Source organism: Epinephelus fuscoguttatus, linkage group LG16, assembly GCF_011397635.1.
Source record: "Epinephelus fuscoguttatus linkage group LG16, E.fuscoguttatus.final_Chr_v1".
Lineage (NCBI taxonomy): Eukaryota > Metazoa > Chordata > Actinopteri > Perciformes > Serranidae > Epinephelus > Epinephelus fuscoguttatus.
The window spans coordinates 847,501-952,500 of NC_064767.1; the positions used below are offsets into that span (position 1 = coordinate 847,501).

The 105,000-nt window shown below is 43.0% G+C and overlaps 5 protein-coding genes across 7 annotated transcripts in view; 2 read left to right on the forward strand and 3 right to left on the reverse strand.

Moving 5' to 3' along the window:
* dlk2 (delta-like 2 homolog (Drosophila)) overlaps positions 1 to 2,323 on the reverse strand; it is a 15,447-nt gene extending 13,124 nt beyond the window's left edge. The window contains exon 1 of the mRNA XM_049601113.1: positions 1,936 to 2,323. The gene's annotated coding sequence lies outside the window, so the exon portion shown is untranslated. The remainder of the gene's footprint in view (positions 1 to 1,935) is intronic.
* An 18,416-nt stretch (positions 2,324 to 20,739) lies between these two features.
* tjap1 (tight junction associated protein 1 (peripheral)) lies at positions 20,740 to 67,272 on the forward strand. Its single transcript, XM_049601087.1, has 11 exons — positions 20,740 to 21,125; positions 27,455 to 27,532; positions 27,944 to 27,993; positions 30,821 to 30,979; positions 35,846 to 35,874; positions 40,651 to 40,812; positions 46,310 to 46,376; positions 52,682 to 52,789; positions 53,782 to 53,865; positions 55,746 to 56,432; positions 56,649 to 67,272. Exons 4-11 carry the CDS (start codon positions 30,860 to 30,862, stop codon positions 57,315 to 57,317), a joined length of 1,926 nt encoding a protein of 641 aa, XP_049457044.1. The 5' UTR covers positions 20,740 to 21,125; positions 27,455 to 27,532; positions 27,944 to 27,993; positions 30,821 to 30,859; the 3' UTR covers positions 57,318 to 67,272.
* Positions 67,273 to 68,984: 1,712 nt separating this feature from the next.
* Positions 68,985 to 73,394, reverse strand: dnph1 (2'-deoxynucleoside 5'-phosphate N-hydrolase 1). Its single transcript, XM_049601092.1, has 4 exons — positions 73,071 to 73,394; positions 69,852 to 69,923; positions 69,614 to 69,724; positions 68,985 to 69,171 (listed from the first exon to the last, which is right to left on the reverse strand). Exons 1-4 carry the CDS (start codon positions 73,204 to 73,206, stop codon positions 69,053 to 69,055), a joined length of 438 nt encoding a protein of 145 aa, XP_049457049.1. The 5' UTR covers positions 73,207 to 73,394; the 3' UTR covers positions 68,985 to 69,052.
* A 358-nt stretch (positions 73,395 to 73,752) lies between these two features.
* On the reverse strand, positions 73,753 to 79,692 carry yipf3 (Yip1 domain family, member 3). Its single transcript, XM_049601091.1, has 9 exons — positions 79,439 to 79,692; positions 78,769 to 78,978; positions 75,945 to 76,051; positions 75,813 to 75,858; positions 75,558 to 75,650; positions 75,314 to 75,445; positions 74,919 to 75,032; positions 74,717 to 74,840; positions 73,753 to 74,041 (listed from the first exon to the last, which is right to left on the reverse strand). Exons 1-9 carry the CDS (start codon positions 79,508 to 79,510, stop codon positions 73,920 to 73,922), a joined length of 1,020 nt encoding a protein of 339 aa, XP_049457048.1. The 5' UTR covers positions 79,511 to 79,692; the 3' UTR covers positions 73,753 to 73,919.
* Positions 79,693 to 81,003: 1,311 nt separating this feature from the next.
* ncoa4 (nuclear receptor coactivator 4) lies at positions 81,004 to 93,342 on the forward strand. 3 transcript variants are annotated; one of them, XM_049601089.1, is made up of 11 exons: positions 81,004 to 81,161; positions 87,646 to 87,781; positions 89,020 to 89,160; positions 89,289 to 89,380; positions 89,627 to 89,735; positions 89,854 to 89,934; positions 90,207 to 90,329; positions 90,480 to 91,199; positions 91,284 to 91,586; positions 91,930 to 92,022; positions 92,105 to 93,342. In XM_049601089.1, the coding sequence occupies exons 1-11, from the start codon at positions 81,124 to 81,126 to the stop codon at positions 92,108 to 92,110; spliced, it is 1,842 nt and encodes a 613-aa protein (XP_049457046.1). In that variant the 5' UTR covers positions 81,004 to 81,123; the 3' UTR covers positions 92,111 to 93,342. The 3 variants fall into 3 exon arrangements, with proteins under 3 accessions (XP_049457046.1, XP_049457047.1, XP_049457045.1); XM_049601090.1 differs by lacking the exon at positions 81,004 to 81,161 and adding an exon at positions 82,085 to 82,393; XM_049601088.1 differs by lacking the exon at positions 81,004 to 81,161 and adding an exon at positions 82,385 to 82,520.
* The last annotated feature ends 11,658 nt before the right edge of the window (positions 93,343 to 105,000 follow it).

Genomic DNA, 105,000 nt, shown 5'->3' on the forward strand with positions numbered 1-105,000 from the left:
ATCAGACGACCTGCCGCCGCTGTGGGATCAGCTGTTAACACATGTACACTTTGAATCCTTGTTAAACGACTCGTTAGTCTTTAATTACTAAACGTTTTGATGCCGAAAGAAAAACAAATAATTATTTTCATTCAGTTAGATTTTAGATGGAGGTGACATCATATGACATAAATCATGAATTAATTAAATGTAATTCAAGTAAATTAATTTGATGTAATTTTTAATTTAAATGCTGTATTTAAATTCAATATTTTTGATTAAATCAAATTGACGTAGACAATTAAATCTATTATTATCATTTATTTATTTATTCGAATGAATTAAATCTAAACCAATTGATTATTTTAATAAAATCAATTTGATGAACTAAAATAGAATTAAATGAATTAATTTACTGATATTTTAGGATGTTTGAGTAAATTTGATTCACTTAAATCAGGCTAATTTAATGAATTCGTTGTAAGTATATTATTTGATTGAAATTATTAAATTAATAAATTTGTTGTAATCTGATTGAATTTACAAAGCTTAATTAAATGTAGCCTAATTCAAATGACTTACTTTAATGACATTTATTTGATTAATTATAACCAAATTAAATTGATCTATTTATTCATAATTCAACATTATTTGAGCTAATTTGGTTCAATTTAATTATTTTATTAATTCAATGTAAGTAAATGATTTTATAAGAATAAATTAATTTTATTAGTTCATTAATTTCTTTATACAGATTTATTAATTTCCTTAATTTATTCAAATTAACTAAATCTAAATCAATGTATTATTTTAATTAAATTAATTTGATTAACTATAATCAAATTAAATTGATTAATTTGCTGACATTTAACTACATTTGAGTTAATTTGATTCAATTCAATTAAGCTAAAATAATTAATTAAACATAGGTGAATTGTTTGATTGAAATTCGATTGCATTTCCAAAGATAAATTCAGTGTTGCCATATTAGAATGATTTACTTTAATTACATTTATTTGATCAATTATAATCAAATGATATTGATTGATTCATTTATAATTTATTATATCTGAGTTAATTTGATGTCAGTTAATGTAAGTAAATGATTTGATTGAAATAAATTAACTTACATTCTGACTTCATGAATTTTATTTAAAAATGTATTTATTTCATTAATTTATTCAAATACATTTAATCTAATTTTTTTGATTAACTCTAATCAAATTAAATTGATTAATTCACATCTATTTTACTACATTTGAGTAAATTTGATTCAGTTTCAATGAAAGTAAATTATTTGTTTGGAATAAATTAGAAAAAAAGGAATTTCATTGATTTCATGTTATTAAATTCACTTATTTAATTGATTCTATTCAGATTAATCACATATTATTCAAGTGATGAATCACTGAGTCTGAGCTTTCACGTATCTGATTGGTTGACACAGCGTCTTGACAGATGATGTCACAGGATGTTGCAGTAGGAGTCAAGCAGTGCGGTGATGCAGTGGTTGTGAACGCAGCCTGCTCCTGTTCATCATCAGATTTGAGTAAATTCAAACAAAAAGTAAAACGTACACGTTGTAAACAAATTATTTGTGTAATTTCTTCACAACCTTTTGTTTACAGTTGAGTTTTTTGTTTGATTTCCTGTGACACAAACTTCTTGGACGTTGTTTAGGACATGAATACGTTACACTGCACGTTGGCGCCTCATTGGCCTTTGAATCTTACGTTAACATCGCCACCACATGGGAGCGCAGATGCTCCTGTAAACAAATACATGTACACAGGAGAGCTGCGGTCTCACCTGGTCCAAAATGGCGGCAACAGATTCCAAACTAACATACCGGCTGACGTCAACACATCAGTGACATGGAAAGGAAGTTCACCTGAGAGAGACACTGCACACCTGGACCTGCAGCAGCCAGGAGTGTTTCCAGCTTCCTGTTCCTACCTGCAGCTTCCTGTTTCTGTCCCCTCTTCCTCCTCCTCCTCCTCCTCCTCCTCCTCCTCCGTCTTCTTCTTCTCCTGCTGGTTTGATGTCCTCAGATCTCCTCCTTCTTTCTCCCGTCAGACCTCGTCATGTTGTTTGTTTGTCTCTTCTTCTTCTTCTTTTTCTTCTTCTTCTTCTTCGTCCTCCTCTTCCTCCTGCGTTCAGCTTCAGTCTGTTCAGCCTGTTGCTGTAGTGACGGACCCTCGGGGTGCTCTGCCCACACACTCGACTGGCAGGAGGCAGGAAATAACGAGCAGGATCATTTTTCCAGAGATTACAGAACAGGAACTGACATGCCTCGACTACTGACTGGCTGTGTGTGTGTGTGTGTGTGTGTGTGTTCTGGTATGTGAACACACACACACACACACGCATCTTTTGTTTCAGTGTGTTTGCTTGAGAAAGAAAAGAATGAAGCGAATGTGTGTGTGTGTGTGTGTGTGTGTGTCTGTGAGTGAATGTGAATGGATAGCAACAGGTGGCCAATTTAATGCTTCAACATGGACACACACACACACACACACACACACACACACACACACACACACACACTCACACTTGTATTTGCAGATATAAGTCCTCTGTGTCCATACCAGAACAAAAATCTGTAAAAATATAATCTGTTTCCTAAGCGGTGGAATGTAACTGAGAACATTTACTTAAGTACTCGAGTATTTCCAGTTTCATCTCCACCTCATCTCACACGTGAACCTCGTACTGCAAAACTTTTGTTTCTTCATGTTTTGATGTTGTTTGTTTTCCCGTAACAAATAAGGCAGTAGCTCAGTCCATAGGGACTTGGGTTGGGAACCGGAGGGTCGCCTCTTCGAGTCCCCGTCCGGACCAAAATATGGAGCGTGGACTGGTGGCTGGAGAGGTGCCAGTTCACCTCCTGGGCACTGCCGAGGTGCCCTTGAGCAAGGCACCAAACCCCCCAACTGCTCGGGGCGCCTGACCAAGGGCAGCCCCCTCACTCCGACATCTCTCCACTTTGTGCATGTATAGGTCCTGTTTGTGCATGTGTGTGTCTTTCAGACCTGTGTGTAACTGACAAGCAAGAGTGAAAACATTGAATTTTCCCTCAGGGGGATTAATAAAGGAAATAAACTTAAACTTAAAATAAACCAATGTTCGCACATATCGCACATAATCCTGAGCCACTCATTCCTGTATAACCCGTGTATGTTAAAGGCTGTGATCATGTGACCGACGCGCTGACGGGAATAAAGAATAAAGATGGAAGTGGTCCTGTAAGGTCGGAGGTCAGGGCGTTAAATGGGGTATAAAACATAAAACCTTCTCCAGGACAAGGCTGCTGTGTAAACTTACATCGTCACCATGTTTCTTTACCTGAACCTAACCTCAGTAACTTTACATGAAATATATCATTTTACATTAAGTAGTATGCAACTTTACATAGGTATGTATTTATACATAACTTAACATAAAGTACGTAACTTTACATAAAGTGTTGTGTAACTTCACGTTGTCTTTACCTGCAGAGGGGAGGAGTTTAAATTATCGTACAGGAGGTCTGAATCTGAATCTGAAAACTTCTGACACTTTTCCCACAGTCGGACTGTTATGTATGAATTCATAGAATTCCAGATCTTGAAGGAAATAAAAATTCCATACACACATGGTCATGTGAAACACGCTTTCACAGGTCATGAGACACAGATGTTTCTGACGGTAGGTTTAGACACGTCAGCAGGTCATCAGCTTGAAGTGACGACTCCGTCAGTGAAGAAATCGTAAAGAAAACATAAAGAAAGTGTAAAGAAAGCATCAAGAAAACATAAAGAAAGTGTAAAGAAAGCATCAAGAAAACATAAAGAAAGCATAAAGAAAACGTAAAGAAAGCATCAAGAAAACATAAAGAAAACATAAAGAAAGTGTAAAGAAAGCATCAAGAAAACATAAAGAAAGCATAAAGAAAACGTAAAGAAAGCATCAAGAAAACATAAAGAAAACATAAAGAAAGCATCAAGAAAACATAAAGAAAGCGAAAGAAAACGTAAAGACAACATAAAGAAAACATAAAGAAAGCATAAAGACAACATAAAGAAAACATAAAGAAAGCATAAAGAAAGCATAAAGACAACGTAAAGAAAACATAAAAAAAGCATAAAGAAAATATAAAGAAAACATAAAGACAACGTAAAGAAAACATAAAAAAAGCATAAAGACAACATAAAGAAAACATAAAGAAAACATAAAGACAACGTAAAGAAAACATAAAGAAAGCGTACAGAAAATGTAAAGACAACATAAAGAAAACGTAAAGAAAACGTAAAGGCAACATAAAGAAAACATGAAGAAAGCGTAAAGAAAACGTAAAGACAACATAAAGAAAACGTAAAGAAAATATAAAGAAAACATAAAGAAAACGTAAAGAAAGTGTAAAGAAAACATAAAGAAAGCGTGAAGAAAACGTAAAGAAAACATAGAAAACGTAAAGAAAGCGTAAAGAAAACGTAAAGAAAGTGTAAAGAAAACAAAGAAAATGTAAAGAATGTAAAGAAAGTGTAAAGAAAACGTAAAAAAAACGTAAAGAAAACATAAAGACAACATAAAGAAAACATAAAGAAAGCATAAAGAAAATGTAAAGACAACATAAAGAAAATGTAAAAAAAGCGTAAAGAAAGTGTAAAGAAAACATAAAGAAAACATAAAAAAGCATAAAGAAAACGTAAAGAGAACATAAAGAAAACATGAAGAAAGCGTAAAGAAAACATAAAGACAACATAAAGAAAACGTAAAGAAAATATAAAGAAAACATAAAGAAAGCGTACAGAAAACATAAAGACAACATAAAGAAAATGTAAAGACAACATAAAGAAAACAAAGAAAGCGAAAAGAAAACATAAAGAAAACATAAAGAAAGCGTAAAGAAAATATAAAGAAAACGTAAAGAAAGTGTAAAGAAAATGTAAAGAAAAAATAAAGAAAACGTAAAGAAAACATAAAGAAAGCGTAAAGAAAACATAAATATAAAGAAAGCGTAAAGAAAACCTAAAGAAAATATAAAGAAAACGTAAAGAAAGTGTAAAGAAAACGTAAAGAAAAAATAAAGAAAACGTAAAGAAAACATAAAGAAAACATAAAGAAAGTGTAAAGAAAACATAAAGAAAGCGTAAAGAAAATATAAAGAAAACATAAAGAAAGCGTAAAGAAAATATAAAGAAAACATAAAGAAAACACAAAGAAAACATAAAGAAAACCTAAAGAAAACGTAAAGAAAGCATAAAGAAAGCGTAAAGACAACATTAAGAATACTTAAAGAAAACGTAAAGAAAGTGTAAAGAAAGCGTAGAGACAAACAACGACAAACTTTACAGAACATCAAAACTCTTCAGTGCGTTAAAACAGACTGAATCAAATGTTTCTGTAACCTGCTGGGACTCAGCTAAACGCTGCTCGTACCTGAAACTGAGCCTGAAATTCATTTTTTTAAATGGCGGATTGTGTAAATCAGTTTATGATTCTCATCTTCATCTATGTTCTCTGATCATCTTCACGCTGTGGAGCTGACATCATCAAACAGCCATGACCAGACGTGACAGAGGAAGCTGAGACCAGCTGAGAGCGGCTGAATCCAGAGCGCCACAACAAAGGAAACATTTCAAAGTGTCTCAGGTGTTTTAAGCTCTGACAGGTCCGACTTTCAGAATAATCTACTCACAGGAACGTGTGTGTGTGTGTGTGTGTGTCAGGGGCAGCTGCTGCCATGGCAACCAGAAGAGGAGGAGGAGGAGGAGGAGGAGGAGGAGGCTGGTCAGCAGGGACGGGACGCAGAGTCACAGCTGTTTGATGTTTCTGAGAGTTTCATTAGAGTGAAACTGAAATGTCCTGCGGGCCCAAACACATCACAGCGTGAGCTAGAGCACGTTCACCCGCCGATATTTCACAGCTCGCCGTTTTTCAGTGAGTTTTTCTGTTGATTTGTGGAATCTATATTTATTTTCATTATTTACGTTGTGATGTAACAGCGGGGTCAAAGGTTAGACAGCTCAGTGTGTGTGTGTGTGTGTGTGTGTGTGTGTGTGTTCAGGTTTAAACTGGGCTCAGTTGTGTCACTGGGGCTTTGAACTGGGTCAACTGGATCTTAGACTGGACTCCACTTCAGTAGAGATGATGTGTTACAGTCCACTTCCTGTCAGCTGATCTCTTAAACGTAAACAAGAAACCAGAGCAGCGTTCAGCTCAGACACAACGTAACGTAACGTGTATTTAAACTGAGACAGCGGTGTGTTAAACATCCTGCTGCGTGACGCAGGCGCTGACTTTTAGTACGGTGGAGTTTAATTTGGCATCATGGGAAATTTACGTTGACATCGCCAAAAAAAATGTGAAATAAAACCAAAAATGGTATGTAGGGTAAGTGATGCTGATTGGGTAACACCGCTGACACAACCTGAAAACAAAACGTACCGTAAAGCCTGTTTCACACTGTTTCAAAGAAACGTGTCGTTTAACCTGAAAATAGAGCTAAACGATGCACAGCTGTTTGTAATCAGCTGTGAGCCTGAAGACAGAAACTAACGTTCACTTCATGTAGAGGCGTTCAGTGGAGGAGGACGTGTTCAGATCCTTCACTGGAAATTAATATTTAAATATTAATATCAATGTGATGCTCTCGTCCTGATTGTTTAATGACCTCAGACCAGAAAAGACAGCTACGAGCTGTGTTAACACAGGCTACACATCGTTAGCTCTACAGCTAGAAATAAACTGTGTAATGTTAGCATTAAAAAAAATAAAGTAACGTTAGCATAACAGATAAAGTAATGTAAGCATTAGAAAATAAAGGAGTAATATTAGCATTAAAAATAAAGTAAACGTTACAAAATAAAGTAACATTAGCATAAAAATCATGGAAGTGTTAAAGGTAAAGTAGCATTAGTTTAAAAAAAAAAGTAACATCAGAATAAAACAGAGTTAGCACTAAAAAATAAAGTCAGCGTTACAAATAAACTACCATTAGTATAAAAATCATGTTGACATTAAAAATAAAGTTGCATTGGAGTTACAAAAATGAGGTAACATTAGTGTAAAAAAAGTTATTTATAAAAGAGACTACTGTTAGCATAAAAAGTAAAGCAACATCAGCACATAAATCATGCTAGCATCAAAATAAAGCATCATTAGCACAAAGAAAAAAGTTTGTTATGAAATAAAGTAACGTAAGCATTAGAAATAAAATAGCATTAGTATTAAAAAATAATGTAATGTTGGCATAAAAAATAAAGTAACATAAAAATAAAGCAATATTAGCATTTAAAAAACCTGGTTGCCATGGAAACACTTTAAATGTTGCCAGAATAAAACGTAGACGCCGAGTTCTGAATGCTGCAGAATAAAAATCCTCTGACAGATGTAAAATGGCTCCTCAGTGTTTTCAGCTGAACGACATTAAAGTAAAAGTATCAACGCACAGAAAACGTCCGTGTGACTCAGACACGTTCACTTATGACATCATGATGTGATGGTTCCTGATGCGTCAGCAGCTCGTTCTTCGTTCTTCCTGTTTAAAGGTTCAAACAGTCGCAGCTCAGAGAATAAAGTTAAGTTCTTACCTTCAGCTGACGCCGCCTCCTGTTTTAATGTCACACTGCTCCTTAATATTCAGCTCAGTGTGTGTTCGCTCCCGCCGCCCTTCAACACACACACACAAACATGCATCAACACACACACACACGGACACACACTGTGCTCCTCCGCAGGTTATTTTAAAGAGTGTTTGAAGCTGCAGACGGACGACAGGAGGACCCGTCCTCCACCCGCCCTCCCTCTTCATTTAACACACTCCCTCTCTGCAGGCTCCGACACACACACACACACACACACACACACACACACACACACACACTGCAGTGTAACTGTGGTGTTAAATGAATATAACCAGCAGAGAATCAGTAACACACAGAGTACACAGTGTGTGTGTGTGTGTGTGTGTGTGTGTGTGTGTGTGTGTGTGTGTGTCAGGTGTTAATGAGTGTTGATTGTCACTTTTAACACGTCGACAGTTGAAGTCAAACACGTGTGATGTCATGAATGGAGCTGATGGTCCACGTCCTTCATCTTCTTCATCACACTGTGACATCATCTTCCTCCAGACACCTTACAGTCTCACACAGGTCTGTTTATCTCCCACCAACATTTACACGCGTGTACACGGACACAGACAACAGACTCTTTCCTGTCACCAGTGGGTCAGAGCTGTGTGTACGGCGCTGCAGCGAACAAATACACCTTTCTGTTTTTTGTTTTTTTCTAGTGTGTCACATTCAACATCAAAAACAGGCATGAAAACAGTTTAGTAAACAGCAGCACGGAGGCCTGTGACAACTTTACAGTGGTTCCTTCTTTTTCATATCTCTAACTGATCCAGTCCTTCAGACTCGGTGCAGACTGATTTGGATCGATGTTTGAACGCTGCTTGGACGGAGATGGACGGTTTTATGTGGCGGCCCGTCGTTGCATCTCACCGGTTAAGGGGCTGGGTGTTCTATTTCTATCACTGCTGATCAGAGCAGGAGCCGATAACTACTTGTGACTACTGCCGAGTCTTTTGACCCGTGTGTGAGTGCTAAGTTTCCCAGATGTTAGCGGGTGTTAGCATATTGCAGTGAGAACAGGGCGTAACAATCATCAGTCGATTGTTCAGTTTGTGGCTGCAGCCTGTTGGTGGTGCTACAGTCATTTTATGTTTGGTTGTGTGTTTCTGCAGCAAATCTCTTAAATTACTGCACCAATCAGCCTCATACTTTGTGTGCACATGTATGACTGTATGCTCACGGACCTGTCATAGTCACTGTGATTCACAACAGCTGAAAAACCTGTTTTTATTGAAAGTTGTGTAAAGACATCCTCAATCCGATAAATATTAATGTGACATTAGCATTAGCATAAGAAATAAAGTAGCATTAGCATAAGAAATAAAGTTACCATAATGAAACTTCTTCTTCTATTCTGTAATTGACTGCTGACTCCTCCCCCCTCTGAACTGGAGCCGCAAGTTTACAACAAAACAACAAACCTTAGCGTCAGCTGCAAGGACACGTTTTGTCCTTTGTTATGATGTTGTGATCCATGAATGTTACGAACCGTACGAGATGAAGAAAACCTCATTTTCATCATCGTCACCTCCATTTTAACAGTAAAGGAGCTGGGAGGGAAAATTCCACCAGTTTAGTTCTGTCCTTCACGCGACGAGTGTTTCAGAAGCAGATCGTTTTGCTGCCTGATATTTTTTTGCAGATTTTGTTGATTTGGTCATTTTTCTGTGATATTTGTGTTTCTGCCCTCGGTGAGTCGTCACTCTGCAGATTTAATGTTTGTTGTTGTTTATTTCTCACTTTGTTATGCTGCAGATAAATTGAAGAGTCCACTTCTGAATGAAGATGTGTGTGTGTGTTTTAGTTATTAAAAATATCTTCATTACTACTTCAGACCTGAGACGTGCTGCGGTTAGAACATTCTAGACGATGAGCTCAGACGGCAGAACGCTGTCGCCTGGTTCCATCAGTCTGACTGTGAGCTGCTGGTGTTGATATCACCTGGTGATGTCTTTTTGTCTGCAGGAAGTGTTTTGTCCTCAAGGACTCTCTCTCTCTGCCTGCTTTGTGTTCACAGCCTCGCTCGTCCTTTATCCAAATACTGCCACATTACTCCCGTCCTGGCCTCCCTACACTGGCTTCCTGTCAGCTTTAGGATCCAGCTCAAAGTCCTTGTTTTAACATATAGAGCCCTTCATGGTCAGGCACCTGAGTATCTGTCTGACTTGCTTCATGTATACGCTCATAGTCGGACACTTCGGTCGGCCGATCACGGCGTGTTGGCAGTTCCTCGCTCTAGGCTCAGAACTAGAGGTGACCGGGCCTTTGAGTCCATTGCGCCCAGATTGTGGAGCGCCCCCCACAGGATTTGAGAGCCGCAGCATCTGTTGCAGTTTTTAAGAAGCACCTTAAAACCTACCTGTATAGGCAGGCGTTCTTCAACATGTCTTAAGTGATTTAGTTTTGCAACAACTGCTGCTGTTTCATTTGTGTCTCTGTATCTCTGTTCTCTCTGTGAGAAGTGCTGTACAAATAAATTTTACTTACTAACTTACCCAGAATGCTTTGCTGCTTGTTCAGGACCACACAGATCTCTAACATCTGATCTGTGTTTCAGCTCCCAGCAGGCCGAGCGTGTTTGTTAGAGCATCAGATCTGACTTTAGATCAGCAGACGCCTGTCGGCCCGGCAGGCTGAGACTCGTCTTCACCTGAACAAACTTCTCCAGGTGAGACTGAGGGGGACGCCTGACAGACGGCATGCTGGGAAACAAGAGGAACTGTCTGCAGAGAAAAAGTCCTGATGTTCTGATAAGAACCTGAATATCAGCAGACTGAAGACAAAACGAGTTCCTCTGGTCTGTGAATGAGGAGAACACGTCTCCAACTGTGTTTAATACAGCCACCCGAGGGACTCCTACAGTCCCCTAAAGACCATCAGAACCACCTGAGGGACTCCTGCAGTCCCCTAAAGACCACCAGAACCACCTGAGGGACTCCTGCAGTCCCCTAAAGACCATCAGAACCACCCAAGAGACTCCTGCAGTCCCCTAAAGACCATCAGAACCACCTGAGGGACTCCTGCAGTCCCCTAAAGACCATCAGAACCACCCAAGAGACTCCTGCAGTCCCCTAAAGACCACCAGAACCACCTGAGGGACTCCTGCAGTCCCCTAAAGACCATCAGAACCACCCAAGAGACTCCTGCAATCCTCTAAAGACCACCAGAACCACCCGAGGGATTCCTGCAGTCCCCTAAAGACCACCAGAACCACCCGAGGGACTCCTGCAGTCCCCTAAAGACCATCAGAACCACCTGAGGGACTCCTGCAGTCCCCTAAAGACCATCAGAACCACCTGAGGGACTCCTACAGTCCCCTAAAGACCATCAGAACCACCTGAGGGACCTCATGATCTTCTTAGCTCCACTAGAATCACAAAAGAAACACTACAACTATCTTAGGAACCCAGAGAACCTTCTCAATTACCACCAACTCCCATAGAATCCCTAGAACCAAAAGTAGGTACCAAAGAGGCCTCTAAAATCTCCCAAAGGAACACCAGAACCACCCACATGACCCTGCACAATGACCACCAGAACAACTTTTGGGGGTCTCAAACAACTAGGTCTAGAACCATTTGATAACCAGTGAAACCCTTCTCGACGACACTGACCACTAGAACCACCTACAGAACATCCAGACCATTCTCCACTAGAACTTCCTTAAATAACTACAAGAACCAGTCAACTGGCCTTTAAATAAAGGACACCTACAAATTAAAAAACAGTCAAACCTCTTCAGTGATACCTAGAACCTTCTAAAGGATTTCTAGAACCATCTGAAGACACTGAAACCCTTCTTACTGACACTGACCACTAGGACCACCTGAAGGACCAGTCAAACCTCTTCTGTGACACATAGAACCTCCTAAAGGATTTCTAGAACCATCTGATGACCAGTGTAGCCCACTAGACAACTAGAACTAGAAGCACCTACGGGACATCCGGACCATCCCTGATGACCACTGGAACCTCCTCAATAATCACTAGAACCTCCTAAATTACTATGAGGACATCTCAAAGTGCCTCTAAATAAATAAAGGACCCCTAAAATCTTCCAAAATGACTAGAACCACCTGAAGGACCGGTCAAACCTCTTCAGTGATACCTAATACTTTGTAAAGATTATCTAGAACCGTCTTATGACCAGTGAAACTCCTCTCAATGACAATGACCACCAGAACCACCTGAGGGACCTCCAGACCATCCTTGATGACCACTGGGACCTCCTTAAACTATGAGAACCTCTAAAGGACCATCAGAACCACCACAGAGCTCCTAGAACCTCCTGATGTGCCTTCAGAACAGGGATCAGCAACCTTTACAATCAAGAGGACGTAACAGGCTGCTGGTGATAAATTGATGATGTATTGATGATATATTGATGATAAATTGATGATGTATTGATGCTGTATTGATGATAAATTGATGATGTATTGATGATATATTGATGATAAATTGATGATGTATTGATGATATATTGATGATAAATTGATGATGTATTGATGATGTATTGATGATATATTGATGATAAATTGATGATGTATTGATGATATATTGATGATGTATTGATGATATATTGATGATGTATTGATGATATATTGATGTATTGATGCTGTATTGATGATATATTGATGATGTATTGATGATATATTGATGATGTATTGATGATATATTGATGATAAATTGATGATGTATTGATGCTGTATTGATGATAAATTGATGATGTATTGATGATATATTGATGATGTATTGATGATATATTGATGATGTATTGATGATATATTGATGTATTGATGCTGTATTGATGATATATTGATGATGTATTGATGATATATTGATGATGTATTGATGATATATTGATGATAAATTGATGATGTATTGATGCTGTATTGATGATAAATTGATGCTGTATTGATGATATATTGATGATGTATTGATGATATATTGATGATATATTGATGATAAATTGATGATATTTTGATGCTGTATTGATGATAAATTGATGATGTATTGATGATATATTGATGATAAATTGATGATTATTGATGATGTATTGATGATATATTGATGATAAATTGATGATGTATTGATGATATATTGATGATGTATTGATGATATATTGATGATATATTGATGTATTGATGCTGTATTGATGATATATTGATGATGTATTGATGATATATTGATGATGTATTGATGATATATTGATGATAAATTGATGATGTATTGATGCTGTATTGATGATAAATTGATGCTGTATTGATGATATATTGATGATGTATTGATGCTGTATTGATGATAAATTGATGCTGTATTGATGATATATTGATGATGTATTGATGATATATTGATGATATATTGATGATAAATTGATGATATTTTGATGCTGTATTGATGATAAATTGATGATGTATTGATGATATATTGATGATAAATTGATGATATTTTGATGCTGTATTGATGATAAATTGATGATATATTGATGCTGTATTGATGATGTATTGATGATATATTGATGATGTATTGATGATAAATTGATGATGTATTGATGCTGTATTGATGATAAATTGATGCTGTATTGATGATAAATTGATGATGTATTGATGCTGTATTGATGATAAATTGATGCTGTATTGATGATAAATTGATGATGTATTGATGCTGTATTGATGATAAATTGATGCTGTATTGATGATATATTGATGATATATTGATGATAAATTGATGATATTTTGATGCTGTATTGATGATAAATTGATGATGTATTGATGATATATTGATGATAAATTGATGATATTTTGATGCTGTATTGATGATAAATTGATGATATATTGATGCTGTATTGATGATGTATTGATGATAAATTGATGATATTTTGATGCTGTATTGATGCTGTATTGATGCTGTATTGATGATATATTGATGCTGTATTGATGATAAATTGATGATGTATTGATGCTGTATTGATGATAAATTGATGCTGTATTGATGATATATTGATGATATATTGATGATATATTGATGATAAATTGATGATATTTTGATGCTGTATTGATGATAAATTGATGATGTATTGATGATATATTGATGATAAATTGATGATATTTTGATGCTGTATTGATGATAAATTGATGATATATTGATGCTGTATTGATGATGTATTGATGATATATTGATGATGTATTGATGATATATTGATGTTATATTGATGATGTATTGATGATATATTGATGATGTATTGATGATATATTGATGATGTATTGATGCTGTATTGATGCTGTATTGATGATATATTGATGATATATTGATGATGTATTGATGCTGTATTGATGCTGTATTGATGATATATTGATGATATATTGATGCAGTATTGATGATATATTGATGATAAATTGATGATGTATTGATGCTGTATTGATGCTGTATTGATGATATATTGATGATATATTGATGCTGTATTGATGATATATTGATGATATATTGATGTATTGATGATATATTGATGTATTGATGCTGTATTGATGATGTATTGATGATATATTGATGCTGTATTGATGATGTATTGATGATATATTGATGTATTGATGATATATTGATGTATTGATGCTGTATTGATGATATATTGATGATATATTGATGATGTATTGATGATATATTGATGATAAATTGATGATGTATTGATGCTGTATTGATGATAAATTGATGCTGTATTGATGATATATTGATGATGTATTGATGATATATTGATGATAAATTGATGATATTTTGATGCTGTATTGATGATAAATTGATGATGTATTGATGATATATTGATGATATATTGATGTATTGATGCTGTATTGATGATATATTGATGCTGTATTGATGATATATTGATGATATATTGATGATGTTTTGATGCTGTATTGATGATATATTGATGATAAATTGATGATGTATTGATGCTGTATTGATGATAAATTGATGATGTATTGATGATATATTGATGATAAATTGATGATATATTGATGCTGTATTGATGCTGTATTGATGATATATTGATGATATATTGATGATAAATTGATGATGTATTGATATATTGATTCTGTATTGATGCTGTATTGATGCTGTATTGATGATATATTGATGATATATCGATGCTGTATTGATGATGTATTGATGATATATTGATGTATTGATATTTTATTGATGATATATTGATGATAAATTGATGATGTATTGATGATATATTGATGATGCATTGATGTATTGATGCTGTATTGATGATATATTGATGATATATTGATGCTGTATTGATGATGTATTGATGATATATCGATGTATTGATATTTTATTGATGATATATTGATGTATTGATGCTGTATTGATGATATATTGATGCTGTATTGATGATATATTGATGATATATTGATGATGTTTTGATGCTGTATTGATGATATATTGATGATAAATTGATGATGTATTGATGCTGTATTGATGATAAATTGATGATGTATTGATGATATATTGATGATAAATTGATGATATATTGATGCTGTATTGATGCTGTATTGATGATAAATTGATGATGTATTGATGATATATTGATGATGTATTGATTACGTTGTGATGAATCTGACTGATCATTAAATATCGTGCCACAGGAAGTGAGGGTCTGAGCTTGTCACCTTGCTCTGAATGCAGCTGGTTGTTGTGTGGACTTAATGTGTCATAGCTCAGATACTGTCACCTTCGGGGGGGGGGGGGACTTTGATTCACAGCCAACTATAACACCCCCCTTCCCCCCCTCCACCCACTCGTCTGTTTCCTCCACAGTTTCACAGCTGGCCTGTAAAATGTGTTTAAGCAGACAGTGAAGCATCATGGGAAGCTACAGCTCTCCACTGATCAACACTGATCTCTGTCTACAACATGTACTGATCAATAACCAATAACCAGCTGATCAGTAACCAATAACCAGCTGATCAGTCTCTTGTGTTTCCACCTGGTTAGTGTTGTAGTTCAGCTGTAACCTGATCTCTCTGTGACCACGTTTGGAAGCTAAATCTGACCGCCGGCCGACCGCCGTGGTGGTGGTGGTGGTGGTGGTGGTGGTGGTGGGGGGGCATGGTTGGGGGTGTTGAGCGGTTGATGAGGGTCTAACCTGCTGAATGAAGTGTATCAGGAGCAGCTGCTCTGAACCACCTGCCCCACAATGCATCAGTGTTTATACAGGGACAAGAATGGGGCAGCCTTGACCCTCCCTCTCTCACCGCAGCAGCTGAGAACCCCTCCAGTTTAAATGTTCAGGAGTCACATGTCTCCTTTATTACTTCCTTCTTTTCTTTTCTGCTCACTGCTTCCTTCTTTCCTTCACTCCTTCCTTCATACTTTTATTTACCTCCCTAGCCTCTTGTTTCCTTCCCTAGCTCTAAACAGCCTTCACTTCCAACTTCTCTTTAATTTCCCTCCCTACCTCGTTGTTTCCTTCACTGCTCCCTTCTTCTCTCTCCTACCTCCTCGTTTCCTTTCTTACCCCATTATTTTCATTAATTTCCTTCCTTCTTTCTTTTAAAACCTTTCTTAGCTCCTTATATCCTTCACTGCCTCCTTTTTTGTGTTATTTTCCTATATCCTTGTTTGCCTTACAGCAACCTTATTTCCTTCCTTACCTCCTTGTTTGTCTTACTGCTACCTTTTTTCCTTATCTGCCTCATTTCCTTCACTGCTTCCTTCTTTTATTTCCTTCCCTAGCCCCTGGTTTTCTCTTACTACCTCCATCATTTTCCTACCCTAACTCATGTTTCCTTCCCTATCTCTTTGTTTCCTTCTTGAAGGTAATAAGTGAAGAGATGGGGGAGGAGATGAGAACGGAGGAGACAAGGAGATGAGGTGATAAGGAGATAAGGAGATGAGGCAGACTGTCACAGTTGATCAGACAGTTTTCTGTAACTGATCAGTGATCGATCTGAAGTTATTGATCAGCGTCTTTGTCTCTGATGTTGGGATGGTCATTTGGAGGGACACCAGCAGCTGCTGGGACTCAAACCAGTGACATGTCCTCCCATTCCTCCCATTCCTCCCATTCCTCCCATAGCTATCATGTCAGAGGACAGAGGGAGGATCTGCATTGTTGTGGAGCAGCTGGACATTGTCTTCGTCTTTCCACCCTGCAGGGAGACGATAATCTGTCCAACAGCTATGTGTGTGTGTGTGTGTGTGTGAGAGAGAGAGAGAGAGAGAGAGAGAGAGAGAGAGGGAAACCAAACCAGGTTTTTCCTGGGCTCTCATGAGGTGGAGCACACACACGACTACACATACTTAGGACTACACATCACGTCCACGGGAAACTTTAACCTGGCTGTTGATGATCTCAGAGAGAGGGGAAGAAGGGCTTTCTATGCTATAAAGAAATCTTCAAACATTAATATGCCCATTAGAATCTGGCTCAAAATATTCAAATCTATAATTGAACCAATTATTCTGTATGGTAGTGAGGTGTGGGGTCCTCTTGCAAATCAAGATTTTGAAAAATGGGACAAACACCCCATCGAAATCCTGCATACAGAGATTTGCAAGAGCATCCTGAGAGTGCACAGGAACACCCCCAACAACGGGTGCCGAGCTGAGCTAGGCCAATTCCCCCTTTTAATTAGAATTCAAAAAAGAGCCATCAAATTTTATAAACACCTTAAAACAAGTGACCCCAACTCCTACCACTACAAAGCTCTGCAATGCCAAGAGGAGAACATGGAGAAGAGCCCCCTCAGCCAGCTGGTCCTGAGGCTCAGCTCCTCTAACAACACAAGACCTCAGCACAGCCCTCACACAATCTGGACCCACCAAATTATAGAGAAACAAAAAGAACATTGCATTAACTATTGGACATCGACCACAAAAACGCAAAGCAAACTTCAGTGTTATTTGGCTCTAAATAGACAGTACACGGTGGCAGAATATCTGAGCACCGTGACTGATGAGAAACTGAGGAAGACTTTGACCATGTACAGACTCAGTGACCACAGCTTGGCCATAGAGACGGGCAGACACAGGCAGACCTGGCTGCCCAGAGAGGACAGGTTGTGTGAGCTCTGTCCACACAGACAAGTGGAGACAGAGACACACTTCCTGTTGCACTGCAGCAAGTATGAACACATCAGAGCCGACTTCCTCTCAAAAATAAAACATAAAGTCACTGACTTTGATTCTCTGCCTGATCAAACTAAAATGCAACACATCCTTGGAGAGAACAGAGTCAGCAGCTTAGCAGCAGCAACATATGTCAGGTTATGCCACAGCCTGAGGGACAACCATCACAACACCTGACACACCTGTCTATATTTACAGTCCTTGTAACTCACAATCTACATTTTTCTTTATTCATTTTTTTTCTATATTATATATTGGTGTATTGTATTGTAGATTGGTGTATTTTGTATTATATAACATATATTTAATCTTTTTTTATAGTTTTCTGACTTACTTTTATTATTGTACTTTATTTGTAAATTTTTAATGCCTTTGGCAATATTGTTAATCTACAGTCATGCCAATAAAGATTATTGAATTGAGAGAGAGAGAGAGAGAGAGAGAGAGAGGGAGAGAGAGAGAGGGAGAGAGAGAGTGTGTGTGTGTGTGAGTGTGTGTGTGTGTGTGTTTCTATCCTTGTGAAACCTGTCTGAGCTTCAGACAGAACTGAGGGACACAGCACACGACCTGCAGACAGAACTGAGGGACGAAATTTCGTTACCTTGGCTCACAGTGGAGTGGACGCATAAACTATCTAATATACAAATAAAATATAAAATGCTGGTATGACAAGTGCATCACAGTATAGTGATAAAAGAATAAAGTGGGGGTGTTGGTGGCTTAGTGGTAGAGCAGGCGCCCCATGTACAAGGCTGTTGCCACAGCGGCCCAGGTTCAAATCCAACCTGTGGCCCTTTGCTGCATGTCATCCCCCCTTCATGCTTACCTGTCCTGTCCATTAAAGGCAAAATGCCCAAAAAAATATTAAAAAAAAAAAAAGAATAAAGTGACCGAGTGATATTGCACTAACAGAGGTAGTAGCATGTTACAGTCCATAGATGAGTGTTTATTTATTGTATGTGACTGTTCAACAGTCTGCAGACAGAACTGGACAGTTCTCTGTGCAGCTCAGACAGGTCTCACAAGGATAGAAACTCACACACACACACACACACACACACACACAGAGTCGTCTTGACCTTGCTGCCATCTGCTGCCCGCTGTCTCTCTGTCAGTTTCTTTTTGTACATGTTTTTTATTTCTACAGATTTTTGTGCATACATTTGTTTATGAAATTTATAGACTGCAAAAAATAGAAAATAAAATGAAATAAAACATAAGAAGACAAAAAGATATATTATTTTTTCTAATTCTATTTTTGTTCATATTGTGTTTCACATCGTAGCATCATACACATATTCTATATTTCTATGAAATGTATTTAGCATTTTACATAGCAACTATATTTAATTAATTATGTTTTAATCAATGATATTTGAAGTTATTATTAAGAAATCAAACTTAATTAAAATTCAAATATGATTATTTTTAGTAGTTAAAGCATTTTATTGAGAGCATTGTCAGTTTGTGCAGATCATAAGTAAATATATACGAATAAAGAAATATTTGGTAACTACACAAATGCAATATAAAGATTATGAGTGCATTTACAAAACTGATACAGACACTGTGCATTATTAGAATATATAAAAATAAGAAAAAAGAAAATAAATAATAATATAATAATATTTAATATTTATTATTTAATAATATTTTTAATTTGCATCATATATTCATATTTATTATATATTGTCTGTTATCTTATAATGCACATATCTAATAATTTTAAATATTCATATATTAGTATTAAATATTGTAGAATGATGCACATATTTTTATTACTTTTTATTTTCACAAACTCATTCATATAATTCTCTGATCTTCACATCAGAGTGACTTTGATGTTTTACTGTTTCCTCTCAGGGGATCAATGAAGTTTTTCTGATTCAGATGTTGTCATAATTAAATATCTTCAAGATCTAAAGAGTTTTTGTTCTGAACATCAGATAATATGGTTCTATATTGTTGAAACTTATACTGGACACAGTTTGGTTTCTGATCATTTTTCCATATGATGATAGAATTTAAAATAATAATAATAATAATAGTAAGTTGTATTAAACGCAGCGTGTCAGTGTCAATATCATCTTGACTAAAGTGTAACAAACATTTTTATTTCAACATTTATCTTCAGTTTGTTTTAAATAAAGTTTGTAACATCAGTTTCAAACTGTGAACAGACAGTGAAAAGTGATTTGTTTTTACTGACAGACGTCTTCCTCACATACAATGTGTCCAAGGAAATGTTAAAATCCAACAGTAATATCTGTTTGTGCGTTTCTGGAGACATATCAGTTAAGGAATTTTGCCGACTTGTAAAGAAAATATGTTTTCCTTAAAATTTCTTTCTTTAAAACTTTAAAAATCATTTATTTATTTTAGTTTACAGTTTATGCTGATAATAAATGGTGTAATTTGGCTGTTTTCTTTACCTATGTTTCCTTCAAATATATTTTCTTTAAAAATATAAATAATAATTGTAATAATACATTTTAAAATATATATATTTGAAAATGTACACTTTTTTACACATACACTGTCTCTGATAAATGGTATAATTTAAGTGATTTTCTAAAATGTTTTCTTTAATTTAAATTTTTTAATACTTCCCTGGCTATGATAAATGGTGTAATTTTGGAGGTAAAATAAAAAAATACAATCATTTGAATTTGTATGCCCCTCCCATTAGCCAGAATAAAAAATATAATTTTCTCCCCAGGGCTGAAAAGTAATTTGACATGTCTCCCTCATCATAAATAACGAACAGTCCCTTATCTGAATGTCTGTCATGTTTTCTCCCGCAGGATCTCATTAAACAAGAAAGACAAAGGGACAATAACTCATCAATATAATTAATTATGCTTATAATATTTTTGATACAGAAGTTTCACCACATTAATTAATGAAAATATTGATATGAATATTTTATCTTCATTGATCACTTGTTCATCCTCACATTAAGGTGTGTGACGTCAGCACGCAGGACGTGTGAAGGGGTGGGGGGGGGTGTAAAGGGGGGGATCGGGATTCCTAAGGATTACCCGTCATGCCCCGCGGGTAAAGATGGCGACAGCTGAGCAGGGCAGTAGATCAACTTTCTCCGAGCGGCACTGAGTGGATTTTCTTCCGTCGGTCGGAGCGTCTCAGCCGGCTGCTTCTCCTCCCTCCTCCCGCCGCCGCCGCCGCCGCCGCCTCCCCGCTTCGGATCTCCTCCTCAGCCGGATCTCCTCGCTCCTCCCCGGCCTCGGATCGGTTCGGAGCCCCCCCTCCCTCCTCCTTCTCTCCTCGCCCCACCGGAGGAGCAGAGCGGAGCTCCGGCTAAAGTTTCCTCTCCTCTCCGCCCTCCGGGACTTGTTTGTGGAGGCAACCGGGACCGAGCGGCGCCGTCCGGCCTCACAGGTAAGCACCGGCCGGGTTAGCGGTAGTTCCGGAGGAGTGTGTACAGGTGAACGGCTCCGGTGAGTCGGTGTGTTCGGTGTCGGTCGGTGGTGCCAGTTTGGGTGTTGTGCGGTGAACTGGGCCACAGTCAGACCAGCAGCAGGTCTCAGCGGGGTTATCTGGGTTCACGGCGGGCTGCTGGGGGGAGGGGGGGTCGGGTCGGTGTTCAGGGACGGTTCGGCCCGGTGTCAGGCGGACTGAGACCCGCTGTGTGTGTCGTGTTTGTCCCCCGTTAGCCTGTCAGACAGCGCTGAGGGCTGCGCTGCCCGCCGCCTGATGTTAACGGAGAACTGAATCATTCAGAGTGAGTGCGCGTGTTCGTGTGTGTGTGTGTGTGTGTGTGTGTGTGTGTGTGTGTTGTATTCAGACTCCTGCAGGACACACCTTCATCACATCACCTGCACTGCCTCAGCCAATCACAGGGCTCCATACTGAAGGAGCAGAGTTAGCCTACCGACTGCTCAGGGGCCCTGAGGAGCCATCGAGGCCCTCGGGTCCTTCTTCAGTCCCTCAGACCCTCGGGGGCCCACAGATCTATAGACCCATCAGGAGTCCTCATACCTTTAAGGGACCCCATATCTTTAGACTCTCAGATCCTCAGGAGCCTTTAGACCCACCAGGACCAGATCAAAGTGCTGACTAAGGTTCACCTGTGAGGGAAGGGTTAATATAAGGGTTAATGTAAGAGGAAAACATAAGGGTTAAAGTAAGGGTTAATATAAGGGTTAATGTAAGAGGAAAACATAAGGGTTAAAGTAAGGGTTAATATAAGGGTAAATATAAGAGTTAATATAAGGGTTAATGTAAGAGGAAAACATAAGGGTCAAAGTAAGGGTTAATATAAGGATTAATGTAAGGGGTAATGTAAGGGTTAAGGGTAAATATGAGGTTAAATAGAATGGTTAATGTAAGGGGTAATGTAAGGGTTAAAGTAAGGGTAAATATGAGGGTGAATGTAAGGGTGAATTTAAGGGTTAAAGTAAGGGTGAATTTAAGGGTTAATTGTCCCTTTTTAATAACATCGCTGTTATTATTGCTGTTGTTGATGCTGCTGTTGCCATGGAAACAGTCCCGGTGAACGTGTGTGTGTGTGTGTGTGTGTGTGTGTGTGTGTGTGTGTGACGCTCTCAGGTCAGATCAGAATCAATCAGCTGATTAATCGATGACTCATTAGGTGACATGTCAACGTGCTGCAGAAGAAGAGTCAGCTGGTTGTCGTGAATGTAAACAGGAAGTACATCATCAGTTTGATGAAAACGATCAGGTTAATCAATCAATGATCTATTGAGCAGGTGATCAGACGTGTGTTACATCTCGTCAGTCAACAATGTGACCTCTGGTGTTACCTGTCCCACAGGTGTTACCCGTCAGAGGTCATGTTTACTTTGCTGTGGATGTTTGGAGCTGCACAACAACAAATCACTGTTAAATGTCACTTTAAATGTCCTGTGTGTGTGTGTGTGTGTGTTGGCTGGTATTCATTCACAGAAACACGACCACAATTTATCCACGTTTAATTTCACACTGTTAAACATTTACACTCATTATCTTCAGTCCAACTTCCTGTCTGCGTCTCTCTGCTGATTGGTTCCTGCCGAAGAGCTTTAAAAACACAGATCAATAGTTTCATCAAACAGTCAGTTAGGGACTATTTTCAGCGGCGGATTGATCCACAGTTGGTTCTCTAGTGAGTATTTATCAGTATCTGAGAACCACGTGTGTTAATGTTTTGGTTTCATTTCGACCGCTCGACTGTCGACATGACTCCGATAGAGCTGTACTGCACTGTTGCTAGGTAACAGCCTGTGTCTGTGTTATCTTTGTGATGTCAGCAAACAGTGACAGGAAGTGAGGTCAGAGCCACTGTGAGGGAATCTGAGTCTGACTGATGGTGATGATGGTTCTTCGTCATGGTTAAAAATAACTTGTTGTTTGATCTCGGCTGATCTGGACCCTGCTGGTCTGGACTCTACTGATCTGGACCCTGCTGGTTTGGTTTCTGCTGGTCTGGTTTCTAGGGATGCACCGAATATTCGGTAACCAAATATATTCTGCCGAATATTGCAAAAAAAACACACATTCGGTATTCGGTGGAATAAGTTAAAAGCAAGGCCGAATAATAGTGCCGTGTTTTGATAACTCAATCAAACAGCGTGCCGTGACGGGTGGAGTAAAATGTCGGCAGTGTGGCGATCCGTCCGTCACCACACTCACATTTGCGACTAAAAGTAGTTTTGAGCGAGCAAAATAGGCTTAAATCATTCAGCACGCTGTGCGAGCAGCCTACAGATTTCAACCAGCAGCAGAAACGAAGGGCGAATCCCACCGATTGTGGGTTGAACGGGGGTCACAGACACAGACAGGAATGTTAATGTATTTCTGCCCAAAAGTACCTGAACAGCCGAGCCAGCCGAACACAGGTACGTGACGTGTCAGAGGAGAAACGAGCCGTTCACATTTCCCTCTTTGTGGCAGGTAACGGTCCACAAACCTCACCGCACTTTAGGGACTGTTCTTTACTTGTCAGGGGAGGAGGGTGGCTGGTGGCCTGATGAGGGGCAGTAGTTGCCTGATGAGGGGCAGTAGTTGCCTGATGAGGGGCAGTAGTTGCCTGATGAGGGGCAGTAGTCACCTGATGAGGGGCAGTAGTTGCCTGATGATGGGCAGTAGTCACCTGATGAGGGGCAGCAGTTGCCTGATGAGGGGCAGTAGTCACCTGATGAGGGGCAGTAGTTGCCTGATGATGGGCAGTAGTCGCCTGATGAGGGGCAGTAGTCGCCTGATGAAGGGCAGGAGTCGCCTGATGAAGTGCAGTAGTCACCTGATGAGTGGGCAGTAGTTGCCTGATGAAGGGCAGTAGTCACCTGATGAGGGCCAGTAGTCGCCTGATGAGGGCCAGGAGTCGCCTGATGAGGGCCAGGAGTCGCCTGATGAGGGGCAGGAGTCGCCTGATGAAGTGCAGTAGTCACCTAATGAATGGGCAGTAGTCGCCTGATGAGTGGGCAGTAGTCGCTTGATGAGGAGCAGTAGTTGCCTGATGAGTGGCAATAGTTGCCTGATGAGTGGCAGTAGTTGCCTGATGATGGGCAGTAGTCGCCTGATGAGGGGCAGGAGTCGCCTGATGAGGGGCAGTAGTCGCCTGATGAGGGGCAGTAGTCGCCTGATGAGGGGCAGTAGTCGCCTGATGAGGGGCAGTAGTTGCCTGATGAAGGGCAGTAGTCACCTGATGAGTGGGCAGTAGTCGCCTGATGAAGGGCAGTAGTCGCCTGATGAAGGGCAGAAGTCGCCTGATGAAGGGCAGGAGTCGCCTGATGAGGGGCAGGAGTCACCTGATGAGGGGCAGTAGTCACCTGATGAGGGACAGTAGTTGCCTGATGAGGGGCAGTAGTTGCCTGATGAAGGGCAGAAGTCGCCTGATGAAGGGCAGAAGTCGCCTGATGAAGGGCAGGAGTCACCTGATGAGGGGCAGTAGTCACCTGATGAGGGACAGTAGTTGCCTGATGAGGGGCAGTAGTCGCCTGATGAGGGACAGTAGTTGCCTGATGAGGGGCAGTAGTTGCCTGATGAAGGGCAGTAGTCACCTGATGAGGGGCAGAAGTCGCCTGATGAAGGGCAGAAGTCGCCTGATGAAGGGCAGTAGTCGCCTGATGAAGGGCAGGAGTCGCCTGATGAGGGGCAGGAGTCGTCAGTGATGAGATCAGAGCAGGAAACACATCATGAACATAACTGAAGAGAGTGACATCATGAAGGTGAGAGAATAAAGAAGAAGAAGAAGAAGAAGAAGAAGAAGGTGAGAGGATGAGGAGCAGCCAGTGTTCTCTCTCTCAGCTCTGAGACAGGTCCACATTCATATTTTATTGAAGTTGTCTGGTTGTTTTTGCTTCACTGGAGCAGAATGCTTCCTGTGTGAACAAACAGAGTCCAACAGAGTCCAGCAGATCCTCACCTTCACACCAGGTACACCTGACAGGTAACCTGTCAGCCAACAACACTGATGCTGTGATGGACAGGAGGAGAGGAGGTAGTGAGAGAGGACATAATAAACAAAAACAGGAGGAAGAGGACAGAAAAGGAAATGGACTGCAGGCAGCTGAAGGAATGAAGGAGGCAGTGCTGCGGACATAAAGGGATGCAGGAGGAGAGGAAGAGGAGGAAATAGGAAGGAGGAAGTGAAGGGAACAAAAAAGGGACATGAAGGAATCATGAGATAGTGATGTGGAGGCGGGTGATGTTTGAGAAGGAAAGAAAGGATGGAGTGGAGGAGGAAAGGGAAGGAGAGGGCAGTGAAGGAAAAGAAGAGAAGGCAGAGAGGTGAAGGAGGAAAATGGAAGGACATAAGGAGGCATTGAAGGAAGGATATAAGTGGTGAGGAAAGGAGAGAAGTGGACAGATGAAGTGCACTGCTGTGTCCTCCTGAAGGTGTGGATGTGGGTCGGCCTTGGTTTGTCTCTTGGAGGACAGACACGCACACACACACACACACACACACACACACGAACACACGCTCAGTGTCCATGTTTTATTCATGAGTTGGACAGAGGAGACGTCTCCGTGTGTCCTTGACTCGTCCTCGGTGTCTCTGACATGTTGCAGTGTCTCATGTCGTCTTACTGTGAACAGCTCTGAGATCAGAGGGGGGGGTTCTGGGTAATCTGTCTGTCCCGTCCGACCAGCTGCCCACAATGCATCTGGACTGATATCATCTGTGTTTGTGTTCGGAAATACCAAACCATTCTGATAATTACACTTCCTGTTGTCCTCCTGCTCAGACAGGAAGTCCTGATCCCTGAGACGTGTCTCACAGGAGATGAGGGGACAGCTGGCCCACCTGTAGCTTACCTGAGGCCCCACACACACACACACACATACACACGCGCATGTAACTCAGGACATGTCTGTCTCTTTTTACTTCCTGTTTCCTGTGAGGGAAAACCTGTTGGTACGACTCTGTGTGTGTGTCTGTGTGTCTGTGTGTGAATGGGATTACATGGCACAGGGGTTTATCTCCGCCCAGAGAGGATTATGGGTAGGATGAGCTGGTGACTCTGCTGCTCTCTGATTGGCTGATGTCAGCCCCTCCCCCTGCTGACAGCACAGTGAATGGTGTTCATACTGCAGCAGGTGTTTGAATCAATGGGACTGAGGGCAGCACCTCCAAACAGTGGCTGGGAGTTGAAAGGCATTCTGGGACATGTAGGACAGCAGCAGCAAGACAGGTTTGCGTCAGTCACTGGAAGCTGAGTCATTAATGTGAGAGGAAATATAAAAAAAGACTTTTACTTTGAAACTCTGATTGACTTCCTGTGAGTGAAGCTCCATCAATCAGCTGTCGATCAGAGACACACACACACACACACACACACACAGTGTCTGTCTGTCAGGAGGAACGACTCGGCAAAGCATCCAGCTGACAACCTGAATAACATGCTCAGCTCCAACTGAAGGTCAAACTGTAGCAGATGGCATGATGGGAAATCCACCGACTGCACCGGGAATATACAGAAAACTGTGTGTGTGTGTGTGTGTGTGTGTGTGTGTGTGAGCAGCCTGTTCATTAAAATTAAAGCAGCTCTGTTAATTCTGTTGTTCAGAGGAGCCACAGCAGTGACTCTCAGTCCTTTTACCACACACACACACACACACACACACACACACACACACACACACACACACCTGTAAACACACCTGCACATGTCTCTACCTCTCAGCCATTTACTTCACTTCATCTCTTTCAGAGAACTTTAGTCTTTCAGCTTGTTTCAGTCTTCAGGCTAACTCTTTTAGCATTTAGCCTGTTAGCTTGTTTATATTAACTGTGTCCCTTGGCCCATTAGTTGTTCTGCCTTAGCCATGTGTGTTTTAGCCTGTTAGCGTGTTTGTGACAAGAAAAGCTAAGTTAGTGTAATTTTAATGTTTGTTTATCTATTTAATCATGACACAGTAAACACAAAGACAATGATGATGATGATGATGATGATGGTGGTGTCTTCATACCAGGTGAGGGGGCAGGGTCTCTCACCTGACATGTGATAGCGACTCTTCACTGTAATAAGTCAGAGATCAGTGAGTGTATCCCGTTAGCTTTTCTCTCAGATGATGCTAATGCGCAGCTGTGGAGGTCTGATCAGGCTGCTGCGGTCTGCCTGCAGACGACACTCAGGGCGAAGAGTTCCCCCTGTGTCTTGACTGGTGTTTATTTAAAGGGCCACTTCACCTGTGACAGACAGACGGACTGACTGACAGCAGGTGTGCTCAGGTGTTGATGTCTCTGCGGCCATCTTGTGTTTCAGGTTGAGTCTCAGAGGAGGACTGAGTGTGAGGACGGACACCGCAGAGACGATGAAGAGTTTCCTGTGCTGACATACGAGGTGAGAATGAACACCGAATTTTAAATAGTTTATTTATCATGTGTGTGTGTGTGTGTCTGTGTCTTGTGTTGTGTTGTGTTGTATATGTTGTACAGAGTGTGGCTGTGCACTTCCTTCCTGTTGAGCGTCACACACAGACTCCACCTGAGACTGATGACAGAGGTCGGAGGTCAGATGGAGATCACAGCTGGTGGTCCTCCTCACTTCTTCTTCTTCTCTGCTTTCTCTGTTTCACCCTCCCACCGGCTGCCCCCCCCCCTTGTTACCATGGCAACAGATTAAAGTGTGAGCTGGATGATGATGATGTGGTGCGTTCTGTCCTCGGGCTGCAGTCTGTGATCATAAACGTGTTCTTCTTCTGTGGTAATGATTCTGTGTGTGTGTGTGTGTGTGTGTGTGTGTGTGTTTCAGGTGTTTCAGTGGATGAAGTCAGCTGTGGAGAAGAGAAGCTCACCTTTCAGGTACAGACACCTCAGCTCATCACATCAGCAGCATCAGCAGTGTAGTAACTGAAACGTAATAGAAGTGTTTGTGCTCAGGAAGACAAGAGGAGAGAAAGAGAGAGACAGGAAAAGGGAAAGATGGGAAAGAAGACAGGAGGGGAGGGAGGGAGGAAAAAAGGATGGAAATATGCAAAATAAGAGGGGAGAAAGAAAGAAGGGGTAGGTGGGAGGAAGAGGACAGAAAGAAAGCAAGAGATAAACACAAGAAAGGAAGGAAGAAAAGAAGAAGTAAAGGAAATAAAGTAAGAGAAAGAAAGAAAGGAGGGAGGAAGAGGAGAAGAAGGAGAGCAGAGTGGCGAACACGATGAAACGAGTGAATGAGGGCAGAAAGAAAAGAATGAATAATAGAAGAGAGGAAACATAAGAAGGAAGCAGGACACAACCAAGGGAACAAAGAAGGAGAGGAGATGATGAGAGCTGATTGGATCGCCAGACAGTCCTCACAAATATAGTCGGAGTGTGTGTGTGTGTGTGTGTGTGTGTGTGTGTGTGTGTGAGCGTTGCATGAGAGCAGAGCATGCTGGGTAAAAAAGCTCGGGGCAGATTGAATGTAAAATTCAGGAGCTGTAGTCAGACAAGATGAAGACGCTCTGCGGCTTCATCCTCCTCTTCTTTACCTGAGACTCTCACACCTGTCGCCTCCTTCTTCTTCTCTGATCAGACTGAGCGTGGATTCATTCACCGCAGAATGTAGTCCTTCCTGTTTGTTAGATACAAACCGACCAATGAGCTCAGAGCTGAGAGACACAGACAGGAAGTGGGACAGGTCAGAGGGACGGACCGACGCGTCGTCAGAGACGAGATTTAAAGACACTGAAAACTTTATTAAAACAACTCAAAACTACAAAAACTCTTGAGACACAACTTTGACTCCCAGGGTGCATTTCAGCCAATCACAGCAAAGACAGCAAGATGGAGAAAGGAGGAAGGAAGAAAGAAGGAGGTGTCACAGAAAGAGAAAGGAAAGGAAGCAAGCAGAAGGTTAGACACGAGGAAGAGAGGAAGGAAGAATGGAAAAGGATAGATGAAAAGAAAAAGGAAATAAGAGAAGGAGAAGAAAAGAGAAAAAAATGTAGGAAGTAAGAAATAAGGAGTGGAGAGAAAGAAAAACAGCAAGAGGAAAAGAAGGGAAGGAAAGGAAGAAAGAAGGAAGTGTGGAGGGAAGAAAGAAAGCAAGAGGAAAGATGGAAGAAGGCAACTAAGAAAGAAGAGCAGGTAAGGAAATGAGGAAGGAGGAAAGTAGGAAGGGTGGAAAGAAAGGAAAATGAAGAAAGCAAGCAGGAGAGAAAGAAGGGAAGGAAAAAGAATGATAGGAAAGAATGAACGATGGAAGAAAGGAAGAAAGAAGGGAAAGGAAGGAAAGCAAGCAGTAAAAGGGGAGAAGGGAAGGAGGAAGGAAGAAGGTGTGTAAGGAAAAGAGAAAAAATGAAAGGAAGGGATCAAAAAGGAAAGATGGGAAAGGAGAAGGGAAGGAAGGAAGAAGTGCAGAAGGAAGACAAAAAGGAAGGAAAAGGAAAGAGAAGGGGAAAAAATTACAGACGGGAAAAGGAAAGGAAGAAAGAAGGCAAGAGAGAGAAACAGGAGGGAAGGAAAGAAGGAAGGAAGGTTAAGGAAAGATGGGAATAAGGGAAATAAAGGAAGGAAGGAAGCTTTAAATGCTAACAGTTAGCTGAAGCTAACAATGACAGTTTGTAGAAACACTCAGCTGTTTACATCACTCACACTCTGCCTTTGTCTCCATAGCAACAACCACTGAGGCTCATGGGTATTGTAGTATTTAGAGAGAGGGAAAAAGGCGATTAGAAGAGGAAGTGTGTGTGTGTGTGTGTGTGTGTGTGTGTGTGTGTGTGTGTTGGACAGTAGAAACCAGCAGAACATGTTTATTTTATTGGTCGTTGGGGTTAAAGTGTGCTGCTGCTGTTGTTAGCACGTTAGCTTGTGTTAGCTCTGCTCTGTGTCATTCACATTAACAGGCTAACATGCTGACATGCTAACGCTGGCCTCATTCAGATCAATGGAGCTGCACTTCCTGTTCTGGAAACAAACCGAGATCAATGTGTCGCCTGAGGCACACACACACACACACACACACACAGAGTACATGTATTGATATACTACTGAGCACCACCTTTTATTTCTGTCTGAGTTTGGGACCTACAAAGTGAGGACAGTTTTTACAGAGATGTATTTCTAGGACCAAAATGTCCTCACAGTGAAGGTGTGACACCCTGTGAGGACCTTCATGTGTCAGTATAACCTTACATGCACCTTTTGCATCTTTTTTTAAACACACGTTGAGACTTTGTCAGAAGTGTCCTCACAGTGCGGGTCCGGTCCTCGCAAGGATTTATGAACAAACGTAACTATTGATAGTCTTGTGATTTGTTTGGACTGTCTTGTAACTTGTGAGGGCAGATACATTTGTTATAGGTGTTTGTAGGGACCAGTGTGACTGTCCACCAACACAGTGGAGACATGTTCTATGCCATGTCCTCCCAGTGCAGGTCAGAGCCTCCATGTTGGTCCTCATAAAGATACCAAAATAGAACCAGTCAACAGAAGCACATTTACGCTGCATTAGACACACAAACACGGACACACATCAGGCGTGTGTGGAGAGGGAGGCGCGTTTGATGTTGATGAGTGGTGACCGAGCATTGATCTGCTCAGAGAGGAAGGGTGACGGCAGTGACAGGGTCCAGTTGTGGTTGTGGCGTCGTGGTTGGAGGTTGGTGGGCGACCGGTGGGTGTCTGTGTCGTTTTCTAACTCCTCTTCTGCTGGCAGGACTGACAGACGATAGAGAGGAAGGAAGTAGGGCCCAGGATGACGAGTGCGGCCCCGGCCAGGAAGCCGTACCGTAAGGCTCCGCCGCAGCACCGTGAGATCCGCCACACCCTGCCCGTTGCTCCACCTCCACCTGCGCCGCAGCCCGACATAAATCAGGTAAACCAACACACTGTAAACACACCTTTAACCTCCCTGCAGCACCTCCCCCACCTCCCCGCCACCAACGCCTCTAAACGGCTGCAGTGCGGGTCACGGCATGGCATCCCGACCAAGCCACTCCCGCTCTCTGACAGCGAGCTGGACATCTCCAGCCTGTCCAGCTTGGAGCTCTGCATTCCGCCGCCACCGCTCTTCAGTAGCCACCAGCCCGGCCGCACCAGGACCACAGCAGTGGGTGTCACCACAAGTCCTCGTCGTGCAGCAGGTCACTCCATCAGCGGTGGTTCCACAGCGGCCAGAAAACCCTCCCCCACCCGGGGACCCAGAGGAGACCGCCACAGCCGGACGCAGAGGACGCAGAGCGCTGCGCCTCCAAAGAGCATCCTGAAGCAGACAGCCTCGCTCGGCGTGGAACACGCCTACGACATCATCCGGAAGTCAAAGTCAGTGGAGCTGCTGGATGACAGCAGGGGGCGGAGCGGCGCCAACGCCCACCCACCCACTCGCTCTCTGGACCGGTCGGACCAGCGGGTGTCAGCGTCGCGGCGGTCGTCGGACCCGCCCTCCCCCTGCAGGAGCGACTGGAACTGGAGGATGCAGGTTCTTGAGGAGAAGGTTCGCTTCTCCAACTTCCTGGATGAGATTACGTATCAGGTCCTAAGCCCCGCCCACCTCACGCTGCTTGGCAGGACACCCTCCAGTGAGCAAGGAAGCCCTGCCCCTCAGCGCCGCCGCCGCCCTGCCCACAGGAAGCAGCAGGCAGAGGGGACATCTGCTGACCGGACTAAGCGCTGGGACGACTGGGTGGCAGTGATGCAGCGGCCCGGTGGGTGGTACCAGCCCCTGCAGGAGGAGCGGGTGGGGCAGGAGACCCCTCGACAACAAGGTGACATCACAGAGAGGGCGGGGCCTAAAGAGGAGGTGCTGAAGGTAAATAGAGGAGTAAAGATGGAGGGGCAGGAGAAGGAGGAGCCACAGAGACACAAACACAGACCTCCTTCTAATCAGGCTCTCCTGTCCCACATTAAGGTAAGTGAGAGGAGAGGCAGGGCTCCTCATTATCATGCTCCCCCTCCTCATCATGCGCTCCCTCCTCCTCGTTATGCCCCCTCTCCTCATTCTGCCCCTCCCCCTCCTCCTTCAGCTCCTCCCTTCTCCTCCTCCCTTTATGTTTTTTTTTATCATGAGGAGTCTTTAAGTTTGAGTTTTTGGATCAGTTGTGGGCTGGTTGTCTCAGACTCACTCCTCCTGCTCCTCCTCCTCCTGGCCCTCCTCTTCCTCCTCCTTCTGCTCCTCTTCCTTGTCCTCTCTTGCTCCATATGAACTTATTTTTCTTCGTGAAAAGTCCTAATTTTGACTTTTTGGATTCGTTGTGTACTGGTCTCCTCATACTAACTCCTCTTCCTCCTCCTCCTTTCTGTAGCGATGATGCTAAGCTAAAGAAGGAGCCTGATCATTTATTTTAATTATTATTTAAGTAATTATATTTGTTAATTTGTCCCGTCTGATTACCGGCGGCGTTGTGGGAGGAGCCAGCTTTTGTTTTTATGAATATTCACTGGTTAGTTTCAGGATATTGGATGTCAGCAGAATGAAGTGAAGCTGAGCTCGTTACTGAAACATATCGAAGCTTTAACATGTTTGTTTATTCTGGAGAGTTTTATATTTAATGAACTGAACAATTAAAGAGACTTGAGTCACACTAGATAAGATCAGAAAGCTTTATCGTCTGTATATAGAAATATACCAGGTGCTGCTCCTTTGATCTCAGTACGATACATTACAACATAAAGCAGATAACAAACATGACGTCAACATGTCACATACACAGCAATGAATAAAACAGTGCTGAAAGAGATTTAGAAATAAAGAAGTAAAACCAGCAGTCGGTTGATTGCACATTACTTGTATTGCACATATTATGGCCTGTTCAGAGTTCTTCTGGCCCAAGGAAAGAAGCTGTTTGTCAGTCTGGTGGTCGGGGCTTTGATTGACCTGTAGCACCTGCCTGAGGGCAACAGGTCAAACAGATGATGTGCTGGTGATGCGAGTTCTTGAGGATGGAACTGGTCCTGCTGAGGCATCAGGAGCTGGAGATCTCCTCCAAGGAGGGCAGAGGGCAGCCAATGATGTGACCAATGTTCACATTGAAACTGCAGCGTCACAGCTGGGTTTCTACCTTCATCACGTTATTACTGTCGAGTCGTCTCAGGAGAAAAAACCTGAAAAGTCTGATTAATTTGATTAAACTCTAATTATAAACTGAGAATTTCAGAAAGTTGACAAACTGTTTTGATGATTCAAATGTGGAGTCTGAACTGTGGAGTCAATTCAACAAAATCAAAAATGATCTGAACTTTATTTTTCTTTAAATGTTGCTAAATCTAAAAATCTTTATTAATTCCTGAGTGAAATAATTTTGACAGACGAACAGAAACGGACGGATGAATCTGACGTCTCCTCCTCAGTGATGGTCCAATCATGTCCTGCTCTCTGTGAAGACGAAATTTAACTCTGAATTGATTTAATTACTTTAAGTTGGTGGAGCCAGTTTTCTGGAAATAGCAAAAAGAAATAGCAGAATTTAAATAAAAAGATTCCCTCCTCCTGCTGCTCGTTTTTCTCTGTCCTAAGCCCCGCCCACCAGACAACCACGGCCATTCAAACAGCACCCTCGATGTTTCCACACTTTGATTTAATTCATCTTACTTCATTCATCAGACCACAGATCAGATAAGAATTAGCTGTTAGCTTCTCCCCGCCCCCTTCGCCTCGCTCCCCGCCGCTGCAGATGGCTTCCCCGGGAGGAGGGCGAGCAGCAGCTCCACAGACAGACCCTCAGTTGGCAGCTGTAGCAGCTTGACTCTGGTCAGCTCAAACCCCACAGTGCCGGGTTCAGGCTTCTCTCACAAATGTTTCATATGTTATCCTACGAAAAGCAATGCACCCAAATCCGTACATATCCCACATATTTTGAAAGGCTGCAATCATGTGACCAATGTGCTGACTGCAGTAAACAAGGAAACAGTTTAAATGCTTGTAAGGAGGCAGGTTGGGATTGGGGATAGGTCACAAAAAAAACGGACTTTCGCTCGTGACGCATTTGCTGCTTGTGTGTTTTGGCTATAACCTGTGTAACAGCAGCAACAGAAAGTGGAGGACACACTGTTATTTGAGGCTGTAGCTAACGTTAGCTACGTAAACATGAAGCTGCAGCAGTGAGCGTTTGGCTCCTGTTAGCTGAAGGCTAAACTGTTAGCAACATTCTCTGAAACTCTTTACTGATACTGACACTGTTTTATTTAGTTTATTGTCAGAATCGTTTTGATCAGTCTGTCTTTCACTGAAGAGAAGTTCACGCTCATCAGCCAATAGGAACGGGGCAGCCCTACTCAGAGGTCATTATGGGATTTTTGACTAGCGACGTCAAAAATAAAACGGCTTTAATGAGCTGAGGTCTGAGAACAGGCGGCCCGTCACAAACTATTTAAACCTCAGTGTGACATCAGCAGGGAGTTTTCTAACACCACTGATCATTAATAACAAATCATGAAGACCGACTGTTTATCTTTCTGTGAATTAGTTTCAGTGTCACTTTAACTTTTTGATTTTACACTGTAAAGTGTCTGAGCAGACGTTGGGACTGACTCCAGAGACACACAGAGTCACCAAACTCCATTCAGAAATCAGCCAATTTAAGTGTTTGTGTTTCAGGACAAGCTCTGCATTCTCGCTCAACGTTAAAGTCATAAATCCAGATTAAAGATGTCCTCATATTTCCTCTGAATTACCCAGAATTCAGCAGTACAAAGTCCAGGAGATGAATTTATTTTCATCCCTACATGCTCAGGTATTGATCACCAATAATCAGGAAACTAATAAATAACAGATCATCAGAGAACCTGCAGGAACCTGCAGCTGCAGAATGCAGCGATCTGATTGGCCTTTTAGCCACTGAGTCATTGATTTTTATGGATCTGCAGGCGATCGATCAGTTGAGAGGACCCATCATGTAAAACCCCACTGCATGCTGGGAGAGGACGTGTTTCCATACGTCGACAGGGGTCGATGAGACACACGTTAAAGACACATGAAACATCCGTCCGTCTCTGTGATGTCGTCTCATTGATGTTTCCTGACCCGATGTCGCTGATTAATCACACGGCAGTCATGTGATCGATCATGTAGAGCAGCGGTCCTTGAAAATTCCTGAAAACCAGTTAACAGAGACACACGTCATGGGAAACAGGAAGAACGGTTTTAGTTCCAATCAGGTTGTTGGACTTTGAGTGGATCAGTGCTCACAGCTAAAGATCCAGTTACAGTCTGTCACTGTCACCAGGCTCCGCCTCCAGCAGCTCCGCCTCTAGCAGCGCCACAGGTGAAAACTGGATGCAGTGATGAAGACGTGTTCCCACCTTATGACTTCCTGTTCAGTTCAGACAGCTGGAGTTTTAATCATGCAGCTGTGGTTATTTTGGTTTGTGCTTCCTGTCCAGTTTCACCTATCGAGTACACTGAGCATATATACTGATACTGAATATATATTCTGAACATATATACTGAACATATATACAAGATATATATACTGAACACATACTGAACATATATACTGGATATACATACTGAACATATATACTGGATATATATACTGAACATATACACTGAATATATACTCAACACATACTGAACATATACTGAACATATATACTGTATAAATCCTGTGTATACTGAGCTGTGATCCCTCTCTGACAGATCTGACGTGAAACAGAATAATTATCAGTTATAATGAGATCACTGAGTCACTACATGAAAACAGGATGTTGTAATAATGAGATTTGTTTTGTGTTTCTTGTGTTTCAGGAGGTGTTATCAGACTCTGACAGGATCAGGTGAGACTCTACTCTGTGTTATCTGTTGTTGCTGCCAGCTCTTCTCTGACTCAACTGATGATACGACAACTTCCACCCAAATGTCTCGGTCAAGCGGAAATGTTCAGATGCTTCGAGACGCCTGACAGAGTTTTCACATCGTGGTAGATGTAGTGAATCTGAATCTTAAAATCTGAATATGTGACAGAATTTTGGATTCTGGTCCTCGTGAGAACTGCGACAGAGGAAATAAGAACATCTGTAAACATCAGTTATGGAGGAATCATTCTTTAAAGCCCGATCTCTGATTCCTCACCTGACAGGGTTGTGATGTCACAGTTTGTGTGTCAGGTTGTGATTCTGATGAAACATTTTCCGTCTTCTTACAAACTCAACCAACATAGAACAGCAGAGACTTTAGAGACTTCTCCATGTGTCTGTGTTCAGAGGAGCTGCTTTTGTCGTTAGCTGTTAGCTGAAGCCTAGTGAGGGCAAGAATCTATCCCATGTTGCATCAGTCGAGTGTGTTGACGAATTAAGGCAGTTTTGCTGACTACGCTGGTCCCAGAGGAATTGTATAACTAATTGACAGTTAGTCCTAGAGTCAGTAGATCTGAACTGTGAAAAAATGAGCAGATGATTCTTCGTGCACTGTGATAGTGTTGTAAAGTAAACACTCAGAGCTTAAACAGATTTAAAGCTGTGTGTCGGTTCTGTGCAGAGCTGCTGTGAGCATTTATACCTGTGTGGTGGTGTGTCTGTGTCACTCTGCAGTAACACCTCCAAAACGCTAGTCAGCAGCGGAGGGTTTTGTGAAGTGCTGTAAAGTTTAGTTGATACAAAACACACATTCAACGCACGTTATACGCACATTAAACACACGTTAAACAAACACTCATTAAACCCACATTAAACACATTAAACACACAGTAAACCCACATTAAACACACATTAAATCCACATTAAACACACATTAATCACACATTAATCACACATTAAATCCACATTAAACACACATTAATCACACATTAATCACACATTAAACACATTAAACACACATTAAACACATTAAACACACATTAATCACACATTAAACACATTAAACAAACGTTAAACAAACAAACACATTAAACACACATTAATCACACATTAATCACACATTAAACACATTAAACACACATTAAACACATTAAACACACATTAATCACACATTAAACACATTAAACAAACGTTAAACAAACAAACACATTAAACACATATTAAACACACATTAAACACATTAAACACACATTAAACACAAACACACATTAATGACACATTAATCACACATTAAACACACATTAATGACACATTAAACACACATTAAACACATTAAACACACATTAAACACATTAAACACATTAAACACACATTAAACACACATTAAACACATTAAACACATATTAAACACACATTAAACACATTAAACACACATTAAACACAAACACACATTAATGACACATTAATCACACATTAAACACATTAAACACACATTAAACACATTAAACACACATTAATGACACATTAAACACACATTAAACACATTAAACACACATTAAACACATTGAACACACATTAAACACATTAAACACACATTAAACACATTAAACACACATTAAACACACATTAAACACATTGAACACACATTAAACACATTAAACACACATTAAACACATTAAACACACATTAATCACACATTAATCACACATTAAACACATTAAACCCACATTAAACACATTAAACACACATTAATGACACATTAAACACACATTAATCACACATTAAACACATTAAACACACATTAATCACACATTAATCACACATTAAACACATTAAACCCACATTAAACACATTAATCACACATTAATCACACATTAAACACATTAAACCCACATTAAACACATTAAACACACATTAATGACACATTAAACACATATTAAACACATTAAACACACAATCACACATTAAACACACATTAATCACATTAAACACACATTAAACAAACATTAAACACACATTAAACCCACATTAAACATACGTTAAACAAACATTAAACACATCAAACACACATTAATCAATCACACATTAAACACACATTAAACAAACATTAAACACACATTAAACCCACATTAAACATATGTTAAACAAACATTAAACACATCAAACACACATTAAACACACAGTAAACCTACATTAAACACACATTAAACATGGCTTCATAGAGACAGTGTCAAACACAAATCAGCTTCACTATAACTCGCAGCATTCACAGACAAACACTTGTCTTTATCTGGACACATTTTCCCCACAAATACAACATGCTAACGTTATTAGCACAAGCCTATGGCATTTTACATTGTATAAATTAGCCTAGCAGCTAGCAGAGATTTGCTCTGCTCATATTTCAGCCAGGATAAATCACACACAGTGTGTGGAGGCTTTATTGTCTCCACAATTTATTGTTTCTTATCTGTGAAATTAAAGTAAATCAAAGCTTTGTTTCCACTGAGGGAAATGGTTTCAGCTTACAGAGACAGACAGGAGGTCTGCGTCACTGTGACACTGTGGAGTTACATTTCTGGGGAGGTGCACAGCTACAACATTGATTTATAAATTTACAATTTAGAGTCACCAGTTAACCTGCATATCTTTGGACTGTGGGAGGAAACTGGAGCACCTGGAGAAGACCATGACAATAGTAACCAATACACCACTGTGCCGCCCAATATAAACATGTAATGATTAGTGATGTCATGAGAACTGATACTCGCAATACCTTTCGATTCCATGGTGAAAAAACCCCTGCGATACTCTTTTTTTTTTTTTTAAAATAGGAAGAACCGATACCAGCATAAGAATCTGTGCTATGACTCCTCCGGAACTGATGGGGGCAGTATACGCCATATAGCGTTACAGTCCATGCCTACATTCAGAGCGAGGGGGTGACGAGGAAGAGGAGAGAGTGGCTGCCTGCTAAAGCCCACATTCAGAACCAGTCATGGCTGCGCTTTAGGCCAGAGAATAGATCTGCTAGCAATATATGCAGTTTTAAACACCACTTTGTCTTTATCAATTGCTTTTAACTCGTTCCGTATTGCTTCTGAACCATCCATGCTCCGTGCGGAGCTTTGTCTGGACTCCGGACATCTCCCTTTCTCCCCCAGCCCCTCCCCTGGGAGAGAGTCCGGTGGTCTCCTATGAGCCCAGCCATGAAGACGCGCAACACTTCGTTAAATGTCATTCAGTTCATCAAAAAATATCCCAATTAAATCAGTAGCATAATAAGCAGATATGCTCCATGTTATTTTGTTTAATTTCAACAACACAGAGAACAGCTTGAACAAGCTGTGTGTGAGCTAACGATCAGGGAGTTCACTCTCAGCAGTACGTGACTGCGCATGCGCGTCTACTTCTGAAACACAGTGGTTGGGGTGTGTTTGATTTATTGTACTGGGACGTTTGATTTTTCCACAACTGGACCATGGACGTCAAAAAACGCTGTTTGCACAGGGACAGGACAAACAATAAATGAAACCAATGAAATTCCACACATTCTTGTAGTTGGCTCAAACGCTATCAGCATGATTTAAATAGTAAATATTTAAATAGTTTATTGAGTTTATTGCAGATGTTGATCAATGTTTTTTACAATGAAAAATAGGTAACGAGGAAAAGAAAAATATAAGTAATATCAATCTGATGATAGAAATTTTATTTTATATGCAAATATTTTAATAAAGTATTTCTTGAACATGGGATCTTAGGATTTTTTTTTTTTAATTTTTTTTTACTGTGGTATCGACTTTGGTATCGAGAATCCTGTAATTTTATTGGTATCGCCACCGACTACTGAATTTTTGGTATCATGACATCCCTAGTAATAATAATATAACTGATAAACAGAATTTAATAGTTTTTTAGTTTTTACTCACTTTATTTGGCCTTTTGACACTGAAATGAACAGGAAGTGACATCAGCAGAAAAGGAGCCTTGTGGCACCTCAGTATTTAAGGCTATGATCATGTGACCAACGCACCAATGGGAGTAAAGAAGCAAGTGGTCCATGTAAGAGGGTGGGTCGGGTCGATGGGCTCGGTCATGAAACAGAACCGTGTGAACTTTTCCGTCATTTTAAGGAAGTTCAAAACGTTTCTGGCCCCGCCCCCTCTGATGATTCTTACATGAATCAGAGAAAATAAGAGTTCAGTTAACAGCCGTTAGTGTTGGTGATATTTATCTGAACACATCAACACAACTTGATTTAGTCCAGAAGTCGGAGCAAAGAATGACGTCACACCTGAGTGTACCGCAACGAGTCACAACAGGGAGTCGACAGCTTCTCAGTTCAGACGTAACGCGGCATCATCAGGCCGTCATGTGGAGGCAGGAGCTGTAAAAACCGCAGCAGTCTACTTCCTGGAAGTGCAGGTAGAGTGATGTGGTGCTCTGTGTCACTGCAGACAGGAAGTGCTTGAGAGACTTGTCTGAATGAAATGTGAGTAGTTTCTGATCACTGCGGCGAGAAAAGCTTGTTTTAAAAGTTCTCTGTGTGTGATCTGAACGAATCTGTCTTTATAGTCGTAGAATTATTTCTACATTGGTGTGACATCACAGCAGCATACAGATTCTGATGACCCGCTCTGTGTTGAGGTTTTACAGCGTTATCTTTAAAGGGAAACAGGAAGAATGGGCTCAGACCTGTTTTTCAAAGCAATCTACTTCCTGTTGTGACCTCTGACCTCTCCTCCCCTTACCCAGAATCCTCCAGCAGCAGAATGAGGACCTGCAGCGCCGCCTCTCCCTCTCCACCCACAAGATGGAGGCCATGGAGGCGGAGTTTGACGGCAGCCGTCACTACATGGAGGCGGAGCTCAGCCGGACCAGAGACGACCTGGACAAGATGAGGGACAAGTTCCGCAGGTGAGGACTCGGATGTTGGCGGTTCTACCTGTGACGCACCGATACAGATTTTAATTTTCTTTTTCTTTTTTGTGGTAGTGAAACGACTTTAACCAGTGTTAAATGTGACGTTAGCGGTGAGACAGAGGATGATGATGATGACGATGATGAAGCTCAGTGTTACTCTGTGCAGTCTTTAACAGAGACAAACAGCTGTCTCACATCTGCTGTGTCACATGTTTATATCGTCACTCGCGTCGTTTTATCGGCTGTAATTTTAATTATCAGATTAAAGCATAATAATTAAAATGTCTCTGATACGTCCCGGCCTGAGGTCTGAGGTCTGGGGTCTGGGGTCTGGGAGATGGGGATGGGGGATGGGGGATGGGGGGTGTAACACTGTGAAGTAGAGGGATCTTTCAAAAGAGGGAAAAGGCAGCCAAACAAATAGCCGTTTAAAAGGAATTTTATTTACAACGAAACGTGCAAATAAGGACCACCAACGAAAAACGAGCTCCAAAAGGGAACCGGATCACCTCTCAGGGAAACACACAAAAAAGAAATGATTTAACACAGTCAACCCAAATTATCACCACACTACGTCAAAACGCTCACGTGTTACCCACGTCTGAATGACACTACTCTGTCACAGCCTCTTGGACCACTGGCAGCGTCACCACTCCTCCTCCATTCATATTTATCCTCACACTAACACCCCCTCCCATAAAATCAAACATCTAGTTTGACTATATGTTTACAGCATTAACACAACACTACCATATGAATACAAATACACACCTTACCTAATCTTACCTCAACATGTCATACTCACACCTGTCTCACCCTCTGGACACTGCATCTACCCCCATGTTGTCTGCTCCCTTCTTGTACCTAACCTCAGTGTTGAAGCCCTGTGCCGTCAGAACGCATCAACCGCTGGTTATGGTCGTACATCTTTAGCTGGAACCACCTATGTTCAGGTGTCTGAATGATAGGGTTGGGTACCGTTCATAATTGAACCGATACGGTACCGGTATCTGGAATTCGGTACCGGTACCAAACGGTACCTTATTTTTTAACCCTATGGGCTCTAGGCGTTTTTGGGGTATTTTTACTGCCTTTACTTTTAAGGTATATCACAGTCATTATAAAGGCTACATACACATGCTATATCTTGTTTTTTTTTCAGGTCAGTCTGGGCTAACCAGATTTGCCATCATTCCATGTCCTTCTATGTGCCTGTATTTTATATTAATTTTTATATCAATAAAAAAACAAATCTGTGTGCCTAAATTCTTACATTTTTACATGTATCTCACCATAGCAAGTTGGAAGTTGACATATTCTGCCATATATGAAGAGGGGAGACTCTCTGGAATCTGGCAATATAAGAACCATGATGCTGGGACATTCTGTCACTTCACAGCTGTCCAAAACATGTGGTTTGTGCCAGGCGGACATGATTGCCAGTATTTTTTCATTATTGCAAGAAATTCCATTGACTCATTCACAAGTCAAAAATGTGTTTTATCTGAAGGAAACATGCAATATTTACATCTAAGATCATAGAAAAATAGTCAACCAAGTGCAATGATGTCCTCCAAGATAATATTTGTTTTTCAGTTTCAGTTATATATTGGGGGGCATTTTGGGCATTGGTGGGGGACATGTCCCCCTCAATGTATATGGTGACTACGGCCCTGTCAGCATGCATAATTAGGCTACAGTTGTCTGGGTGCACAAAGGTGAAGTGGCTGGTCTTGCCATACAAAGTTTGATGGAGTGTCAACTGGACAATATGGAGATATTTGCATCTTGAAAGCCGGACTACAAATGTGGATAGACAGGGAGAAACACACGCAAGCCTAAGACGTGCTAAGATACGATATTCCTCACTATACAATTATGCTGTTTCCGCTGATATGCGTGGCTTCTCGCTAGGACACACGGTCACAGAGAAAATCCACAGAGAAGAACGGGTGTGATTTGGACGCACTATGCGTCGTTTGGGCCCATAGTTTAAACTTCTCAGTTTCAACATTTTGTTGAGAACATTTAGGGACAGTGCTGCACATTAACTTTTGTCTGCACATTGTTTTTGTCACCATTGTTGCTAAGTCTGAGGTGCGAGTCATGCGCTCTCGCTCCGCCTTCACCTCAGGTACCGAAATTTGGCACCGTTTCATTTTAAGTGAATTGGTACTCGGTAGTACCAACGTGAATCGGTACCAAGTACAAAAAGTACCGAGTTTCGGTACCCAACCCTAATGAATGACGTAGTCTGCGTCCAACATTTTGCTTTCCACTACAGAAGGTCCTGAAACACAGACAGTGAGGGCACAGCCAGGTGTAGGCAGTAAAACTAACACTTGATCACCTACACCTGGGAACAAAATCCAACACATTAGATTTCCCAGAAGACGAAGACACAAGTTGCTCTTTGAACAACTTTAAAGGACCATGCACGTTGTGACCTAAATGTTCAAATGACTCACCAACTGCTGGTATTGGGTGCAGGGGAGCTGGACCACAGGTCCTACAGAAATGTGCAACATCAGATTTCATTCCTGGCCAGAAAAAATGTTTCGACACACAACTGTAGGTTTTCTTGACACCAAGTGACCAGACCGCATATGTTCATGGGCTGGCTCCAGAACATGCTGACGGCTACCACTAGGCACAACAATCTGAAACACAGTGTCCCAGTCCTCACCTGAATCATCTGGTTTCAAAGTCCATTTTCTCATCAACACACCATTATCCATCAAAAAATGACTGTCAGTACACTTACTGGCACCATCCACTGCTGTAGCACGACACTTCGCTAGAGACTGGTCACTTTTCTGAGCACTGATGAGTGCCTTACACGTCAGCGGCAGTGAAACTGCTGTAGCAGTGACAGACTCTAGCACAGCCTCCTTCACACCACCACTTGAGACAACAGAGGGTAACCTGTCTTCAGTCAACACAGAGGGGAAAAAGAATCAGACAAGTTGACATCCTCTTCATGCTTATGGGGCCTGAGCATGAGTCAAAACACTGGCAGTGAACACTTTTCGGTATTTTGGGCCAGACTGTCATCGTCATCTTCAAGAACAGGAACTTCCACCACTTCAGGGACCGCATAAACTTCCTGCTATATCACTTCCAATAATGAACTCAACACCGCCAATAGGGAAATACGAGCGAACAGCGACCTGATAGAAAGCAGTTACCAACTTGGACTGCATGTGGACATGATGAAGGGGAGCTGGCACAAAAACCATCTCAATCCTCCTCACCGCAGCACTTGCCTCACAGGCAGAGTTCTTGTCCAACGGCAGGACATTGGAGAGGAAGAGGGACTGTGAACACGAAGTGTCCCGCAGCACCTTGACCGGGTGCTGATCCTCATGTCATCCTGTGAGTCTCATTGGGTTAGAGGTGTCTTTAGCCTCACAGGGTTAGAGGTGTCTTTAGCCTCACCAGGGTTAGAGGTGTCTTTAGCCTCAACAGGGTTTGAAGTGTCTTTAGCTTCACTGGGTTAGAGGTGTCTTTAGCCTCACCAGGGTTAGAAGTGTCTTTAGCCTCACCAGGGTTAGAGGTGTCTTTAGCCTCACCAGGGTTAGAAGTGTCTTTAGCCTCACCAGGGTTAGAGGTGTCTTTAGCCTCACCAGGGTTAGAGGTGTCTTTAGCCTCACCAGGGTTTGAAGTGTCTTTAGCCTCACCAGAGTTAGAGGTGTCTTTAGCCTCACCAGAGTTAGAAGTGTCTTTAGCCTCACAGGGTTAGAGGTGTCTTTAGCCTCACCAGGGTTAGAGGTGTCTTTAGCCTCACAGGGTTAGAGGTGTCTTTAGCCTCACCAGGGTTAGAGGTGTCTTTAGCCTCACAGGGTTAGAGGTGTCTTTAGCCTCACCAGGATTAGAGGTGTCTTTAGCCTCACAGGGTTTGAAGTGTCTTTAGCCTCACCAGAGTTAGAGGTGTCTTTAGCCTCACCAGAGTTAGAAGTGTCTTTAGCCTCACAGGGTTAGAGGTGTCTTTAGCCTCACCAGAGTTAGAAGTGTCTTTAGCCTCACAGGGTTAGAGGTGTCTTTAGCCTCACCAGGGTTAGAGGTGTCTTTAGCCTCACAGGGTTAGAGGTGTCTTTAGCCTCACAGGGTTAGAGGTGTCTTTAGCCTCACAGGGTTAGAGGTGTCTTTAGCCTCACAGGGTTAGAGGTGTCTTTAGCCTCACAGGGTTAGAGGTGTCTTTAGCCTCACAGGGTTAGAGGTGTCTTTAGCCTCACCAGAGTTAGAGGTGTCTTTAGCCTCACAGGGTTAGAGGTGTCTTTAGCCTCACCAGGGTTAGAGGTGTCTTTAGCCTCACAGGGTTAGAGGTGTCTTTAGCCTCACAGGGTTAGAGGTGTCTTTAGCCTCACCAGGGTTAGAGGTGTCTTTAGCCTCACAGGGTTAGAGGTGTCTTTAGCCTCACCAGGGTTAGAGGTGTCTTTAGCCTCATCAAGGTTAGAGGTGTCTTTAGCCTCACCAGGGTTAGAGGTGCCTTTAGCCTCACAGGGTTAGAGGTGTCTTTAGCTTCACAGGGTTAGAGGTGTCTTTAGCCTCACAGGGTTAGAGGTGTCTTTAGCCTCACCAGGGTTAGAGGTGTCTTTAGCCTCACAGGGTTAGAGGTGTCTTTTGCCTCACAGGGTTAGAGGTGTCTTTAGCTTCACAGGGTTTCTGAGCAGAAGAGTTGCGCTTCATGAATACGGTCTTATGTGTGAGCGCACACTCATCTGCCAGAGAGTACTCTGATGTTCTACCTGTGATGGTGGTCGTGTGATGGACAGTGTCAGTTGGCTGGTTCAGTTGATGATGTCAGTAGATGACAGGTTGGTAACACGTAAACAGACGACACATTCTCCAGAGTTAATGTTGGTGTTTTACTTGTCTGTTACATGTTGTATGTTACTATGTGGCAGAGACGCTGGAACTTGACGCTCCAACAAGGCCGTGGTTATCGTGTGGTTAACATTCAGCTGTGGGACTTGGTTCCAGTTTTCTACCAGCTGAGACGTTTCATTTCTTTGACTCTGAAATGTTTCTGAACGAGTCTCTGCTGAGAGGAAACTTTAGTTAGAACTCAACTGTGACTCATCTGAGCTAAAACTAATTCAACTGTGACTGAACTTTGACTCAAAAACTCAGCTAAAACTTGGCTGTGACTCGGCTGTAACTTGGATGTGACTCAACTGTAATTCAGCTGTGACTCAACTTTAACTCAGCTGTGACTTGACTGTGACTCGACTGTGACTTGACTGTGACTCGGCTGTAACTCAGCTGTGACTTGACTGTGACTCGACTGTGACTTGACTGTGACTCGGCTGTAACTCAGCTGTGACTTGTCTGTGACTCGGCTCTGACTCCCCAGTAATCCAGCCCTTCCTGTGAGGTACTGAACTAACTGACAAAGTTCAACAGGAAATAGATTAAAACTCTTCCTGTTCGAGTTTGTCCTTTGGGGCCGACTGAGCATGCTCAGTAACCATTTCCTCTCTGTCTGCAGACTCCAGAACAGCTACACGGCGTCTCAGAGAGCCAATCAGGACCTGGAGGAGAAGCTTCACGCTCTGGTAACCTCTCACCTTCTTCATTCATTATCAGTGAAACAGAACCCTGACGTGACGACCATTCGCACATCAGATCACCGAACAGCCAATCAGAGCTCGGCCCAGTCCGACCATCCTGAACGATCAAAATAAATCTAAATAAATCAAAAGAAATCTAGAACTACAGAAAGATTTATTAATGTTTTATATTTTTGAATAATTATAATAATTTTTAACAGTTTTTTATTATCAAACTTCAGATGAATGTTTTGGACTTTGGGCCAAATAATGATCAAATATTTGTCAGCTGATCTTCAGAGTTCACCTCACTGAAGGTTTGATCCTCAGTTCAGTTTTTACACTAAATAAAACAAAAATAAAATATCTGGTATCAGATCTGACTCTGATATGATCATGAGTCTCTCAGTGGACGTTCAGTTTTCAGTATTTTCCCTCTTGGATGGAACAGATGATAAATTATAAATGTCACTAATGTAAAGGCTTAAAATCATCTCCTGTGTGACGACACAATAATAATAATGATAATATCAGGAAAAAGTAGTTTCTGTTGTCGTCATTGATCTCACTGTTCTGAGTCATTGATCAATACCTGATGGTTTATGTTTTCTACAGCACGTGTGTGTGTGTGTGTGTGTGTGTGTGTGTGTGTGTGTGTGTGTGTGCGCATGCGTGTGTGTGTGTGCGCATGCGTGTGTGTGTGTGTGCCATTGATCACGTTGGTTCAATCACTGATCGATGACTAAATGAAAACACACTCTGAGGCAGTGCATTGATTAACTGTGGAAAAGTGGAGTTGACAGACAGCAGGATGGTTGCCATGGGTGACCAGAGCAGGAAGTCAGAGGTCGCTGTGAGTCAAAGGTGACCTTGTTACCACGGTTACTGTCTGACTCCCTCCTCACTTTGTCGTCACTTTGACTGAGATTCATTTCATTCAGCTGAACAATTAATATTAACAGAGACGACATGTTTCATGTCAGCACTGACATAAACACACGGTTTACACATATAAACAAAAACACTGTTTACAGATATAATCAAACACTGTTTACACACATAAACAAACACTGTTTAGAGATATAAACAAACACTGTTTAGATATAAACAAAAACACTGTTTACAGATATAAACAAACACACTGTTTACAGATATAAACAAACACTGTTTACAGATATAAACAAACACACTCTTTACAGATATAAACAAACACTGTTTACAGATATAAAAACACTGTTTACAGATATAAACAAACACTGTTTACAGATATGAAAAACACTGTTTACAGATATAAACAAACACTGTTTACACACATAAACAAACACTGTTTAGAGATATAAACACACTGTTTAGATATATACAAACACAACTGTTTACAGATATAAACAAACACTGTTTAGATATATACAAACACAACTGTTTACATATATAAACAAACACTGTTTACAGATATAAACAAACACTGTTTAGATATATACAAACACAACTGTTTACAGATATATACAAACACACTGTTTACATATATAAACAAACACTGTTTACAGATATAAACAAACACACTGTTTACAGATATAAACAAACATTGTTTAGATATATACAAACACACTGTTTACAGATATAAACACACTGTTTAGATATATACAAACACAACTGTTTACAGATATAAACAAACACTGTTTAGATATATACAAACACAACTGTTTACATATATAAACAAACACTGTTTACAGATATAAACAAACACACTGTTTACAGATATAAACAAACACTGTTTAGATATATACAAACACAACTGTTTACAGATATATACAAACACACTGTTTACAGATATAAACAAACACTGTTTAGATATATACAAACACACTGTTTACATATATAAACAAACACACCGTTTACAGATACAGTACAGGCCAAAAGTTTGGACACACCTTCTCATTCAATGCGTTTTCTTTATTTTCATGACTATTTACATTGTAGATTCTCACTGAAGGCATCAAAACTATGAATGAACACATGTGGAGTTATGTACTTAACAAAAAAAGGTGAAATAACTGAAAACATGTTTTATATTCTAGTTTCTTCAAAATAGCCACCCTTTGCTCTGATTACTGCTTTGCACACTCTTGGCATTCTCTCCATGAGCTTCAAGAGGTAGTCACCTGAAATGGTTTTCCAACAGTCTTGAAGGAGTTCCCAGAGGTGTTTAGCACTTGTTGGCCCCTTTGCCTTCACTCTGCGGTCCAGCTCACCCCAAACCATCTCGATTGGGTTCAGGTCCGGTGACTGTGGAGGCCAGGTCATCTGCCGCAGCACTCCATCACTCTCCTTCTTGGTCAAATAGCCCTTACACAGCCTGGAGGTGTGTTTGGGGTCATTGTCCTGTTGAAAATAAATGATCGCCCAACTAAACGCAAAACCGGATGGGATGGCATGTCGCTGCAGGATGCTGTGGTAGCCATGCTGGTTCAGTGTGCCTTCAATTTTGAATAAATCCCCAACAGTGTCACCAGCAAAACACCCCACACCATCACACCTCCTCCTCCATGCTTCACAGTGGGAACCAGGCATGTGGAATCCATCCGTTCACCTTTTCTGCGTCTCACAAAGACACGGTGGTTGGAACCAAAGATCTCAAATTTGGACTCATCAGACCAAAGCACAGGTCTGGTCTAATGTCCATTCCTTGTGTTTCTTGGCCCAAACAAATCTCTTCTGCTTGTTGCCTCTCCTTAGCAGTGGTTTCCTAGCAGCTATTTGACCATGAAGGCCTGATTCGCGCAGTCTCCTCTTAACAGTTGTTCTAGAGATGGGTCTGCTGCTAGAACTCTGTGTGGCATTCATCTGGTCTCTGATCTGAGCTGCTGTTAACTTGCGATTTCTGAGGCTGGTGACTCGGATGAACTTATCCTCAGAAGCAGAGGTGACTCTTGGTCTTCCTTTCCTGGGTCGGTCCTCATGTGTGCCAGTTTCGTTGTAGCGCTTGATGGTTTTTGCGACTCCACTTGGGGACACATTTAAAGTTTTTGCAATTTTCCTTGACTGACTGACCTTCATTTCTTAAAGTAATGATGGCCACTGGTTTTTCTTTAGTTAGCTGATTGGTTCTTGCCATAATATGAATTTTAACAGTTGTCCAATAGGGCTGTCGGCTGTGTATTAACCTGACTTCTGCACAACACAACTGATGGTCCCAACCCCATTGATAAAGCAAGAAATTCCACTAATTAACCCTGATAAGGCACACCTGTGAAGTGGAAACCATTTCAGGTGACTACCTCTTGAAGCTCATGGAGAGAATGCCAAGAGTGTGCAAAGCAGTAATCAGAGCAAAGGGTGGCTATTTTGAAGAAACTAGAATATAAAACATGTTTTCAGTTATTTCACCTTTTTTTGTTAAGTACATAACTCCACATGTGTTCATTCATAGTTTTGATGCCTTCAGTGAGAATCTACAATGTAAATAGTCATGAAAATAAAGAAAACGCACTGAATGAGAAGGTGTGTCCAAACTTTTGGCCTGTACTGTATAAACAAACACACTGTTTACAGATATATATACAATATATATATATATATATATATATATATATATATACAGTATATATGTTTCAGGACTTGACTTACTAATAACTTTTCTAACTGTATATTCGGACTTTTAAAACCAATCACTACATTTTCTTGCTAATTTTTCCAACTTTTCTAAATGTTATGAAAGTCGTAATATTTATTTAAAAAAGGCTTACTAACTATATTGTACGACCTTTTTCACTAATTATTACAACTTTTCTAACTAAATAGTAAGTCTTTTCAAAATTGTACGACTTTTAAACACACCCTACTAGTTATGACTTTTCCAACCAAATCCACCTTTACAACGACATATTTAGACTTTTCTACTAGATTGTACGACCATTATGACAAAATGTTTAGACCTTTCAAACTAAATTGTACAACCTTTATAACGAAATATTTAGACTTTTCTAACTTAATTGTGCGACCTTTTAAACTAAATATTTCGACTTTTTTAACTAAGTGTTATGACTTTTCAATCTAAATTTTGTGACTTTTCTTAGTGAATAAAACAACTACTCTGACTATATAATAGGACTTCTCTAACTAAATATAGCAAATATTACATCAATTATTATGAATTTTCTGGCAAAATATAACTTTGCTAGCAAATTATTTTAAGTAAATTACTGTCATTACCTGCATCTCTCTCTCTCTCTCTCTCTCTCTCTCTCTGTCTCATTGTGTCATACAGATTACTGTTAATTTATCATGTTGATCTGTTCTGTACGACATCTATTGCACGTCTGTCCGTCCTGGAAGAGGGATCCCTCCTCAGTTGCTCTTCCTGAGGTTTCTACCGTTTTTTCCCCGTTAAAGGGTTTTTTGGGGAGTTTTTCCTGATCAGCTGTGAGGGTCCTAAGGACAGAGGGATGTCGTATGCTGTAAAGCCCTGTGAGGCAAATTGTGATTTGTGATATTGGGCTTTATAAATAAAATTGATTGATTGATTGATTGAAGTTTCCTAGCAAAAATTTTTTGGCTTTTCTAACAAAAAATTACCACTTTTCTAACTAGACATCATGACTTTTCTTTCAAAATATTAAGACTTTTCTTGTGAGATGAACTTTTTAGCAAAAGTTTGCTACTTTTATTGTGAAATATTCCGACTCTCCTAACGAATTATAGCAACTTTTCTAGCATGACCATTTTATAGTGAATTTTCTGGCAAAACATCACAACTTTAGGAATATAATGACTATAATGACGATATATTGCCACTTTTCTTGCAAAACAAAACATCTTTTGTTGCAAAATATTAGGATTTTTAATTTGGATTTTTAGGTTGAAAGGTACAGTTACATCACACACTGTAAAAGGAGTCAGTTGATTAAAGTCACTGTGGAAACTTTGACTCGTTTGAAACAAACCAAACTTCCTGTTTGTCTTTGTCCTGTTTTGGCTGATTGTCTGATGTCGTTCTTCATCTCTTCTCTCTTTCTTTTTTCTCCTCTTTTCTCACGCTGCTCTGTGACGGATTGACTCATCCTCATCATCTTCATCGTCATCATCACCTTCATCAGGCTGCCGTCAGTCAGACATGGGTTCATGCAGTTGCGTTTCATTCATGTTCTTCCTCCTCACCTTCTGTCCATCTGTCCTTCATCTGTCCATCCTTCTCCTCCTCCTCCTCCTCCTTCGTCTGTCCATCCTCCTACTTCATCTGTCCATCCTCCTCCTCCTCACTGTTCTTCTGTTTTCTGTCTGAAGATGTTTGAGCACCAAGTCCCGATCTCGTTCTTCACAAACTTTTCCTTTAATCTGTTCAAACGCTGCCGCAGGAGAAACATGGGCGGAGTTTAAAACTGTTCATGGACTGATCCAACCCAACATCCATATCGAGTTCTGATGCCGATATGATTCACTCAGCGGATATGGGACTGATGTCACATACTCACGTACCGATCTAGTTTTAACTTTGATTCATAATTTTCAGTTATAATTTTGTGTAAAACCTGCCTTTAAGTCTTGATTTTGATTAAAAAAGTTGTAATTTAGTTTTAAAATCATGATTTTGGTGATTTTTTTTTTTTTTTGGGATCATTTATAAAGTTTGTCAATTGATTTATTTTGGTCGTCGTGACTTTACGAGAGCTGCGATCTGAATTTTGAAGATTTTCACTTAAAAACGTCGTTAAAATGTTTGGACTTGGTGTTGAACATCTGCTTGTCTCATCACAGCTGTCGATTGTAGCTTTTCTTTGTGTTGTGCTCGTAGAAAAGAGTTAAAAGGATGATGTGTTGCTGATGAATCGATCAGATCGATCGATTGATCCATTAGGACTTTGTGAGGAAACCAGAGAACAATAAACGATCTGCTGGACAGATGATAGGAAATAAAAAAACATTTCAGCTTTGACGCTTCGATCAAGATCTGATTGGATCTTATTGATCTGCTCGCAGCAGCCGCACCGCCCCATCCCATAATGCATCTGTGGAGTGCTGCTCGTGAATGCAGCATTCAAATGATCTGGGAAACTAGAAACTGAGGTTGTTTTCAGACAATGAAGTTGACTGTGAAACAAAGTCTGAAGTTTGTTCTGATCAGTGAAACATGGAGTTTAACTTTTAGAAAACGAAGCGTCCACATGGACTCGACACGTTTAAACTGCTGTCTCTGAAGTTTGTTCCCACATGATCTGAATGTAGGCCCGCCTCCTGTCACCTCAGGCTCCTGATTGGCTGCCTCGCCTGTGATTGACAGTCGGTGATGTAACATGGTGTCCTTGCTCCTCCCACAGCTACGGAAGGTGGAGAGGGACAAGAAGACAATGGACCAGGAGATTGTGGAGCTCACCAACAAGCTGCTGGACGCCAAAAACACCATCGACCGTCTGGAGGAGCTCAACGTCAGTACAGATACTCCGCTCGCCACACTTCACACACTCATTACAAATGTAAACAGCAACAACATAACGGAAAGGAGAAATGAACGTGTGTGTTTACCTTTAGCTGGATTCAGACATGTTCCTCTGCCTGTTGCTGCTCCCTCTCTCTCCTCGTCTGCTCTTCAGTTTCAATGAGCTCTGCGTCCGTGTACGTCCGTGTACTCCGTGTTCAAATAAATACGGGCGCTCATCAAATTCAAATGGCTCATCCAGATCCAGTTGGTCAAAATCAGGTAAAAATTCAGCCATGACTACTCCAAACAGAGGAACTCCTGGCGTTTGTAAGGTCACTCCAGCGCTAACTTCCTGCAACAACTCAAATCTGGCGAGACGTGAGATGTCAGAGCCAGACTTTCACTCGCTGAGTGAGTGTTTTGACTTGCCACAACAAACATGTCCGAATTTTTACCCGATTTTGACCAACTGGATCTGGATGAGCCATTTGAGTTTGATGAGCGGCCGTATTTATTTGAACACGGAGTACACGGACGCAGAGCTCATTGAAACTGAAGAGCGGACGAGGAGAGAGAGGGAGCAGCAACAGGCAGAGGAACATTTCTGAATCCAGCTAAAGGTAAACACACACGTTCATTTCTTCTTTCCGTTATGTTGTCAGATAATTATACTAACAATCCGAGCCTGTCACAAGAGAAATGTCACATATTGAACATCCTATCACTCATTTAGACAAAAGTAGATCGGAAAATAGGGCCCAGGTTGAAAAAACATTAGTTCACCTTTACATGTCAGCCAATAGACGACGTTTGGTCTCGATGTTCTTCAGTCGAACAGCTCTCAGCGCTCACACAGATTCAGTTCACTGACACAGAGAACATTTCCATTTGAAGCTAAAACCAGATCTTTGTCGACAGTTAATCGATGATCAAAGCCGGCTCGATGACCTTTGAACTCTGGTGTTACGTTCACTGACGGCTCGGTGTTTGTGTGTGCAGGAGCGTTACAGGCAGGACTGTAATCTGGCCGTCCAGCTGCTAAAATGCAACAAGTCACATTTCAGGAACCACAAGTTCGCCGATGTAAGTACCTCAGTGTGTGTGTGAACTCTCTCCTGAAGCTCCGCCCTCAGGGCAAACTATACATGTTTACAGGTGTGATCATGTGACACAAACACACAGGAAGAGTGCCGACATGTTTGCTACATTACTGATCATGTACTTTTTACGCCTCCATGCCAGTGACAGCCGTGACATCATGTTTTTGTGAAAGCAAGATCTCAAGAACTCTGAAGAAAAAGAATTCCTTCAAATTTAGCAAAAAGGTCCACTTGGACTCACGAATGAACTGATGAGAATTTAGTGGTCCAAGGTCACTGTAACCTTGCATCTGTCTCATCCTTGTGAATGTGATAGCACACAACAGCCTTGAGGGAAGTGCTACGAATTTGGCACAAGGGTCCACTTAAAGTCAAGGACAAAGTGATTAGAAATTGGTGGTCAAAGGTCAGTGTGACCTTGTCCGTCTCATTCTTGTGAACGGGATATTTCAAGAACACCTTGACAGAATTCTTTTTTTTAATTCGGCACAAACGTTCATTTTGAGTCGGACTGATTAGAAGATTGGTGTCAAAGGTCACTGTTACCTTACAGTTTTGTAGATGTAGGCCTTTGATCCAGGAAGAAATTTCCTTACGTTTGGCACAAACTTCCACTTGGATGAGAGTTTAGACTTCACCAAACATGTTTTTGGTTTTAACTCAAAAATTGACCTGCCAACTATGAAGGACAAAATTATGTAAATATGACATCATAGATCCTTAAGGTCAAAGGTCAGCTTCACAGTGACACATCTTGGGATGAGCAAAGGATTGTGGGTCAGATCAGGGTATGAAATTAACAAAATATTTTGGGGGCAATTTTGGCCCCCACGGTCTAAAAAATGGGGGCATTTTCAAAATGTTTGGGGGCCATAAAAAAATTGTAATTATGTTCTCACAATAAGCACATGAAAAGCAAAACCAACTAAGCTAGTGTCTTCACTCTTCAGTAGAAACCACTATAAATGAAACAAATAATGGGTTACATAAAGTTATGGCTGCAAAATATCACTCAGATTTCCTGTAATTCAACCAGTTTAAATGTGATGATTTAACCATTAATCTACTGATAGCAGTACTAATGTTTCACCACATTACAGTTACTTTTACTGTTAAAAAGGCCAAATTACTATAAATTCCTTAGATGCCATTCTGGAAGTAAGTTAATTTAAAATTTAACGTTCATTCTACCTTAATTTTTCATTAATTTGTCATTGTGTCGACACAGATCACCCAAGAAATGGTTGATTTATACTTATGGTACAGCAAAGCCCCCTCCCCTTCTCTGTCAGATTACTCTCACGTAATCAGTGCAGTCTCGTTGATTATGTCTGGAAAATGAGTTGTAGACGTGATGGTAAATTAATTTAATGAAAATAAAATTATACTTTAATGTCAGATTGTAATACTGTTCGAAAACTTGGGGGCAATTTTGGCCCTGGAACATGGCTTTTGGGGGCATTCTTGGATAAATTGCGGGGCGAATGGCCCGTGGCCCTTGCTAATTTCTGATACTGGGTCAGATGCTGCCTGGATGCAGCAGGACATCTTGATGTTTGTGCCACACTGTGTATCAGGACAGTGATGACCTGCAGCTGCCTGTGAGGATGAACTGAGGGACGAGTTAACACCAGCAGCTCCTGCTTTAATGGAAGAAACTGGATAATGGCATTAAAAGTGTGTGTGTGTGTGTGTGTGTGTGTGTTGTGATTCTGCTGAGAGCGTTGATGGTTCCATTAGTTCCATTAGAGTTTATAGAGACTCAGCTGATCCGACCCACTTCCTGGAAACACTCTAACACTGTGTGTGTGTGTGTGTGTGTGTGTGTGTGTGTGTGTGTGTGTGTGTGTGTGTGTGTGCCAGCTGCCCTACGAGCTGCAGGACATGCTGAACAAACACATGAAGAGCAGCCTTCCAGAGCGAGGCCCCGCCCCTGGCTCTCAGGACCCAGACACACTCAGTTTGACTCCCGCTGACGTCGTGCCGACATCCGTCATCGCCCGGGTCCTGGAGAAACCTGAGCCGCTGGTCCTGAATTCGGCCCAGTCCAGCAGCTGTGGCCGACCTGTTGCAGAGGACGTCTTTGTGCATGTGGACATGACGGGTCCCGCTGGTGCTGAGGCCCGAAGCCGGGAGAACGGCGCACAGGAGGCGGCGCAGCAGAACGGTTCCTGCCGCAGTCAGAGCAGTCTGGACGGGCAGTCTGGTGGCGAGGAGGCAGGTGGGGCTCCGTCCTTCGAGAAGTTGAACCCTTACCCAGCACCACCACCTCCGCACCCTCTCTACCCCGGCCGCAAGGTCATTGAATTCTCTTCTGATGACAAAGTGAAGATCCCCAAAAACTCACCGCTGCCCAACTGCACCTACGCCACACGGCAGGCCATCTCTCTGAGCCTCGTCCAGAATGACGATGAGCGCCTGGCCCCCGGCAGCCCTGCTCCCTCCTCCTCCTCTGGCGGAGGGGTCCATCATCGCACACCGCCGTCACAGCGGGACGCCGCCAGCGAGCCACTGTCCAGCCAGTCCAGCCCATTCAGCAGCCCGCCACAGGTAACGCACCCACGCATATATTCATATGTTATACTATGTTTTAACACAATTCATACGCCAACTTATTTATTCAAACATGGTGGTTCAAAGTGTTTCTTATTTCATGTATTAAAGAAGAACAACGACCTTCAAAGTGACGTCTGTTTCGTGGTCGGAGCACGGGGAACTTAAAAACGTGTTTGTTGTATTAACCATGTGAATGTCCCTCCCCTTCAGGCCCCCAGCGTCCTGGCGAGCTCCGGCAGCTCGGAGGAGGACCTGCTGGCCAACTGGCAGCGGATGTTTGTGGAGAAGATGGCGCCGACATGCGACGGTTCAATGGTTCATCGCACGGCATTCAGCAGTCAGACGGCTCAGGAGCTACAGAGGAGGAGGCCGACGCCAGGGGGCGGGACTTCCTCCTCTTCTGACCGCCACAGAGCAGCGTACTCGGACGGTGAAGAGGGCTCATCGGCGCGGAGCTGGACGCCGAGCCGTGGCTCCAGCCTCGACACTGACACCGACACCGAGCCTCGACCCGGCAGGAGGGGGCACTTTGGCGGCGACGGCTCCACAGAGGAGGGCGAGAGGCTACTGATGAACCTGGAGGACGACTGTGGCAGCGGGGACACGGCGGTCACCGTGGCGACCAGCCCTGCCAACACCCATAGGAAGGAGTTAGAGGAGGAAGAGGAGGAGGAGGAGGAAAGTTCCACTGAGGAGAGAGACGTTCTCCCCCACGACCTGCCCGTCATCTCGCCCCGCCTCCTGGACTACGACCCCGCCCTCGCCGCCACCGCCGCCCCGCAGCGTCCACAGAAGAGCCCGAAGAGGATGGGCGTGCACCACCTGCACCGCAAAGACAGCCTGACCCGAGCCCAGGAGCAAGGCACGCTGCTGGACTGACCCTGCCTCCTCCACACTGTCTGTTCCCATGGCAACTGACTTGTCTGTCACAGAGGTCAGAGGTCACGCCCATCCAGGATATAGCCATGCTCTACCGTATGCTGCCGAGCTCCGTGTGTGTGTGCGTGCGCGTGTGTCAGACCGATCAGTTGTGAGATTGATCAGCTGATAATCAGCTGATCGTCAACTTATCACAAATTCAACAATGATAAAATCAAACTTTTATTTTTATGTAATCAAATTAAATTCCAACAGTATTTTTATTTTCTTCCATTCGCCACATTTTTATTGATTATTGGTAATCAATCACATTAATCTGAAAATCACTGACGTGCTCTGTGGCCAAAAGTTTGTGGACGTCCTGTGATACAAGAGGCAACTGAATCTTTCTTTTTTTTTTTACTGAGTTTCTCAAAAACTGACGCAGAAAACAAAATTAGATCAAAGTGACTCATTTATTTACTTAAAACCACATTTTAACTGTGATGGAACAGAAAGTAAAATTAAAGCTGCAGCAGCGACGAACGGACTCTCGCACCTCTGCAACTGGTGCTGTCAGGACGTGTCTGAAAATATGTACTTCCTGTTGCCAGTAGTTGCCAATAAGGCACACGCTGGTTTTGCAGTCGATCCGATTGATTCTACAGGAGAAGTTTGTTAAAACACAACACGTAGGAAATTCAAAATGGCTGATTTCCTGTTGGGTTTAGGCAAGAGGCTTTGTTGTGCGTCAAGGCATGTGTTTTGGCGAAACGTTGACCTGCGCCGCCGCAGCGACAGGCTTTGATGAAAACTCAGTTTCCACAGTCAAGCATCACCCCGGCCTTATGGCTTTTTTGACCACATTTTAAGTGGATCTGGTCAAATTTGTAGGAGATAAAACATATCATTTCCTGTTGCCAGTAGGGGGCGCTGTATTTATCACTAATTCAGTTCAGTTTCAGTTTTATTGTCACTTAATGAGGGGTTAATGGAGGGAGTTAATTTCCCTGATGGCCTGAGGGAAGAAACTGTTGCACTGGTGGATCTGGCCCTGATACGTGGTAGCCTCCTACCAGAGGGCAGGAGCACAGAGAGGTGGTGGGACGGGTGAGAGGGGTCCAGCTTGATGCTTGTGGCCTTTCTGACACATCTGTCTTTGGAGATGTCTGCTGGGGCTGGTGGGGCGCCGATGATCTTCTCTGCTGCCCTAACTACTCTTTGCAGGGTTTTCTTATCTGCTGCAGAGCAGTTGCCAAACCAGACAGTGATGCAGTGGGTCATGTGCTTTCTATTGTCCCTCTGTAGGATGTTGCCATGATTGACGGAGGGGATTTGGCAGAGCAGTCATGTGTCAGTAGTGTGAACGGGGGGAGCACACGGCCCTGGAGGGAGCCGGTGTTCAGTGTGATGCTGCGAGATGTTCTCTTTCCTGTAACACAGTCCAGTATCCAGTTGCAGAGTGGTGTGTTGAAGCCCAGAGTGTTCAGCTTCTCTGTGAGTTGTTGTGGAGTGATGGTGTTGAATGCGGAGCTGAAATCAATGAATAACATCCTGACATGTGCATTTTTTTGTTCTAGATGTGTGAGTGCCACATGTAGAGCGCTGGATACAGCGTCCTCAGCAGATCTGTTTGCACCATATGCATATTGATGGGGATCAAGGTTTGGAGGCAGGAGGGTTCTGATACGCTGCATGACTAGCCTCTCAAAGCATTTCATGAAGATGGGGGTCAGAGCTTTGGGGCGGAGTCATTCAAGCGTGACTCAGAGGCGGATTTGAGGCATTCTGGGACAACAGTCTGGAGCAGAGATGTCTGTAAAAACATCTTTGAGCTGGTCAGCTCAGTCTCTAAGGACCCGACCAGGTATGTTGTCCGGCCCAGCAGCACATGTAGATGTGTTCAGGGCGGGACTGTCATCAATCCTGTGAAGTCTGGGGAAGATTGGATCATGTATGCAGGAGTTTTAAACTACTTCCTGTTTCATGGCAAAACTGAAGTTTGACGCTCGCCATCGTCACATGGATTGACAACAAGTCAAGCTTATAATAACTTTTCATCTTTAGATGGTACACACCAAATTTGAAGTCGATATGATCAAATCTGTGGGAGGAGTTCGTTAAAGCACGACTCCTGGAAATGCACCAGAGTTACACAGTAAATTCAAAATGGCCGACTTCCTGTTGGGTTTAGAGAATGGCTCCAAAAGACTTTTCTGTACGTCTGAGCACGCTCCATACGCGTGCCAAACTGTTTGTCTACGTGAAAGTTAAAGGTTGGGGATTAGGGGCTGCTGTTGAACCAAAGTGCCCAAACTTTAAAACCAATGTTCCCTAGGATTCAAAGTTTCATGAGTTTTTGAGCGTCCCAAGAAATGTGCTCAAAGACTACAAATAAAAATCGGAATAATAAGAATTCCTTAAATTTCATGAGGGTCCTTGCCGCTGCCTGCGCTTAGTGCTCGAGTCCTAATTAAATGGTTAGATTAATAAATACAAATGTTTTTCTCTAAATCCTCAAAGACTTGAACAGGGTTTGGTTGATGGTGGCGTCCACTTACTTTTGACCACATAGAGTCCATGATCAGACGTCTGTACACCAAGATGAACTACGCGGCCCAAAGTTTGACGGCTGATTAGATTAAATTCTGAATTATGTAATCAGTATTATAATCAATGTTAGAAAACCCATTCTGTGTGTGTGTGTGTGTGTGTGTGTGTGTGTTTTGGATTGTTTGTTAGAGAAGAAGAAAAAAAAGAAGAAGCTAAAAACTTTTTGGACGTCTTTGCCTTGTTTCCTGACCTGGAGCTTTTATTTTGAAGAAAACATATAAGACACCTGGATGTGTGCGCACACACACACACACACACACACACACACACACACACACACACACACACACTCGGACTCGGACTCTCAGTGCCTATCACTCTTTCTGGGAGGTTGCGAGTACGACGCCGGGCCTGCTGAAGGTCAGACTTTTATTTTCTTCACTAATCACTTCCTGTCATGGCGTGTTTTTATTTAGTCACCTGACTGGTCTGTCGGGGCGTTTAACCTTTGACCCTGGCTGACCTCCACCCCCCCGCCCCTCCCTTAACGCTGTACGTGCAGGGGGGTGGGGCCAGGGGGCGGAGCTTGTCCCACCTGGAATGTAACCATTCAGTTTGTTTGTTTGTTTGTTGTCTTTGTTTTGGGGTATAGATCCATTATTAAGAGATTATTTTATTATGTTTATGTTTGATTTGTTTTGTTGTTTTTATGTTCGGACGTTCTCACGCTGCTACGGAAGCCCGTTAGTTCCAGAAACATGGGTGGGCACTGAAAATGACTTTTATTTTGAAAGATATAAACTGGTGTCCTGACAAAATAAAAATAGTTGGAGAGGCGGTTAAAATCAGGAGAAATCAGGTCATCAGCCGTCGCACCCCTGGACTAATGTTTGATCATTTAGTTTGAGTTTTAAAGGAGCAGTACGTACGTTTTAGTGGCGTCTGGCGGTGAGCATCACAGGTTACAACCAGCTGAACGTCTCCCGGTTAGAATTCCTTCAGCGTTCAGGAGCTGAATTATCAGCAGATGTCTCCTCCTCAGTGCTTTTACGACGCCACTCATAGCGGAGGTACTGCTGATTAAGAAAACATGAATGTCTCTATCTAGAGTCAGCGTTTGGTTTGTCCGTTCTGAGCTACTGTAGAAACATGGCGGTACGTGTTGATCTCTGTAGACGAGGACCTGCTCCCTGTGTAGATATAAATGTCTCATTCTGAGGGAACGCAAACACAGCTGATTATACACTAATGTCGGGTTGAGACTACACAGTATCAGTCTGGTTAAAGCTCAACGCGGCGCCGTACGGCGTCGCAATAATAAGCGTCATACGTGACAATCCAAGATTTCATCTGGTGTAGTGCGTCACAGTAGACGACAACCGACGGCAGGTCTGGGACGCCTCAGGACGTCCCAACAGAAAGTCTAACATGTTTGATTTCCTTTTGGTCATTCGCAACTTCTCCCGTCACAGACGTCACTTTGACCAATAGGAACACAGAGCGATCCACCATATGACACTTTTTACGTAACAGTAACATGCTACTTTTTGCGTTACTATAGCAACATGACACTTTTTAGGTAAGATGACGCTTTTTACATCACCACAGTGTGAACAGCCCTGTAGACTGAAATAATAGTAATAATGATAATAACAATAATAATAATAATAATAATAATAAACAATAGGACAAAAGTCACGGCAAGATTTTATGACTCCACCATCACCTGATCTGACTCAGTGACTGTTGTGTAGAAAAAAAAATTCGCCCAAAATTTAAATGTGTGAAAATACACATTAACATGAACATGTTATTAGCAAAGATAAAACCACCTATTTATTATAAAAAGCAACGTAATTTACAGAACACATTAATGACAGAGTGACCGTTAGCCTCGTGCCATCCTGTGAGCTAGCTAAAGCTAAATCACTGTGCAGCACTTATGACGGTGAGGTGAACTTGTTAGCTGATAGTTGCGTACTACTGAAACATATAAGCATGTTAGCTTTAGCATTATTCCAGGTGTTCCAGCAGGAGACTCTGAAACAGCGTCCGAGGCTAACGCGACCCGCTGTGCTACGTCAGCTTGTTTTCCATGTTTCTGGCACTCGCGAGCTTCCGTACCTTCAGTTTGTTTTTCTTCTGTGCGGTGTCGCTGATTGAATGTTGGCTCATTGCCTTCCTCACAGCTCTCTGATTGTGACGCTCACCGAGCACCGTCATCACTGATTGATCCACTGATGATTGATTGATTGATTGATTGATTGATTGATTGACTGATTGACTGCAGGCTGTCAGAGTCCTGGTTTTAAAACCTGAGCAGATTTTCTTTGTTTCCTCAGCAGTGCTTCGTGTTCTCAGAGGAGGTGAAAGTATTGATCACATATTGATCGGTTTGTATTAAAGTACTGTGATCAGTATTGATCATTCATCATCAGTTAATTGATCGCTTAGTCTTCAAAGCCGACAGCAGGCAGCATCATAATTATATTTTTAATCCCGTTAATTTGAGAGCACAAATTAATAATCTGTCAGAGTATTGATCCAGACTGAGGCTTCATGTGACAACCCTTCAATCACTGCTGTCAGAGTGCATGATGGGACACAGACGATGTCAGCTGATGACGGAGAGCAGAACAGGAAACAGATTGTTTCATATTTTACACCTTCAGAAATAATCAGGTACTTAATGCCGGAGGCAGAATAATTGCAGGATGTCCTTCTGTCCGTCCTGTTCGTATGAACACAGTATCTGAAGAACACTTTGAGAGAATTATTTTCAAATTTGGCACAAACGTCCATTATGAGTCAAGGACAAACTGATTAGAAGTTAGGGGTCAAAGGTCACTGCGTCCTTATCTGGCTCCTCCTCCTGAACGGGATATTTCAAGAACACCATGAGAGATTTTTTTCAAATGTGGCACAAGTCATTTTGAGTCAAATTGATTAGATTTTTGGAGTCAAAGGTCGCTATGACCTTACAGTTTCGTAGATGTAGGCCGGAAGAAATTTCCTTCAATTTGGCACAAACGTTCACGTGGGCCCAAGAATGAACTGATCAGAATTTAGACTCCATGAAAAATGTTTTTGGCTTAAACTCAAAAAGTTCACCTGCAAATTATGATGGATAAAATAATGAAGGTCAAAGGTCAAAGGTCAGCTTGACTGTGACATCATCATGTTTTAACGTCATATCTCAGGAACAGAAGGGGAGACATTTGGTCAGATACTGAATTGGTGACTCTAATCTTGAACCTGTGCTGATTGTATAGATCTTCTGTGTGTGAAGCATCCATGTTTTCACTGACATGGATGGAGACTGGAACTGCGACACGACCGCGAGGCGTTAGTTATAGTTAGGTCACGGTCGAGCTAACCAGGCTAACAGTTTCCCTTTGCCCACAGTGTTTGTGCTAAGCTAAGTTAGCTGCAGCCTGGATTGCAGCGAGAGTTTAAATATTCAGATCACACAGGTAACTAAAAACCTGTGTGTGTGTGTGTTGAATGTAAATTAAACATGGAGGATGGCGGTTTGCTCCTTAAACTGCAGCCTGTTTGTTCTCAGCTGATAAATTATTTAAAAACATTTTCTTCTGTGTGACGCCAGAAAGTTACACAAACACAAACACACCATCCTCCTGCTCTTCCTCCTCCTGGTCCTTTCCTCTCTCCTCCCCATCTGCCTCCTCTCCTCCTCTTCTCTCCTCCCTGTCTTCCTCTCTTCCTTCTCCCCCTCCTCTTCCTCCTCCTGGTTCTTCGTCCTCGGCTGTAATTATCAGCAGAACGAGCGGCTGCATTAAATTATTAACGTTTTATTATCGTCAGAAATGGGTCGCTAATACTTTAAAGTGTGTTAGAGTGTGTTAGAGTGTGTTAGAGTGTGTTAGTGTGTGTGTGTGTGTGTGTGTGTGTAAATGTGTAAATGTAAGTGTTTAATATTTCATACGAGTCATCAGATGTTCAGGAGACGAAGAGAGAACAGGAAGTCAGAGAGAGAGAAAGTGTGTGTGTGTGTGTGTGTGTGTGTGTGTGTGTGTGTGTGTTGGAGTGATGCACTCTGGGTATAAATAGACGTTACATCTGGACTCGTACAACTTTAATGACTCTTCTTCTTCATGAATATAATTGGAGACGTCGACCTGCTGCCTTGTCTCAGCCAAGGTCACCCTCCTCCTCCTCCTCCTCCTCCTCCTTTTTCCTACTTTTTTCTTCCTCCCTCACTTCTTCTCATCTTCCTCATCTTTCTTTCCTCCATGTCTTCATCCTCTGTCCACCATTTCCTCCTCCTTTTCTTTTGTCTTTCCTCTGTCACACTCTTCTCTCCTCCTCCTCCTCCTCCTTCTCCTCCTCTTCTGCCTCCTCCTCTTTTCAGCTCTGATGATACTCCTGATTAAAATCACCATGATCTTCATCAGGTCATGTCGTTCCTCCACTGACAAACGTGACGCTCACGCTGCTGATGAAGACCATGTGGCACAGCTGAAAGCTCTTCTTATCTCTGCAGGGCCGCCTGCAGTAACATTACTGATCATTAATGACCTTTTATTAACGACTTACGAACGTCGACAGCGGCGATGCTGTTGGTTTATTAGAAAGTACAAAGAACATTATTTACGTCTCTTCACTTCAGTCATCAGTGCCTGATAATGTCCGATTAACGTACCTGCAGATTATTCATGTTATTATATGCTTTATTAATGTGTTATTAACATGTATTACTGCAGATTTAATTTTAATAATAATTAATGACTTAATAGCGTTTAGAGCTGCAGGTTATTCATGTTAACAGTAAATGTGTTACTGCAGTCTCCTCGTCTTATTAGAAACCTCAACTTAACCTTAGTTCTTATTAAGGGTTAATAACGACTCTGAAGCATTAATAGCAGCAACAATTTATTAACACTAATAAAGACATTAGTGTTAATAAACAGTTTAGTAACACTAATAAATTTAATTTTAATTGTTTAAGTTTAAGTTTAGTTGTTAATAATTTCTGTTTATTTAACTATATATTTGTTAATACTACTGTTTAAATTTCTTATATTTTCACGTATCTTTCCTCTCTTGCAAGGAGCACCTGTAACATAAATAATTTCCCCTCTTGGATCAGTAAAGTATTTCTGATTCTGATTCTAAAGACATTAGAGTTAATAAACAGTTTATTAACATTAATAAAGACATTAGTTGGAGCTTATTAACCTTTTATAGAGGCTGAATAATAAAACGTCGTGACCTCGTGATAAACTGTTTCTGAAACAATTTATTTTCACAATAAAATACAGGAAGTGACACAAGATGACAGCGTGGTCTGTTTCTCTGCTGATCTGAAGTCAGTTTAAAGTCTGTGTCCCAGCATGCATCAGGAGGGCGGAGGGTTAAACTGCTGTTTGATGATGATGATTTTACTGTCACGTCTCTTCTTCATGTGTCGTCTCACTTTTTGTCCCTTCATGTCAGACGGGAGTTCACTGTCATTCGACATTTAAAATGTAATTACAGCTCTTATTCTGAAAGGTTCACTAAATCCGACTACTAAATTTCCCGAGTTTAGACTGATGCTAATGTGCAATATTTTCAGAGATGATGAAGCAAACACGTTCTCTTTGTGATTAATCATCACATTCAAATCATAATTACATTACATAAATATAAATTCACATTTTTCTGAATAATTGACTCCTAAAGACAAAAATATTTCAACCTCAGCTGAAGTGAAGTATGTGTGTGAGCTAATGAGCGCTAAATGTAGCACTAAATACTCTTAAGTATTTAGTGCTAAATACAAAATCGTACACGTCATGTTAGCACTTATAAATACTCCAGATGTCCTTAGTGTGTCTGTTCAGACTTACACCCGCTTGCTTTTTTTTTATTCATCGCTAAATATTCAAAGTTTGGAATATTTAATGCCAAAAGAGCAAACACACACGCCTCACGTTAGCTTAAGTTTAAATATGGACTCATGTTAACATGATACATTAAAAGTAAAAATACGTGAATATTTGACTTTAAAATATTAACATTTAATGTTAAATATTCTGTTAAGACTTTAAGATAAAGAACGGTATGTGTGGGTGTTACTTAGCGCTAAATATCCTTAACATGGACTAATATTTAGAACAGTGCTAATATGTATATGTTTGTTTCATGTATTACTAAATATGGCATATTTAACACTGAATATGAAAGCAAATACACATGCCTCACGTTAGCATTAGCTGACATATTTCAAATTTAGCCTTATGTTAACATTAGCATTAATTTAAATTCGGACTCATGCTAACATGAAATATTCAAAGCAAAAACGTGAATATCTGACTTCTAAAAATAAAAATTTAATACTGAATACTCCATATTTAACGTTAAATAGTCTGTATTTAGACTAAAGATGAAGAACGGTATGTGTGGGAGCTATGAAGCGGTAATTGTAGCGCTAAATATTCCAAACATGGGCTAATATTTAGAACAGTGCTAACATGTATGTGTGTTTGCTTCAATAACTACTAAATATTCTAAATAGAGAATATTTAGTGCAAAAAAGCAAACACATTTACCTCAAGTTAGCATTAGCTTACGTATTTCATATTTAGATTCATGTCAACATTAGCATCAGTTTAAATATGGATTTGTGGTAATCTGAGGTTCGTCAGATGTTGTTATTAGGTTATTGTTTTATTATTTCACATTCTTCAGTCTTAATTTAAATCTCCTACGTGACATGAACGCTGTGTCAGAAAACACTTGGTCTGAATTTATATTTAAAGCCAACAGAAAATGAAGCACCTGAGCAAACTGTTAGCTAACTAGCTAGACCTGTTAAGAAAAAAAGACACCAGTGCTAATGCTAACATGTTATTAGCTCCCTGGCTGTGTTAGCTTGTGTGCTAACCAGATTTTTGCTGGTTAGCTGGCTAACAAGCTAACGTTAGCCAAACTCAAAATCAATCAAATGGGGGAAAAAAAGAGTTTCTGTTCTTCTTCTGAGACTCGAAACACAAACTGGCAGGACGTCCAACATGGCCGCCGGGGATGGCTGTGTCCTCTCTGGACAACGTGGACTCACCTGAAGACACCTGAGGACAAATGTAATGTGTAACCTTTGTAACAAACTGAGAGGCGGAGCCAGAGGAACCATTGTTGGATGTTCGGAGCTGAACTTTGATTGTAGCCCCGCCCCCACAGGTGCTGTCACTCACTCTCAGCTTGTTGACCTCTGACCCCAGGTGTGGGTTCACCTGAACTGTTTCCTCTCCTCGTCTCAGCGAGTTTTTCCTGCTCTGATTGTTTGTTTCACTTCCTGTTGGGAAATTATACTAAAAAAAAAAGATGAAGAAAAAAAAGACTGTTAAACTCTACTAACGATTTTATTTTCTGAATTTGTAAACGATGTATATTTTAAAACAAATAAAATATTTTAAACGTAGCTCCGCCCCCTTTATTCACAGCCAGGTGAGTCCCACTTCCTGTTGATGCTTTTATTTTGAAAGTCTTTGTTTTTTCCTGCAGCACCTCTCAGGTGTGTGTGTGTGTGTGTGTGTGTGTGTGTGTGTGTGTGTCACCTGATCAGCTTCTGATTGAATGACATCATTAATATTGATGAACGCTGTCACTACACACACACACACACACAGCTGCTCAGATAGGTTCATTAACTCTGATGAGCGATGTGATAATTACCTGTGTGTGTGTGTGTGTGTGTGTGTCCTGTTGCCTAGCAACAGCTGATATTGATAGACCTGCTCTGTGAATTATTTATAATCAATGAATCATGAATTTTTTTCGGTTTTTTTCGTCTTGATGATCTGCAGCTGCTCTGTCAGAGGGCGCCACCCCGTCCTGATGATGTCACAGCGGCTGTCAATTGAATTTCCCCTCAGGATTAATTTTTTAATTTTATACACTTTATTGAAAACATCAAATATAAAATAATAAGAAATACTTTAGTATTGAAATTCAATTTTTTTCACTCCTTTGTTTGTGTCATTAACACACACACGCACACATGCACAAAGTGGAGAGATGTCAGTGAGCAGCTGCCATGGTCAGCTGGGGGGCTCTTGCTCAAGGGCACCTCAGGAGGTGCCCAGGAGGTGAACTGGCACCTCTCCAGCCACCAGTCCACGCTCCATATTTGGTCCAGACGGGGACTCGAACAGGCGACCCTCCGGTTCCCAACCCAGGTGCCACCTTAATAAAGTATATGAAAAAAAAATCATCTGCCGACAGCCTGATCCAGTCGGTGCAGAACCTGCAGGTACCATGCTGGTTCTGAGACGTCCTGCAGATTCGGGGCTTTTCAGGGTTCTTCTTGGTTCCCCAGCCTCTCTGGAGGGTTTGTGTCAGGACCACTAAATAACCACACTGGTTCATTGGGGTTCTTTCAGGCTCATCGCTCTTCAGAGCCAGAATTAAACTGGATATTTACGTTCCTTTATGGTTCTGTAAGGTTCCTGGAGATCCTCTGTGTTCTGTGGTCAGGATGGCTTTCTTTTCTTAGGATCTACTGATGGAACCCTTCTTTATATCTCACGTCTCTGTGCTCGTCTAGAACAGCCCACATGAGGTGTTCCTGCAGAACCTTGGAGGTTCTTCATAGAACCACTTTGTGTCGTCTCAGGTGAGTTCAGAGTCTTTACTACCCTCTGTTCCACTTAATGAGCTCTGGGTCCTGAACCGTCACTGAGAACACTGTGGGCTCTTCTTGTCCAATGAGTTCTCTCGTCTCCTCTGCGTCTGCAGAATAAGACACGCCCACTGATGTCATCACAGCTCTCACCTCAGATTAAAGAAGATCTTTGGTTCCTTCATCTAACCCTGTTCAGAGTTACATGAAGGAACCAGGACGGAACGTGTATCTGAGGCCATTTTGAACTCTGAGCTGCGCTGCCACCTGCTGGACACCTGATGATGTCACATCCTCCAGTTTGTTAACATTCAGAGGAACATGATGATCACAGGAAGTGAAACGTGTCAGTATTTTAATATGAATATCATCAGATCAGTGTTCATGAATTCAGATATGAATATTAAAGCTTTAAATTCAGACAAAGTTTAAAAAAACAAAAAAAGAATAAGTATAATCAATCAATCCTGAACGTTATTGATCAGTTTGATTTAACTCTTCAGATGAAAACAGGAAGTGAAACATGTTCGTCTTTTATCGACTTTATTTTGAAGACACTTAAACAAAGTTCTGACGTTTTTCAGCTTCTCTTCAGGTTGTTGAAGAACTCTTCCAGAACGTTCTCCGCCTCGTCCTCGCTGTAATCTTTCACCACGAAGAGGTCGCCGTCCTCGGCACCGCGGATCATCGCCGACAGACCTGCAGAGAGACAGGAAGTGGAGGACAGACAACACGACAACCTCAGGTACGTTCAGTAAACACACTGCTGCAGTTTCAACTGTGGATTTATATTAACGTGTTTATTTATACTCCAAAACTATGTGAAAAACTTAACGTTAAAATAAGTCTTTTATTTTTTTGAAATAACCAACTTCCTGTACACCTTTCAGAATAAAGGTTTTTAGAAACAAAGTTAAACATCTGTTCCTCTGATGTGTCTGAGATTGGATTTACTCGTCTAAACGACACGACACAAGACGAAACGCTGACCTGAACTAATTTATCTGAAACGTCTCCTCAGAAGGACACACGAGGAAAAGACACAAGTAAAGGAAACAAGGAGACAAGGAGACGGGGGGGAAATAGGATGCAGCCAGAGTGAGGTTAGGAAAGTAAGGAAGGAGACAGGAAGTGTCCTCACGTCGTCCTGACGATGGTCTGAACAGACAGAAGATCCTTTTCTTCATCGCGACAGCTCGGCCGAGCTCGTAGCCGACGCCCAGAGACGGCTGCGTCACCTCCGCCACCACCACTGCACACACACACACAGGTCAGAGGTCAGAGGTCTCACACACACACACACACACACGCCTGCCTTCAGACGCTGCTCAGGGTCAACCTGCCCTCCGATAATCAATAATCAATGAAGAGTTAATTACCGTCAGACTGTTGCAGCCAGTCCACGTCTCGGTCATGGATGAATCTGTCTCCTGCTGCTGTGGCGTCCTCTCCTGTCCAATCACAGCACAGCAGCTCAGTGACATCACACACACACATACACACACATACACACACACACACACACACACACACACCTGCCTTCTTCTTCTGTGGTGTCAAATTAAATCTCAGCAGCTCATTCACATGAACATGATCTTTGACAGGTAGAGGACAGATATGATAGATGAATAGATTCTAATTGATTTATTGATCGTTTCACATCATCAAACCAAACTGATCAATCTGTTCAGACACTTCAAAAACAGTCAATACTTTTTTCCTGTTTGTATTTATCTGCTTAACTTTATTATCATTGTGACTATATTTATTATTATTATTATTATTATTATCATTTTAATGTTATTATTGTGATTATTGGTTTATTATCATTACTGATTTTTTTCCACACATTTGTTTTTACTTTATTTTTATTGTTTGTAGTAGCAGTATGTGAATTTTATTATAATTGTTGTTTTTGTGTTTTCATTATTGTAATGATTTACTGTTACCATTATTATTATTATTATTATTTTATGTCCTCACACACGCCTTTATTCATTATCATCACTGTATCACTGTATAATAATGATAATAATAATAATAGTAATAAAATTCACGTACTGCTACTACAAATAACAACAAAGTAAAAACAGATCAGGACAAAAAATCAGTAATAATAATAATAATAATAATAATAATAATAATGATAAAACAACAACAACAACAACAACAACAATAATGATAAAGTGTCCCGGTGTGACAGTAGCTGTTTGAAAGGACAAATACGTCACTTCCTTTACCAGCATTAGCCGTGTGTTTGCTAAGCTAACGGGCCGAATCACGTGCTTTATGGAAATCTAAAAACAACATAAATCCATCCTCCTGTATTAAGTGACTGTAATCAATAAGAGTTCTGTGTTCAGCAGTGTTCAAGGTCTAAAGGTCTCATCTTTTCCAGCTGTTGGCATCAGTTCTGTCAAACCATGAGTTAACACATCTCTTACAGCCTGCAACAATACAGAGACTGGCTGTTGGACCATCTGGTCCTGGTGACGCCATCTTTTTTATTGCACAGTCAGACGCTGTGACTCTCAGCTCCTCATCACACACTTGTGTAAAGGTTTCATCAACAACAGGAATCAGATTATTTCTCTCGTCGCAGACAGACGAGGCACTTTGCTCTCAGTGCAACAGTTATAAGGTTACTGTGTGAACTGGAAACTTGTCCCGTGTCCTGGTCCTGGCCGTCAGTCATTACACTGCACACTGAATTATATTCTCCTTAGGGCTGGGCGGTATACCGGTTCGTACCGAAAACCAGTATTTATTTTCGTTATGATATGAATTTTTCATACACTGCAATACAGGTGAATAGCCCCAACAACGTCCAGAGCGTGCGCGGCAGGAAAGTGTTTCAGCGGGGACCCATTTCACCGCTGCACACCACAGGCACACTTGAGCGGGCGAGAGTGAGAGCATAGAAAAGTTTAGAGGCGAGAATGGCTGCCGGAGAGTCCTGAAAGCAAAGCAACTGTTCACGATGACCGAGAAGAACTCGTAAAAAGAGCAGTGTTTCCCTGAATGCAGCTAGCAGCGGCACAACGCCCTTTACAGTTCTCCTCTGCCCTCTGTACCGCACACGGTGGAGTTTCGCCCCGATGCGCGCACACACACAGCTGAGCACACTAGAGCGCGACTCGGACCACATTTTCCTGACCGAAGACGACCCGTCCCAAGTCCGAGACAGTTACGGCCCGGGCTCCACCGGGCACGTTAGTGGCGCAACACGTCTGCAGCGCGAGTCCCGTAGCAGCTCGCCCCCCTGTTAATCAATTACAGCCGGCGGCTGTAATTACGGCAATGGGAGCGGCGCGACAACCCCCGTCTGTCGCGCGACAACTCTCTATTTTACGCGGCTCTTCTATTTTTGTCGCGCTACACCCCCCTACACGACCCTCCAGCAGATAAAAACTATATGAAATAGTGTGCTAAACGAGCACAATGTGTTTTTAAATGAATAAACCATCATCAGAGGTGATATGTGATGATTTTTTTTTCATGCATTTACCCATGTTTATCCGTGACATTGTGTAAATGTCTGTGGCGGACATTTGAAAGCGAGTAGATGACAAACAGTACAGTAAACTTGTAGATTACTCAAATATATGTAATAACTTAGGTGGAAAATGCTTTAACATTTCATGCAGCCTACATGCAGCCTCTCGGCTCAGCAAACGGTAAACAACCCCGCTGGCTTCTCTACGTGTCGCTTCCGTACGCAGTCAGTGGAGCCCAAATGAACGGAGCAGAGCGTGTGTTGTGTTCAGGCGTTGTCAGGTAAATAACAGCACTTGAATAGGCCACAGCACAACACAGCAGCATGTCAAGTTGGCCAAACCTGAGCAAAATACCGTGAAACCGATATGATTTTTTCTTAAAACCGTGATATGAAAATTCTGTCATACCGCCCAGCCCTAATTCTCCTCAATCAATCCACCGGGCTCTGGACCTGACGCTCCTTTAGGTTTATTCATGTACGTCTCCTGCAGCGTGCACTGCAAGTGATTTATTCATCTTCTTCACTCAGAGTCAGTTTACTGTCAAGTGTCATGAGTTCTTTAAACACAGCTGCTTCTCATCTTTGTTCATTTCCCTCATGCTACTGAACGCTGTCTGCCACTGAGTCTCAACTATTCCCATTTCAGTGTGGCTGTATTTGACCCGTGCACTCAGGTGAACTGATTAAACATTAAACCAGAGCTTAAATTTATACTCACGGTCCTCAAACAGTTTCACCAGACTCCATTTGAAAATCTGCCAATTTAAGCAGTTTGAGTGTTTAAACGAACGCGCGCGCAAACTGAGAACCGCGACACAGCGTGATGACGAACCATTTAAATTTTACAGGCGTTAAAATAAGAGCTGAACACTGTTTATGAATCTGACACCGCGGTGACAGCAACAGCAACGAGCCTGCTACAGTTCGGCATGTGTGTGAAGACGGAGGAGGTGCAGGAGGTGCAGGAGGAGGAGGAGGTGCAGAGAACACAAACACTCGGGTCAGTTTTAGTTCAGTACCAGTCCACCTCTGAGTACTGCACAGACTGTAGTACCGTGTGTGTGTGTGTGTGTGTGTGTGTGTGTGTGTGACCTCTGACCTCTGTCGGTGAGCTCGGGGCTGCTCACGTGCTCGGTCAGGACGGTCCCGTAGCTCTGCAGCTTCTGAACGATCCTCCGGTACACGTGCACGTCGTCTCTGCCGCCGCGGATACTCCCGCAGAAATAAACCTTCATGGTCACAGCAGCTCGGTGTGTCCACTTCCTGTCTCGGCTGTGTGTCCGCGCCAAGTCTTCCCGCGCTCCAGGCAAATGAGGAGCTTTACACGGTGTCGTCAGGGCCGTGCTGCCCTGAGTCCGGTCTCGCAGGAACACCGCTGTCGGCACATTCTTCTGTCTCCGCTCTGATTGGCTGAATGTCAGATGTCTGTTGACTCCTCGGCCTCTGATTGGATGAACCAGGAGGTGGTGGCCAGGGAGGAAGGGGCGGGACTACCTGACAGACTGAGCTGTGGGTGAAGAAACCCGCCATCTAAATAACATTTCAAAGTAAAAGTCTGCAGCTGTTAGTGTTAAAATGAATAAAGTATCATTATTATTAATAATATAATAAATGTGATAACAATAAAATGCTATTAATAACATGATCATGTAAAGTAATCATGATGTGCATAAACAATAAAATTATAATAAGTGTAAACTAATGAGGACCTGCGCTGAGAAGAGAAAACTGACAGTAGTCATTTAAACTCATGTCACTGAGTGTGTATATCCACAGAGTCACACACTGTCCATCCCATAGTTTATTAGAGTCTGTACAGAAACTATAAATACATGTCAACAACCCAAAATATTACAGACACTCAGAAAGAATAAAAAATGTACAGAGAAAGAGATCAACTTTTAACTTGAAGGTTCTGACAGAAAGAGATGTGTCTGTGTTGGGGGCCTCAGCGAGCCCTCAGCAGGGGCCCCAGGGTCCTCAATGAGGCGTTCAGTGTCAGCTCAGGTACGTCTCTGGCCACCCGCTGCATGGGCGCCATGTTGGGTCCTTCCAAAGAGTCCAGCAGCCCTGAAACACAGACAGGAAGTCTCACTCTGACGCCAAAACACAGACAGGAAGTCTCACTCTGATGTCAAAAACTACAGATTCATAAACTCATAGATACAGCTGGTGTGTGGTCGCAGTTTGTAACCCAGATTATTCATAACAGATTCCAGGTTGAAAAATAAAGTCAGTAAGATATATGCTCTGTTTTCCACCTTGTCGTAAGAAGATGTGATGTTTTGTGGGCGTTTCCATTAGTACCTACTGTATCTATTGGCTGCTGCATCATACGTCAACCGCCATATTGGCGAGGGTGAGACCTGCCTGTAAACCAAGACAGTAAACAGGGAAGCTGCAGATTTCCTGGATATAAAGTGCTTTAACGTTTATATTTCAAAACCTACTGCAACAAGTTGTTTTTATGTTCTTGAGACATCGTGTTCACAAGGAGGGGACAGACGGACGGACGGACAGATGGACGGACAACCTGGAAACATCGTCATTGTGGAGTCATAAAAAACGACTGACTGGAATCAGTTGATAAATATAAACCTAACAGTGATTTTCATCTGCACTTCCTGTTTCCTGTCTTTGTGTACAGTCGAGTCTGGCCCTCTCCAACATGGCGCCGACGGTGAGGTAGCAGGTGAACCCCGGTCATGTGACCTTAGAAAATGATGTCAAGACGCGGCATCTGACCTTCGACGATCTTGTGGTAGGCGAAGTGCAGGTAGAGCAGGAAGAGCATGTGGAGCAGAGACAGCGTCCCGCAGAGGAGGAGGCGAGGAGTCTGACCCACTGTACGAGACAGCAGAGCCGCCACCTGTCGGGAGACACACAGACCAGGTGAGCTCACAGCTGGAGGGACAACAGAGGGGCTGATGGGAAACGTAGTCCTCACCATGCGCAGGGTGGACAGTCCTCCAAACAGCAGCCACAGGATGTAGAACAGGAAGTGGAAGTGGATGTTATAGGTGACGAAGAGGACGATGCAGTGACCAAACAGACCGTAACCCTGGTGACCAGACAGGAAGTGATGTCAGTGAGGAGTTTCCTACATTATCAGAGTTATCCAGTGACAGTCAGACAGCATGTAGACAAACACACACAGCAACACTTTACTTCCTGTTTACACCTCCCAAAGCATCCTGGGAACTGTAGTTTCAAACTTACCTTGTGTGTGTGTATTGTGTGTGTGTGTGTGTGTGTGTGTGTGTGTGTGTGTGTGTATTGTGTGTGTGTGTGTGTGTGTGTGTGTGTGTGTGTGCTGTGTGTAGTTGCAGTACTGCGACTGACCAGCAGGGAGAGCATCTGCAGCATGGTGATCTGAGCGTTGACCAGGTACGCCAGGAAGTAGATGAAGGAGGAAACGCCGAGCCAGTAACCAAAGCACGTTCCTATGGCTGTTCCCATCAGGGTCCCCTCCCTCTGCGGAGTGACATCACAGTGGCATCAGAGGAAGTGTGGGTGCTGTTGAGGTGTTTTCAGGTGTGTGTGTGTGTGTGTGTGTGTGTGTGTGTGTGTGTGTGTGTGTTCTTACGATGACGGTCCCTGACGTCTTCATGCCGTGCAGCAGGATGGCCACCAGAGTGAAGACGAGCATCAGCGGGCCGTACAGCTCACCTGCGATCTTCTACACACAGGAAGTACACACTGTCACAACACTCTTATTGTGAAAATCCTGTCAACTGAACCGGATTATAAAACTGTGTGTGTGTGTGTGTGTGCGTGTGTGTGTGTGTGTGTAGGTGTGTCAGGCTGAACCTGATGGGAAACAGGAAGTAGAAGCTTGTACCTGGGGGAAGTTGATCATGCGGACAGGTATCATGGACTCGATCAGCCTGAGAGGAGACAGTTAGCATCCGTTAGCATCTGTTAGCGTCAGGCTGAGCGGGAAACAGCTGACAGGAAACAGGAAGTGTCTCACCTGCTGCGGACCTGCACCGGCTCCACATCAAAGTACGGCCGCAGGATGTCGATGTTGGCGTACAGGTTGAAGGCTCTGGAGGCCTGGCGCTTCCCCGCCTGCCACACCTGAACGCATCACACAGGTGAGACTCAGGTTAAACTCTGTGACACTTCACACACCTGTTCAGGTCAGAAAGCTTTAAATATTTTACAGGGACAGTCTGGATGTTTTGAGGTGCAGCAGCTGTCAGGAGGACACTGGAGCTGTGCTGCGGAGGGCGAGGCGCCAACACAACACGTTTAACACACCTAAGACATCGGTTTAAGTGTACTGTGTATGTTGAGAGTATTTTCACTGCGTCATGTCAGATGTGATTTCCAACAGGAAACTGAAGCTGTTACATCGCTCTCTTTAACTCCAGACTCCACTGAGATATACTGTGACTTAATGACCTCAGGAGCTGCTGGTCGACTGCTGCTGGTCGACTGCTGCCTCCATCAGTCAGACAGTTTGTGTTGTTGGACGGGAGGAAAACACAACAGTGATGATTGTCTGGTCTGTGACCAAAGGTCCAATACTAACAAGCTGAAAGGGGGCATATCTCCACCTATCGTAGAGGAGTCGCACATACTTGGCTCAATAAATGGATTCCCCTCCCGTGCTTGTATACTGGGACAAGGACAGTAGGCCAGTTAGATGTCCTCGTCCAGCTGGGACTGTAGCTCCACTTCACTGTTTCCGTCAACCCGTGTTTTCACTGTTATAAGACAGGGGGCGCTGTTTTACATCTTGTGGAACAGAACAGCACGGCCTGTCCAAAAACAAACAGAGAGGAAGAGCTGATGGAAACTGGAAGAAGATGTAGCAGCTTGTGAACTGTACTAAAATGCCGGCGCCGACAAAAGAGTTTACGGTTTCTGAAGCCGTAGAGACGCTGATGGGCTCAGATGCCGACACTTCCTGTTTTGATCAACGCTCTGAATCCGATTTGGACGAAGAAACAAACGAGTTTGGTGGGACGAGACGGGATCTCCATGACGGTGACACGCAGACAAGACGACCACAGAGGAGACAACAGAACACTGAACGATCACTAAACATGACGACGTGTTCAGCTGCTGCACCTCAAAGACAATATTATTATTATTATTTACACAGTTCAGACTGACGTACAGAAATGAGAAAAAAAACAAATTATGTAAATGTGAAATTGATTTTGTACTTTAAAACAACTCTTTGACAAAAATGCTTTTTCCTCTGCTTTTTGTCTGAAATGTTTATTTTACTGAAAAGTCAGAAACTCAAGTGTTGATAAAAAGAAATGTAATAAGACAGAATAAAAACAGAAGGTCTCTTCTTTAGTTTGATGTATAAACTTTACATATTCATAGAAGACATGATTCTGTGGGTCTGTAACGATCAGTGAATCAGGGCTGCAGCTATTGATTCTTTTAGTAATCAAGTATTCTATTGATTATTCTGGTGATTAATCGGATAAGAAATGTTTGTATTAAATGACTTTAGCTTTATTGAAGGGTGAGAACAGAAATAATAACAGTGTGTGAAATGACAGAGACGAGCAGCAAAATTCAACATTTGTCTGCAGTGTGCACTTTAACATTTGTGACAGGTGACATGATGCATGTGCTGTGTGTAAACTCAGTTAACATGGTGGAGCCCTCTAGCACAAAGCTGCCACAGTACGACTCTGTGACTTCAGAGTATAATTCATTTTTTTACTTGATATTTATGACATAATTATCATCCTTAAAGTTCCTGTGACGGCGAGTTCAGACTCCGTCACTGTGGTCAGTTGGTGCCTCACACCTGCTGCACTCCATCTGTGCATCTAGGATCCATTTTCTACTGTGTGTGTCTGAGAGTGTTTGAGTGAGTGAGTGAGTGAGTGCTGTGTGTGTGTGTGTGTGTGTGTGTGTGTGTGTGACTAACATAATGACATGAATGCAGCTCAGGCTTCAACACACTGACCTCAGCATTTTAGTCTCCATGTGTTGCTGTATTCTCTAGCAGCTCACACACGACACATCACAGCTAACGTTAGCCGCCGTGCTGACTTCTCTTATTGATCAGCTGTTATAAAACCATAACACACGTAGAGATCATACGTGATCTCAGCTGACGATCAGTAATTAAACGTGACGTTAAGTAGCTTGTTGTGTCGGTGACCTCGATCACACACTGGATGTTTCTGACGTAGATGTTGCAGCACTGAGGACGTCTTACTGTGGCATGCTAACTCTGATTTGCAACACACTCTGAACTGTTTTCATTTTAACCTGCAGTGATTCCACACTCTACACTTCCTGTCCTTTTCCTTGGTGTCTCCTCTTTTTGTCTCTCTTCCTCCATCGTTTTGCAAACCACGCTACATCCATGTTACGGCTGCGCAGCTCGTGCAACAGAAACAACCATCCATGTGACACACAGTGCGCTGTATATTTGTGCTGGGTTTAACGAAGCCTCGAGGCTTTATAGTGATCGGGTTATTCGAGGGATCGTTTCAGCCCCGTAGTGAATATGATCCAAACTGCTGTCGGTGGCTGGAAAAGGTTAACTGAACTGTCCCTTAAAGTAGAGACTGGGACAGGCTGGCTCCGCCCCCATCATTGTTGGCTCCGCCCCCATCATGTTGTGGTAGTTTTGTTCAGCACAGATATATTCGGGGTGAAGCGTGCAGGTGTGGACCACCTTCACCTGTGACATGTAACATGTCTGTACACTGACAAGAACTGAAACTATGCAGTGATGGAAACACCGTCTCAGTGACATCAGTGACGCCGCTGACAGGAAGCACAACCTCTGACCTCACACCTGGCCTCACCTCGTCCGCCACCTGTCGGCCCAGCTGGCCCTTTAACCCCTTCATGCCCAGAAACTCTCCGTCCTCTGTGACGTCGTCCTCGGTGGCGGCCGCCTCAGCGGTCACCTCCTCCTCCTCCTTCATCCTCTGGTGCATCTCTCCCATGTCCTCGAAGCTGGAGCCCGACGTGTCGTCCATGTTCTCCATGTCGATGACCGCCGAGCCGCCGCCCTGAGGGACACACAGGGTTAACGGCCAGGTCAAACACACTCTCACAACAACAGCTCCATTTGAAAAACTGTTTCAGTGAGTCTTTGAGCTGTTTTGACCTGAGACACTGAAATAATAACACACACACACACACACACACACACACACACAGTCGCTGCCATCCCTGTCTGACGTCATCAGATACAGGTACGTTTCATTAGGTTCAGTGTATCATGACGTCACTGAGGTGCTGTATGTTTACCTGCTCAGCTGCTCGTCAGTTCCGGTCATGCCAAACACTCATTAGCTTATCTTAAGCTAACTGCTGCTAATAAACCTGTCTGACAGGTCAGTCAGCCTGTTAGCATCTGAGCTAGCTTGCTGGGAAGTTAGCTCCCGGTTAGCATGCTAGCTGTGTAGTTGGTTCTCCTAATAGTTTCTCTATTAGCACGTTAGCTGTGTGATTAGCATGTTAGCTCACCTGGATGAGGTTGTCATCGAAGCTGCCCCACGGTTCCGTGTTCGTGTTTCTGTTCCCGGAGCCCGCAGACATTTTTCCGCTGCAGCGTTCAGTTCACCGGGCACTTTACCGTGTTCGTCCCGGCTCTGTGGTGTGTGAACGGTCCCTCGGCTCACTGTCGGAGGTTATTTTACACGGAAACGGTGAAACTCGGAGGTTTGTGTCGCTGAATCTAAACTACAAACATCACAAGCTCTGACTCCGCCTCCACAGGGCTGCACGCACGGCACGTGATGACGTCACAGAGGCTGAGGCGACGTGGAAGCTGGAGATGTCGCGAGATTCTCGTGTTTGTCATTGACCCTCTGTTTATAATGACACTTTTATATTTATTGATTTTATAAACGCTTTAACTGCTTTGATCAATAAATAAATAAATACTGTATAATAATATATTTCATGTTTTTACTAAATATAAACAAAAACTGATGAGAAACGAGTGTTGTTTATTAATGTGATTGAAATATTAACATTATCTCTGATTAATACTGTTCAGCTCTCTCATCCTTCAACTACACATTTTCCTTTGGGTGTTTTTGTTGCAATTATTCTGTTCTTTGTTTATGTTCACTGTTTTGCAAAAACTTTATGAGATTAGATTTAAACGTGTAAGGTGTTCACCTTCATGAAAATATATGATCAGTAAATAAATATATTCATTTATTTTTTATAGAATGCATCAAAGATATTATTTACTGCTCATAATTTTTACGGGGGCTCTCAAACCTTATCTCAGTAAAAGTTTTATGGTACTCTGTTACAGAATATCCAGCACTCAGTAGCTGAATATTTATTTATGCTCATTCTATTTTTTTTAATTTACTTTTCATTTCTCTCTTATCATCAACTACATATTGATTATTTTTTCAAAATCCTGCAGTATTATTATTTTTTATCAGGTAATTGTTATTTATTCATTTTTATTTTTATCTTTTTTATTTTTTTCTTTTATATTTCATATCTAAATCCATCAGTAATTATATTAATTATCCTTTTTTTTTTTTTTTTTTTGGTTTGTTGTGTTTTATATTCTAATACATTGTCCATTTCTGTGGGTCCTATACTTCTGTTTTGTACCTGGAAAGTCACTACTGTTTTAATTTGCACCAAAATAAATAAATAAATAAATAAATAAAAATAAATAAGAAATTCTCTGTTACGTGGAAAAGTCATGTGTTGAGAGTTTTACTCAAAGTAGAAGTAAATATCTATTCAAAATAAACTTAAAGGAATGACAGTTACAGTACTCACTGTGCAGAGTAACATAATGATATTATTGACAGATGAATGTGTTGATCAGTTTAATGACTCTATATCCTGCTGGTAGTTTCATGTATAATAACACGTCATCATGTATTATTGATCATATCTGAGTCTGTCAAGTGTCGGTGCTGCTTCAACATCTCCTTCACTAACGTGAGGCGTCACCGGCTGCAGTTACAGCAGTGTCCCAGCAGGGGGCAGTCCCGCCCTCTCTGACTCGAACGGGATGTTGCTCTCAGTTCTCGCGAGACTCCTACACCCCCGATGTTGTTTTTTTTTCCTTGACGTTATTATCGTGACATTGGGTCGCAGCTGGTGGAAACACCGGTTTTATCGGAGCTCTTTTTCACTTCAACGTGTCACCGAACAAACTCGGATTATTTATGACATCGAAGTCGAGGGTCCACAGCAAAGGCTCCCGGTGAGTTGAACCGTCTGCGGCTCAGATAAACGCCCCGTCTCGCATCCCAAGTGTCGGTTAGTCGGCACAGCTAGCTCCGCTGACCTGACTGCGGCGGTGAGGCTAACTGAAGCTAGCTGCTAACTCTGTCAGCTACACCTTTATCTCTTTAGCTTTACAGTTAGCTGTTGGCATCAGCTCATAGACTGTCACATATTATTAAGGTTACTATTTGAATAAGGTTCCTGCCGACAGATAAAACCGATAAGCTAAGCTGACTAACGTTAACGTTACTTCAGCTAATAACGCTCTGTGACCTCCAGTTGTTGCCAAAACTTTAGATAAGAAGACAATTATTAATAATATGTTTGTTTTTGGTTCCGTTAAAAAGCTCCTACTCATGCCATCCCCGCAGTTACAAAGTATTACTACGTGTTTCATGAGTAAAACCAAACTCGCTTTAAAAAAACCTCTAATTTTGACGTTACCGTTCATCAGCGGGGTTTTACGTGACGTAACATTATTTTTTATTTATTATATATATTATTAATATCCACTCAGTAATTCGGCATACTCATACCTCGCTCATAAATGTCACCTGTCACTAGATGTCATCTTTTAAATGTGTTCCGGTCTCATTCTCACAGTCTCCTTCACAGCGGAGGAGCGACACTGATCGCTCGGCTCCGGCTGTAAAAGTATGTATTTTATGGCAGTGACATGCCGCTGGGTGGATTATCAGTAAGCCGAGTTCAGCAGGTGACCTTTGGTATTCGGAGAAAGTGTGGATTTGTTGGATCAGCTGTGCACTCTGTCCCAACAGACCGGACAAACATAAACACGCAATGTTTTGTCCGGGGTTTGGCTGGGTGAGCAGGGACATTACCTTCCTGTCACGTTCACTGTGGTTAATATGAAGCCGAGTTATCAGCTGCACTCAGCGGCCTCGGTCACATCCTGGTTAATCACTGATATGTGTGATATTGGTGTTTATGGCGGACAGTGATAAAAGAGAGGCAGGTCACGGAGTTCTGCGGGGCCTCTGCGGGGCCTCTGCGGGGCCCTCCCCCCGGTGTGAGTGTACGTGCGGGCCGACAAGCTGTGATGGCGGACAGACAGAGAGGAGTTTCCTCATTCCTGTGAGCTCCGACAGCAGCGCGGATAAAGCAACAATACCCGGTGTGATTTCACAGAGAGCGGCTGAACTGAGAGCTGAACACGGATCTGTTTTATCTCTGAGTCCGACACATGAGGTACGGACACCAACACACTGTTACCGACTGTGTTCGCCATCTTAGCTGCCGGGTCGCCTCCACATGGCTCCGTCATGGAGTTATTATTAAATAAGATGCAGATTGATGTCCCGACACGAGCTCTGAGGTGAGACTGAAGATTCACTCAAACTGTGGAGGATAAAAACTGAAGGTTATTATTAGCACATGTTAACATGACATGTTGGAGGAAGTAGATCAAAACACCATCATGCAAATAAACTCATGTACAAGTCAAACTCACTGTAGAGCAACACTTGGTAAAATACTCAAAGTATCTGGCGGTAGACTGACGTCAGTGTTGTTGTTTTGTGGCTGTCTGTGTTAATGTGAAAATAAAAAAAACAACTTCTACAAATACAGCAAAAAATATCTGTAAACTCCAAAATATTTTGCAAAGCAGATCAGCAGATCACATGTACGTAGATTTGTGTCAATAGTATGTGTGTGAGGAAATCAACAATCCGTGTGTTAATGTGTAATGTGAAAATATAAAACAACTTCTATACAGATAGATTTACAGACTCACAAAAATATTTTGCAAACTTGAAACAGACCTACAAATACACAAACAGATTCCACCAATAAAATAACAACCTGTGAATAAGATTGAATTATCTTACAAATAAATGAGAAGCATTTGTGAATCTTTTTCTAATCTATCTATATTTGTGACTTTGCATTTTATGCACAGTTAGTCTTTGTTTTGCTCTTTTTAATTAGTTGAATTTGTTTGTGTATTTACAGATCTGTTTTATATTTGCAAAATATTTTGTGAGTTTGCAAATCTGTTTTGTGTTCACATAAATTGTTTAACATTTTCAGATTACACGTTAACATAGAGAGTGTTGGTTTCTGTGCACAAATAATATTGACACAAATCTATTGCCATATATATGTGTATTTTAATATGTTTTATATTTTGAAAAAAAAGTACTTTTGTGAATCTACGAATTTTTTTTGTAATTGTGCAAGTTGTTATACTGACAGATTTACAGATTTCCTCACACATATAATATTAACACAAATGTTTCTCCGTTTCATCGTCTGCACTGCGCTTTAGTGTTTGAACATTTTTTCACGTCTGACTCAGAGACGGAAACATTCCTGCTGTTAGACGACACATTTAATCAGAACCGGACGGATGGACAGAAACCAGCGTGAGTTTGAGCTCCGTACCACAGTAACTGTTTTATTAACCAACACTGAAGCTGTGTGTTTTTAAACATGTCTGAACACGTCGGTCTCATGTCCTCACACAGAGACAGACAGTAAATGGAAGTACTTTAACATTTTTGTAAAGTACTCCACCTTGTCTGAAGTAATCTTTTATGTCCTAAAGTACTCCACCAGTAGTCTAGAAGTACTCCAACATGTCTGGAGATCTTCAAGTATGTGTGGTGGTATTTTTCCATGTCTGGTAGTATGTACCACTACAGTCTGAAGATACTAAGTAAAAGTACTCCACCATGTCTGTCCTGAAATACTTTGTCATTAAAAGTACTTGCATGTGTCCTGAAGTACTTCCCCAAATCTTAAAGTATATGCTGTGTCTTGATTTACTCACTCAAATCTTGAAGTAATGTGTGTATGAATATATGAAAGACTGTGTACTTATGTAAATATTATGAATAAAAAGCAGCGATGAGCAACAATAAAAATAAAACAGACATAAAACAGTATCAACATGGAGCTGATGGTCGTGTTCAGTATTTGTACATGTTTGTTGTATGTTCAGCGTGCAGGAGTCAGACTTACAGCTGCTGAAATAATGAACACCATACACGTGTGATATGTCTGATATGTAATGTGTATCATGTACATGTACATGTATCTGAAAGCTGTTGAACAGACAAAGTCGTCTGACATGATCTGAGACGTAGAAGCTTTGTCTTGGTCACAGCAGAGTCTGGAGGTCAAAGGTCACGCTGATGTTGTTGCTCAGTGATGAAGTGAAGCCTGGCTCTTATCAGCTGCTGCTCAGCTGACTGACTGCTTACAGCTGATACTGAAGCAGCGCCGCACCCTGAGGCCACGCCTCCACCTCCGCCATCAGGAAAAGGAAAAAAAACACATGACAAACGATTCAGTACGTTTGATCAGGGTTATATCAGAGCTGCCGCCATGGCAACACGAAGTGTGATTAGCTGGAATACTTTTCAAAATAAAAGAATAAGAAAAAATAAGAGGAACTTCACTGAGTCTTGAAGTCCTCTGCTGAGTCTTGAAGTACTCTGCTGAGTCTTGAAGTACCTCAAAGTACTCTGCTGAGTCTTGAAGTCCTCTGCTGAGTCTTGAAGTACCTCGAAGTTCTCTGCTGAGTCTTGAAGTCCTCTGCTGAGTCTTGAAGTACCTCAAAGTACTCTGCTGAGTCTTGAAGTCCTCTGCTGAGTCTTGAAGTCCTCTGCTGAGTCTTGAAGTACCTCGAAGTTCTCTGCTGAGTCTTGAAGTACCTCAAAGTACTCTGCTGAGTCTTGAAGTCCTCTGCTGAGTCTTGAAGTACCTCGAAGTCCTCTGCTGAGTCTTGAAGTACCTCGAAGTACTCTGCTGAGCCTTGAAGTCCTCTGCTGAGTCTTGAAGTCCTCTGCTGAGTCTTGAAGTACCTCGAAGTTCTCTGCTGAGTCTTGAAGTACCTCAAAGTACTCTGCTGAGTCTTGAAGTCCTCTGCTGAGTCTTGAAGTACCTCGAAGTCCTCTGCTGAGTCTTGAAGTACCTCGAAGTCCTCTGCTGAGTCTTGAAGTACCTCGAAGTCCTCTGCTGAGTCTTGAAGTCCTCTGCTGAGTCTTGAAGTCCTCTGCTGAGTCTTGAAGTACCTCGAAGTTCTCTGCTGAGCCTTGAAGTCCTCTGCTGAGTCTTGAAGTACCTCAAAGTACTCTGCTGAGTCTTGAAGTTCTCTGCTGAGTGTTGAAGTACTCTGCTGAGTCTTGCAGTGTATCAGGTTCTCTGCTGAGTCTTGAAGTACCTCAAAGTACTCTGCTGAGTCTTGAAGTCCTCTGCTGAGTCTTGAAGTACCTCGAAGTCCTCTGCTGAGTCTTGAAGTACCTCGAAGTCCTCTGCTGAGTCTTGAAGTACCTCGAAGTACTCTGCTGAGTCTTGAAGTACCTCGAAGTACTCTGCTGAGTCTTGAAGTACCTCAAAGTACTCTGCTCAGTCTTGAAGTCCTCTGCTGAGTCTTGAAGTACCTCGAAGTTCTCTGCTGAGTCTTGAAGTACTCTGCTGAGTCTTAAAGTACCTCGAAGTTCTCTGCTCAGTCTTGAAGTCCTCTGCTGAGTCTTGAAGTACCTCAAAGTACTCTGCTGAGTCTTGAAGTACCTCAAAGTACTCTGCTCAGTCTTGAAGTCCTCTGCTGAGTCTTGAAGTACCTCGAAGTCCTCTGCTGAGTCTTGAAGTACCTCGAAGTCCTCTGCTGAGTCTTGAAGTCCTCTGCTGAGTCTTGAAGTCCTCTGCTGAGTCTTGAAGTACCTCAAAGTACTCTGCTGAGTCTTGAAGTCCTCTGCTGAGTCTTGAAGTACCTCAAAGTACTCTGCTGAGTCTTGAAGTCCTCTGCTGAGTCTTGAAGTACCTCAAAGTACTCTGCTGAGTCTTGAAGTACCTCAAAGTACTCTGCTCAGTCTTGAAGTCCTCTGCTGAGTCTTGAAGTACCTCGAAGTTCTCTGCTGAGTCTTGAAGTCCTCTGCTGAGTCTTGAAGTCCTCTGCTGAGTCTTGAAGTACCTCAAAGTACTCTGCTGAGTCTTGAAGTCCTCTGCTGAGTCTCGAAGTACCTCAAAGTACTCTGCTGAGTCTTGAAGTCCTCTGCTGAGTCTTGAAGTACCTCAAAGTACTCTGCTGAGTCTTGAAGTACCTCAAAGTACTCTGCTGAGTCTTGAAGTCCTCTGCTGAGTCTTGAAGTACCTCGAAGTTCTCTGCTGAGTCTTGAAGTCCTCTGCTGAGTCTTGAAGTACCTCAAAGTACTCTGCTGAGTCTTGAAGTCCTCTGCTGAGTCTTGAAGTACCTCGAAGTTCTCTGCTGAGTCTTGAAGTCCTCTGCTGAGTCTTGAAGTACCTCGAAGTTCTCTGCTGAGTCTTGAAGTCCTCTGCTGAGTCTTGAAGTACCTCAAAGTACTCTGCTGAGTCTTGAAGTCCTCTGCTGAGTCTCGATCTGCAGTCAGCTGAGTCAGCAGCTGTGGAAGCAAAATAGTAGAAGCTCAGTAGATCCTCCTCAGTCAGGACTCACCTGTGTGGTCAGGACTCACCTGTGTGGTCAGGATTCACCTGTGTGGTCGTAACCCGACCCAGCAGATATAGAACTCTTTTGTCACGTTGGACTCTGTGACAGACACTTTTGTTTTCGGATTGTCTGTCCGTCCATCTGTACGTCCCGTTCTCATGAACCCGATATCTCAGAAACACTTTGAGAGAGTTTCCTCAAATTTGGCACAAACGTCCACTTGGACTCAACAACAAACTGATTAGAATTTGGTGGTCAGAGGTCACTGTGACCATGCGTCTGTCTCATTATGTGAATGCATATTTCAAGAAAACCCAAGCAAAAATGTGCGCTTGGACCGAAGGAAAGAAACAATTTGATTTTGGTGGTCAAAGCATCTGTCTCATTCTCATGAATGCGATATCTCAGGGACACCTTAAGAGAATTGCCTCAAGACAAACGTCCACCTGGACCAAAGAACAAACCAATTGGAACCTTGCATCCATCTCATTTTGTGAATGCAGTATCTTAAATACACTGTAAGGGAATTTCTTCTAATATGGCACAAACGTCCTCTAAACTAATTACAATTTGGAGGTCAAAGGTCAGAGGTCACTGTGACCTCACAAAACATTTGGCCATAACTCAAGAACTGTAGTTTGACCTTGAACTGACCTGACTGAGTCATTGATGGACACCTTTAAAAACCAGTTAAGACAATAGATATTTATTAATTATGAGTATTGAATCATTATTGATTGTTTGATGAGAGTGAACGACTCAGCTGAAAATATTGATTATTATTGTTTATAAACGTAGATCACAGTGAGCGTGAAGGTCATGAGAGGTGTGAGTGTGTTACAGTCACTGACAGCTCAAACACAAACGTGTGTTGTGATGTTACATCATGTTTCTCTGAGGAAACTAAAGAGGATTATTTCATGTGGAGCTGCTGATCAGCTGATTGAGTGAAGTTCATAGAGCTGCAGTCCATATCCACTCTGACCGCTTTTATTTTGACGCTGTGTGTTTCCTGTTTCCTGTCCAGGATGCTGTCAGCAGAGGCGGTGGAGGCGGCAGCCGTGGGCGAGCTGAAGCAGTGCCAGCAGGCCCAGGATCAGCTGGAGGAGGCCATCAACGGCGTGATGAAGGCCGAGCAGCAGCTGAGAGAAAACACCAGAGAGGTCAGGACCTTCATCCTCCTCATCCTCATCTGTCGGTTTAAACATTGATCTGTCATCATGTTAAAGTCAGGATGTGTTGATGAGTAGAGACGGACGAGCGTGTGAAGAGTTAAAACGTAAAGAAACATGCTGAGTCAGCTGATCAGAACCAGCGTGCAGCAGAAACGCGTTAGCATTAGCATTAGCATTAGTCTGTCACTCTGGCAGTCCAGCAGCTTTATAATGAACTTTGTTTGAAACATGGAGGGCACATGTTGATCAGGGCTGTCAGCACGTTTATCGTGGTGCTGCTTGTTTTTGTCTCCACGAACCCGTAATCAGGATTTCTGTTTGTGCTTCTACTCTGATCTTTCCCTCAGTGGAAACAAAGCTTTGATTTACTTTAATTTCACAGATAAGAAACAATAAATTGTGAAGACAATAAAGCCTCCACACACTGTGTGTGATTTATCCTGGCTGAAATATGAGCAGAGGAAATCTCTGCTAGCTGCTAGGCTAATTTATACAATGTAAAATGCCATAGGCTTGTGCTAATAACGTTAGCATGTTGTATTTGTGGGGAAAATGTGTCCAGATAAAGACAAGTGTTTGTCTGTGTGAGAGAGAGAGAGAGAGAGAGAGAGAGAGAGAGAGAGACCTTTAATCCTTTTGTTGTTGGTTCCTGTGGTCGTTTCATTACCTCAGGCTCAGTTAACCATCAACAGGTTGGGTCACGTTACCTGTGTGTGTGTGTGTGTGTGTGTGTGTGTGTGTGTGTGTGTGTGTGTGTGTGGTTGAGTCTGACTATAAAAGAGTAAAGAAAGAGACGAGTTCATATCACTGACAGCAGCTTCATCTACTGGTCTCTACTGCGTTCTCCTGGACTTTATTGAAGGCTAGTGTGTTCTGCTGGACTCTACTGGTCTCTACTGTGTTTTTACTGGACTGTACTGTATTCTACTGGTGTCTAGTTTGTTGTGCTGGACTCTACTAGACTAGACTGTGTTTCTGCTGTAGTTTAGTGCACTCTGCTCACCTGTCTGAAGCTCTCCAGGTAAATGTCATTGTCAGGTCTGTGATGTCATGCTGCGTGCTGATTGGTTATTGATTGATTAATTATTGAGTTTTTGAAATGTTTGAAAACAGTGAAGAACACTCAGGTCACTGTCAGCAGACGTCTCATCATGTCCTGTTAACAGCAAACTGTCTGTCTGTCTGTCTCGTGTGTGTGTGTGTGTGTGTGTGTGTGTGTGTTTCAGGTGCGTGCGGAGCTGCAGAGCTGTGTGAGTCGTCAGCAGGAGGCGCTGCGCTGCAGAGAGGTGTGTCTGCTGGGACAGATCGAGCTGCTGGAACAACTCAAGACTGAAACTCTGCAGCAGCAGCTGCACCAGCTGCACTGGGTAACTGCTCACTCCTTATACTGGGTGTACTGGTTACTGCTGATGGTAACATGAGTCTCCATAACCTGGGATATTCTCAGGTTACTGGTTGTGTACTGGTTGTTTACTGGTTGTGTGTGGTGTTTCAGCTCAGAGGTCAGTTTGATGTGATCGTCCATCAGCTGCAGAACTCCAGCAGCAGCAACGACCTGAGCAACCAGCTGACCAGCTGCTTGGAGAGGTAAACACACGCGCGCGCGCACACACACACACACACACACACACACACACACACACAGACTGACTAAATGAGTGTTTGTTCCTAATGACAGTGTCTGCAGAGACTCTGTACAGACATGTCCAACAGTCAGTGTTCAGCTCTCAGGAGACAGAACAAAGATTAGAATGTGATGATGATGATGATGATGATGATGGTGTGTGTGGTGTAACAGCTGGCTGTGTGTGTTTTCACCCTCTGTGTGTGCAGGTTGTCCTCTCTGAGTCTGACTCCAGAGGAAACACCTGAGATGAGTTTCCACGCCGACACTCGCTCTCTGAGGCAGGCCATCACCTCATTCGGCCGTGTCACAGCTCAGGTAACACACACACACACACACACACACACACACACACACACACACACACACACACACACAGGTGCTGTGTCTGGGGACGTGATGTTGATCAAGGGTTTACTGTACTTCCTGTTTGCAGCTGGTGGAGGGTGTGTCCTCTCAGAGCACCGCCCCCCATAGAGGTCAGGTGCAGAGCTATCCAATCACAGCCAAGAAACAGGTAACTCCACCAATCAGGTCACCTGTGAAACATCAGACTGGACCAAAATAACTCCAGTGTAAAAGTGTGTATAACATCAATACAACGTTAATGTGACATCAGGATAACGATAATATCACAGTTAACGTTAATATAACATCAGTACAAGGTTCATATAATATCGGCGCAATGTTAATATAACATTAGTAAAACGTTAATATAACGTCAGTATAACGTAGCAGGTCGTGTGTGGAGCAGAACAGTGACATGTTGTGTGATGTGTCTCTGATCAGAAAATGGAGGCCGGAGCTCTCGGCGAATGGCTGCTGGGAACTCCTCCAGCAAGCAGCACTCCTACTGGTTACCAGTCCAGCAAGAACCCTCAGGATTGGCTGATGGCACACAAGGAGAGCAAGGTGAGAGGGAGAGACGGCCACCTGAAGTCAGATGTGACGTCTTTGAGTGATGTCATCAGACTGAGTTTTAAATGGCTCTGTGTTGTTCCTGTTGGTCACATGACTTCCTGTTTATGTGTGTGTGTGTGTGTGTGTGTGTGTGTGTCTCAGACTCCCTGTCCCGCCCTGGCCTCCATGGACTTCCTGCAGGCCTGGGGTCAGCTCAGGGACCTGGAGGCATGGCTCCTCCAGGACCAGAGCCCAGTCAGCAGGGAGCGGACCGAGAGCAGCTGCAGCTCCTCCTTTTCCATCGAGAAGATCGACGAATCAGAGCTCGCCATCTCTACTGAGGAGGAGGAGGAGGAGGAGCTGAGCGACTGGCTCATCACCCCGCCTTCTGTTGCTATGGAGACCATGTCAGACGCTGAGAGGTGGCGCCGGGTGTTGAAGCCATTCGAGGACAACTGGTCATCCACTGATTGGCTGGCGGGGCCCAGCCGCCCCCCCGCCGACTGCTCCTCCTGCTGCCAGACCTCCAAGGCCCTGGAGATTGAGAACCTGGGCCAGCTCAAGTGCCTGAAGACCCCGCCCACCCCCAGCCCCGCCTCCAGTCCCACCTCCAGCCCCGTCTCCCCTGACCCCCCAGCGGCGGCAACCCTGGAGGCGTGGCTGCAGCAGGTGGTGCCAGTGCAGCAAAACTGCAAGGCCAACGAGCCGTGCTCCACCTACACCGACTGCGTCTGTGACGAGAACTGTGGGAAAGAAGCCCTGAGCCTGTGGCTGCTCCGACAGGACGGACGGGACAAGAATGGGGTCCCTGTAGCCAAGAACGCCCCGCCCACTACCAAGAACGCCCCGCCCACCCTGCACCACAGGGAGCAGGAGCAGAAGGTGAAGTTTTGTTGTGAGCCTCATGTTAAAACCAACTGCCTGCTGATGTTTGTTGACGGTTAACAGCTTCCTGTGTCCCCTCAGGTTCAGGCCATCCTGCAGGCCTGGCTCCACCCCACCAACACCTCCTCCTGCAGGACTCCTCTGCAGGCTCTCACCTCCTCCTTGTCTGGCTGGGTGGCTCCTGAGGTGGAGAAGGCCAGCAGGGAGGAGCACAGCTCCTCATTCAAACCTTTCTCCTCCTCCTCCTCCTCACCATCTCCCTTCCAGTGCCCTCTGGATCCAGAACTCTGGGTGCTTCCAGGACAGACTCTGGGGTCAGGAGGTCAGCCCCGCCCACCAGCAGAGGAGGACAAATGGCTGCTGAGGAAGAGGAGTCAGGCTCAGGTAACAGGACCACTGAGACCAATACAGACCAGTACAGACCAGTACAGATCACTGAGACCAGCACAGACCAGTACAGTTCACTGAGACCAGCACAGACCAGTACAGATCACTGAGACCAGCACAGACCAGTACAGACCAGCACAGACCAGTACAGATCACTGAGACCAGCACAGACCAGTACAGACCAGTACAGACCAGCACAGACCAGTACAGACCAGCACAGACCAGTACAGATCACTGAGACCAGCACAGACCAGTACAGATCACTGAGACCAGCACAGACCAGTACAGACCAGCACAGACCAGTACAGATCACTGAGACCAGTGTGTGTGTGTCGTGCAGGAGCGTCTGGCGCTGCCGTCCGTCTGCGACCTGTTCTCCTGTATGAAGATGGGCGGAGACAAAGACAAGTGGCTGCACAAAGCACCTGAACAGGTGAGTTCCCATCAGTCCCTCTGTGGTGCAGTGTCCCTGTAATGCTGGTCCTCTGATAACCCAGAGTCTGTGCTCCTCCCAGATGTGACGCCGCCGACAACGTCGATGATGATGATGATGATGATGATGGTGGTGGATGCTTCTTCTTCTTTTCTCCTCTGGGAGTCACTTTATTATCGCTGATCAGCGCACACGACCACAACAATCTAACCATCGCCGCCTTCTCTCCTGTGACATCACTGCGCTGAGCTGCCGCCCGCCACTCTCCTCCAATCAGGATCAAGAACCCACCAAGGAGGGAAAACCTTGTATCTGCTGACGTTGTTCATGAGGAAGATGATCGTTGAGGGGACGTTTGTGACTCGCAGCTCATTTAAATTTAAATATTTTAACTAGCGCCTCTCAGTGGCCAAACGATTTGACGATTTCAGCGTCTGTAACTTTGATTTTATTTCTGTTTGTGGAAAACATTGAGCTTCAGTTCATCATAATGAAAATAATATATGTCCCAGAATGCATTTCATCAGCTGATCCTGACAGGAGGAGAGGGGGCGGGGTTAACATGTGGTGGGCGGGGTTAAAGCTAGATATAAAGTAGCCTTTATTTTAATGGAACTTATTTTATTAAATCTGTTTTTGTGATTTCACTTCCTGTAACAGAAGCTCTGTTTGGGTGGAACGTTCCTTTTTTTTCCTTCTTCTCTTGTTTTCCTGTGAAACTGCTGAACCGCAGAGATCTACTTCCTGTCCAGACTGCAGGCTGACCGCGACTCGTCCCTGCAGCCGTCTGCACACGCTCAGTAGTGTGGACGAGTGTCGGGTGCAGTACTGTGAGTGACCAGAGGAGGCGCAGCGTCACTTCTGATAATGTGTTTATCAACACATCGTTCACTTTTTATGAATAATTCATGTCATTATTAATGACGAGAGGAAACCTGCAGCTGTGGAACTTTCAAATTAAAAGCCCCTGGACTTTAAAAAACAGTATGTTGGAGCCCTGAGCTGAGTCTTGCAGGCGTCCGTCACTGACTGCCTCTAATCTGAGCCACTTGATCGGTGGACTGAGCTCAGGGTGAAAATCTACAGAATCAGAGGTGGCGATTTCCCAGAATGCCTCAAGTGGAAGCAGCCTGCAGTCTGTCAGCAGACGGGTCACATGACTCTGCGGTCAGCAGTGATTGGTGCTTTTTATTGAAGCGCTGTTATGATGTTGTTTTTTTGGGGGGGGGGGGGCTTCTGGCACAGAGCTGTGATGTCATCAGTACTCTCTTCCTGCTGTGATTCTTTACAGTAATAAAACATGCTGACATCATCACTGTGTCTGTGACATCATCACTGTGTCTGTGACATCATCGCTGTGTCTGGTTTCTGCTGCAAGGTTCCAGTTTAACTGAAGGGATTTTATTCTGAAAGTTTCCACTTTGAAAGAGGGGACATTATTCTGAAAGTTCTCAGTTGAGCTTTAACTGAGCAGATTTTATTATGAAAATTTTCAGTTAAACTTTAACTAAAGGGATTTTATTCTGAAAGTTTCCAGTTTAACCAGCAACAGAGGTGCAAAGTAACAGAGTACATTTACTCCAGTACAGATCTGAAGTACTTGTCTCAGTTTGATGAACTTCTGTTTTATTTCATTTATTCAGTGTTGTCATCACGTATATAAATGTTGGACTGAACTTCCAAATAAGAGCAGAGGTGGAACCAGAGCGAACGTTCCAACAGCTGAAGAAGAAAAAGTTTCTGTTTCACAGAGTAAAAGTCCGATCAGCTGATGTTTACTGGAACCAAACAGGAAGTTCACCAGACAGAAACAAACCAATTTAACTTCAGCTGAGGGGATTTTATTCTGAAAGTCCCTGAAAGATTCCATCTGGGGAGGAGGAGGAGAATATAAAAACAGTTTAAATGAAGACCTGAGCAGCTGCAGGTGAATCTCACCTGTAAACTGATGACATCACATGATACAGACTGAGGATCAGAGGAACACCTGAGTACTCTGATACTTTACTGCAGTAACAGTACTCACTGTGCAGAGTAATTTGATATTGATCCATGTGCATCAGTTCAGTGACTTTATCACCTGATTATTGGTTATGTTTTGGATCAATAATCTGAATCAGTAAAGAAACTAAAGCTGTCAGAGAAAAACATCAAAGAACATTTAGTTTAAAATAAAGACAACACACACACACACACACACACACACACAGACAATTTTCCTGTGAACTGCAGCTGATAAGGCCACACCCACCAGCTGGACGACACTGATAGCTGTGGCATCACTATGACATCACTGAGTACACCGCCAGCTCAAACCTTTAAAGTATCTTACAGGTACTGAGGGGCCCTGAGGTGTGAGGGGTCCTGAGGTGTGAGGGGTCCTGAGGTGTGAGGTGTCCTGAGGTGTGAGGGGTCCTGAGGTGTGAGGGGCCCTGAGGTGTGAGGCCCTGAGGTGTGAGGGGTCCTGAGGTGTGAGGGGTCCTGAGGTGTGAGGTGTCCTGAGGTGTGAGGTGTGAGGGGTCCTGAGGTGTGAGGTGTCCTGAGGTGTGAGGGGCCCTGAGGTGTGAGGGGTCCTGAGGTGTGAGGTGTCCTGAGGTGTGAGGTGTGAGGGGTCCTGAGGTGTGAGGTGTCCTGAGGTGTGAGGTGTCCTGAGGTGTGAGGGGCCCTGAGGTGTGAGGGGTCCTGAGGTGTGAGGTGTCCTGAGGTGTGAGGTGTGAGGGGTCCTGAGGTGTGAGGGGCCCTGAGGTGTGAGGGGCCCTGAGGTGTGAGGTGTGAGGGGCCCTGAGGTGTGAGGGGCCCTGAGGTGTGAGGTGTGAGGGGCCCTGAGGTGTGAGGGGGCCTGAGGTGTGAGGTGTGAGGGGCCCTGAGGTGTGAGGGGGCCTGAGGTGTGAGGTGTGAGGGGCCCTAAGGTGTGAGGTGTGAGGGGTCCTGAGGTGTGAGGGGGCCTGAGGTGTGAGGTGTGAGGGGCCCTGAAGTGTGAGGGGGCCTGAGGTGTGAGGTGTGAGGGGCCCTGAGGTGTGAGGGGGCCTGAGGTGTGAGGTGTGAGGGGCCCTAAGGTGTGAGGTGTGAGGGGCCCTGAGGTGTGAGGTGTGAGGGGCCCTGAGGTGTGAGGGGGCCTGAGGTGTGAGGGGCCCTGAGGTGTGAGGTGTGAGGGGCCCTGAGGTGTGAGAGGCCCTGAGGTGTGAGGGGCCCTAAGGTGTGAGGGGGCCTGAGGTGTGAGGGGTCCTGAGGTGTGAGGGGGCCCTGAGGTGTGAGGGGTGAGGGGCCCTGAGGTGTGAGGGGCCCTAAGGTGTGAGGGGGCCTGAGGTGTGAGGGGGCCCTGAGGTGTGAGGGGCCCTGAGGTGTGAGGGGGTCCTGAGGTGTGAGGGGCCCTGAGGTGTGAGAGGCCCTGAGGTGTGAGGGGCCCTAAGGTGTGAGGGGGCCTGAGGTGTGAGGGGTCCTGAGGTGTGAGGGGCCCTGAGGTGTGAGGGGGCCCTGAGGTGTGAGGGGTCCTGAGGTGTGAGGGGCCCTGAGGTGTGAGGGGTCCTGAGGTGTGAGGGGCCCTGAGGTGTGAGAGGCCCTGAGGTGTGAGGGGCCCTGAGGTGTGAGGGGCCCTGAGGTGTGAGAGGCCCTGAGGTGTGAGGGGCCCTGAGGTGTGAGAGGCCTTGAGGTGAGATGGGGTCCTGAGGTGTGAGGGGACCTGAGGTGTGAGGGGTCCTGTGGTGTGTGGGGGTCCTGAGGTGTTCGGGGTCCGGTGGTGTGCGGGGGCCCTGAGGTGTGAGGGGTGAGGGGCCCTGAGGTGTGAGGGGCCCTGAGGTGTGAGGGGGCCTGAGGTGTGAGGGGCCCTGAGGTGTGAGGGGCCCTGAGGTGTGAGGGGGTCCTGAGGTGTGAGGGGCCCTGAGGTGTGAGAGGCCTTGAGGTGTGAGGGGGTCCTGAGGTGTGAGGGGCCCTGAGGTGTGAGGGGCCCTGAGGTGTGAGGGGCCCTGAGGTGTGAGGGGGCCCTGAGGTGTGAGGGGTCCTGAGGTGTGAGGGGCCCTGAGGTGTGAGGGGGTCCTGAGGTGTGAGGGGCCCTGAGGTGTGAGAGGCCCTGAGGTGTGAGGGGCCCTGAGGTGTGAGAGGCCTTGAGGTGTGAGGGGGTCCTGAGGTGTGAGGGGCCCTGAGGTGTGAGGGGTCCTGAGGTGTGAGGGGGTCCTGAGGTGTGAGGGGTCCTGAGGTGTGAGGGGGTCCTGAGGTGTGAGGGGTCCTGAGGTGTGAGGGGCCCTGAGGTGTGAGAGGGTCCTGAGGTGTGAGAGGGTCCTGAGGTGTGAGAGGCCTTGAGGTGTGAGGGGCCCTGAGGTGTGAGGGGCCCTGAGGTGTGAGGGGTCCTGAGGTGTGAGGGGCCCTGTGGTGTGAGGGGCCCTGAGGTGTGAGGTGTGAGGGGTCCTGAGGTGTGAGGGGCCCTGAGGTGTGAGGGGCCCTGAGGTGTGAGGGGCTCTGAGGTGTGAGGGGGTCCTGAGGTGTGAGGGGGTCCTGAGGTGTGAGCGGGGCCTGAGGTGAGAGGCCTGAGGTGTGAGGGGGTCCTGAGGTGTGAGGGGTCCTGAGGTGTGAGGGGCCCTGAGGTGTGAGGGGTCCTGAGGTGTGAGGGGGTCCTGAGGTGTGAGGGGGTCCTGAGGTGTGAGAGGGTCCTGAGGTGTGAGAGGCCTTGAGGTGTGAGGGGGTCCTGAGGTGTGAGGGGGTCCTGAGGTGTGAGGGGGCCTGAGGTGTGAGAGGGTCCTGAGGTGTGAGGGGCCCTGAGGTGTGAGGGGGTCCTGAGGTGTGAGGGGGTCCTGAGGTGTGAGGGGTCCTGAGTTGGCAGGGGGCCTGAGGTGTGAGAGGCCTTGAGGTGTGAGGGGGTCCTGAGGTGTGAGGGGGCCTGAGGTGTGAGAGGCCTTGAGGTGTGAGAGGCCTTGAGGTGTGAGGGGGTCCTGAGGTGTGAGGGGGTCCTGAGGTGTGAGAGGGTCCTGAGGTGTGAGGGGTCCTGAGGTGTGAGAGGGTCCTGAGGTGTGAGGGGGTCCTGAGGTGTGAGGGGGTCCTGAGGTGTGAGAGGGTCCTGAGGTGTGAGGGGGCCTGAGGTGTGAGAGGCCTTGAGGTGTGAGGGGGTCCTGAGGTGTGAGGGGCCCTGAGGTGTGAGGGGGTCCTGAGGTGTGAGAGGGTCCTGAGGTGTGAGGGGCCCTGAGGTGTGAGGGGGCCTGAGGTGTGAGAGGCCTTGAGGTGTGAGAGGCCTTGAGGTGTGAGGGGGTCCTGAGGTGTGAGGGGTCCTGAGGTGTGAGGGGCCCTGAGGTGTGAGAGGCCCTGAGGTGTGAGGGGTCCTGAGGTGTGAGGGGCCCTGAGGTGTGAGAGGCCCTGAGGTGTGAGGGGCCCTGAGGTGTGAGGGGCCCTGAAGTACTGATGAGTCTGAGCTGCAGCCAACAGGTGAGTCCACACAGCTGTGTTTGTGTAGTTCAGGGTCACTGGGAAAACACAGCGCTGAGGATCAGAGTCTTTATTTTGGACTTTGTCCTGTCTGTCTTCTGTCAGCAGGTTGTTTTGGTCTCTGTCTGGAGTTTTCGGGTTTTTCTTCACGTCCTGTTTTTCAGGTTTGGAGACGCTCCGCCTCGTCTCACCTGCTGAGACGGGATTTTATTTTCTTTACTGAAGAAGAATTTTTTCTTTCACTTCCTCACATGACCTTAGTCACGGTTTGAACTTCCTGTTTCTGATGTCTTTAAACGTCTCTCTTTTCTTTTTTTCAATGCTTTATTGAAAACGTACAAAAATAAACAAATGTGGCAACTTTCATTTTACACACATTGCAACAGTATAAGGAGACTGCCAAGGGAACATCGACCCAGCATTAGTGCAGATCATCTCAAAGTAACACACACGTTAGGTGCTTCAATATAATAGATTCAGAACGGATTGAAGGAAAATTAAAATAAACATATGAATAAAATAAATGTTATTAATAGAATACAGTAAAACAACAGACAAATAATCATTGATTTCACAAGGGGGAACTCAGATCAATTTCATCTATCCAATTCAGTCGGGACATTTTTCAAAATATCATATAATTTTTGTGCTTTTATTCCTTTTCGGAGTTTTAAAGATTTCATGTACATTTTAAATTCAGTCATGAAGACAATACATTTGGGGGATGATTTCAGTACTCTGTTCTTGTGGATAAAATGTTTTGCTAGACATAGAATTACATTACAACAGAGTTCATCATTTTTGTTTTGCAAGATCATACTAAGAGTTATATCGTCTCTCGAGATAGAAGCTGGAAACAATGAGATTTTTTGTTTGATCCATTTGTGAATATTAAGCCAGAATGTTGGTATTATCCCACATGAGAAAAATATATGGTCTGTAGTTTCAGTGTCATTTTCACAAAGTGTGCATATATTGTCATTGATATTAAAACGTAGTCTCAGTAATTCTTTAGAGGGATAAATGTTGTTCATAATTTTGAAGTGTGTTTCTTTCATTTTGGGGGGATAGGAAATGTTAGGTACATTGTTCTCAGTTTATCAGTTGATTTTTTATTGAATTTGTGGAGGATGTCATTGTTGTTTTGTCTGCCGGGGAATCATTTTTCAGTAAAGCAGTTTCTTATGAAGTAATTGCTACATTTTTTGTCCAGGATTAAAATCCCCTGTATTGACAGTGGGGCCAGTTGTGGCATCATAGGTTGGTGTGTCAATATATTTTTCGTTAGAAATAAGAATTCCTGAGGAAGTGCTTTGTGTAAATTAATAAAGTCTGATTTTGAAGGGTTGAATTTATGTTTAGTGCAAAATTGTTGATAATCCAAGAGATTACCACTGGCATCCATTAAGTCAACTATAGACCATATATTTCTCTCATACCAATCCCAATAAAATAAAGATTTATTTCGGCACAATACATATCTGTTATTCCAAAGCATAGTGGTGTGGGGTGAAAAATTATGCACATATAACATTTTCCAATATAATGGAATTTGTTTGTGGAACTCTGATAATGATATAAGTAGTTTATCGATATTGAAGTCCGCCATGAGAAGACATTTCAATCCTCCAACCTTATTGAATAGGGAATTTGGAAAACAGTACCAGAATGAGTTGCTATGTTGGATCCAAGATTTCAGCCAATTAATTTTTAAGGTTCCATTAAGGCAATCAAAATCAATAACTTTTAGGCCACCATCCTTAATTTCTTCATATAGTGTGGTTTGTTTCTCCAAATAAAATTTAGATTAATTTGGTTAATATATTTTATCAGTTTATTTGGAATGGCATTAGAGTAGGCTGGGTAAATACACCTCGACAGATGTTCCATCTTGGTCAGGTAAATTCAGCCGAGTATTGAAAGGTCTCTTTGGAGCCATAAATTCAATTTGGCTCTACTCTCTTTTATTTTGTTTTCTACATTCAAGGATTGACTTTGTTTTTGGTCTTTTGAAAGGTAAACGCCTAGGTATTTGATTTCTGACTTGATAGGGATATTGCAGATGTCTTTTAGTGGTGTATCATGAATTGCAAATAGTTCACATTTGTTTAAGTTCAAAGTTAACCCTGAAGCTTTGGAGACATTTTTAAGTTTTGCAATAGTTACTGGAATTTGATGTCTGTCTTTTAGGAATATCGTCGTGTCATCTGCTAGTTGGCTGATGACAATATCAGTATACATTTAAATTCTTAATGTCATTACAGTTTTTAATGTATATTGCTAACATTTCTGTGACTAATATAAATAAATATGGTGAAATGGGACAACCTTGTGGAATTCCTACATTAACATTGCCATGAGGTAGTATGACACAGCTGCTGATATTCTGATATAGTCCACCAACTAAATTCCTAAATTTGATTCCAAAACCTAATTGTTCAAGAACTTGGAAGATAAATGGGCGCTTTACAGAGTCAAACGCTTTATAGAAATCCAAAAAGAAAAGAAAACCATCATCTTCAATTTGATTTCTATATTCAATAATGTCCATTACCAGCCTTATATTATTGTGGATTGATCTTCCTTTTAAGAAACCAGACTGTGTTTCTGCAATAATATCTGAAATCCCTGTCTGAAGACGAGTGGTGAAAATGTAGGTAAGTAGTTCATAATCAGAACTTCTAAGAGTAATAGGCCTTCTGTTTCCAATAAATCTGGGGTCTTTGCCAGGGTTAGGAACTGGGATGATAAGCCCATGTCTCTTTGTGGGTGGAAGTATACAAGTTTCAAATATTTCCAGAACAACCTGATGTAGCAGTTCTTTATATCTTCCCAGAAATGTCTAGAAAAATCTCCTGTGAGGCCGTCTGAGCCAGGTGCCTTGTTAAGAGAGAGGCGGCCAATTACTCAGCAACTGTTACTTGATTATCACATGTTTGTTTGAGGCTATCTTCAACTTTGGGAATATGTTTTTCTATATCCTTTAAAAATGTATGGCAGTCTTCATTAGAAAATTTAGAACTGTAAAGCTGTTCACAGAATTTAAGGATTTCTGAGGAGATTGATTTTGGATCTGTGGTTTCTATATTATCAGCTATCAAGGAACTGATGTTATTTTTCCTTTGTCTTCTTTTTTCAAGACCGCAAAAATATGCTGAGTTTTCCCCCTCCTCTGTCCATTTAGCTCTAGATCTAACAAAGGCCCCTTGTGCTCTTTGAATATACATTCCATCCAATTTAGGTTGAAGATTTAGTATTTTCTGTTTATCGTCTTCAGTAGGGTTGAGTTTATTGCAGTAAACATTTAATTGTTTGATAATGTCTGGTTCCTTTTTCTCGAAATCTTTTTTAATTTTTTTACTGAATGAAATGGTGAATTGGCGTATTTTATATTTTAGAAATTCCCATTTTTTGACAGGTGTTGTTAATTCCTCCGAGTTTATAATTTCTGTAATTAGTGATTTAATCTTTTGACAGTAATAATTATTCTTAATTAGACTAGAGTTAAACTTCCAATATTTGTCTGAATAAGTTCTCCTGTTGTTAGGCTTCACATATAGATAGATAACATTGTGATCAGTCAGTGGAGCAGCAGAGATATCAGAGCTGAGGTCATAACATAGCAAGTGGTTAGCAATTAACCAGTGGTCAAATCTGGATTTATAACTGGAGTTGGACCATGAGAATTTAATTATTTCTGGATTTAAATGTCTCCAAGCATCAGTTAGGCTTTGGTCATTGCAAAAGTTAGTAAAACTGTTGTTTGGGTGACTCGCAGAGAATCTGGAAGGAAATTTATCATGAAATTCATCATGGACTAAATTAAGGTCACCACCAATATATATATATATATATATATATACATACATATATATATATATATATATATATACATATATACAGTACAGGCCAAAAGTTTGGACACACCTTCTCATTCAATGCGTTGTCTTTATTTTCATGACTATTTACATTGTAGATTCTCACTGAAGGCATCAAAACTATGAATGAACACATGTGGAGTTATGTACTTAACAAAAAAAGGTGAAATAACTGAAAACATGTTTTATATTCTAGTTTCTTCAAAATAGCCACCCTTTGCTCTGATTACTGCTTTGCACACTCTTGGCATTCTCTCCATGAGCTTCAAGAGGTAGTCACTTGAAATGGTTTTCCAACAGTCTTGAAGGAGTTCCCAGAGGTGTTTAGCACTTGTTGGCCCCTTTGCCTTCACTCTGCGGCCCAGCTCACCCCAAACCATCTCCATTGGGTTCAGGTCCGGTGACTGTGGAGGCCAGGTCATCTGCCGCAGCACTCCATCACTCTCCTTCTTGGTCAAATAGCCCTTACACAGCCTGGAGGTGTGTTTGGGGTCATTGTCCTGTTGAAAAATAAATGATCGTCCAACTAAACGCAAACCGGATGGGATGGCATGTCGCTGCAGGATGCTGTGGTAGCCATGCTGGTTCAGTGTGCCTTCAATTTTGAATAAATCCCCAACAGTGTCACCAGCACACCACCCCCACACCATCACACCTCCTCCTCCATGCTCCACAGTGGGAACCAGGCATGTGGAATCCATCCGTTCACCTTTTCTGCGTCTCACAAAGACACGGCGGTTGGAACCAAAGATCTCAAATTTGGACTCATCAGACCAAAGCACAGATTTCCACTGGTCTAATGTCCATTCCTTGTGTTTCTTGGCCCAAACAAATCTCTTCTGCTTGTTGCCTCTCCTTAGCAGTGGTTTCCTAGCAGCTATTTGACCATGAAGGCCTGATTGGCGCAGTCTCCTCTTAACAGTTGTTCTAGAGATGGGTCTGCTGCTAGAACTCTGTGTGGCATTCATCTGGTCTCTGATCTGAGCTGCTGTTAACTTGCCATTTCTGAGGCTGGTGACTCGGATGAACTTATCCTCAGAAGCAGAGGTGACTCTTGGTCTTCCTTTCCTGGCTCGGTCCTCATGTGTGCCAGTTTCGTGTAGCGCTTGATGGTTTTTGCGACTCCACTTGGGGACACATTTTGCAATTTTCCGGACTGACTGACCTTCATTTCTTAAAGTAATGATGGCCACTCGTTTTTCTTTAGTTAGCTGATTGGTTCTTGCCATAATATGAATTTTAACAGTTGTCCAATAGGGCTGTCGGCTGTGTATTAACCTGACTTCTGCACAACACAACTGATGGTCCCAACCCCATTGATAAAGCAAGAAATTCCACTAATTAACCCTGATAAGGCACACCTGTGAAGTGGAAACCATTTCAGGTGACTACCTCTTGAAGCTCATGGAGAGAATGCCAAGAGTGTGCAAAGCAGTAATCAGAGCAAAGGGTGGCTATTTTGAAGAAACTAGAATATAAAACATGTTTTCAGTTATTTCACCTTTTTGTTAAGTACATAACTCCACATGTGTTCATTCATAGTTTTGATGCCTTCAGTGAGAATCTACAATGTAAATAGTCATGAAAATAAAGAAAACGCATTGAATGAGAAGGTGTGTCCAAACTTTTGGCCTGTACTGTATATATGTATATATATATATATATATATATATATATATATATATATATATATATATAATCAGTTGAGTGCATTGATTTAATATTATCTAATTGTAGGCCAGTTTGTTCAAATAGGTTTTTGTTTCCCGTTGTAACCATAAATGTTGATTAAAATGAATCTGAAATCATCAAGGGTCAGGATAAGCATCAGCCAGTGACCATTAACATCTGCCACATGAGCGATAACTTGACCTTTGAAGTTTTTCAGTAGGATGGCGACCCCTGCTGATCTTGAAGTGCCATGGCTGAAATAAACTTCATCGCCCCATTGTTTAGACCAGAATGTGACATCTTCAACCTTGGAATGCGTTTCTTGGAGAAAAATAATATTAACATTTTTCCCTTTACAAAACAAAAAAAAGCTTTTCCTTTTGGTCATGTCTGTTCGACCCCTCGCATTAATAGACATGAGAGAAATGTCATTTTTTAAATGGAACATATAACACAAAACAAAGAAAGACTGAGATGAATTACCTGAACTGTTTTAGAACAAGAATAAGGTGTTACCTAAAGATACTGTACCTTTATGGTAGCAAAACCCTGAGTATATTAATTGCTTATCAAAACTCACTTGCTTGTAGGATCAGATATCCCAGGTTATTTTGACTATGGTGTGACTCTCTGTCCATTAATGAAGGCACGGGGGCCTCGGAGCGTAGTCTTAAATGGAAATGTCGGTTTATTTCAACCTGTCTCCTATCGTCCTAAATTTGTTTCAAGTGACTAGTGACATAAAAGTAATAGTTAGCATGTTAGCCGTTAGCCTAGATACAGCCGGGGCGCATAGTAGCGTTCTTGTGAGATATATTTCGGCCGCGCTTTGGAAAGCAGAGCTAGATGGTAAACAAACATGGCAGCACACCGGTAAGGTAAGACAACACGTTTACATGTGGTTTTCTATATGTTCTCTGACATTTATCCTAACGATATGAGGCGGTCTTGCTAACATGCTAACTATTATTTTTATGTCACTAGTCACTTGAAACAAATTTAGGACGATAGGAGACAGGTTGAAATAAACCCACATTTCCCTTTAAGTCCTGCCTTCCTCGCAGTTTTTGGCCATACAGCTTTTCGTGCCTCTCTGTCTTCTTTGGTGAGATCTTCTGCAAAGCGGATGTTGAGCTCTTTGCAGACGGGGTGATGTTTGGTGATACACCAGAGTTCATCCCTGAAGTGCCTTCAAGTGAACTGCATGATGATCTGACGAGGACGAGGACGGTCGGCGTTGTTTGGTCCTAAACGATGCACAGAGTCTAGGATGAAGTCCACGTTCCCCTTCCAGGGTGGAGCAATCTTCCCGATGATGTCGTTGATGATCTGACGTGTGTTTTCTTCTTTTTCTTCATTCAGGTCATTTAGTCTTAAGTTCCATCTCCTTTTGTATCTGCAGCTCTCTTTTCCAGCTCTGTGTTTTTCTCCTTGAGTTGTTTCATATCTATTCCCAGTTCTTTGTTTTTTTTTCTTGCATTCTTTGATTTCAGCTGAATTACATTCGACCGCTTTTGCGATGTTGGCCATGGTGAGTGTGTTTTGTTTGAGTTCTTTTTTGAAGGCCTCCATCATGTTTCATCAGCCAGGATGGCAACATTTGAAGCATCACCGACATGAGCTGCTGCGGTCTCCTCTTTGTTTTTTCTGTGGAGCCGACGGTTTGGAAGGCGACGTTAAAGTGTTTTTGTGCCTTTGGCGTTTGTCTCCGTGTTCTCTGGTCCGCAGTAGTCATGTTGTGGGAGAGCCCTAGCTTTAGTGTTAGCACCAGCGCTAGTTTTAGCCATGTCATAATGTTACTTCGTCTTTGGTGTTGTTACAAAGTGTCCGGGATTACTAACTGGATGCTGAACGACGTTGACTTGACTTTGGGAAGTTTTACATCTATCACGTAGAAGTTTGTGAGTTTTGAGTTCGTATTATTCGATTTTCAAGGTTTTGCTGCTCGGAGCTGTTTACAGTGTGTCTGCTCCCTCCGCCATCTTGCCCCAGGCCCCCGTGTCTTTAAACGTCTCTTTGG

Bases quoted from the DNA above. Each gene is read 5' to 3' on its own strand.
- yipf3 (XM_049601091.1), bottom strand. From the start codon at position 79,510: ATGTCTGCGGGCTCCGGGAACAGAAACACGAACACGGAACCGTGGGGC. The intron at 76,052-78,768 runs GTGAGGCCAGGT...TGATGCGTTCAG, and splicing joins GCCGACAGGTGGCGGACGAG to GTGTGGCAGGCGGGGAAGCG. The intron at 75,859-75,944 runs GTGAGACACTTC...GTCTCCTCTCAG, and splicing joins CCGGTGCAGGTCCGCAGCAG to GCTGATCGAGTCCATGATAC.
- dnph1 (XM_049601092.1), bottom strand. From the start codon at position 73,206: ATGAAGGTTTATTTCTGCGGGAGTATCCGCGGCGGCAGAGACGACGTG. The intron at 69,924-73,070 runs GTCAGAGGTCAC...GTGATTGGACAG, and splicing joins CCCCGAGCTCACCGACAGAG to GAGAGGACGCCACAGCAGCA. The intron at 69,725-69,851 runs GTAATTAACTCT...GTGTGTGTGCAG, and splicing joins CTGGCTGCAACAGTCTGACG to TGGTGGTGGCGGAGGTGACG.
- ncoa4 (XM_049601088.1), top strand. From the start codon at position 82,468: ATGGAGTTATTATTAAATAAGATGCAGATTGATGTCCCGACACGAGCT. The intron at 87,782-89,019 runs GTCAGGACCTTC...TGTGTGTTTCAG, and splicing joins TGAGAGAAAACACCAGAGAG to GTGCGTGCGGAGCTGCAGAG. The intron at 91,587-91,929 runs GTAACAGGACCA...TGTGTCGTGCAG, and splicing joins GGAAGAGGAGTCAGGCTCAG to GAGCGTCTGGCGCTGCCGTC.
- tjap1 (XM_049601087.1), top strand. From the start codon at position 30,860: ATGACGAGTGCGGCCCCGGCCAGGAAGCCGTACCGTAAGGCTCCGCCG. The intron at 40,813-46,309 runs GTGAGGACTCGG...CTCTGTCTGCAG, and splicing joins ATGAGGGACAAGTTCCGCAG to ACTCCAGAACAGCTACACGG. The intron at 56,433-56,648 runs GTAACGCACCCA...CCTCCCCTTCAG, and splicing joins CATTCAGCAGCCCGCCACAG to GCCCCCAGCGTCCTGGCGAG.